The sequence below is a fragment of the Salvelinus namaycush genome, chromosome 16, assembly GCF_016432855.1.
Source record: "Salvelinus namaycush isolate Seneca chromosome 16, SaNama_1.0, whole genome shotgun sequence".
Taxonomy (NCBI): domain Eukaryota; kingdom Metazoa; phylum Chordata; class Actinopteri; order Salmoniformes; family Salmonidae; genus Salvelinus; species Salvelinus namaycush.
In genome coordinates, this window is record NC_052322.1 from 13,880,214 (window position 1) to 13,983,098 (window position 102,885).

The following is a 102,885-nucleotide window of genomic DNA, read 5'->3' on the forward strand; positions in this document are numbered from 1 at the left end:
TTCTTCCTCATCTTCCAGCTACAACTACAGTACATATCTCTCAGTACATATCATCTCCCAGCTACAACTACAGTACATATCTCTCAGTACATATCATCTCCCAGCTACAACTACAGTACATATCTCTCAGTACATATCATCTCCCAGCTACAACTACAGTACATATCTCTCAGTACATATCATCTCCCAGCTACAACTGCAATACATATCTCTCAGTACATATCATCTCCCAGCTACAACTACAGTACATATCTCTCAGTACATATCATCTCCCAGCTACAACTACAGTACATATCTCTCAGTACATATCATCTCCCAGCTACAACTACAGTACATATCTCTCAGTACATATCATCTCCCAGCTACAACTACAGTACATATCTCTCAGTACATATCATCTCCCAGCTACAACTACAGTACATATCTCTCAATACATATCATCTCCCAGCTACAACTACAGTACATATCTCTCAGTACATATCATCTCCCAGCTACAACTACAGTACATATCATCTCCCAGCTACAACTACAGTACATATCTCTCAGTACATATCATCTCCCAGCTACAACTACAGTACATATCTCTCAGTACATATCATCTCCCAGCTACAACTACAGTACATATCTCTCAGTACATATCATCTCTCAGCTACAACTACAGTACATATCTCTCAGTACATATCATCTCTCAGCTAGGTTACACAAAGCCCTGGCCAACAACTGTGAGATCACAGACTGCCGCTCTCCCTCTCTTTCTCCTCGTCTCCATCTTTCTGTGTTTGTGCACGCTTTAAAAAAAATCTCTCCGCCTTCTCTGTCTCTGCAACGAGATTCATCTGAAAGCAAATGTGCTGAAAAGAGCATAGCTCAACTATTGTACTTTTACCAGTGGACCAGAAGGGGGAGTTTATACCTGGGCAATGAGGCAGCCTCCATGTCGCCTCACCAGATCCCAGTTCAGTTTAGCTTCCTATCGTTCTCTCCACAGTTACTAAACACACTTCTGGACCTGTTGAACTTTGACTTTGGCCTGAGAGCCGTGTGTGAAGTCGTGAATGTCAGTGGAAGCATGGAAGACTAGCTCTCCACCACTGGGCCGCGTGTTTCCAGGAAAAAGAGGGATGGAAGAAGGGAATGGTGGGGGAGGGAAAGGAGGGGGATGGAAGAAGGGAATGGTGAGGGAGGGAAAGGAGGGGGAGGTGAGGTGAGGTGAACACCCAGACATCTTCTCTCTCCTTTCCTCCTTCCTCTATATCACCCTCCCCTCCCCCAACACACACACACACTAAACATGATTAATCCTCACACACATCGTCAAGCATAAACACAGATGTCTAGAAGAAGCCGGCTCAGCACCCCGTGCATGGTCATGGAAAATGGGAAAATCTATAAATGCACATGCTGGAATATACAGCTACATACTGTATATATTGTGCATATGGGAGTACACACCTACAGCCCTCAGATGGAATGTCTGGTTGTCTGTCTTTTCTATAGAAGCTGAGTCTGAGAGGGAGAAGGCATCCTTTCCGCCCCTGGACATAGATTCCAGTTAGAAGGTAGTGACTCAGTGATACAGGTTTCCCCCCTCCAGAGAAATGTCAAGTGGCGCTTTGTATGTTCCATGTCTGTATGTTGCATGTTTTTAACATGTATCACGTGTACAGCTGTAGGATCTTAATTTGAGCCAGTTTACTAGAGCAGGAAAATAATAATCCTACAGCAACAGGAAATTATAATTCATGGACATTTTTTGTTGGGGTTGATACATTTTTCGGTAGGGCAAATCAAGTCTGATATTTTAAAGTGAAAATTACAAACTTTAGAAGTCTTTTTAAACTTTGAATGTTGTACAGGTTTGCATTTCCAGCTGTGCCTGAAAATTCCCAGCAACAAAAGAGTGATCAAATTAAGATTCTACATCTGTACTGCAATCTCACATAGGCAAAGGCATACATGCATACATTAATTTCTCACTAATCACTGGAGGGTTGAATGGCGGGAACCCTGTTAACGAGATTTACCGGGATTTACGGCACAAAACCACTCCCTTTTCCCGAGATAAATAACTACGAGAAACGGGTAAATTATAATAAATTATTTATATGAACAGCATGGTGTAACGTCCTGACCAGAGTTCTTATGTGTTTTGCTTGTTTAGTGTTGGTCAGGACGTGAGCTGGGTGGGAATTCTATGTTGTGTGTCTAGTTAGTCTGTTTCTGTGTCCAGCCTAATATGGTTCTCAATCAGAGACAGCTGTCAATCGCTGTCTCTGATTGAGAATCATATATAGGTGGCTTGTTTTGTGTTGGGGATTGTGGGTGGTTGTTTCCTGTCTTTGTGTTTTGTCTGCACCAGCTAGGACTGTGACGGTTAGTTTGTGTTGTCATTTTGTATAGTGTCTTGTTTTGTGTTTATTAAATAATGGAAAATTACCACGCTGCACATTGGTCCTCAGATCCTTCTCGCCTCTCCTCGTCTGAGGAGGAGGACGAAGTAGACGATCTGTCACACCCTGGCCTTAGTTATCTTTGTTTTCATTATTATTTTAGTTAGGTCAGGGTGTGACATGGTGAAGTATGTGTTTTGGTTTGTCTAGGGGTTTGTAGGTTTAATGGGGCAATGTCTTGTCTAGGTGTTTGTATGTCGATGGCTGCCTAGATTGGTTCTCAATTAGAGACAGCTGTGGTTTATTGTCTCTAATTGGGAGCCATATTTAAGGCAGCCATGGGCATCATGTGTTTGTGGGTAATTGTCTATGTTGAACGTTTGTTGCTTGTCAGTGCACTTACGTTATTTAGCTTCACGGTCGTTTGTTGTTTTGTTAGTTTGTGTATAGTGTTCGTTTTGTGTTTTCTCTCTCTTCTCAATAAAAGAAGATGTATTTTCCACACGCTGCGCCTTGGTCTACTGTCTATCAAGAAGACGATCGTGACACGATCGTTACACATGGCGTGAAATGGAACTGTTAAATTATAAGCCGTGTCTAAATGTGGCTTCTCTACGGCCTCTGCATGATGAATCATCAACACTCAGGTTGGGGACAGACCATCTCAGTATGGAGCGCAGTTCACAACGCATGTAGACCTGTCTTCTATCGCATCATGGTAACTTTTTGTCTTGTGACAGGCAGGCCTATATTTACCCTAATACAAAGACCGAATGCACGTCTAATTTACCCATCCCCATCGGGGGTCTCCTTGTTTTTTAATTGCAAAGATGTGATTTTTTTAAATTGCAGCTGCAGAGTTTTAAAACAGCCTATCTGTAACGTTCGTCTTGTGGTGAATGAACGGACCAAGACGCAGCGGGTGATGAATACATACTGATTTATTTTAACAGACGAAACACTGACAAAACACTAGGAAAATACAAAACAACAAAATGACGTAGACAGACCTGAACTTACGAACTTACAAATAGACACGAAGAACGCACGAACAGGAACAGACTACCTAAAACGAACGAACAAACGAAACAGTCCCATGTGGTATACACAGACACAGGAACAATCACCCACAAACAAACAGTGAGAACAGCCTACCTTAATATGGTTCTCAATCAGAGGAAACGTCAAACACCTGCCTCTAATTGAGAACCATATCAGGCAACACCTAAACCCAACATAGAAAACACATAACATAGACTACCCACCCCAACTCACGCCCTGACCAACTAAACACATACAAAACAACAGAAAACAGGTCAGGAACGTGACACTATCACTCGAATATCGTTGCTTTAAATCAGTGCTCTCAGTCTTTCTCCCTCTCCGTCAACTCCATTCAAATTGCATCCAAAATAGATAATCCTGTTCTAGATGAATATACTGTACCAAATATAGATGTCCTAGCCTACCTCTTTCAGGTAATACATTCAATGTAATATTAGTCTTATATTTAGCTAATTAATGATGGGTTAGGCATAATAAGGTTCTAGCTTATAGCCCCTGTCTCTTGCGCAATACCCAAGCACCTGTGCTCCTCTGGCCTCCTTAAAAAAACGCTCCTTAGCTCTTGGAGTCCCATGCAGGAAAAGCTAGACTAGAATAGCTTGCTGGACCAATTTTTTTTAGCATTTCTTATACCAATAGACTATTCGAAGAGGGATCGCAAGCAATTTTTTTCTGTAAATACAGCAGTCAATAAAACTCACAGGTAGTTTGAATGAAGAGCGAACGCGCAATGGCGGTAGGCCATAGCAGTTATTTATTCAGACCCATAACCTTTCGATCCTCGTGAAGAGAAGTGAAAGCCTGCACCTAATTCTAGTCCTATATTATTTCAAAATTTTAAATCAGCCTATACTTGTAACTTTGTATGCTGCATGTGCTGCACCAGAATTGCATGTAATCTCCCTGCTTTATCATGGTTTAAACGATGTGCGTAATTCCAGTCCATATCATACAGTATAATACAATACAGTATAATACAGTACAGTAATACAGTTCACTCTGTACAAAAGATTAGCCTACTGGAGCTAGTTTCATTTATTTAACCAAGAGAGCATATAGCTAAATACATCTATGGGTTTTTATGTTTTTCTGTCGTGCGTAATGTGCAGTAGCCTATATCATATTGGATAACGGCACAATCATTTGAGCTTTTTTGGGCTTGAGCTCATTAAATGTTGTTAATGTAGGGCTCATTAAATGTATTGAATGCTTTTGAATGGCACTTCCGGTTTTTGGCGGGAAATACCGGGTTACCCGGGAGAAAAGTGATTTATTCCTAGGATGGAATACGGGGGAAATATTCAACCCTACTGGATGTGAAATCAGGCAGAATGCAGTTGGTTATATTCAGATCACGTCCCCTCTCCCCCACCCTCACATTAAAGTCTCTCTCTCTCTCTCTCGTTCTCACACATCACTCTCTCTCTTTCCCACTCATTCCCCTGTTGAATGTCATCCAAGAAATGTGCCTTATTATTCATAGATTTCATATTTTACTTTCGCTCTACACTTCCCTCTCTCCCTGCTCCCACCCCCTGTCCCTCTACATCTATTTCTGTCACTCTCTCCCTCCCTATCCCAGTTTCTTTCACTACCCTATCGCCCCATTCCCTCTCTCCATCTCCCCCCCCTCTCTCTCTCTCTCTCTCTCTCTCCCTATCCCTCTCTCTCTCTCTCTCTGGCTCTCTCTCTCCTTCTCCCACACCAATTAAGGCAAACTCAAGCACTCAGGGCATGTGCCCCTGCATTTTCTCTTAGCCTCATGGCAAAATGTGTAGAATAACAGGAAATTATCTTTAAAACGGCAAAAAAATTCTCTCATCCTCATGGCAAATAATGAAGAATAGCATGAGATGAGAAGCACATTTTCTCTCTGCCCTATGGCAAAATGTATAGCATTGCAGGAAGGTAGGTGCCCCGGGGCCCGAAATTCATTTGTTCGGCCCTGGGCAAATTGGCACTAGTCAGTAGTCTCTAGTCTGAGTGTCTCAGGGGGAGGTTATTTCTGTGTTCTGGCCTGTGTGTGTGTGTGTGTGTGTGTGTGTGTGTGTGTGTGTGTGTGTGTGTGTGTGTGTGTGTGTGTGTGTGTGTGTGTGTGTGTGTGTGTGTGTGTGTGTGTGTGTGTGTGTGTGTGTGTGTGTGTGTGTGTGTGTGTGCGCGCGCGCGCGCGGCTCTGTTGTCTGTAGGGGTGCTGCTCTGTTTACCGACCTGTCCTGTTCTTCACCGCTGTGTCTGTGTGTATCCTGTGCAACATCGCTGCAGTATGGAGCGGCTCCAGAGAGAAGGGAACAGAGCACAGAGCAGAAACAGGAACACAGCAGCACACACTCTCTCTCTCTCTCTCTCTCTCTCACACACACACACACTGAGAACACACAGAATACACACACAGAGCACACCCACCTGCAGACGGAGTGCATGTCCATGGTTTTGTGTTGGGAGGAGTGTGTGTGTGTCCTTTGCCATCCCGTGCCTCCCTCACTGTACAGCTACAACATACACACCACCACATTACAATCAGATCGCCCTATCTATCCCTCCCTGGCAGTATTCATCCACCTCCCACCTCTCAACAGTATCCATCCACCTCCCACCTCTCAACAGTATCCATCCACCTCCCACTTCTCAACAGTATCCATCCACTTTCCACCTCTCAACAGTATCTATCCACCTCCCACCTCTCAACAGTATCCTCCCACCTCTCAACAGTATCCATCCACCTCTCAATCATGCTGCTTTTTCCATGGAACCTGTTGTTTGTACCTGGAAACTATCAACAGTCAGATTTTCCCCCTATTCCCTGACCCTGCCTGAATCAAAGGCTTATTCAAGTTATAATGCCCAAGAAGTCGGTGTTTGGAAGACATAGTGGGTGTTGTTAGCCCCGAGACGAAGTCGAGGGCGGGCAAACTGTGCCAATATATCCTCCAAACACCGGCTTCGAGGGCATTATAACTTAAATAAGCCTTTAAACAACGGGTTACCAACATATTCAAATAATGGATATGTCAGAGAGAGAGACAGCAAAGTTTATACAAATCTCCGCTGTTGAAAACTAAATGTTAGTTTAAATGAAATGTGAGATAATGTCTAGATGCTTTTATAGTGGAGATCAAGTTTATAAATTGCCTGGCTGGGCTGACGAGACAGTGGATTGCGCAGTCAGATGGAACAGAGTGAACCCTCCCTCTCTGTGTGTATGTGTAGCTTGGCTGTGTAGTGTACATACATCCCAGCTGTGTGTGAGTCTGATAAATGTGACAAGGGCTTAAATCGGAACTAAAACATCTCAATGAAGGAGTCAGCACCAGCTTAACACTGTTCAAACGTTCAGCCGCATAACGTTGGCCACACATGAAGTGTGAAGCACATGTTATAAATATTAGACCTAGGCAGCCTTATAGTCGTTTACGTTACCCACCACTTTTACTGTAAAGTGTGTAAAATGTTTGAAAAGTGAAATTAGTCGATACAGCTAGGTGGTGTTACTCCATTCTCTGTCACCAGTAATGTGTTCCTTCCAAATCCTGCTGTGGTGTATCTGCTTAAATTAGTGGGTGGACTTGTCTAAGTCTGTCTGTCTGTCTGTCTGTCTGTCTGTCTGTCTGTCTGTCTGTCTGTCTGTCTGTCTGTCTGTCTGTCTGTCTGTCTGTCTGTCTGTCTGTCTGTCTGTATAAGACTGTCTGTCTGTCTGTATAAGACTGTCTGTCTGTCTGTATAAGACTGTCTGTCTGTCTGTCTGTCTGTCTGTATAAGACTGTCTGTATAAGTCTGTATAAGTCTGTCTGTCTAAGTCTGTCTAAGTCTGTCTGTCTGTCTGTCTGTCTGTCTGTCTGTCTGTCTGTCTGTCTGTCTGTCTGTCTGTCTGTCTGTCTGTCTGTCTGTCTGTCTGTCTGTCTGTCTGTCTGTCTGTCTTGCAGCATCAGCCGTGCTCTGGAGCTCTGGAGCAGTGACCTGTAAGCATGTATTTTCTCCTGCATGCCCCAGACAACCCAACCACCTACAGGACCAGCATAAAGTTTGGACACACCTATTCATTCCAGGGTTTTTCTTTATTTTTACCATTTTTTACTTTGTAGAATAATAGTGGAGACATCAAAACTATGAAATAACACATATGGAATCATGTAGTAACCAAAAAAAAGTGTTAAACAAATCAAAATATATTTAATATTTGAGATTTTTCAAAGTAGCCACCCTTTGCCTTGATGACAGCTTTGCACACTCTTGGCATTCTCTCAACCAGCTTCATGAGGTAGTCACCTGGAATGCATTTCAATTAACAGGTGTGCCGTGTTAAAAGGTAATTTGTGGAATTTCTTTCCTTCTTAATGTGTTTGAGCCAATCAGTTGTGTTGTGACAAGGTAGGGGTGGTGTTCAGAAGATGGCCCTATTTGGTAAAAGACCAAGTCCATAGTATGACAAGAACAGCTCAAATAAGCAAAGAGAAACTACAGTCCATCATTACTTTAAGACATGAACGTCAGTCAATCCAGAAAATTTCAAGAACTTTTTTTGCGACTTGAAGAAAGTTTCTTCAAGTCGCAAAAACCATCAAGCGTTATGATTGTGAGGACTGGAGCTGGGAGATGAGAAGCAAGTACAGGGAGTGAACATTGAATTAATAACCGACATGAAACAAACAAGGACAGTGTCTGGACAGGGAAAACATAACGACAATAATGCTGACACTAGGAACAAACTGAGGAACCGACAGATATAGAGGGGGCAATCAACAAAGTGAAGGAGTCCAGGTGAGTCCAATGAAGTGCTGATGCGCGTAATGATGGTGACAGGTGTGCGTAATGATGGGTCACCTGGCGCCCTCGAGCACCATAGACAAGGCGTGACAATGATGAAACTGGCTCTCATGAAGACCGCCACAGGAAAGGAGTCTCTCACTGTTGCCGCTTGCTATAGACCTCCCTCTGCCCCCAGCTGTGCCCTCGATACCATATGTGAATTGATTGCCCCCCATCTATCTTCTGAGCTCGTGCTAATAGGTGACCTAAACTAGGACATGCTTAATACCCCAGCCATCCTACAATCTAAGCTTGATGCCCTCAATCTCACACAAATTATCAATGAACCTACCAGGTACAACTCCAAATCCATAAACACGGGCACCCTCATAGATGTCATCCTAACTAACTCGCCCTCCAAATACACCTCTGCTGTTTTCAATCAAGATCTCAGCGATCACTGCCTCATTGCCTGCATCCGTAATGGGTCTGCGACCAAACAACCACCCCTCATCACTGTCAAACGCTCCCTAAAACACTTCTGCGAGCAGGCCTTTCTAATCGACCTGGCCGGCGTATCCTGGAATGACATTGACCTCATCCCGTCAGTAGATGATGCCTGGCTATTCTTTAAAAGTGCCTTCCTCACCATCTTAAATAAGCATGCCCCATTCAAAAAATGTAGAACTAGGAATAGATATAGTCCTTGGTTCACTCCAGACCTGTCTGCCCTTGACCAGCACAAAAACATCCTGTGGCGTTCTGAATTAGCATCGAATAGCCCCCGTGATATGCAACTGTTCAGGGAAGTTAGGAACAAATATACAGAGGCAGTTAGGAAAGCTAAGGCTAGCTTTTTCAAACAGAAATTTGCATCCTGTAGTACTAACTCAAAAAAAGTTCTGGGACACTGTAAAGTCCATGGAGAATAAGAGCACCTCCTCCCAGCTGCCCACTGCTCTGAGGCTAGGAAACACTGTCACCACCGATAAATCCAGGTTAATTGAGAATTTCAAAAAGCATTTCTCTACGGCTGGCCATGCTTTCCACCTGGCTACCCCTACCCCGGTCAACTGCCCGGCACCCTTCACAGCAACCCGCCAAAGCCCCCACCATTTCTCCTTCACCCAAATCCAGATAGCTGATGTTCTGAAAGAGCTGCAAAATCTGGACCCCTACAAATCAGCCGGGCTAGACAATCTGGACCCTCTCTTTCTAAAATTATCTGCCGAAATTGTTGCAACCCCTATTACTAGCCTGTTCAACCTCTCTTTCGTATCGTCTGAGATTCCCAAAGATTGGAAAGCTGCCGCGGTCATCCCCCTCTTCAAAGGGGGTGACACTCTAGACCCAAACTGCTACAGACCTATATCTATCCTACCCTGTCTTTCTAAGGTCTTCGAAAGCCAAATTAACAAACAGGTTACCAACCATTTCGAATCCCACCGTACCTTCTCCACTATGCAATCTGGTTTCAGAGCTGGTCATGGGTGCACCTCAGCCACGCTCAAGGTCCTAAACGACATCATAACCGCCATCGATAAGAGACATTACTGCGCAGCCGTATTCATCGACCTGGCCAAGGCTTTCGACTCTGTCAATCACCACATTCTTATTGGCAGACTCGACAGCCTTGGTTTCTCAAATGATTGCCTTGCCTGGTTTACCAACTACTTCTCTGATAGAGTTCAGTGTGTCAAATTGGAGGGCCTGTTGTCCGGACATCTTGCAGTCTCTATGGGGGCGCCACAGTGTTCAATCCTCGGGCCGACTCTCTTCTCTGTATGCATCAATGATGTTGCTCTTGCTGCTGGTGATTCTCTGATGCACCTCTACGCAGACAACACCATTCTGTATACTTCTGGCCCCTCTTTGGACACTATGTTAACTATCCTCCAGACGAGCTTCAATGCCATACAACTCTCCTTCCGTGGCCTCCAACTGCTCTTAAACGCAAGTTAAACTAAATGCATGCTATTCAACCGATCACTGCCCGCACCTGCTCGCCCGTCCAGCATCACTACTCTGGACGGCTCTGACTTAGAATACGTGGACAACTACAAATACCTAGGTGTCTGGTTAGACTGTAAACTCTCCTCCCAGACTCACATTAAGCATCTACAATCTAAAATTAAATCTAGAATCGGCTTCCTATAACGCAACAAAGCATCCTTCACTCATGCTGCCAAACATACCCTCGTAAAACTGACCATCCTACCGATCCTCGACTTCGGTGATGTCAACTATAAAATAGCCTCCAACACTCTACTCAACAAACTGGATGTAGTCTATCACAGTGCCATCCGTTTTGTCACCAAAGCCCCATACACTACCCACCATTGCGACCTGTACGCTCTCGTTGGTTGGCCCTCGCTTCATACTCGTCGCCAAACCCACTGGCTACAGGTTATCTACAAGTCTCTGCTAGGTAAAGCCCCGCCTTATCTCAGCTCACTGGTCACCATAGCAGCACCCACTCGTAGCACGCGCTCCAGCAGGTATATCTCACTGGTCACCCCCAAAGCCAATTCCTTCTTTAGTCGTCTTTCCTTCCAGTTCTCTGCTGCCAATGACTGGAACGAACTGCAAAAATCTCTGAAGCTGGAAACACTTATCTCCCTCACTAGCTTTAAGCACCAGCTGTCAGAGCAGCTCACATATTACTGCACCTGTACATAGCCCATCTATAATTTAGCCCAAACAACTACCTCTTCCCCTACTGTATTTATTTATTTGTTTTGCTCCTTTGCACCCCATTATTTCTATTTCTACTTTGCACATTCTTCCACTGCAAATCTACCATTCCAGTGTTTTACTTGCTATATTGTATTTACCTCGCCACCATGGCCTTTTTTGCCTTTACCTCCCTTATCTCACCTCATTTGCTCACATTGTATATAAACTTATTTTTCTACTGTATTATTGACTGTATGTTTGTTTATTCCATGTGTAACTCTGTGTTGTTGTATGTGTCGAATTGCTATGCTTTATCTTGGCCAGGTCGCAGTTGCAAATGAGAACTGGTTCTCAACTAGCCTACCTGGTTAAATAAAGGTGAAATCAAATTTAAATAAATAAATTAGAGTTACCAGCCTCAGAAATTGCAACCAAAATAAATGCTTCACGGAGTTCAAGTAACAGCCACATCTCAACATCAGCTGTTAAAGGGGACTGCGTGAATCAGGCCTTCATGGTCGAATTGTTGCAAAGAAACCACTACTAAAGGACACCAATAACAAGAAGATACTTGCTTTGGCAAAGAAACAGGAGCAATGGACATTAGACCGGAGGAAATCTATTCTTTAGTCTGATGAGTCCAAATTTGAGATTTTTGGTTCCAACCGCCGTGTGATATATTTGAGATGAACGGGTGATCTTTGCATGTGTGGCTCCCACCATTAAGCATGGAGAAGGAGGTGTGATGGTGTGGGGGTGCTTTGCTGGTGACACTGTCAGTGATTTATTTAGAATTCAAGGAACACTTAACCAATATGGCTACCACAGCATTCTGTAGCGATTCTCCATCCCATCTGGTTTGCGCTTAGTGGGAATGTCATTTGTTTTTCAACAGGACAATGACTCAACACACCTCCAGGCTCTGTAAGGGCTATTTGACCAAGAAGGAGAGTGATGGACTGCTGCATCAGATGACCTGGCCTCCACAATCATCCGACCTCAACCCAATTGAGATGGTTTGGGATGAGTTGGACTGCGGAGTGAAGGAAAAGCAGCCAACATGTGCTCAGCATATTTGGGAACTCCTTCAAGACTGTTGGAAAAGCATTCCAGGTGAAGCTGGTTGAGAGAATGGCACGAGTGTGTAAAGTTTTCATCAAGGCAAAGGGTCGCTTTGCCTTGCTTTTATCGCTTTTACTTTGAAGAATCTCAAATAGATTTGTTTAATAACACTTTTACTACATGATTCCATATGTGTATTTCAATGTAGAATGTAGAAAATTGATACCAAGAGACGACAAGAATACTAGTTACACACTATTCATAGGGGAGAAAAGCGCTGAACAATATCTGTGTGATTACCTGTTGTGACCTGGACTGTCAGATTACCCCCCCCCCCCCCCCCCCCCCCCCCTCGTGTACCGGACCGGATTGGCTGAGGACCCAAGTGTGAGGAGTACCCCTGGAAAACGGAACGGACAACGAGAACGGCTTGTGAGGTGATTGGTGCATTTCCCCCTCTTCCCCAGTGTACCAAAACCCCTAATAAACTCCCCATTTGCATTCTATTTGTGCTAATGGTGCCTGTTTTGTTACGGAACTTATGTGACAACACAGAGGCGGATGCAAGATGCAAGCAACGATGGTTTAATGAAATACAGTTTACAGCAGCAACAGGACAGACAGACTGTACTCAGACGGAATCCGACCCAGGGACTAGGGCGCATATACCGATGATAGCGTGCTGAGAAATCCAGGGGAATGTGTCCGGATGGGTAGGAAGGAGCCCAGAAGATAATCCACACAAGGGCGCCGAGAGAAAGAGCCCAGACACACGACACAACCTCAGGGAAGTAACAATGATCTGACAACAAGAAACACTGGTTACAGAACATATAAAGGGAAGATAAGTGATTCCAGCTGGCGCAGACAATCAGGCCGAGATTGGGAACCACGCCCACACAAACACGGGAGAGAGAGAGAGAGAGAGAGAGAGAGAGAGAGAGAGAGAGAGAGAGAGAGAAAAAGAGAAAGAGAAAGAGAAAGAGAGAGAGAGAGGGAGAGAGGGAGGCAGTGGATTCATGAACCGTGACAATACCCCCCCCCCTAGGAACGCCTCTTGGCGTTCCCAGGCGAATTTACCTGTCGATTGAAATCATCGATAAGGGGGTGATCCTGACTATTGCAGAGCTTTTCTTACGAGATGTTCCATGCATTTCTCGTTGCAGCCACGGACCTTCAACCGTGAACAGTCTAAGGTAGCATTCGTACTCACACTGCTATCAGGCAAAGCGGCTCTTTGGGGAACGGCGGTGTGGGCGAACCAGGACCCATGCTGCACCTCTTTCCAGACACTCTCCGAGGAGATGAGAAGGGTCTTCGATCGGGCCGTGGCGGGTAGGGAGGCGGCCAGACTACTCGCTGACCTTCGCCAAGGAGACCGTTCAGTATCGGAATACTCCATCCAATTCCGCACTCTGGCCGCAGAGTGTCAGTGGAACGAGGAGGCGCAGTGGGACATGTTTCTGCATGGGCTGGAGGACCGGATCCAGAAGGAGATCTATGTTCTGGACCTTCCCAGGAGTTTAAATGGACTAGTGGAACTAGCCTTGAGGGTCGACGCTCGTCTGAGTCGTATTGGCCGCCGAGCATGCCCTAACAGACCGTATAACGACACGGAGGGCTGGCATGCCAGCGGCGGGAACACGGCCAGTTCAGCCTCCGCTCACGAACCCATGCAGCTGGGGAGAGCTCGCCTCTCCCGGGAAGAGAGGGAGAGGCGGAGATCCCAAGGACTCTGTCTCTACTGTGGTAGAGCGGGCCACTTTATCCACTCCTGCCCGGTAAAAGATCAGGCCCGGTAGTAAGTATGAGGCTACTATCGGGTGGTGTCACCACAGAGAAGACCTCATCATCTACTCTCCTCCCGGTAAGACTAAGATGGGCCACCCACACGCACGACACCCAAGCCTTACTGGACTCAGGAGCAGAGGGTAATTTTATGGACTTCAAGCTCGCTCACAAACTCCAGATTCCTATCACCTCACTCACGCACAAGATATCCGTCAACGCTCTCAATGGTCAAGAACTCCCCAACATTTCTCACACCACTGAACCTATCACACTCATCACTTCTGGCAATCACACTGAGACACTATCATTTCTACTCATGGACTCACCCCTTGCACCATTAGTTCTCGGCCACCCTTGGCTCACCCAACACAACCCCAGAGTTGACTGGGGTCATAACTCTATATCCATGTGGAGTAACAAGTGTCTTGAGTCCTGTTTAGTGTCTGCTTGTTCATCTGTGTCTGATTCTGTGTTTCTAGAGGAGGCAGTGGATTTGTCTAACGTGCCCGTTGAATACCTCGACCTGAAGGAGGTGTTCAGCAAGTCCCGTGCTGCTTCTCTTCCTCCGCATCGTCCCTATGACTGTGCAATAGAATTATTGCCAGGTGAGTCTCCGCCTAAAGGCAAGTTATATTCACTCTCTGTTCCTGAGAGGGAGGCTATGGAGAGATACATCTCTGATTCTCTGGCCTCTGGATTCATTCGTCCTTCCTCTTCTCCAGCGGGGGCGGGGTTCTTCTTTGTGGGGAAGAAGGACGGATCTCTGCGTCCTTGCATTGATTACCGTGGGTTGAATAACATCACAGTGAAGAATACCTATCCCTTACCGTTGATGTCCTCAGCCTTTGAAAGGTTACAGGGAGCATCCGTGTTCACTAAGTTGGATTTACGTAATGCATATCATTTGGTTCGCATAAGGAGGGGGGATGAATGGAAGACCGCGTTTAACACCCCCAGAGGGCACTTCGAATATTTGGTCATGCCTTTTGGGCTATCCAACTCCCCAGCGGTTTTCCAGGCACTCGTCAATGACGTGCTGAGAGATATGATTGATCAGTTCATATATGTTTACCTGGATGACATACTGATTTTTTCTTCTTCTCTCCAGGAACACGTTCAGCACGTCAGACGAGTGCTTCAGAGGTTGTTGGAGAATGGACTTTTTGTCAAGGCGGAGAAATGCATTTTTCATGCACAATCCGTTCCATTCCTAGGTTACATCGTCTCGACTGAAGGTATTCACATGGATCCTGACAAGGTTAAGGCTGTGGTGGATTGGCCAAGCCCAGATTCCCGTAAGGCCCTACAGAGGTTTCTGGGATTCGCCAATTTCTACCGGCGTTTCGTTCGCAACTTTAGCCAGATAGTCGCTTCTCTTACCGCCTTAACCTCCCCCAGAGTGACGTTCAGGTGGTCCGATACAGCCGAGGCTGCATTCGCCAAACTTAAGAGCCGCTTTGTTTCGGCCCCCATCCTCATAGCTCCCGATCCCTCGCGTCAGTTCGTGGTGGAGGTGGACGCTTCAGAGGTGGGGGTAGGTGCGGTACTTTCCCAACGTTCCTCTTCTGACGACAAGATGCACCCTTGCGCGTTCCTGTCCCATCGGTTATCACCTGCGGAACGCAACTACGACATTGGCAACAGAGAGTTGTTGGCAGTGAAGTTAGCACTGGAGGAGTGGCGCCATTGGTTAGAGGGTTCGGGGGTACCTTTTATAGTTTGGACCGATCACAAGAATTTGGAATATATCAGAACCGCCAAGCGACTCAACTCCAGGCAGGCGCGGTGGGCACTCTTTTTCGGACGTTTTGACTTCTCTCTCTCGTATCGCCCGGGTTCCAAGAATGTCAAACCCGATTCCCTTTCTCGCATTTTTGACCATTCCGAACGCCCATCCACTCCCGAGTGCATCCTACCCGGGACCCTAGTGGTTTCCACACTCACATGGGAGGTTGAATCGAGGGTCAAAACGGCCTTAGAAGGGGTAAAGCCTCCGCCCGGTTGCCCGCCTAATCGGTTGTTTGTGCCGGAGGGGTGTCGGTCCGATGTTATTCGGTGGGGGCATTGCTCCAACGTAGCGTGTCATCCAGGAGTCAGCCGCACTAGCTTTTTGGTTAAGCAACGCTTTTGGTGGCCACTGATGGCTCGTGACATTCACAGTTTTGTCTTGGCTTGCTCGGTTTGTGCCACTGGGAAGACTTCTAATCGACCTCCAGATGGGTTACTCCAACCGCTGTCGGTCCCTTCGAGACCCTGGTCCCACATCGCGCTAGATTTTGTTACCGCCCTCCCGCCCTCCCAGGGCAAGACGGTTGTTTTGACCGTGGTGGACCGGTTCTCGAAGGCGGCTCATTTTATTCCCTTGCCTAAATTACCATCTGCCAAGGAGACAGCGGTAACTGTCGTGGATCACGTCTTTCGCTTACATGGCCTGCCGATGGACGTAGTTTCTGACAGGGGGCCCCAATTTGTGTCCAAGTTTTGGCAAGAGTTTTGTAGGTTACTGGGAGCGAGTGTCAGTCTGTCTTCAGGGTTTCATCCCCAGAGCAACGGTCAAACGGAGAGGGCCAACCAAGATTTGGAGAGAGTGTTGCGATGTTTGGTTTCTAAGAATCCCTCTTCCTGGAGTCAACAACTCTCTATGGTTGAGTACGCTCACAATTCGTTGCCAGTGGCAGCCACGGGTCTCTCTCCGTTTGAGTGTAGTTTAGGTTACCAGCCACCTATCTTTCCCAGTACGGAGTCCGAGGTCACTGTTCCCTCCGCTCACGCTTTCATCCAGAGGTGCCGTCACGCATGGAGCAGAGCCCGTGAGACTCTTCTCCGGGTGGGGGCGCGCACCAAGGCTAAGGCCGATCGCCGCCGGTCGAAGCCTCCGGTATATGTCGTTGGCCAAGGAGTGTGGCTTTCTACTAAGAACATTCCACTCCGATCCGTTTCGAACAAGCTTGCCCCCAAATTTATCGGCCCGTTCAAAGTCACCAGGATCATTAGTCCGGTGGCGGTCCGGCTCAAGCTTCCTCCGGCGTATAGGAGAATTCATCCTACCTTTCATGTGTCTAAAATAAAACCTGTGTTTCAGGCACGCATTAACCCGCCGGTCCCGGTTCCCCCGCCGCCACGACTTGTTGATGGGGAACCCACCTTTTCTGTCAATCGTATTTTGGACTCTAGAAGGAGGGGACGCGGAATCCAGTACCTGGTGGACTGGGAGGGTTACGGTCCGGAGGAGAGAAGTTGGGTACCTGCTAGGGACATTCTGGATCACTCCCTTATCGATGATTTCAATCGACAGGTAAATTCGCCTGGGAACGCCAAGAGGCGTTCCTAGGGGGGGGGTATTGTCACGGTTCATGAATCCACTGCCTCCCTCTCTCCCTCTCTCTCTCTCTTTCTCTTTCTCTTTCTCTTTTTCTCTCTCTCTCTCTCTCTCTCTCTCTCTCTCTCTCCCGTGTTTGTGTGGGCGTGGTTCCCAATCTCGGCCTGATTGTCTGCGCCAGCTGGAATCACTTATCTTCCCTTTATATGTTCTGTAACCAGTGTTTCTTGTGGTCAGATCATTCTGTGACAACACAGAGGCGGATGCAAGATGCAAGCAACGATGGTTTAATGAAATACAGTTTACAGCAGCAACAGGACAGACAGACTGTACTCAGACGGAATCCGACCCAGGGACTAGGGCGCATATACCGATGATAGCGTGCTGAGAAATCCAGGGGAATGTGTCCGGATGGGTAGGAAGGAGCCCAGAAGATAATCCACACAAGGGCGCCGAGAGAAAGAGCCCAGACACACGACACAACCTCAGGGAAGTAACAATGATCTGACAACAAGAAACACTGGTTACAGAACATATAAAGGGAAGATAAGTGATTCCAGCTGGCGCAGACAATCAGGCCGAGATTGGGAACCACGCCCACACAAACACGGGAGAGAGAGAGAGAGAGAGAGAGAGAGAGAGAGAGAGAGAGAGAGAGAGAGAGAGAGAGAGAGAAAAAGAGAAAGAGAAAGAGAAAGAGAGAGAGAGAGGGAGAGAGGGAGGCAGTGGATTCATGAACCGTGACAACTTAATAGAAAAGTTATACACAATGAGTAACGACAACTTGGCTATTTTCTGTGTATACGCTGTACTGTCAGGGAATACGGCAAATGAATGTTTCACTTTCACTTTGTCCTCAGAAGAAGCCTTACCGTGCATGGCCTTGTGTGGCCTCTCGTCGAGTAATCTCGTAACACAGAACCAAATAATGCATGCGCCAGCTAGCTAAGTCTGCCATGAGAGACGACTGAGAGAAGAACAAACTATTCGCAAAGTATGTTAAAGGTGTTTGCTGATGTGTACCGTCACGGCATAACAGACATCATTTTATGTCTACATCCACTGGCTATTCTAGCTGTCTTACTTTGATCTGTTCTGTTCCTTCTGACTCGTCATTATTATGATATTCCATCCAGGGGCATGTTGAAATGTAATGTACTGTAATGTAATGCAGGGCGGCTGAGACTATTACCATAGTATTTTATCATCTACCATATTAAAGCCAGAGAGGACCACTAAGATGAAAGACAACAGAGGGCCCAGATGTTTTAAGTACTTTGTAGCCCAGAGGCATTGCACAGCATTTTACTGTTCCACTCTTACAGCAAAGCCTCCAAACTACCGTTGACAAAATGTCTATTGGTACTGTGGCATGGTAATGTGGCTTGATACTACTTGGTACATATTCAATGGCTCTGTAGCCTACATGTTTATGACAAATCTGGGAAGAGAACAGTAACACACTGTAACTCTCCAACATAAATTCCTATACCATTATGCTGTTGTGCAGAATTATATAATGACATAACTAGATACATATGTCCTATATGTCTTCACTATGTCTGTTCTGCTGGACTTGAGGTTATGGAGCTTTGTGTGTGTGTGTGTGTGTGTGTGTGTGTGTGTGTGTGTGTGTGTGTGTGTGTGTGTGTGTGTGTGTGTGTGTGTGTGTGTGTGTGTGTGTGTGTGTGTGTGTGTGTGTGTGTGTGTGTGTGTGTTGAGCACTTTGCCATGATTACCGGTTCACTTCCTCTTCCTGTTGTTGTGGGTTTAAGCATTTGTCCCTGACAAAGACAACATCATAAAACAGGAGAGAGCGGTAGCCCCTAGTCACACATAAGGACATCCATCAGTCAGCGACTATTACCAAACACTGGAACTGGACTCCTACAGTCTGGGTAGGATGTTGGGGGGGCAGTGGGGAGAGGAAAGGGAGACCTAGGGATGACGTTGGGTTCGCTTTACTTCTCGTGACCCCTTGCGACGGGCGAAATATTACCAAGGGTTCTGGTCTGTGGTAAGAGACTGGAGATGAATTAGACCTTTGAGGAAGTGAGATACAACAGAGGGAGTGGATAGAGAGGAAGACGAACGTTGGAAAAAGAGGAAGAAAAGGCAGGAAGAAGTGGAGCACAGGAGATCAGGAAGTGAAATAAGAGGAAGCAAGGAAGAAGAAGAGAAGAAGGAGAGAGAGTCTCTCCTCTGTCTGCATGTGGTTTAGCTGCTGCTGGTGCACTGTGATTCCTGTGAAGCCACTAGAAGGCATCTTGTTTCTAATGTCTACCAGACGGCCCGCTTGGTGATCTCCTCTACTATCCTCCTGCTTCTCCTGTGCCTCTGTCTGAACCCCACAAAACTAGAGCGCACACACACACACACACACATTCAGGGCCAATGAGAGCACGGGCTTCCTCTCTTCCTCCTCCTCCACTCCATCCCCACCACAGTCACAGCAAGGGATGGAAACATGACACTGACCCCTACCAACCAACCAGACACAACCAGACCATCATGGCAGCAGCAGTAGTATTTGACATCTTTCAAATGCTGTGTTTGATTGAGTTTGCCTGGGGCAAAGGAACCACTGGAATAATTCCAAAAATGCATATAGTCCCACTCATCTGTCCCGCTCCAGACAGGCTCAGGCAAACAGTTAAATTTGAACGCAGGCTTGCAATGGACCTGAAAAATAACAGGAGTGGCACGAACAACAACCACCTAGCTCGACCACCACTCCATTCATGGATTATGAACGATGCATTTCAGCACTCTGGCTCTCCTGTGGGAGGCCTGGACTAAGATAATACTTGGCTGCATTTGGCCATTACAGATAAACATTGCTGACAGCTTCCTCCTATGTCTGTCTCACACGCACACACGCACACACACCGAACGAACGTCATGCTCTGCTCTGCACACCAGTTAGCGGTTTGGTTTGATTTGGTTTCAGCCACATGGTAACACGGTACACACTCTACTCTACCACTAACCCACACCCCCCCGATCCCCCATCCAGCTACAAAGCTCCTTTTGTTTGGTTGCACTCAAGGAAAATGGGAACACACGCAAACCTGTTCAGAGCTAAATCAACCAAGAATGGCTGTCTGTAACCAATAGTGGGGTTTTCCCTCAACATTTTGCATCCATTTTCCCCATCTGGAAACGGTTGCCCACGCAGCCTCCCTACGCCAGCCTCCCTCCCTACTGACACACAAACACACTCACACGTACGCAAGCATGCACACAAACTGATCCCAGTTTTCCTATCCGGTACATTAACGGGGATAACTGGGCCCTGATCCTCCCATTGGTCAGATTAGGTCCTATATCGTCCTATCAGTGCTAACAGTGCAGATACAAGGGAGGTGGTTCTTTACCTGCTAACCACCAAGCTTCAGGAAGCTTCCGGTGACTCCCATCTGATAACACACCTGCTTATATTATCTCACATGACTGATCAGATAAGTGTCTATTTTAGGTACAGCTGAACACGTATGCCTACAAGCAGGGGCGTAATGGAGGGTAAACACACATGAACGTAGTACAAGACGTGCATTCAAGACAAGTGGGTGGTAGAAATGAAGTCCTAAGAATATTTGAGTATTTGTCAACAGGCCAGGCGTCATTTATGAGGTGATTGAGTGTTCGACCAAGTTGTTTTTTAATGTCACTGAAAGGACACCTGAAACCCTGCCATCGTGGATACTGTAACAAGCAGCAGACCAGAACATGGATATTTATATTCCAGGTGGAACAAACCAGACAGGTTAGGTGAGGCCCTGTTTAGACTGGCAGGCGAGGGTTTGTGGACACACACACACGCTGTGTGTGGATACAGACTGACAGTCGTAGACAATGAACAGATGAAGTGTTTCAGGTCATCAAGGCAAAAGGTGGTAATGGAGTAGAGTTAGGTACCCAAACAATTCTTTACAGAAACATTTCAACAAAACGAGGATGGAAAGGTGTGATGTTTCAGGTCTCACCTGCTCTGTTTCTTCCTCCTCTCCTCTCCAGGTGGTCTTGTGTGGGGGACCCCTGCTCCCAGTCCTCTAGCCCAGCTGGGTCCAAGTGTCGTGGGCCTCCTGCACCCTTCTTCTCCTCCTGGCTCACCGGGGGCTCTGTTGCTGCGTCATCTGCGTGCTGGACAGAGAGAAACACGTCAGGAGGATCCCTCCTAAAGGAGAGTCAACAACTAGCCATCTCCTATGATCCTCGTCACGTCAAAATGTAACAACCATCATAGGAGTTGGCTATACAGCACAAACAGATCTGGGACCAGGCTGGAAAATAATCATGAGAAAAAACATGAAATCACACATCCTCCGCATTCCATCCTGAACTGTAATGCTCTTTGCAAGATGTACATAAAAGGTTTATCACTTGATGATCAACAATGGTAAGACTGTACATATGGCATTAAAACACATATCCTTAGTATTCAAACCTTGAACCTGGGGAAAGTATTTTCTAAGCCAGGAGGCTAAGGCTCATTCTTATTGTTCCCGGCAGAGTAGCATCAGTAATTCTACAGGTGTTATTAGCCCAGCTAGCATGGACACTGACAGTTGTGAATCTGATGCAGCCGAAGAGCTACTGCCCCCTTACCCGGGAAAGCACCGAACAACAGACAGGGACGTTGGGGAGCTATTGCCCCTTTACCCGGGAAAGCACCGAACAACAGACAGGGACGTTGGGGAGCTACTGCCCCTTTACCCGGGAAAGCACCGAACAACAGACAGGGACGTTGGGGAGCTACTGCCCCCTTACCCGGGGAAAGCACCGAACAACAGACAGGGACGTTGGGGAGCTACTGCCTCCTTACCCGGGAAAGCACCGAACAACAGACAGGGACGTTGGGGAGCTACTGCCCCCTTACCCGGGGAAAGCACCGAACAACAGACAGGGACGTTGGGGAGCTACTGCCCCCTTACCCGGGGAAAGCACCGAACAACAGACAGGGACGTTGGGGAGCTACTGCCCCCTTACCCGGGGAAAGCACCGAACAACAGACAGGGACGTTGGGGAGCTACTGCCCCCTTACCCGGGAAAGCACCGAACAACAGACAGGGACGTTGGGGAGCTACTGCCCCCTTACCCGGGAAAGCACCGAACAACAGACAGGGACGTTGGGGAGCTACTGCCCCCTTACCCGGGAAAGCACCGAACAACAGACAGGGACGTTGGGGAGCTACTGCCCCCTTACCCGGGGAAAGCACCGAACAACAGACAGGGACGTTGGGGAGCTACTGCCCCCTTACCCGGGAAAGCACCGAACAACAGACAGGGACGTTGGGGAGCTACTGCCCCCTTACCCGGGAAAGCACCGAACAACAGACAGGGACGTTGGGGAGCTACTGCCCCCTTACCCGGGAAAGCACCGAACAACAGACAGGGACGTTGGGGAGCTACTGCCTCCTTACCCGGGAAAGCACCGAACAACAGACAGGGACGTTGGGGAGCTACTGCCCCCTTACCCGGGAAAGCACCGAACAACAGACAGGGACGTTGGGGAGCTACTGCCCCCTTACCCGGGGAAAGCACCGAACAACAGACAGGGACGTTGGGGAGCTACTGCACCCTTACCCGGGAAAGCACCGAACAACAGACAGGGACGTTGGGGAGCTACTGCCCCCTTAACCGGGAAAGCACCGAACAACAGACAGGGACGTTGGGGAGCTACTGCCCCCTTACCCGGGAAAGCACCGAACAACAGACAGGGGCGTTGGGGAGCTACTGCCCCCTTACCCGGGAAAGCACTGAACAACAGACAGAGACGTTGGACCATCAAAGAGGGGCAAATATGATGAACTACATTGATTTGGGGTTCACTTATATTGGGAGTAGTGCCTTTCCTCAGCCACAGTGTGTTATATGTGCAAAAGTACTATCTCACAACTCAATCAAACCTTCACTCTTGCGCAGACATTTAGAAATAAAACATGCCAATTTGAAAAATAAGAGAATTAAGATAACTTTTGAGTAGTAAGATATATATAAAAGAAACAGATACCATTAATAAGAAGGGGCTAGAAGCATCTTATATGGTGAGCTACTGAGTGGCTAGGACAGGCAAGTCCCATACTATTGTGGAGGACTTAATTCTTCCTGCTGCCGCGGATATGGCTGGGACAATGCTGGGTGAAAAGGCCAAAAGAACTACACAGACAATGTCTTCATCAAACAACACTGATTCACTACGCATCAGTGTCATGGCAGGAGATGTTTTGAAACAATTACTGCTTCACATACAAGTGAATTCTATGCATTACAGCTGGATAACAGACGTGCCGGGCCTGGCACAGCTCCTGGTATATGTCCGTTACATATATGGGGGGGGGGGGGGGGGGGGGTAAATTAAGGAAGACATCCTCTTCTGCAAACCACTAGAAACCAGGACAACAGGAGAGGATAATTGTAAAGTACTGGACAGCTTTGTGACATCAAATGGACTTTGGTGGTCAAGATGTGTTGGTATCTGTACTGATGGCGCAAAAGCCATGACAGGGAGACATAGTGGAGTGGTAATGCGCGTGCAAACAGTTGCTCCCGACGCCACTTGGGTACACTGCAGCATCCACCGAGAGGCTCTTGCGGCCAAGGGAATGCCTGACAGCTTGAAAGACGTCTTGGACACTACAGTGAAAACGGTTAACTTTGTTAAAGCAAGGCCCCTGAACTCTCGTGTATTTTCTGCACTATGCAATGATATGGGCAGCGACCATGTAACGCTTTTACAACATACAGAAGTGCGCTGGTTATCAAGGGGCAAAGTAATGACACGTTTTTTTTATTGAGAGATGAGTTTAAAGTTTTCTTTACTGACCATCATTTTCACTTGTCTGGCCGCTTGCATGATGATGAGTTTCTCACACGACTGGCCTATCTGGGTGATGTTTTTTCTGGCCTGAATGATCTGAATCTAGGATTACAGGGACTCTCTGCAACTATATTCAATGTGCTGGACAAAATTGAGGCTATGATTAAGAAGTTGGAGCTCTTCTCTGTCTGCATTAACAAGGACAACACACAGGTCTTTCCATCATTTTATGATTCTTTGTGTGCAAATTAACTCAAGCTTACGGACAATGTCAAATGTGATATAGCGAAGCACCTGAGTGAGTTGGGAGCGCAATTACGCAGGTACTTTCCCGAAACGGATGACACAAACAACTGGATTTGTTATCCCTTTCATGCACTGCCTCCAGTCCACTTACTGATATCTGAACAAGAGAGCCTCATCAAAATTACAACAAGCGGTTCTGTGAAAATTTTATTTAATCAGAAGCCATTGCCAGATTTCTGGACTGGGCTGCGCTCAGAGTAGCCTGCCTTGGTAAGTCGCGCTGTTAAGACACTGACGCCCTTTGCAACCACGTACCTATGTGAGAGTGGATTCTCGGCCCTCACTAGCATGAAAAGTAAATTCCGGCACAGATTGTGTGTGGAAAATTATTTAAGACTGAGACTCTCTCCAATACAACCCAATATTGCAGAGTTATGTGCATCCTTTTAAGCACACCCTTCTCATTAACCTGTGGTGAGTTATTCACAATTTTCGATGAACAAATAAGGTTATATATGTAAGATGGTTAAATAAGGAGCATTATTATTATTGTATTATTATTTGTGCCCTGGTCCTATAAGAGCTCTTTGTCACTTGCCACGAGCTGGGTTGTGACAAAAACTCACACTCATTCTTATGTTTAATAAATGTATTGTTTAGTGTGTGTGTGGCAGGCTTACAATGATGGCAGAAAACAACATTTGAGAGTGAGCTGACCCTGGTGCTAGAGGGGGTACACAGCTGGAGGTTGAATGTTTGAAGGGGTACAGGACTATAAAAAGTTTGGGAACCACTGTGCTAGAGAAGTATCATGGGAACGTTGCAAGAACATTCATGTGTCCAGGTTTCTGTGGGTTAGGAGAAAATCCCATCAACGTCCCACCAGACATACGCAGAACATGGTTGCCATGTTCTTAAAACACATGTTTTTAATGTTCTAGACAAGTGTCATGGGAACATGCCAAAAACATTCATGTGTCCAGTTTTCTGTGGCCAAGGAGCATATTCCATCAATGTCCCACCAAACATACAGTACATTGCCATGTTCTCAGAATATACATTATTAATATTCTTAGAAACATTCAGTGAGAACGTTGCAAGGACAGTCATGTGTCCAGTGTTCTATGGATTGGGAGAATAATCCATCAAAATCAAATCAAATGTTATTTGTCACACGCGCCGAATAAAACAGGTGTAGACCTTACCGTGACATGCTTACTTACAAGCCCTTAACCAACAATGCAGTTCACGAAATAGAGTTAAAAAAATATTTACGCACTTCTCTCTGTAGCGCCTTACGGTCAGATGCCGAACAGTTGCCATACCAGGCGGTGATGCAACCGGTCAGGATGCTCTCGATGGTGCAGCTGTAGAACTTTTTGAGGATCTGGCGACCCATGCCAAATCTTTTCAGTCTCCTGAGTGGGAAAACGTGTTGTCGTGCCCTCTTCACAACTTGTCTTGGTGTGTTTGGATCATGATAGTTTGTTGGTGATGTGGACACCAAGGAACTTGAAACTCTCGACCTGCTCCACTTCAGTCCCGTCGATGTTAATGGGGGAGTGTTCAGCCCTCCTTCTCCTATAGTCCACAATCAGGTCCTTTGTCTTGCTCACATTGAGGAAGAGCTTGTTGTCCTCAAATATAAAATATATTTTGATTAGTTTTTTTGGTTACTACATGATTCCGTATGTGTTATTTCATAGTTTTGATGTCTTCACTATTATACTACAATGTAGAAAATAGTTTTAAATTTTAAAAAAAAACACTGAAATGAGTAGGCGTGTTCAAACTTTTGACTGGTATTGTATATATAACATGCCGGTAGAGATATGCTTCTGAAAGTAATATAAATGGGTTACTTGAAAAAGTAACTGTAATAATACTACAATATTATTTTCATATCTTTACTCATAAAAGTACTGTAAATAATTATTACCCCAACACTGGTCCCAAGTGATTCTGTTGCAATTTGTCTACTTTGTCACATTAAAACTTGGAGTTGAAACTCTGTGTTGTGTATTGGTTTGGTATAACTGGCATAATCATTGCTTTAATGGCAAATGTGAGACAGTTCAGACATGCTACTGTAAATATACACATTTCTGATATTCTGAGAATACAGCAACCATGTTCTGGGTAGATTTCCACCAGAAGCAACACTACAGCCTGGGCCATGTTTCCTCAACAAATTAGGAATGTTAAAGACAGAAATCCACGAGACCTGATGTGATTCCTTATCAGAGACACGTTTGTTCCACATGGCAATATGTGGTGTGGATTTCAAAAAGATTCTCAGCTATCTAGAATTCTTTCTACCGATTCCCATCTTTCAATGAGAAAATCAGACAAAAATCAAACAAGTTAGGAACTTTAAAAAGAAGATATGTTTCAATATGAACATCGCCACATGGCCTATCTTTCATTGTAGTCCTACATTAAAATGCAAACAATACAGTTGTATCTGTTGCCAAATAATGACATTAACACATATTGCTGAGAATCTGAGAATAGTGCCCTTGCACATCTTGGACTCAGAGCACCAGCATCAATGATGAAGACCCTACCCACAGTCCCGATAAGAGATATCTCTAGGACATGTGCTTATTGGGCCAGTATAGTTAGGCCCTGGCCAGAAGAAAGCCTAACCCCTCCTCCCTAGGCACTTATGTAGATCTGAAACTACTTGATATGTGTAATCAATAGGGTGAATTGCCTTTGAAGTAAATCTCAGCTCTGTTAAAAGTACACTTAAAAAAACTTTTATTGATCATAGTGATTCGGGAGTACAATTAAAACAGGATAATATCCACCACCAACATTAGACAACTATAAAGAAAGACCTTAAACTGTTGAATTAAGTAAAGAAAATCAATGATGAGAGAATATTAAAATTCACTGATAACTGACAGATACATGGTGGCGTAGCAGGAAGAATCTGAATGCTGTAGAACCAGAAGGTTGTGAGTTCAAATCCTAGTTGCGTACATGCTCCTGAGTGGTGCAGCGGTCTAAGGCACAGCATCTCAGTGCAAGAGGCGTCACTACAGACCCTGTTTCGAATCCAGGCTGAATCACATCTGTCTGTGATTGGTCCCATAGGGTGGCGTACAATTGGCGCAGCGTCGTCTGGGTTTGGCCGGGGTAGGCCGTCATTGTAAATAAGAATTTGTTCTTAACTGACTTGCCTTGGTAAAATAAAACATTTATTGAATAATAATTACTGTATAAATGAACATGAACAATGTAATCATGTGTGTTAAATATGCAAATTGAAGACACTGTATGTTAAAAGCACACTGTGTGTGTGTATCCCTTGCCAACAGACAATATTCTCAGGAAACTGGACACAGGAATGTTCTCGCTATGTTCCCATGAAACGTGTCTAGAACCTTAATATTTTACATTCTGACAACATGGCAACCGTGTTCTGTGTATGTTCGATGTGACGTTGATGGAATATTGTCCTAGCCCTAACGAAAACACTAGAATGGCAATGCAATGGAAAGCTGCCATTTTATGCACTCCTGACCAAGTCGGCTACTTTTGTGTGTTTTCTTTGCGCTGATCTGTTTCCATCATCGTTTCCTATGACCGAAAAGATCTTCTAGACATCAGAACAGCCATCATCAACCTCGATTTGGATGTAGATTTCTACTCCAACGAGTCGGTGGCGCAGGACATACTGCTCACCCCGGACCAGGTCCCAAACCCGAAAGTCGGAAAAGAAGGAGATGGCGTAAGAGAGGCCGACGTGCGAGCATCCTGACAAAACTACATCTGTAAGTAAATAGCTGGTTTTCTAGCTGTTTTTTCTATACATCGGCAGGATCGATCCGCAGCCTCGGGTAAGCTCAAGGGGGGAGGTGTGTGTCTCTTTGTTAACAACTGTCAAGGCACAAGGCGAGACCCAGATGCAGACACAGGAGGCAGATGGTTGGAGTCTTGCAATGTTTCATAATCCAAAGGGGTAGGCAAGAGAATGGTCGTGGACAGGCAAAAAGGTCAAAACCAGGTCAGAGTCCAGGAGGTACAGAGTGGCAGACAGGCTCGTGGTCAAGGCAGGCAGGATGGTCAGGCAGGCGGGTACAGAGTCCAGAAACAGGCAAAGGTCAAAACCGGGAGGACTAGAAAAAGGAGAATAGGAAAAGGAGTACGGGAAAAAACACGCTGGTTGACTTGACTAAACATACAAGACGAACTGGCACAGAGAGACGGGAAACACAGGGATAAATACACTGGGGGAAATAAGCAACACCTGGAGGGGGTGGAGACAATCACATGAACAGGTGAAACAGATCAGGGCGTGACAACAACAGCTGGTGCGCGATCTCTAACATTAAGGAAGTCTCTAGGTTCTTCTCGCCTGAGTTAGAATACCTGATAAGCTGTAGATCATACTATTTACCAAGAGAGTTTTCATCTATATTTTTAATAGCTGTCTATTTACCACCACAAACTGATGCTGGCACTAAGACCGCACTCAACAAGCTGTATAGGGCCATAAGCAAACAAGTAAATGTTAATTCAGAGGCGGGGCTCCTGATGGCCGGTGATTTAATGAAGGGAAACTGAAATCCATCTTACCTCATTTCTACCAGCATGTCACCTGTCACACAGGAAGTACCAGTGACGCGATCAATACGGAAGTGGTCCGATGAAGAGGATGCTAAACTATAGGACTGTTTCGCTAGCACAGACTGGAATATATTCCAGGATTCATCCGATGGCATTGAGGAGTTTACCACATCAGTCACCGGCTTCATTAATAGGGAAAGGGGGATACCTAGTTAGTTGTACAACTGAATGCCTTCAACTGAAATATGTCTTCCGCATTTAACCCAACCCCTCTGAATCAGAGTGGTGAGGGGGATTGCCTTAATCGACATCCATGTCTTCGGTGCCCGGGGAACAGTGGGCTAACTGCCTTGCTCAGTAGCAGAACAACAGATTTTTACCTTGTCAGCTCGGGGATTCAATTCAGCAACCTTTCGGTTACTGGTCCAATGCTCTAACCACTAGGCTACCTGCCGCCCCTCCATAAGTTCATCGACGACGTCGTCACCACAGTGACTGTACGTACATATCCCAACCAGAAGCCATGGATTATAGGCAACATCCACACTGAGCTAAATGCTAGAGCATTGAGAGCATCTTGACTGGCTTCACCACTGCTTGGTATGGCAACTGCTTGACATCGGACTGCAAGGCACTACAGAGGGTAGTGCGTATGGCCCAGTATATCACTGGGGCCAAGCTCCCTGCCATCCAGGACCTCTATACCAGCTCGGAGTCAACTCAAGTGGGCAACAATAGACGTTGCTGATAGTGTGTTTGCGACATCCCCAATCAAACATAAACATACTCTCTGAGAATGAGTGCACAGCTGGCAAATAGTTGCTTATACTATAAATATAGTCCATCAGGTGGCTAGCTGCCAGCAGAGACTTCTATTGCAGTAACATTGAGCTTTGGCTAGTATTGCTTAGCCAGCTAGAAGGAGGAAGTAAGAAGCTAACGTTAAATGGAGCCTACCTCAGCCAGAGCAAAGAAATAGGCTCATAATAACTTTGCTTTCCAGAGAGTAGGCTACTGAGACAGACAGAGATGTGGTGCTTAGTGGTGAGACGGAGGTAGGCATGCAGGAGGAAGCAGAGAAGACAAGGAGAGAGAGTGGAAGCAAGCAGCGAGAGAGGTTAGTTACCAAACTTGTGGTCGGGGCCCCATGTGGGGTCCCCTGAGAAAATCTGTACTAATCTTATCAAACAACTCTCCTGCGCCTGACTCCTTCACCTACCTCCTAACGCAATATTGTCACAACAACTTAATAAGATGTGTTTCAACATGAACATCTCCACATGGCCTATCTTTCCTTATAGTCCTACATTCAAATGGAATCTAAATGGAAACAATACTGTTCTAACAATGTAATAGGTTATATCGGTGGTTGTTCATCTTATCTGGAGTTTAGTATACCCATTACCCCCTTCTTTTTTTACCAATACATCACTGATATTCATACAGAATGGTGAGTAATATTCTAACAATGAATGTGAATGTGATATGATCATCTGTGTGCTCCATTGATGTCTGTTATTGTGGATCTTGATTAGGACTGCCTAGGAATACAAATGTGAACGCTATGTCATTTGAGAAAACGAGATCTATGTGAAGAGCCGATGACTTTATGCAATTCGTCTTTAAAACTGACTGAACAGTCGCTGTTGCTACGTGTAACGGTCGTTCTCCTCGTCTGAGGAGGAGCAAGGATCGGACCAATATGCAGCGAGGTATGAAGACAATGATTTTTTGAAGAAAGACGGAAAAACTCTTAAACAACTACAAAACAATAAACGACGTTACAAGACCTGAACTTACAGACAACGAAGAACGCAATGAACAGGAACAGGAACAGACTAACAAACGAAACAGCCCCGTGTGGTAACCACATTGACACAGGAACAATCACCCACAAACCAACGGTGTGAACAGCCTACCTTAATATGGTTCTCAATCAGAGGAAACGTAAAACACCTGCCCCTAATTGAGAACCATATCAGGCTAATACATTGAACCCAACATAGAAACACATAACATAGAATGCCCACCCCAACTCACACCCTGGCCTTACTAAACAAATACAAAACAAGGGAAAACAGGTCAGGAACGTGACACTACGTGTCAGTGTGAATCATTTCTAATATTTCCCCCCTTTCAGTGGTATAACATTACAACTGTATAGCTAATAGGCCGTGTGCTTGTACATTGACTGAGGTGAATGAACCTACAGCAGCCAAGGCTGGGGTCATTTGTGCTTTGTATAGAAATGCAGTAAATGAGTTTCAACTTTTCAAAAATCCATCAATTACATTTTTCCCCGAAGAGAATTAACAGCATTCTCCAGGAACTGTAATTTATACATTTATAAGAGCTATTGATAAGAGCTAGGTAAATGCGTAATCCGTTTGGAGAAGGGGATTGTAAATACACATAGCAATTGTTGAAGATGATTTTTCCTTCCACAGTGAAATAGGATATACAGTTCTCATAATCTGTGTGGATGAAATTTGGAGACCCAAGCTATTGGCTTCAGTAGGGCTGACCCTGACGAGTTGATGCATGCGTTTTATAATGTTTTGATTATATGCCTGGACTTATCTACAATTTACAATTTGTATCATGTTAAATATTAGCCACTATCCGGATCCACGTCAGTAATGCCGACATAGATTTATTTTAGCTTCATTCCATTCCGTTGATCTTTCTTTCCTCTGTCACATCCATGTAAATTGTTCCTGAGGGTCGCTAGCAATAGTGGATCACATTAGGCTAAGGTTGTGTAATAATTTGGGACATGTAGCCTATCATTATGGAACTCAGACCGCACGTAGCAAGTTAAACCTGGAGCCTGGAGCACGGTTCACGACGACTGGACCGCTGTCATACAGTTCCATGATGTTAGAATTAGGGTAGATTTAAAGGACCATAGTTCAACCCCTATTGAACACTTCTTTTCCATCGTCCAATATTTTATGGATTGAACTTGAATATGACAACTTTCAGGATAAATCAAACCACTGTATTTTGTATTCATCAATATTTAGTGTGTAAAGGCTCTCCAAACTGTTTTATTTTTATTCATTCCTACTTTTCTAACCCCAAAAATCGGATACAGTATATCTAGGCTACCTCAATTACCTCATACTCCTGCACATCAACTTGGTACTGGTACCCCATGTATATAGCCAAGTTATTATTACTCATTAAGTATTTATTATTACTTGTATTATTACGTGTTATTACTTTTACATTATTTCTCTATTTTATTTCTCTGCATTGTTGGGAAGGGCACATAAGAACGTATTTCATTGTTTACGAAGCATGTGACGAATAAGATTTGATTTGATTTTTGCAACATACCATGAAACGCATCTAGAACAGTAATATTGTATATTCTGAGAACATTCTAGCCACTTTCTAGAAAAGTTCCGCTTGACATTAAGGGAATGTTCTGCTAACACGAACAACAAAACATGCAAAAAAGGTTATAAGGATTTTGCTAGCATAGATAGAATGTTCCCCTAACTAACTGGACACTCAAACAGGAGAACATTATGGGTAACATTACAAAAATGTTCTCTCTCCCTAGAATTGTTAGCTGGGTTAGTTGATTCTCAATGCTGGACTTCTAATGAGCTTCTGAGCTTTGAATCTTCTATTTTTATTTATCGTGTCTGATACTGCACTGTAACACACCGTTTTGATTTCATTTAGCATCTGACTGGTTTCTATGTAAAGGCCTACAGCAGTTGCGTGTTTATAAAACAGTCATGGTGGTAGATGGTGTCAGAGAGAGAGAGAGGGGAGAGAGGGGGAGGGAGGTAGAGTGGGAGAGAGAAATATAGAAGGGGAGAGAGAGATGGAGGGAGGGAAGGAAAGAGGGAGGGGGAGGGGGAGAGAGAAGGAACGAGAGAGGGGGTAAGAGAGAGAGAGACAGAGGGACAGAGAAAGAGAGATGAAGGGAAGCGTTAGTTAGGGTCTCATGAGTTTGTTTAAGAGGAGATTTCTTAATTAGTACTACTCCAATTCCTGTGTCTGAGACACATCCAAGATTCCTCCCAACCACTGAAGAGAGACCACCAGGCACACACACACACTCTCACGTATCCCTTTTGCTCTCTCTATTACTCTGTCTATCTCTGTTAGTCTTTCTGTCTCTCTCTCTATCGCTCTTTCTCTCCCTGTCTCTCACTCTTGAACTCTCTCTCCCACTCTTTCTTTATCACCCCCTCCCTCTCTGTGTCTTTCTCTGTCCCTCTCTGTACTTATTGCCCGTCTGTTTGTGTGACATGCCTTACGGAACCCAAACCGGCTGCGCGCGTGCGCCATCGTGCGCTATCGTGCATACATTTATTTTGCCCCCCCACACCAAACGTGATCACGACACGCAGGTTAAAATATCAAAACTAACTCTGAACCAATGACATTAATTTGGGGACAGGTCGAAAAGCATTAAACATGTATGGCAATTTAGCTAGTTAGCTTGCACTTGCTAGCTAACGTTAATTTGTCCTATTTAGCTAGCTTGCTGTTGGTAGCTAATTTGTCCTGGGATATAAACATTGAGTTGTTATTTTACCTGAAATGCACAAGGACCTCTACTCCGACAATTAATCCACACATAAAACGGTCAACCGAATCGTTTCTAGTCATCTCTCCTCCTTCCAGGCTTTTTCATCGTTTATCTTATATGGTGATCGCATCTAAACTTTCATTATATTACCACGACTACCGGCAAAACAGTTCGTCTTCTATAAACCAATGAGGAGATGGGAGAGGCAGGACTTGCAGCGCGATCTGCATCAGAAATAGGAATGAGTTCTATTTTAGCCCTTGGCGTCGCAGACGCTCGTTGGCGCGCGCGAGCAGTGTGGGTGCAATAATTGAATAGCATGGATTTCTAAATTTATTTTGTGACTCTCGGGGCACACGACGTGTCCGGTCTGGTCAGCATGTTAAGCAAGAGTTATCCTTAAGAGTCAAGCTATCAAGAAATGTGTTAAAGTCCAATTGTAGCTTGGTGTTCTTGTTGAGAAATGTTATTGATGTCAATGACTGATCGGATTAGAATGGGTTACACAAACACACACACACACACACACACACACACACACACACACACACACACACACACACACACACACACACACACACACACACACACACACACACACACACACACACACACACTCTCTCTCATCTGTGGAACGTGTTTGTTAACAGGTCCATCTGAGGAGTGTCTGGCCTATTGTCTATAACAGATGAGGTTAAGGGTCATGCCAATATGCGCACACACACACACACACACACACACGCACACACACACACATATACACACACAATCTCATCTGTGGAATGTGTTTGCATTGTAAACAGTCCATCTGATGTTGTCTAACCTAATCTCTATAACAGACGAGGGTTAAGGGTCATGCCAATAGGGTACTGGAAACTCTGGACACTTCAAAGGCGCTAGTATTGCTAAAAATAAAGTCTGCACTATTGTCTCCTTTCACACGTATGAACAGGGGTTTCATGTTCCTGTTATGAAATCAGTTAGGTCATTAGCTTTACTGTCTTTGATTAACTTGTATGACCTATTTGGTCATTTTAATCTACAACAACAGAGATTTTCAAAACCATAAGAAACAAATAACCTGTTATAATTGCACTGGCCTACAACACACATTTCTGGACTACAACACACGTTTCTGGACTACAACACACATTTCTGGACTACAATCCATTTTTATTCTAGCTTAGCTCTACGATGCGCCAAAGAAGTGCTGAATGTGAAGAGAATATCGCAACCCAATAAAACAACACCAATTAACAACACTGCCACCAACCAAAACGTGACGTGTCACTCACCCACTGTTGATTGGGCAATGCCAAGGAAGTCAGCATGTCAGCCATAGCACCCAGCATCTGGTCTGTCCGCCCCTGGTTCTTCTGAAGCGCCTTCATTCTTCCCTCAAAAACCTCTCCTTTTCTACTTCGCTCTCTCTCCTTCTTCCTTTCTCACTTTCTCCTACTGTAAGTCCTCCCTCTGTTTGTTGTTGCCGTTCTTCCTTTCCCCAGTTCACCACAGTTTTTCCTCCTCCTCCTTTCCTCCACAGTCTGTCACTCCTTCTCTCCCTGTTTCTCTCCCCCTCCTCTTCACTGTTCCTTCTCTCTTTCTGTTCTCTCCTTCACCTCTCCTCCTACAAAGCACGGTGCCAGAGTTTAGAGCCGCTGCCTTGTCTCGTCCTGGCCTGGTCTGAGCCACAGGAACTCACACACACACACACACACACACACACACACACACACACACACACACACACACACACACACACACACACACACACACCCACAACCACACACACACACACACACACACACACACACACACACACACACACACACACACACACACACACACACACACACACACACACACACACAAACACAATAAACACGCTCACTCAGACACACGCACCACACACGCACCTACACACACTGAGCGTGAGTCACAGGAACTCTCATACACATAAACAATTACATTTTGAATAGGAGAACATGTTGTCTGGAGCGTGCCTGGCTGGAACACTCACACACACACACACACACAAAAACACACACGCTGCCTGGGACTAAGAGTGTGCCCAGGCTTGCTGGGATGAGGGCAGTCCTGTCCTCACACACACAAACACACATACACACACAGTACACAAGCGCACACACGCACAAACAAAGTACACACACACAGGTGGTGGCTCACAGTGTCTCTTCTTCAGGTCACCTAGTCCCCTCTATACAGGGTTCCCTCTGGATGAAAATACCATCCTTCCCTTTTTTTCCTCTGTTCAGTAGATCCCTCTCTCTTTTTCTCTGAACACCGGATCCCCCTCTCTTTTATTCTGTCCAGTAAATCTCTCTTTCTCCCTTCCTCCTCTGGTTCATTCAGTAGACAGGGAGTGTCCTGTTAGATCCACGCTGAGATGTACTGCCCTGAGGCATTCTCTCTTTATCTTCTCTTCCCTTTTCCTTCTTTTCTTTTCTTCTTTTACCTCAACGTTCTCCTGCCTTGTTGTCATTGGCTGTCCAAGATCACCTCCCCATCCCCAAACCTATCCCCACTCTTTCCATCTATCTCTCTCCTCTCATCATTGCCTTCCTCCCCCCCACTTCCTAGAGTTCCCCACTTCCCCTAACTACTTCAATCCCTCGTTTCCTCAAGCTCTCTCCCCTCCCTCTCTTCTTTCAGTTTCTCTACTGCTCCTGACAGTCTAACAGCCCTTCTTTCTCTTCGTCCCTCTGTCCCTCTCTCTCTTTATCTCTCCCCTTGTCTGAGGGTGTGACACATGGTTTGGGTGAACTGTAAAGGGTCAGGACAGGCCCAAATAAGGACTGCAGCACACTGCCCCTCAGTGCAGGACGCCTCCATTTAGATTACGCAGTCACTGATTATACAGTAACAGTGGACTCACTCTGCAGACTGCACTCACGCACGCACGCACACACACACACACACACACACACACACACACACACACACGCACACGCACACGCACACTCAAGTACTTAGTCAACCCCAGATGTGTTCTCAGATAAGTGATTCACAGGCAGGGAGAAGCAGTAGCCTAGTGTTGTTGCTATTCTGCAGTGAGAGATTGGCTGATAAGTGCTTGGTGATGGTGTATTTACGGTAGATTGAAACCCACTGAGTGTGATGGAAACGGCCTAGTTTCAAGTTGTATTAGTCGTATGTGCAGGATACACACGGAACACACCGTCCAACAAAATGCTTACTTGCAGGTTCCTTCTGGACAATGCAACAACAACAAGCTCTTGTCCATGTGCCAGAGCATTAGTACACATTCCTCTAGTCCTGCACACAGGGGCGTCATGCCCCCCAAACATCTGAGGGGGCACAAAATATATGAGGATAGCGTCTTGGTAGATAGTTATGAGGTTGGGAGATTGGAACTTCATAACATTATCAAGTGGCTAGTAGTATTACAGAGAAAATAAATGAATAATGTTATTTAAATCTGTCCCCTGTTCCCCCTATGGGCATGGTGCCTCTGCCTGCACATGCAACTGGTTGTTGTCATCGCTTGTTGGGACCATGGCCTGTATCCACAAAAGCCCTGTTTATATCCTAGGTGCTAACGTGTCGTTTGCCTTGATCTTGTCCACGTTCTGAGTGTGCCCACATTTTTAGATAGGTGTACATGATTTGAAGACGCATTGTGATCTGATTGAGATCAGATTTTCCTCACCACCTCCGGAGGTACTCAGGGATGCGTTGTGTCTGAATATCTTACACGTGCAGATGGATTTGGACAGTGAAACCCTTTAAATCATCATTACCCATCATTACCCAAATCATTGACAGGAGGCACCACTGACACATAGCATCAATATGTGTCTTAAAAATATATATATACAGTACCGTTCAAAGGTTTGGACACGCCTACTCATTCAAGGGTTTTTCTTTATTTGTACTATTTTCTACATTATAGAATAATAGTGAAGACATCAAAACTATGAAATAACACATATGGAATCATGTAGTAAACAAAAAGTGTTAAACAAATTCAAATAGATTTTAGATTTTAGATTCTTCAAAGTAGCCACCCTTTGCCTTGATGGCAAAGGGGGGGTATCATCGGATAGGGCCACAGTGTCTCCTGACCCCTCCTGTCTCAGCCTCCAGTATTTATGCTGCAGTAGTTTGTGTCGGGGGGCTAGGGCCAGTTGGTTATATCTGGAGTACTTCTCCTGTCTTATCCAGTGTCCTGTGGGAATTTAAGTATGCTCTCTCTAATTCTCTCCTTCTCTCTTTCTTTCTCTCTCTCGGAGGACCTGAGCCCTAGGACCATACGTCAGGACTACTGGGCATGATGACTCCTTGCTGTCCCCAGTCCACCTGGCCTTGCTGCTGTCCCAGCTTCAACTGTTCTGCCTGCAGTTATGGAACCCCTACCTGTCCCAAACCTGCTGTTTTCAACTCTTAATGATCGGCTATGAAAAGCCAACTGACATTTATTCCTGATTATTATTTGACCATGCTTGTCATTTATGAACATTTTGAACATCTTGGCTCTCTCTAATTCTCTCCTTCTCTCTTTCTTTCTCTCTCTCGGAGGAACTGAGCCCTAGGACCATACGTCAGGACTACCGGGCATGATGACTCCTTGCTGTCCCCAGTCCACCTGGCCTTGCTGCTGTCCCAGTTTCAACTGTTCTGCCTGCGGTTATGGAACCCCTACCTGTCCCAGACCTGCTGTTTTCAACTCTTAATTATCGGCTATGAAAAGGCTATTTATTCCTGATTATTATTTGACCATGCTTGTCATTTATGAACATTTTGAACATCTTGGCCATGTTCTGTTATAATCTCCACCCGGCACAGCCAGAAGAGGACTGGCCACCCCTCATAGCCTGGTTCCTCTCTACGTTTCTTCCTAGGTTTTGGCCTTTCTAGGGAGTTTTTCCTAGCCACCGTGCTTCTACACCTGCATTGCTTGCTGTTTGGGGTTTTAGGCTGGGTTTCTGTACAGCACTTCGAGATATTAGCTGATGTACGAAGGGCTATATAAAATAAACTTGATTGATTGATTGATTGATTGATGGCAGCTTTGCACACTCTTGGCATTCTCTCAACCAGCTTCACCTGGAATGCTTTTCCAACAGTCTTGAAGGAGTTCCCACATATGCTGAGCACTTGTTGGCTGCTTTTCCTTCACTCTGCGGTGCAACTCATCCCAAATCATCTCAATTGGGTTGAGGTCGGGTGATTGTGGAGGCCAGGTCATCTGATGCAGCACTCCATCACTCTCCCCCTCACCATCACACCTCCTCCTCCATGCTTCACGGTGGGAACCACACATGCAGAGATCATTCGTTCACCTACTCTGCGTCTCACAAAGACACGGCGGTTGGAACCTAAAATCTCAAATTTGGACTCATCAGTCTATGAGACAGATTTTCACCGGTCTAATGTCCATTGTTCCTGTTTCTTGGCCCAAGCAAGTACATTTTCCCGATTGACTGACCTGCATGTAATGATGGACTGTCGTTTCTCTTTGCTTATTTGAGCTGTTCTTTCCATAATATGGACTTGGTCTTTTACCAAATAGGGTTATCTTCTGTATACCACCCTTACCTTGTCACAACACAACTGATTGGCTCAAACGCATTAAGAAGGAAAGACATTGCACAAATTAACTTTTAATTTGTTTTGGCACACCTGTTAATTGAAATGCATTCCAGGTGACTACCTCACAAAGCTGGTTGAGAGAATGCCAAGAGTGTGCAAAGCTATCATCAAGGCAAAGGGTGGCTATATTGAAGAATCTGAAATATAACTTGTGTTTTGATTTGTTTAACACTTTTCTGGTTACTACATGATTCCATATGTGTTATTTTGTAGTTTTGATGTCTTCACAATTATTCTATAATGTAGAAAATAGTCAAAATAAAGAAAAACTCTGAAATTAGTAGGTGTGTCCAAACTGTAAGTCAACATCTAAGTATTTAGTATTAAGTATTTTTATGTAAATTGTTATGGCTGTATTGTTTTAAAAACCCTATAATGTTGTGGGTCCATCAGACCCTCGAACATTGGGTGAATAACAGAAACATGAACGCCACACAAGGGTTAATGTGTGTCTTTTTGTCTATATAGTCATTCCCTTGTAAAGTTGTGTATTTAATCAATGCCGTTTTTCCAAGCTCAGTCATTAAAGCCCAGTTTCATGTTAAGTTACATTGATTCAGTTCGCTAGTGAAAGTTTATTATCTTTAATTATTCCATGTCATTTATCTGCGGTTTGATCAGCTAAATGGACGCAGTGTTTAGAACCTCAAGATTCATCATTTTTATACGGTTGTTTGTTGTATTTTTTTCTGTTCCCACACTTCACCAACCGGTCATGTTCTCCACTGTGAATACAAATGAGTGTCAGTATGTGTGTGTGGGGGGGGGGGGGGGGGCTCGGATCTTGTTTTGTTTTAGAATTAGGCCTAGGCGAAACTATTACTTATTAGTGTATAGACTGTTGATTCAAGTACTCTGACTCACGGGCACCAGTCCACTTCTGACCCCTATGTAGTAAACTTTTGGGGGGTAGCCCCAGGAGAGACTCGAACCCAGATCCAGCGACTGTCAAGCAAACATGTTATCCGTTACACCAAGAGGTCCGGACAACTTGATGAGGTCGCTAGGTGTTAGGTTAAAGGGGAAATCCACAATGTGGATAGTAGTCCAAAATGTTTTGCGTGTCAGCACTCAGGTTTTCAAGATATTGGACTTTCGAGAAGCAAAGTGTCACTGACCACACCATCAGCCTGGTAGACACCTCCTGTGAAAAGATAAGCAAGGTGCTAGACTCCACCTTATATACATTTAGGTTGGGTGCTGAATCCTCGTATATATAATCCACAGTACAAAAATAGGACAGCACTCCGGTGAATAAACGTAAATGTAAATTTTTATTGCCGTACAAACATTGGGTACAAGCCCTTCTTCACCGTGCCATGGCAATGGCAATCAATGTCACAACAACGATACCACACACAGGTGGTAATAATTATAAATAATCAGTCAGTATTGGCCCAATCAAGAGATCCCAGCAAGGGAAGCTGTGGGGGAAACATGAAAATCAAATAAAAATATATAACCGCACAATACAGATACATTATGACGTCATTGCCTAAATGTTTGACCTGCATATTTAAAACCTACAACAAAAACAAGAGAAATAACATTCCTCATTGAGGCCTGCTGGGGCTAGAGTGCCTAAACAGTCTATCCAATTATGTATCTCATTTATCCCTATCGCCTCCTGTGCCAATCGGTGTTCAGATACTAATACTATAGCGCTTCAGGTACACACACACGGACGCACACAACCTAATAACTTTAAGACTATCCAAATGTATGTCACACCACTGATTCTTCCCTCTTCTCATCTAGCCTGGAGTCAGGAAGACACACGTTATTCCTTGCAGAACTCCAAACTCACACACACAACACATTCCGAGAACTCCAAACACTAGTTTGGAGTTTCTCGCCCTTCCACTGCCAGAGGCTACTTGGCATGGACAAATATGGGGCTGATTTCTCTAACAGACTAATTCTTCACTGGTGATGCTGTAGAGCGATGGAACTTTGGGCTTTGCTCTTCAGAACGAGAGGAGGAATTATGAAGGTGGGGTGGAGGAGAAAGGAGAGACGTGGGTGACGAGGGAAGGAATGGGCGAGGAGGAAGAGGCTGTCAACCAGGCACATAGCTGAAAATAATCTAGCAGATCCCTGCAAGAGAGGAGTCTATCAGAGTTAAGATTGGTACTGGAAACTGCCAACAGTCTAATATTAGCCATGCACACAGCTGTCTTCAGAACTAGTACTGTGGCTAAACTTAGTTCTCCCATCCCAGGCCCCGTCTTTCTATCCCCTGCCCCCTCCCTCTCTATCTCACCAACCTGGAATCAGGGGTAGACGTACCATAGTAAAAGTTCATCCGAGACACTCCAATTAGCATGATATGGTACATTTCTTATAGTATGTATTAATTTGAGGATGTCCATCATTCATTTTGTATGATATGTTACGAATTACAATTTGCATAGTATGTTACAAATTGCAATTCGTACAATATGTTATGAATTTGCTAAGCGTATAATATGTTACGAATTCCAATTTGTTGTTGCTAATGTTAGCTAGTAGGTTAGGTGGCTAACGTTAGCTAGGTCACCAACATTATGTAGGCTAGGGGTCAAGGTTATGGTTTAAAGTTAAGGTTAGGGTTAGGATTTAGGTCAAAGGGTTAAGGTTAGGGTTAAGGGAAGGGTTAGCTAACATGCTAAGTAGTTGCAAAGTAACTAAAAAAAGTAGTAAGTAGCTGCAAAGTTGCTAATCAGCTAAACTTGTTCTCTATGAGATTCGAACGCCCGGTCTTTGGGTTGCTAGACGTTTGCGTTATATGCGTACCCAACAACCTATTTCGATTTTGACTTAAGTAACCTTCTGTCTTATGTACCCATATCAAACATAACATATGATACAAAATGTTCCGTATTTACATTTACTATGTTACGTCTAGTCTATACATTTATATTTTAGTCATTTAGCAGAGTCTCTTATCCAGAGCCACTTACAGTTAGTGCATTATCTTAAGATAGCTAGGTGAGACAACCACATATCACAGGCAATAACGTAGCTATCAGTAGAGTCAGAGCTGGGGGGAGGGGTCAAGTGCTGGTTAAATTTGTTTTGGTTGTTTGAGGTGGGTCGAGGTGAGGAGGAGTATTATTTAATTAAGGCAGTTTTTGAAGAGGTAGAGTTTCAGATGCTTTCGGAAGATGGGCAGGGATTCTGGCTTCATGGAGATGCTAGTTCCACCATTGGGTAGCCAGGACAGAGAAGAGCTTGGACTTGGCTGAGTGGGAGCTGCCCTTCCGTAGGGGTGGGAGGACCAAGAGACCTGAGGTGGCAGAACAGAGTGCTCGGGTTGAGGTGTAGGGTTTGAGCATAGCCTGAAGGTAGGGAGGGGCAGTTCCTCTTGCTGCTCCGTAGGTAAGCAGCATGGTCTTGTAGTGGATGCGAGCTTCGACTGGAAGCCAGTGGAGAATGCAGAGGAGGGGGTGACATGAGAGAACTTGAGGAAGGTTGAAAACCATGCGGGCTGATGCGTTCTGGATAAGTTGCAGGGGTTTGATGGCACAAGCGGGGAGCCCAGCCAACAGTGAGTTGCAGTAGTACAGATGGAAGAGGACAAGTGTCTGGATTAGGACCTGCGCCACTTCCTGTGTGAGGTATCCGTATTCTACGGATGTTGTAGTGTACTGTCTGTGTGTGTACTTCCATTTGTACCACCGCACGGTAAAGCCACGCACGAGTTGAAAATATTGAGCGCATGCGGTACACAGAACGTACCGCAGCCTAGTGCGGCACCCCCAACGTAGCGTTGCGGACTGCTCCATTGACAATGAATGACTTCCTCCGTAACGCCAAAGAGTTTGATGCCTCTGGTGGACATGAGGTGTAACCAACTGTTGCGGCCATAGACTATATGGTTGGTGCATGTGGACTATGCTCTGCTGCCCCTGTCTGGTACTGGGTGGAGTTGCAGTCTCATCTTTTGTGATTCAACCTCCCCGACTAAGAGGTGGAGAAAGGCATGTTGTTTTTCATGACATGGGTCTGAGTTCCCACAGACTGAGCTAGTCGTCTCTTCAACAGTCATTCCTTCTTTTATCTGGGTTTGCACGAAATGGCACCTTATTCTTTATATAGTGCACTTCCCTATTCAGGCCCTGGTCAAAATTATTTAACTTCATAGGGAATAGGGTGCCATTTGGGATGAAATTCATGTTTTGAATTTCCACTTAGGTGCAAAAGTCAGGCAGATTCCACTGAGATTCGAGCTCAGATCACTGGATTCAAAGTCTGATAGTGAGGCTTGATATCTCCACTGCTCCACTTCTACCCCCTCGCCCCCGCCCACCCCATCGATCTCTCTCCCCCGCTTTCCTTCCCCCGTCTCTCTGACCCCTCTCCCTCCCTCCCTTCTCTCTTCTCTGGGGGATATAGTGACTGACCCTGGGTTCTAAGCTGACATGTGGAATTGTTTTAAGAAGGTCATACCATGGATCATTTAGGTATTTGATTTTGAATTTTAGGAGCCCTTTAGAATATAAAATATTTAATTTTGACTTTACTGCTATATCCCATAGAAATGCATTGAATAAGACATTCAGAAATGGCAAAAAAGACAGTAAAATAACAATAAAAAAAAGGTTTTGAAGTGTCTGTCCTATATATGGGAGATATAAGAAGGCTCAGGAAATGTATATATATATACACTACCGGTCAAAAGTCTACCGTCAATAGACTCCAGAGGGGTTTAACCGCGGCATGTATTCTATCGGTTTTTGAGCGTTGGGCCAGTAACCCAAAGGTTGCTAGTTTGATTCCCCGAGCCGACTAGATTAAAATTCTGTTGATGTGGCACTTAACCCTAATTGCTCATGTACGTCGCTCTCGATAAGAGCGTCTGCTAAATGACTAAAAATGTAAATTATCTTTCTCTTCTTATCTGTCTCACCAGGCAGGTCCTACCAAGACTTGAACTCTGATCACTGGATACAAAATCCAGAGTACTAACCATTGCACCATAGAACCTGAGAACTTGTGCTTTCTGGCATCATGTGAATCTCTCTGAAACTCTCTGAATCTCTTTGTGCCTCAAATGACTGGCTGAGATGTTGCAACCTAGTATTCCAACATACCTCCTACTGTGCATATGCCTACCTCTTCTTGTTCTATGGAGCTTTTAGTTCAGTGAATATAACAGCATTTAGTTGTCTTGAAAGTTTATTTCACTGGTACTGCAAAGTTGATCTGACAGAACGCCAAAGGCCGCTTTTGATAAGCTATGAGACGTCTTCAATGGGCTAGGGACATTTGATAGGATCGACAGAGATTGGAAGCCCTTAGTGTTTCCAGCAACAGCAGTCTGTTGTCTAACTAACACTTAATACCAGGCAGGTGTTTCAATCGACGACATCTGACAGATTTGTATTATTTGTTTTATGTGTATAGCTACAGGGGTTTTCACAAGAGCTCGCTATGATAGGCATAGTTATATAAATGTGTGTGTTCTTGCATTAGTTTTGTCAGTGAGAGGAGGTGCAGAGAGATCAGAGAGTACAGGTACGTTTGGTTGTGGATAATGTCCTTGCCTTAGGCTTGTTTTAAAAGGCTCAGCTCAACAGTACCCTTAAACTGTACACTCAGGGCTATTTTAGTGCTTCTAAGACATGGATGCTTTGAAACACATGTAGCACTGGCACTGGCACATAACTAACTGGTCACTTGAGTAATGTTTACATACTGTTTTACCCATTATATGTGTATATACTGTATTCTAGTCAAGGCCATCCTATTCAACTATTGCTGTACATATACTATTCTATCCTACGTATTCTTCAGATATACTATATATTCTATCTACATACTGTCCATAATGTCTATACATCCCATCGCATACATATATATATATATATATTGTCACGTTCCTGACCTGTTTTCTGTTGTTTGGTATGTGTTATTTGGTCAGGGCGTGAGTTTTGGGTGGGCAGTCTATGTTTTCTGTTTCTATGTTGGTTTTGGGTTGCCTGGTATGGCTCTCAATTAGAGGCAGGTGTTTGACGTTTCCTCTGATTGAGAGTCATATTAAGGTAGGTTGTTCTCACTGTTTGTTTGTGGGTGATTGTCTTCCGTGTCAGTAGATGTTACCACACGGGACTGTTTCGGTTTGTCTGTTCCTGTTCGTGTGTTCTTCGTTTCATGTAAGTTCGTAAGTTTAGGTCTGTTTAGTTCGTTTTGTTATTTTGTATTTCTATAGTGTTATTTCGTGTTTCGTCGTTTTGTTTATTAAATCATTATGAATTCACACCCCGCTGCACTTTGGTCAAATCACTACTCCTCCTCTTCGTATGAAGAGGAGGAGGAACACCGTTATATATATATATATATATATATACACTGAACAAAAATATAAACACAACATGTAAAGTGTTGGTCCCATGTTTCATGAGCTGAAAAAAAAAATCCCAGAAATGTTCCATGGCACAAAAGTTTATTTCTCTCATATTTTGTGCACAAATGTGTTTATATCCCAGTTAGTGAGCATTTCTACTTTGCCAAGATAATCCATCCCCCTGACAGGTGTGACATATCAAGAAGCTGATTAAATAGGATGATCATTACACAGGTGCACCTTGTGCTGGGGACAATAAAAGGCAACTTTAAAATGTGCAGTTTTGTCACACAACACAATGCCACAGATGTCTCAAGTTTTGAGGGAGCGTGCGATTGACATGTTGACAGCAGGAAAGTCTCCCAGAGCTGTTGCCAGAAAACTGAATGTTCATTTCTCTACCTTAAGCTGCCTCCTGTCGTCACAACCGCAGACCACGTGTAACCACGCCAGCCCAGGACCTCCACATTCTGGGGAAAAACTAATTCTGATTGGCTGGGCCTGGGCCTGGTTCCGAATTTTTGATACTCCGGACTCCGATATTGCTCGTCCTAATTGTTCTGTATTTCTTAATTCCATTATTTTACTTTTAGATTTGTGTGTATTGTTGTGTATTGTTAGATATTACTGCACTGTTGGAGCTAGGAACACAAGCATTTTGCTACACCCGTAATAACATCTGCTAAACATGTGTATGCAACCAATAACATATGATTTGATTTGATTCGTTTTGAACTGTATTGGAGCTCTATTGTGCTTCTGCAAACAGCCAGTAAGGGGCAGACTTACTTAGTCAGTAAGCTCTCTGCTAGGCTGGTGCACACATACTATTGGGACTGAAAACACAGTTCTAAGCATCTTCTGTGTATTATTTCAAGTGATTGTAACCTGTAGTCCATGTTACCTCATTTTATAGCAGACAGCTTTCTGTGAACAATTATGATGTGTGTGAATGTGGGTATGTGCTCCTCCCTCCCTCTATATGTGCGTGCGTATGTGTGTGTGTGTGCGCATGTGTGTGTCCTTTGCATGCCATTTTTGGAACAATTAACTGACTAGGCCCCTGGCTCGCAGTAACAGCAGGGTTAGTTTGTTGTCCCTTCAAATGGATTAGAACATTAGAGAGGCTAGTGCTGACATAAGGAGAAAGATGGAGAATGGCAATGAGAGGGAGAAGAATAGGAGGGAGAGAGAGAGAGAGAAAGATTAGAGACAGAGAGAGAGGGAGAGGGAGATGGAGAATAACTTTCAAAGACAGAGAGAGAGCGCAGACCAGGAGAAGAGATACGGAACATAAGGGTAAAAAACAGGGAGAAAGAGAAAGAGAGAGAGAGCAGGCCTTACTGCTCAGCTCCTTGCCAGCCTGTCAGGAGAGCTGCTCCTCCTGCTGTTGTTCCTTGCCTTCTAATCCTCCTGTAAATCTCCTGTAATCGGGATGAGAGCTGAGAGCATGCTGCCTCCTGACTAATTTAGACCAGCAGCTTCAGGCTGCCTGTTGCCTGACTTAGCATTCAGTGTCTATGTAAAGACCTGGAAGGAGGATTGCATGGGGTTGGGGATCCATCGTACAGCCTAGGCTAAGTGGCCAAGCCAAGCAGAGCGATGCGCACCGTGTGAGGAGGGAAGGAGGAGGAGGCTGGAGGGGTCTATAGCTGAAGAAGCACGAGTCTGATGTCACTGGGACTCCTCCAAGATCCCAGAGGAAGAGAGGAACAGAGGAGGAAGAGGGGATGCTAATGCTGTATTGACCCAGGAAGAGAGAGAGAGGGAGGAACAAGAGGAGAATACCCTATTGGATAGAGACTTTTTATGGTGAGACATGGACGTGTGGTGGATGTGGGTTGGTTTATAACTATGTCAAAGGTCATGGTCCCACTAGTCTGTTTGTTGGGGAGTTTATCAGAGGCAACACTGGTTGTGGATTGTTGTTACCTTTATAACCTATTTTCTCCTTCCACAGTTTGTTGTTCAGAGAAACAACAGAACAGAGAACTTGATCAAATCAGATTTTCAGTGGAAGTTGTTGGAGAGCGAGAAAGAGAGAGAGAGAGGAGAGGGGCTTGTAGCGATACTGATCTTCATTCTTCTGAGAGGAATGACAGAACAGCAGAGGAATGAAAGCAAAGGCTTGTGGGATTAGAAGAGGTAGAGTGTTCCCCTCTGTGTTTTAACTAGATCCTACTGAAAGGAAGCTTTTAGACTAATGAGTAGACTAAGACCATGTATATTGTTAAAAGCCAACTGCTGCGGGGTAGGAAACAACAAAATACAAAAATGACTAAAATGACATACCCAAATCTAACTGCCTGTAACTCAGGCCCTGAAGCAAGGATATGCATATTCTTGGTACCATTTGAAAGGAAACACTTTGAAGTTTGTGGAAATGTGAAAGGAATGTAGGAAAATATAACACAATAGATCTGGTAAAAGATTATACAAAGAAAAAACCAACCGTTCTTTTATATTTTTTTGAACCATCATCTTTGAAATGCAAGAGAAATGCCATTGTGTATTATTACAGCCCAGCTGCAATTTAGATTTTGGCCACTAGATGGCAGCAGTGTATGTGCAAAGTTTTAGATTGATCCAATGAACCATTGCATTTCTGTTCAAAATGTTGTATCAAGACTGCCCAAATGTGCCTAATTGGTTTATTAATAACTTTCATGTTCAAAACTGTGCACTCTCCTCAAACAATAGCATGTTATTCTTTCACTGTAATAGCTACTGTAAATTGGACAGTGCAGTTAGATTAACAAGAATTTAAGCTTTCTGCCAATATCAGATATGTCTTTGTCCTTGGAAATTTTCTTGTTACTTACAACCTCATGCTTATCGCATTAGCCTACGTTAGCTCAACGTCAGGGGACTCACCGATCCTGAAGAAGTTAAAACACCCAAGGATTTATTTAAACGGAACAGGATCTGATATCTATGTCCACTGATCTCAGTAATAGCCTCTACACAAGATCAAGTATCAAGCACCAAGTCTCCCAGTAGGGTGTCATGATGTCTAGGCCTCAAGCTAGTTACATTATCCTCTCAGTGGCGGTTCTAGCTTGTATGGCTCCCTGGACGAACCCTCCCCCCCACAACAAAAAAAAAAAAAATCACCATTCTGCACTAACTGTCATTCTTATTCAGACATTTGGAACATCAGAAATAAATCATCATAACATTTACAACTACATAAATATAAATATATATACAAAAATACGACTCATAACTATCAAAAATAAGTAACAAAGACAAATAGAACAAATTATAGTATATAAATACAAATAAAAAAGATAATCTAATTATTACACTATTACCCTATTACTAACAAAAAACACACAAATAAAACTAAATTGCAGAAATCCTATATCACACAAATACACAAATATAATAACACACGTATAAAGAAGAGATCCTGATTATTACACTATTGCACTTCAAACAAGAAACACAAACTAAATTGCACAACTAGTTGCATTATTAATTGCATTAGTACTGTACAAAGTTACAGGTACTCTATTTGATAGATTCCCCACGCTCACCCTACCTCGGGCTTCCAGTGAGGAGACCTGAGGTCAACCTACCCCGCCCTCCATCTCGTACTTATGAGTGGGAGACCTTCCCAGGCAGTAGCCTGCCTAGCTCACAAACTAGAATCAGGGTGCCCACTCTGACAAGGTTATTTGACCCACAGTCCCACACGGTGACATGATATCATTGACGTGACATGCAAATGAGCGATAGAAAACCGATTGCGCAAATGTCACCATTCGGAATATATATATTGTTTTTAATTTTGCATTTATGTATTTTTTTAATTTTTATTTAATTGTGCGGGTGGGCGGCTGCCCATGTCGCCTATGCCTAAATCCGCCGCTGCTGTCAGATTGCACAGTGCTAAAGCACAAGAGGGCCGACAATATCTAACTGCCGTAATGGCTCAGATTACACCACCTCCTGTCAATCACACCTGGCGTGGTGGGGCTAGGTCCTCCTCAGGTCCTCCTCAGGTTCTCCTCAGGTCCTCCTCAGGTTCTCCTCAGGTTCTCCTCAAGTTCTCCGCAGCCTGATTCACACCATAGGACCTAAGCGAGCCAGCCATAGTTGAGCTGTGCTGGGCTGGCCTGGATACATATCCCCCATAGTTGATGGAACCGTGCTGAGAAGGACAATGTAAAAAAGAAAATATCTGAACAAACGCAATTCAGATGAATCAGGCATTAAGGCTCTCTTCAGGTTTGGGGTGAGTTGAGGCTCATCCACTGTCCATACACTCACACCATGCTGTCAATGGAAAACGTAGGAGTTACGACTGTGCTGTCTCAGGTCAATGAGAACCTTAGAAGAATGCTATGGAGCAACCTATTTGACGGATCAAGATTGATTGAAAGATATGGACTTGAGAGGGTCAACCAACTATGTAGGCTAATGATTAGAAAATGTTTTGTTGTCACATTGGTCATTGATTGTAGGGTAAATACAGCCTCTAAGAGATTGTTTAATGGCTATTCTTCTACAATATATGCCTGCAAATGCCAGCTACATGGTTTATTTGAGTTGTTGTACTGTGAATCAGAGAAGTTTGAGAGACGCTCTATGAGCTGTTGATCAACACTCTGATCCAAAACAGATGATATGTTGGGGAAAGGGAAGACAAGCGTACTATAATAGAGTACGAACAGGACTTTTGCTTCATCACATAATTGAGTGAGCCAGTTGCTACATCACATAATTGAGTGAGCCAGTCGTTGCACAATGTGTAACTGAATTAGAGGTCTCTGTGTGGTGCTCGAGTGCGACAGTCATATTGCATGTGTGTGTGTGTGTGTGTGTGTGTGTGTGTGTGTGTGTGTGTGTGTGTGTGTGTGTGTGTGTGTGTGCGTGTGTGCGTGTGTGCGTGCGTGCGTGCGTGCGTGCGTGCGTGCGTGCGTGCGTGCGTGCGTGCGTGCGTGCGTGCGTGCGTGCGTGCGTGCGTGTCTGTGCCCCTCCAGACAGTCATATTGTTTGTCTGTCCATTTCTCCAGAGATCCTCCAGGATGCGGTCATTATCAGCAGGGCAGAGGCAGGGTCCTTTCCACCTCCACAGGTTCTGATCCCATCCTTCTGGGGGCTGAGGAGGCCTCTCGATTGGGTGTGATCCCCTCCTCTTGGGGCTCCTGGAGGTCAAGCGATGGCTCATGCACTAAATGACCCACACCTGGGCGCCGGCCCATCCGAGGACTCTGAACTCTCTCAGAATGAGTCTGAAACGGCGAGCTTGGTGTCTGAGGACTCTATCATGCCAGACTATGAGATGAGGCGGGGTGGAGGAGGCACCACCTCTACACTGTACGAGGCCTGTAACAGGAACGAGGCGCTAACCCTACAGAGGGTCCTGGAGAGGGGGGTTACTAAGGAAGAAGTCATGGAGCTGGACATCAACGGCAGGGTAAGGATACACAAACAAACAGAAACACACACACACACCTTACTAGCCCACACTATCAATAGTAACATAAGGATGTGTAATACTTCTCTCTGGTGTTCCTCCCACTACCCACCACCATCAAAACCATATGGCCCCAGATATTGTACTATTGTAACCATATGGCCCCAGATATTGTACATTAGAGCAGAGTTTCTCAACCTTTGGTCCTTGGGTCTCTGGCATGATGTGGACCAGTCCCTGAGATGGTTAGCTGACACTAAGTCAGTTACTCAGGTGTTGGTTTTAATGTAAGCGGTGCCACAAGGAGGATGAGCAAAAGAATGCCGGTTGCTAGTTCATTAAAGCATACACCTAGTTAGTGACCGCGTGTCTTTGTTTCTGCTTTGTTTTCCATGTCAGAATGGCCTGATGTTGGCTGTCTCCAGAGGCTACGTGGACATCGTCTACGGTCTACACACGTGTCCACTGATAGACATCAACCATCAGGACAACGAAGGCAGCACAGCAGTGATGATCGCTGCCCAGGCCGGTAAGCACCGCGATATTATGATGGCTAGCTTGGGTGAGCAAGGTAGCATGATTATATCCTACCATTTCAACCTTTAACATGGCCTATGATTGGGTGGTCAAAAGTATTATAATCAGGGAAGTATCTGGAAAATGAATCCCTTTACCGTTGTCGCAGTGCATTCAGCTGAAGAAGAAATGTTGGTTATACTGAAAATATTCGTTCAAAGTGTATAATAACATACAAGATCAAGTAAATCTGTGGAGTATCAAGATCCGCAGTATTCTGGAGTTTATTTTCTATGTAGTTGTGCTGTAACAACAACGTTCCTAATAACAGCCCCTCTCCCCCCCAGGCTACATATCCATCCTCAACTTCATCCTGAACTACTACCCTAAGGTAGACCTGGAGGTGAGGGACATCAGAGGCTTCACTGCCCTCATCAAGGCAGCCATACAGGGCAGGGAGGACTGTGTGTCTTCCCTCATAATGGCCGGTAAGTGGCTAAAGTCAATCAAATCACGTTGAGTTCAGGGTGGGAAAGTCTTCTAAGAACTATTTTCATGGGTTTTCCTTTTCCAAGTGGCATAAATCCTCACTCTCCATACTGACAATTTGCTAACATATCTTTTGTCTTATTCTCGAAACAGTAAATGCACAGGTACTAGGGTGAAATGGGATGTCAATTTATCATCGTAGAAACAGAATGACTATTCTTTTATTCATTATGTTTCTATGGTTATCGTGAAGATGCTGCGTGAAAAAAAGAAAAATCAAGGGCCTGGTCAGAAGTAGTGCACTATATAGGGAATAGGGTGCCATTTCAGACACAGACCAAGTGTATGGTTATGACAGATTTTGGTGGAGGAAGATGATGACGCAGACCTTGCTGAGTTAAGGGGCAAATCTAAGGATTTTCCTTTCTGATCTTCTTATCTTCTAATCTGGGACTAGCTGTTTTGGGTTACAGGCCGGATTAGCTAGCCCTGTGTGGATTTACCAGGACTGATATAGGCACAACTCTGGAAAAATTCCACTCAGTCACACCTGTTACATGTTCATAAGTCAAGACAGGTCAAAATGATGTTACCCTATTACGTAGTTAGGGAGTATTCCTGTGTTAATGTATTACATCTACGTGCCTTATAATGTGTTAAATGAATGGTTGAGGACATTCTGAAAATAGACACTACTAATAATGACTCCAATTACACATCTAGGAGCTAATTAACCAATTAACCCTAATGGAAACCTTAGATTCTCCTGCCTCAAACTGTAGATTCATTCATTTATTCAAGGCCATCGTCATGCTGTCTCATAATTAGTCAAGGCAAACAAATGGTGACAGTTTTCATAGTGTGGTTTTTAATCTCCTGTTCTGTATCTCCCTGCACCATTCTGTGTTCCCTTAATAGCCACTTGGTGGGGCAATTATGCTGACTTTGAACACAAGTTACCTTCTGAAAATCTGATCATGCCCAGTTTCCCTCAAGGTTTTATACGTCTCTGTTCTCTCTCTCTCTCTCTCTCTCTCTCTCTCTCTCTCTCTCTCTCTCTCTCTCTCTCTCTCTCTCTCTCTCTCTCTCTCTCTCTCTCTCTCTCTCTCTCTCTCTCTCTCTCTCTTTCTCTCTCTCGCTCTCTCTCTCTCTCTCTCTCTCTTTCTCTCTCTCTCGCTCTCTCTCTCTCTCTCTCTCTCTCTCCCTCTCTCTCTTTCGCTCTCTCTCTCTCTCTCTCTCTCTCTCTCTCTCTCTCTCTCTCTCTCTCTCTCTCTCTTTCGCTCTCTCTCTCTCTCCCTCTCTCTCTCTCTTTCGCTCTCTCTCTCTCTCTCTCTCTTTCTCTTTCTCTCCACATTTTCCTCCTCCCTGTCTCTCCCTGACCACTTACCAGGTGCTGATATCAACGTAGTGGACGATGTCAAAGGGAAAAGCATAACAGACTGGGCCCTGAAGACAAGTCGCTTCGAGGTCCTGCAGCGTCTCCGTCGCCTCCAGGCATGTCCCATCGCCGAACAGTTCTGCGATGGCTACGTGATGGAGTGGCCCGAGCTGAAGGAGTTGGTGGCTAAAGGTTTGAGAGACGAGAACCTGGAGGGTTGCTGGTTCAAATCCCTGCTCCAACTGGGGAAAATATGTCGGGGAGGGATGCTAGCCTAAATAGGCTACATCACCTGATGTTGTGTATTTGGGCACGACACTTAACCCCTAAACTGCTTCAGTGGTGCTGCTGCATTGCAGCGGACACATTTTTGGAGGCTGTGTGTGTGTCTTGGGTGTGTAGGTATAAAGGAAAAAGACACATTTCAGTGTCTCTGTACTAATTAGATGAAAGCGTCTGCTAAATGGCATATATTCTTATAAAGACAATAAAGTTATCTTCTTCTGTCTCCTGTCTTCTAAAGCCATGGCCCCCAAGAACCTGACCCAGCGATTGAAAGATAGCTTGACCTTCAGCTTCCCCAACGACCCTCAGGACAATGGGGTGTTGGATCACATGGTGAGGATGACAACGTCCATCCACAGTCCACTAGTCTCCATGGGCTGCCGGCCACTCTGCCCCACCAGCCCCCCCGAGGTCGGGAAGCGGCGGCTGGCTGTGCCGGAGCTGATGGAAAAGCACAGCAGCAAGGAACTGGAGGAGAGCTCCGTGTGTCATAGTAACGGTGTGAAGTGTTCCTTCAATCCGGCGCCGGCGTCGTCCTCCCTCTTGCTCGCCAACTGCTGCTCGGACACGAAGCGGAGGGGTAGTGTTCTCTCAACGACTGCAAACGGCGTCCAGAACTTCCTCCCCCATTCCTTGGTGAATCGGAACAGTGTCTTCCCGTACGGCTGCATCCCCACGATCACCTTCACTAAGTCTGCGGAAAAAACACCCAAGAAGGCGAAGAAGACAAAGAGGCACAAGGGCCACCTGGAGCCTCCAGTCTGGAAGTACAAATCGGATAAGCAGGAGAAGAAAAGGGAAAAGGAGAAATTAGAGGAAGAGAAGGGAGTGCAAGAGAAGGCACTTGAGAAATCTAAAATGAAGGCAGCCAAGGTGGCGGCCAATGCCAAGGAGCCCGCCAAGGCAAGTTAAATTGCCAGCTGTCTGTTTGTAAACTGCCACAGAGTGAGGGCACAGAACCCTGAGAGAATAGAACGGCCTCTGTGCTGCCATCTCTTACTAACTCCAATCTGTGATTATGTCATATAAGAGGGACGAGGGGACAGCTCCCCTGTGGTGGCCCCTTTCCGGGGCCATCATGGAAGCCCAGTTTCAGCCGTGCAGTGGTGTCTCCAATAACACGGGTGGAAACTAGCATCTGAGCCAGACTAAGACTAATGGATGGACTGTTGTTTTTCCTCTTGATTGGGATATGCTGTAAGGACTTACTGAAATGGCCTGAACATTCCTAGACTTTACTATTCATGTATCTATCAAGAGGAATATGCTTTTTATATGTTAACTTATTTTGTTGTTTAGTTTTTGGGGAGTCAGTCGTTAAAAAGATCAGTAGAGTTTGTTTGGGCTTCCGCCTTCTTAACATACAGCATGTCTGAAACAACTAACTCATCGAAACTGTGAAGGAACCAGAGCCATAGCAAAGAAATGTCAAATTTCTATTTGCACTTACTGAAAGAGAAGCAGGACATTACCATGAGTTTTTCAAATGATGAATAACTCCTGCCAATTCTTAACATAACAATGACCATAGGAGTTGGCAAGACAGCACAAACAGATCTGGGACCAGGTGTCACGTATACTCCCTCTCCGGCCTCTTGGTCATCAGGCTGCTGATTACCCAGCACAACTGTCACCGTCGTCTCGCGCACCTGCGCCTCAAGACACTCACCTGGACTCCATCACCTCCTTGATAATCTTCCCTTTATCTGTCACTCCCCTTGGTTCTTTCCTCGGGTGTTATTGGCTCTGTTTTCATGTTGGTGCGTTGTTAGTGTTACGTGTATTGTTTCATTCGTTTATTAAAACACTCACTCCCTGAACTTGCTTCCTGACTCTCAGCGCACTCGTTACACCGGGCTAGTTAAATCAGGGATAACCTCAGTTTTGATGAGGCTCAGGTTCTTAGATAAGCCAGACACTGAGTGACTTTATTATTACGTGGCACAAACTTACTCCGAAGTCTTAGCTATGTTAACAGATGCACTGTAGATACAGTGCAACTGTTAAAGGTAGACTAAGCGAAATGACGTCGCCACGAGCAGCACCGCGGATATTGAGATGAGCGAGATGCAAGACTTCGCTCTCACACAGTCACACACAGTATCTGCGCATGTACACGGGTTCGCTTCACGCTGTTACAGCGTGGGAGCCACGGGATCAAAACAGTGGAGAAGTTGAGCATCGAACTTCAACGATCTTCGTTGTTGCGGAAATTGGCCCATTAATGCTGTTTACTCTCTGCATCTACGTCATATCGCTGAGTCTAGTGTGGAGTAGGAATAAGCTTGTGTCTGTAGCTGCCCTAATGTGATGGTTATTCTTCAATACATATTCTATGCCCCTCATCAAAGACTTGGAAAGAGACATATGGGTAGTGAATTTTCCCAGTCAAAAGCCATTGATACATCAGAAATGTCTCCACCAATAGGAATAGATACAATAGGCCTAATGAATATCCATTAAAACTTTTAAAAACAGGAGGAGAACACATATGACTGGTTTGTTTAAATGAATAATGAATTAGGGTATTTGTAGATGCTAAGAACTGTCATCCCCGGACCAGAAATACCAGTCTGTAGAGCAAACAAGACCAAGTTAGAAAAACGAACTCAACAAACAGACAAAATGTTTTTGGGGGGAGGAATAAGATCAAAACTAAAGCAAGAATTGCAAAATTTACCAAAAATCCCTTATCAACTTTCATGCCAGTAGATTAACATACCCAGTGAACCCAGAGAAACTTTCTCACAGTATCTCTGAAGTATTTAGTTTCAGTTCCGTTTTACAGTTGGGGAACTAGTCAATATAAAGTCAACATTGAAACAAGAGTCTTATGGAGGTCAGAGAGAGGCCAGGTTAGAACCCGTGACTAAAGACTGAGAGTGCGTTGCAAATGGTACCCAATTCACTACATAGTGCACAGAAAGTTCATATATATTTCCAGAACTGCTAAACCTTTCTTGGAAATGAAGTTCTATCGCCAATCTTATATTCCCACCCCTCATCTTTACAGCAAATCAAGTGGTTAGACTGCAGTTTAGTTGTTTTTGTAATTCGATTAAGCCTTTTAAATGATTATTTCTAATCTGTTATAATGTGTTCTGTAGACCATTTCTTTCAAAGATTGTTGAATGTCAAAGCAGACTGCCCAGACTTTCTCTCCATTCTATTCAATCCTGTCCTGTGCGATTATTGCACAACAACAAAACAAAGAGTTTCAGTGAAGCCTGGAGAAAACAGAGACACACTGTGCTGCCCATAGACATTGAATGACATATCATTCTCTTTCCATGGTGTTGCCTGGCACTGAAAGAATGCTGAGAACAACCCGGATCTCAACAGCTCACAGATTAATGTGGGGAAGGGAAAATACATGCTGCTGCTGCTCAAAATAAGAAAAACATTTTGCTCTCTCTTCCCTGAGATTGTTGATGTGAGGCCTCCCAGCTGTGTATCTAGCTGCTGTACATAGGCCAAGAGGATAATATTCGGGACCATGAGATGAAGGAATTCACATTACTCAAATGAAGAAAAGATCTCACCCACACATCAGTATAGTGTAACATTCCCATAAAGGAGGCAAGTCATATTTGGATCATTGTGAGAGATGAACAGTTCAGTATTAGAACAAAAATTGATCCACTGGGTCTAGATAGCTATATTTACTGGGTTTAGACCAGAAGCCTTGCAGACTTCCTTTTAAAGGATATTTCATGATGACCAAAGCTGGCTAAAATAGCGCAATATTCTCCTAGAGCTCCGACTGTCCTTCTGAGGAGGATATGTACCTAATATAGTAACAAATAGAAAAATAGTGTTTGTTGCTGTAACACAAGAGCGAAATGAGACCAGATACCAGTTGTAATACCATTAACAGTTAGTGTGTCATCATCCATTACTCAGTTAGCTCTGCAACCCCTGGAGGGTTAGGTCCAAGGGGTAAGAGGAGGGGTAGGGAGTGAATTGGGACTGGCTGTCTCAGAGAGGGTGTATCCAAAATGACACCCTATGCCCTATGTAGCGTACTACATTTGATGAGAGCGCTATGGCTCTGGTCAAAAGTGCACTGCATAGGGAATAGGGTGTCACACTGTCTGTCTTCAGTCCAGTCTCCATGCACAGCTCATAGTCAGATGAGACAGACAGTGTTAGTGATACAAAGACAGTGAGCATCACACAAAAAACAGCACATACACACACACACATTGTATGTTAAGGCCTAATAAGGAAGTTATGATTAAAGTTCAAGTGTAAAAATGTTGTCTGCTTGATGCCTAATTATGTGGTTATAACGTATTTACTACAGTCTATCTCTTAAACTCGCATCACTGAAAGACCCAAAGCCACATCTGCCCTGTAATTGTAGTCTTCGTATACGACAGGCTGCAAGAGGGAAAACCAGGGGAGAAAATAAGAGGTTTGCCAGCAACAGGAAAACTGCTCTGAGAGAGCACATTCCAGCCAGACCCCGTTCGAGACAATGAGGGGTGGGACACAATTTTATTTAAAATCTCTGTAGGCCTAATCTTGCGTTTGAATCAGGAACAGAGCAAAGCTGGGTTGAAGGTTCCTAGGCAGGCTACGTAGGCTACTTTATCGAGATGGAGCCATGGGCTGTTTGTGAACTTATTTCAAAGCGGAAGGCTGACGTCTAGCCTATGTTCCAGCTCGGCTTCGTGTTTTCGGTTTATCAGTCAAAGATTTTAGACCGAGATATAGCGTCACAGCGCCGCGCTTGAGACGAGACAAATCTGGTAAACTTGGACGGAACATATATCTTAGACCGAAAGAACGGGCGTTCATTTTCCCGTCAGGTATCGTGGATATTCAGTTTAGAGTCGTTTCATTGTAGCAGAACTGAAATTATTTGACATAAAGTTGAGAGGAGCGCCATATAAAAATACTGAGGTTGATTCGCATCGAAACAGGAAAGGATGTGGAGAGATTTTAGGATTCAACATCTGGGACTGAAAACTTTCACCGAACTCAAAGGTTGACATATGAATGGAAGACGTATCTAATACATTCATTTTGGTTGTCTTTTAACACTTTAAAGTAGTTTAAAAGACATATTTTGTTTATAATATGGGACCAACGTGGCGCATGTCTGTGGTGATACATAATTTGGCTTCTTCGTGAAAAGCAAGAAGCTGCGCTTAAAAGGAAAAAAAACGGGTAAAAGTCTTAAAATATATATTGTTTTGTGATTTGAGTGTTATGTTGAATATTTAGTACGCTGCACATTTAATAATCTGACATTTGTGACAGCTGTTGCCTATTCGTTTAACCTTTTGTCTAGGTATGGATAGCTGTTTTAAATAAAATAGGTAGGTAAACTTCGTTATTACAAGTCTCTGTTATGATTAGAATGTTGTAGGCTATGAAATACTGATGCCTAACTGACATATCTCCCACATTGACCACATCAGAAAAGCGCCAATCCACAGCGGTGCTTATTGGCTAGAACACCTGCACTCTAGATTGTCTTCAGTTTAGCGATGACATTTCACTCCAAGGCACGGTGCAGGTTACAGAATAGCTGACCATTGCAAAACGTGTGCCTTATATTGAGTCCATTCAAAGCAAAACCCAGGGCCCGTATTCATAAGGCGTCTCTGCGTGGCAGTGCTGCCGATCTAAGATCAGTTTAGCCTTTTAGATCATAAGTACGATTCTATGGTCAGAGGCGACATGATGCTAGATCAGGGGCAGTATTCATAAGGTGTCTCAGAGTAGGAGTGCTGATCTAGTATCAGGTCCCCCCTTATTCATTATGATCTAAATTCAAAACTGTTCCTACATCACCACTCCTTCTCTGAGATGCTATATAATTATGGCCCCAGTAGATCTTTCCCATCATTACTAGTTTATGAAGTGCTGTATGGGCTATGATGAGACATGATGTAGGCCACCTGTAGTTGAGCTGCCAGGTGTGGTTACATAGACCTGTGGGTGGAACACAACACAACAGCCATGGAGGCATGTTTTGTCACTGCAAACTCTTCTCTCACTCAGGTGTGAAGGAACAAACTCTCAACACACCTCAGCCACCATGGTTCACTACAGCTGCATATTTTCAGTGTTTTAGCATCTTCACAATGACTAAATGGTTCTAGCAGAAGGCCCTATGATTAAATACAATTTGAATATTCCTTTAAATATTTGAATTTGCAGAACTGTATTGCAATTCATGCAAATGCTGTACATCAACTTTTGCATGAGCTGAATCCAATGCCTATTGGTGCTTTACACAAAAGAAATTAGGCCCTATTGTGCCGTAGCTCTGAGGTTTTCAAATCCCTTGAAGTATTTTGTTTCCTTAAAATACATGTCTTTGCCTTTTATAATTTTATCATCATGTTGGTTTAAGCATGGGGGTATAGAGGGAAAGCTGATCCTACCTCACATGTGAGAAGAGAACACACACAATGGGTGCGTCGCAAATTGCACATTATCCCTTACATAGTGCACTACTTTTGACCAGAGTCATATGGGCCCTGGTCAAAAGTAGTGCACTAAATAGGGAATAAGTTGCCAAATGGGATGTAATTGAAGCATGTAGACAAACGCTAAGCCTGGCTTTGTTACGTCTGTCTAATGCAGATACAATCAGACATACCAGACCAGACAAGTCTCTCATCATAACAAGCTCTGAGTCACAACAATCACAGGATTAAAGCTGTAAAGCCTTTACTAAACAACAGATGCTAAACAGTCATGGCTATCTGTGGATAAACAGTGAAAGATTAATAATTATCTGAATGATAAAGATATACAGTACATGGTCAAAAGTATGTAGACACCACTCCAAATTAGTGGATTCGGCTAGTTCAGCTACACCCGTTGCTGACAGGTGTATAAAAGCACACCGCCATGCAATCTCCATAGACAAACATTGGCAGTAGAATGGATACCGAAGTGCTCAGTGACTTTCAATGTGGCACCATCATAGGAGGCCACCTTTCCAACAAGTCAGTTTGTCAAATGTCTGCCCTGCTAGAGCTGCCCCGGTCAACTGTAAGGGCTGTTATTGTGAAGTGGAAACATCTAGGAGCAACAACGGCTCAGCTGTGAAGTGGTAAGCCACACAAGCTCACAGAACAGGACCGCCGAGTGCTGAAGCGTGTATCGTCTAAAACATCTTCTGTCCTCTGTTGCAACACTCACTACCGAGTTCCAAACTGCCTCTGGAAGCAACGTCAGCACAAAAACTGTTCGTCGGGTGCTTCATGAAATGGGTTTCCATGGCCGAACAGCCGCACACAAGCCTAAGATCACCATGTGCAATGCCAAACTTGCTGGCATTGGAAACACGTTCTCTGGAGTGATGAATCACTCTTCACCATCTGGCAGTCTAATGGATGAATCTGGGTTTGGCAGATGCCAGGAGAACCCTACCTACCCAAATGCATATTATTAGTGCCAACTGTAAAGTTTGGTGGAGGATGAAAAATAGTCTGTGCCTGTTTTTCGTGGATCGGGCTAGGCCCTCAGTTCCAGTGAAGGGAAATCTTAACCCTACAGCATACAATAACATTCTAGATTATTATTTTATTCCAACTTTGTGGCAACAGTTTGGGGAAGGCCCTTTCCTGTTTCAGCATGACAATGCCCCCATGCACAAAGCGAGGTCCATACAGAAATGGTTTGTCGAGATCAGTGTGAAGAACTTGACTAGCCTGCACAGAGCACTGACCTCAACCCCATCAAACACCTTTGGGATGAATTTGAAGGCCTAATTGGAAGGCTTTATCGCCCCACATCAGTGCCCTACCTCACTAATGCTCTTGTGGATTAATGGAAGCAAATCCCCGCAGCAATGTTCCAACATCTAGTGGAAAGCATTTCCAGAAGAGTGATTGGCTGTTATAGTAGCAAAGAGGGGACCAACTCCATATTAATGCCCATGGTTTTGAAATGAGATGTTCGTTGATCAGGTGTCCACATACTATTGGCCATGTATTGTAGCTAGATATTGTTCTGTCATCTGAGCTATGCAGTCAGTTGTCGTACAAATGACTTGTATATATTGTATATATGCCATTTAGCAGACACTTTTATTCATGCAGAAGAGTAGCAGAGTTCCTTCAGTTGCATTAGGCAGATAGAGGCCCATTGCAGGAGGTTGGAGTCAGTTTGCTGTAGACTCTTCCACTGGTGGCTTCCTAGCTAGCACATTTGGCTCCTTGGAAGTTGTGGGAACGTACGTTTTTGGTTTCCCATTGGTACTGTGAACGAAGCCATAGGTTTCCTGAGCTGTACTATGGTTCCTGAGCTGTACTAAAGTTTTCCTGGGAGGTTTTATTGATGTCCTGAGAATGGAAATGATAGGTTATTTGAAGGTAATTAAATAATGTTCTGAGAACATTGTCTAAAAGTTATGAATGTTTTGAACAAAATGTTAAGGTTATTTGGATGTTTTTGAATAACTTCCTTAAAACATTCACTGAGTGTTTCGACTTCAAATAACACTGCTAGCTTAGGTTAACTGTTTTGAACTCCAAGTACAGATAGTGGATACTGGTGTGCAAAAGAGCAAAAAAGTAAATAAAAACAATATGGGGATGAGGTAGGTAGATTGGATGGGCTATTTACAGATGGGCTGTGTACAGCTGCAGCGACCGGTTAGCTGCTCAGATAGCTGATGTTTAAAGTTAGTGAGGAAGATATAAGTCTCCAACTACAGCGATTTTTGCAATTCATTCCAGTCATTTGCAGCAGAGAACTGGAAGGAAAGGCGGCCAAAGGTGGTGTTGGCTTTGGGGATGACCAGTGAAATATACCTGCTGGAGTGCGTGCTATGGGTGGGTGTTGTTATCGTGACCAGTGAGCTGAGATAAGGCGGCGCTTTACCTAGCAAAGACTTATAGAGGACCTGTAGCCAATGGGTCTGGCGACGAATATGTAGCGAGGACCAGCCGACGAGAGCATACAGGTCGCAGTGGTGGGTGGTATATGGGGCTTTGGTGACAAAACGGATGGCACTGTGATAGACTGCATCCAGTTTGCTGAGTAGAGTGTTGGAGGCTATTTTGTAAATGACATCGCCGAAGTCAAGGATCGGTAGGATAGTCAGTTTTACGAGGGTATGTTTGGCGGCGAGAATGAAGGAGGCTTTGTTGCAAAATAGGAAGCCGTATACTGAATGGTGTCGTCTGCGTAGAGGTGGATCAGGGAATCACCCGCAACAAGAGCGACATCGTTGATATATACAGAGAAAAGAGTCGGCCCGAGAATTGAACCCTGTGGTACCCCCATAGAGACTGCCAGAGGTCCGGACAACAGGCCCTCCGATTTTACACACTGAACTCTATCTGAGAAGTAGTTGGTGAACCAGACGAGGCAATCATTTGAGAAACCAAGGCTGTTGAGTCTGCCGATAAGAATACGGTGTTTGACTGAGTCGAAAGCCTTGGCCAGGTCGATGAAGACGGCTGCACAGTACTGTCTTTTATCGATGGCGGTTATGATATCGTTTAATACCTTGAGCGTGGCTGAGGTGCACCTGTGACCAGCTCGGAAACCGGATTGCACAGCGGAGAAGGTACGGTGGGATTCGAAATGGTCAGTGATCTGTTTATTAACTTGGCTTTCGAAGACTTTAGAAAGGCAGGGCAGGATGGATATAGGTCTGTAACAGTTTGGGTCTAGAGTGTCACCCCCTTTGAAGATGGGGATGACCAGGGCAGCTTTCCAATCTTTAGGGATCTCAGACGATACGAAAGAGAGGTTGAACAGACTAATAATAGGGGTTGCAACAATGGCAGCGGATAATTTTAGAAAGAGAGGGTCCAGATTGTCTAGCCCAGCTGATTTGTACGGGTCCAGGTTTTGCAGCTCTTTCAGAACATCTGCTATCTGGATTTGGGTGAAGGAGATGCTGGGGAGGCTTGGGCAAGTAGCTGTGGGGGGTGCGGATTTGTTGGCCGGGGTTGGGGTAGCCAGGAGGAAAGCATGGCCAGCCGTAGAGAAATGCTTATTGAAATTCTCGGTTAACGTGGATTTATCGGTGGTGACAGTGTTTCCTAGCCTCAGTGCAGTGGGCAGCTGGGAGGAGGTGCTCTTATTCACCATGGACTTTACAGTGTCCCAAAACTTTTGGGAGTTAGAATTACAGGATGCAAATGTCTGTTTGAAAAAGCTAGCCTTTGCTTTCCTGACTGACTGCGTGTATTGGTTCTTGACTTCCCTGAAAAGTTGCATATCGCGGGGACTATTCGATTCTATTGCAGTCCGCCACAGGATGTTTTTGTGCTGGTCGAGGGCAGTCAGGTCTGGAGTGAACCAAGGGCTATATCTGTTCTTAGTTCTACATTTTTTGAAAGGGGCATGCTTATTTAAGATGGTGAGGAAATTACTTCTAAAGAACGACCAGGCATCCTCTACAGACGGGATGAGGTCAATATCCTTCCAGGATACCCCGGCCAGGTCGATTAGAAAGGCCTGCTCGCAGAAGTGTTTTAGGGAGCGTTTGACAGTGATGAGGGGTGGTCGTTTGACCACGGACCCATAGCGGATGCAGGCAATGAGGCAGTGATCGCTGAGATCCTGATTGAAAACAGCAGAGGTGTATTTGGAGGGAAATTAACTTGTGGCACGGCATCAGTGAGATTCAAAGTAATGGTGTTCTGTTTTCTATCAATGGAATTCGTCCACTGTGCCACCAGGATGTTAACTCATACAAAGCTGTTAATTTTAGTCTGTTCAAACAGACCCCATTTCAAAGGAAACAAGCACTCATTAAGATCAGGTGTGGCCAATTAGTGTGCAAGGCCAATTAGTGGGCAAGGCCAACACACCTGAACACACTTAACAAGATAGAGGCTTGAGAGAGCTTTGTTGACGCTAAGAATGGATTGTATTTGTTTTTAAATAACATTCTTAGAACGTTCTTTGAATTCCCTAATGCTTTCTTGTGGTTTTTATGTAAAGTTTTCTTAATGTTTTGAGAACATGAATTCAAATTGAACTATGAGTAAACCTGCAGAAAACGTTGTGCTGAAGTACTGAAATTCCTACAGAAGAACGTTGTTTCTTAACGTTCTCGGAACTATTTGAGAACATTCCCAATGTCAAACCAGTTGGAGAAAACGTTCTTGGAACATTACCAAACGTAATTAAATGTAACGATGTTCTGTTAAAGTTCTGTTAAAGAAATACCAAGAAAATAACGTTATTTTGTCAAGTTCTTTAAATGTGCTGAGCATGTTTCAAAGCCAGGCAACTCCTGCACCATTCCCAGAATGTTGTGGGAAGGTTGTATGCAAAATAACCATAAGAAAACCAAGCTCTAACCAAGTAGTATTTTTAGAAGTATTTATTGGCATCCCCAATTAGCCGCTGCCAAGGCAGTGGCTACTTTTCCTGGGTTCCAAACAGGAAACAAAACAACAAATAAAAAAACGAATATACATAATATAATATACATAATAAACATAATATACATAACCCTACATAATACTATATAACACTACACTACATAATACTACATAACACTACATAATACTACATAACACTACATAATACTACATTATCTCCTGCCTCTGCCTCACGCTTCAGAAACAGGAGACGGCTCCTGCCCTATGAGCCGTTCCGGCTCACACAAGACAAGGCTCATGCAAGGCCACCCACCTACATAATAGAATACAAAAAAATTGTCTCTTCACAGTCCCCGTTGTGCCGTAAGGCGTGTGGTTTTATTGCTAGCTTGAGTTACCTGGGGTGGCAGAGAGTTCCATGTAGTCATGGCTCTATTAAATACTGTGCGTTTCCCAGCCTGTGTTCTGGACCTGTGTAGAGACCTCTGGTTGCATGTCTTGTGTTTTACCGATGAGTGTCCGAACTGTTTGCCAACTGCTTGAACAGACAGTTCGGTACCACCATGCTCTAAGAAACATGGTTCTCAGAACGTTATGTGCTAGCTGAGTTGCCTTTCCCCCCACCGCAACATAAATGTAATCCAGATGGAATGGGAGATGGGACTGTGAAGTCAAAGCTTTTAAGATGAGAGGAAGAGATGACAATGACTGTGTTTTCCCACGGGTCGGTGTGACCGCCGTGGTGTTGTGGACAGAGTAGAGACAAACGGCAGGAAAACAGAGACAGGAAGTGGGCTGTGTGTGTGACTGGTCTGCCTCTGCCTGTCTGCGATGGCTAAGGCAGATTACTCATCTCTACCCAGATCTTATGGTAGATCTGGGCGAGAGGGGGAATCAGAGACAGACAGTATGGTTAGTGCTCCTCCATAGAGAATAGGCCAATTCAATGGGTGGAGCTGTTTACAGAATATTCGTCTTCCTAAGGGCCCATATTAAAACACAGCGGTGAAAAATAGCGTGCACGCGTGCGCCCCGAAAAGTTTCTCTTGCTTTACTTTAGACGTTTTTATTCAATTCAACGCAAGGCAGCTCTGAAGTTTCAGCTGCTAGGCCTTTCTCAAGGGATGCACGGGACAGGAAATAGTATCAAACCCTCTCCTAGTCAGTGTCTAATAATGCACCGTGATGGAGATGTGGTACAGCTGCTGAGCTGAGAACCCTGATCGTGGTCTCGCGGCCTTGTTCCTCATTGCCAAACCAGAACTCTGTGGTGTTCTCATATCAAGATCCTTGAGTTGAGCTGGAGCCACACAATTTGTGCAACAACAACAAAAAAGCCCAGCGTAAAGATTTAAGCTAGTTTTGCAAAGTTGCGGCCTGTTTTGCCAGTATTATCACATGGACAGATTGTTGTTTTGGTATGATGATTCAACTGAATTACTTTGCTTTGGAGCCCAAGCAGCCATCAACAAAATAGGAAGATGATTTCACAAACTGTCTGGTTGTGTTGTGTTATCATAGACATACATTGTAGTGTATTGTGTTTATACGTCATTGAGCGGTACCACAGGAGGTTGGTGGCACCTTAATTGAGGAGGACGGGGCTCTTGGTAACGGCTGGAGCGGAATGGGTGGAATGGTATCAAATACATCAGACACGTGGTTTCCATGTTGCTGCTGCCATTCCATGGACTCCGTTCCAGCCGTTATTGTGAGCCGTCCTCCCCTCAGCAGCCTCCTCAACTGAGTGGTACATTAACTGGCTCCACAGTTCCCCTGAGGATAGTAGGGGCTCTGAGTTCCTTAACTGGTTTGACAGAGCAGCAATATTCTTTCTTTGCTACTATGGCAGGGCACTAGCACTTCTCCAAAAGATGGCCACACACACCAATCAGTAGCCACACACCCCTGTTCAGTACACCAGCTTAAAGTACACACAACACCAAAAAGAATGCTGGAACTAACCCTGTCTCATTGCGTAGAAACCCAGCCTCTACCCTCTCTAGCTTGCGTGACCCACAGCAGCGCAGACCTAAACAATGAGCAGGTACACACACACACACACACACACACACACACACACACACACAATGAGCAGACCTGAGTCTCCTTCCAGGGCGCGGCTTCTCAATGGCAGGAAGCATAGCAATCAATATTTACACTGTGATCCAGGCAACCATGGAGCTGACAGGCCTGTGTCTGGGCCTGGGTAGCTTGCTATACAGTACACAAACACGAGCAGAACGCACACACACACACACACACCCACAGGGGTTTGACACACAAACACACAGGGCCGGGCAGTGCAGAGTGCTGCCTTTCCCTAACTAAACCCCCTCTTCTATCCAAACCACCACCCACTCCAATTACAGAGCAGGCAGACTGACTGGACCCTGGGCCTGACGCTCGCTCTGTTGTTGTTTCTGACCTCACAACTTCCTCTGCTGACAGACTGGGAGTCAGTGGGAATGACTAGAGCTGTGTGGCTCCAACCTGCAGCTGGGCCTGATGTTGTCATGCTAACGTTAGCCGGAACCCAAATTGTGGACTCCATTGTGTCGTTACTCAATGTTGTAGGAATGTTTGCTGGGCCGGAGCTGCGTCGATCTTGCGGCAGCTGTTTCCATTTGGTGTTTTCATTTCAGAGATGCCCAGTCAGCTTAGCCACAGCAGCCGGGCCTAGGCTATCATGCTCAGAGAGAGAGAGAGAGAGTTGGAGGACAAATTGGTAGGAGCCAAGAGAGAGATCGAGAGAGGAGAGGGAAAATGAGAGGAAAGGTAGAAGTTGATATTGATTGTGAAGCTGCTCAGGAGTTTATGAAACAGTGTGAGAGAGAGAGAGAGAACTGTCTGTCCCGTATCTTGCATCGAGTGCCGAAAGACCAATATACTGTGACAAAGCATAATCGCTGCAGCTCTAATCGTTGTCTTGTCTCTCTGACAGAGAATGGGGGGTGCTGCCATGGTCACAGTGCTGCTGGCTGGGATGTGCCTGTGGATCTCCACAGCTCATGCAGGTAGGTCAACAAAGAATGTGGCCGTGTGTGTGTGTGGCTGTGTGTATCATTTGAGTGTGCTAGCTTACGTAATCACCCGTGTGTGTGTATGTGTGTTGTATATCTTTGTGTATCTGTGCTGGTGTGTATCTGAGTGTGAGTGAGTTTGTTGCTGCTGCTGGGGAATCAGCTAGGTGCAGATGCGTGTGTAGATGAGAAGTGCTCGTTGTCGTACGGTAGTGAAACAATAGAGCAGAGGAAGTCTGCGTCTTCCTGCCGTGCCTGTGCGAGTGCTGCTGCTGCTGCGACCTCTGACCTGCAGGCCTCAGGGAGAAAAAGAGAGAAAGCCTTCAGTCCCTCAGTGACCACTTCCTCACCTCTCTGGTCTCCACTGAGGCCTCTATACTCTACCCAGCCCAATGCAGGCCCACCAGACCTGCTCTTTCTCACGCCGCTTTTATATTTTGCAGATCAGTCATCTGTGGGATCGCCGTCAGAGGGTAAGTTTGTTGCTGTGTTATAATGTGAACCACAGTTGCTCTTCACTAGTCCTCGGTATCACACTCCCGACGGAAACAATGTTGGCAAAAAATGACACTAGAGTTTACATACACATTACAGATGGAGAAAGGCCCGATAAATTGAGATTGTGTGTGTCGCATCGAATCCTAGGAAATGTGTCACATGACAGAATGCAACCGGTGCAAACAATCCAGGTGAACGGTTACTTGCAAGCTCTTCCTCAACAATGCAGAGGTCAACGTCAGAGGGTCGAATTAGATAGTCCAGAATAGGATTTTTTTTTTTTTAAGCACGGAAAGCAAAGCTAGGTCAGATAAAAATTAAAACACACGAGAAATAAAATGCAAGCTACTGTATATACAAGACTAGTACCAGAACCATATCAATGTGCAGGGATACGGTGGAAGTTGAGGTAATATGTACATGTAGGCAGGGGCAGGGGATAAAACGTGACTGGGCAGCGGGATATATAATAAAAAGTAGATTAATAAATAGCAGATTATGTGGTGAGAGTGTGTGTGCATGATATATGTGTATGTGGCGTCAGACTGTGTGTGAGAGTGATGATGTAAGTGCGTGTGTGTATAGACCTGAGCGTGTGCATGGAGTCAGTGCAGATAGTCCGTGGATGAGGGTGAGCAGCCATCGGTTACCTGTTCAACACTCTTATTGCTTGGCGATAGAAGCTATGATTTGATGCTCCGGAAGCGTTTGCCAGACAGTAGTGTACAGAACAGTCCAAATCGTCTGTGTGTGTCTGTTTGTGTGTATATATACGCACACAGCTCACACACTTGCCGGTTCCCTCTCTCCAGGCCCTGACGGCGTTACCGACCTGCTGTGTACATGTGAAAACAAGAAGGGGACGTGTAGGAACGGCACCTGTAGGGGTGACTACTGCTTCTACACCAAGGTGCATGGCAGAGAGGAGAAGGGCTGCTTCCAGAGGGACCACTACAAGGAACAGTGTTACACCAGCTTCCAGGGACTGTACGTCCACTGCTGCACCAAGAACCTCTGTAACGTCAACAGCACCGCTCCCCCAGACCCAGGTCAGAACACTGCAGCTTCGCTAGAACTTCCTTTCAAACAGTCTAGAACCCCTTGTCATATCTGGGCCTTGAGGTTCCATGGTTTTTTATCCTTCCCCTCTAATCAGGTAAGGATTCAAACCTCAGTCATACAGGCTTCTAATGGAAACTCAGTGTCTGGTGTCCCCTGGTGGCCGTCAGGTGAAATGCCATGCGTTAATAATAAGATGCTGTATGTCATATGACCAACTTTCTTTTTATACAAAATAAACGTTTCTGGAGTAACATCGTCTCTATCGTATCTGGTTGGAGGTCCTGACCAGTTTGAACAGCACTGTGGGCAGCTTAAATCAAAGTCTGTCGTTGTACTGCTACTCACTCTTGCCTGTATGCCCATGTGTCCGTTGTCCATTAGTTGAGCCTACGAGTGAGAAGGACAGCGTGATTCTGCTGGTAGCAGTCCCTCTGCTGGTGTTGCTGATCCTGTCCGTGGCTGTGTGTGGTCTGGTGCTGTGGCTACGCTCCAGACGACAGCACCACAGGCTGGGCTACAGAGAGGACCGTGACGTCTCCATGCTCAAGGTGCCCAGTGGGGCAGACCCTACCTACGGGGTAAGAATGGGACTTAATTTAATTGATATGCACAGGAGGATATCATGTCATAGAATCACTAGCAAGATCCCAGGTGCTTTAGCAATAATATGTTTATTTATGTAATGAAATTGCTACTTGAAAACCAGTGGCAGGCGGCTGTGATCCTTGACCTGTGTGACTCTCTCTGTGTAGGAAATCTTTGACGAGTTCTGTACCTCAGGCAGTGGGACTGGCCTGCCGTACCTGGTGCAGAGGACCATGGCTCGGCAGATCTCTCTGGTCGAGTGTGTCGGTGAGTCATCCCCCTCACTTAATTCCCTGCCTCCTTTTCTATCAGTCTCGCTCTCTCTGTCAGTCTCTCATTCGTCCATAGCCGCAGCGCTATACAGACCCCGTGAACTCACTCGCCAGTGTCTCATGGACCTTCTAAATAAAACCAGGGTAATCTCAAGCACTACTAGTCTACTAGACACAGTGGCTTGAGGCGAGGCTATACCAATCCCCTCCATAGCTGCTGTTATGTCTAAGAAGTCTTTGTGTCTCTGTCCCCTGTCCTTCTATCCCCAGGTAAGGGCCGGTATGGAGAGGTGTGGAGGGGCACCTGGATGGGAGAGAGTGTTGCAGTGAAGATCTTCTCCTCTAGAGATGAACAGTCCTGGTTCAGAGAGACCGAGATCTACAACACTGTGCAGCTCAGACACGACAACATCCTGGGTGAGTCGCCGTAACCTGGAACCCGTGTTGTGCAACGAGACAAATACAGTCGTCTCCTGGTGCTATGGTTTTGGACTGGACTAATTGCTTGCACTAAACCGGCGCAAACAGAGACCTGTATCAAGTGCAATGAATGTATTTCTTTCTACATTGTGACTGGGGAAATGCACTGCGACAACCCAGTGTGCACCTGTCAAGAGTTTACTGCAGGGATCATAAACTAGATTTTTTTGTTTGTTGAGCGGATTGTCGGGGGGCCCGGAACATAATTCCAAATCATTTGTAGACCGCAAGAAGCCCAAACAGACATAATATTTGACTAAGACAATCTTGCTTCCGTTTGTAAACGGTCACGTCTCTCCATTACGCGTGTGAATACGTAATAAAACAACCCAGCGGCCGCCAGCTGGTGAACCCTGGTCTACTGTATCCTTCGATTCCTACCAACGCTAACACAAGATCTCATCGTTAACATGCTTCGTTGTCGTCTCTCCCCCCAGGCTTCATAGCATCTGACATGACTTCTAAGAACTCCAGCACCCAGCTGTGGCTGATCACCCACTTCCACGAGCTGGGTAGTCTCTATGACTTCCTCCAGTACAGCAGCCTGGACCCCGAGGGCTGCCTAAGGATGTGCCTGTCTGTAGCCTGCGGCTTGGTCCACTTCCACACAGAGATCCTCAGCTGCCAGGGCAAGCCTGCTATCGCCCACCGAGACCTGAAGAGCCGAAACATCCTGGTCAAGAGGAACGGACAGTGCTGCATCGCCGACCTGGGTAAGAACAGGAGGTGGGAGGAAACGGCTGAAGGAGAGAGAGCTGGAGGGGACCAAGACCAGAGCTAGGCTGCTAGGAATGGACCGAGAAAGGAGGGCAAAGTCCATTCTATGAATTGCTGCTGCCTGTTTACGATACGCCTGGAGAGACCACGTAGACAGCATTCCTATCTTTTTCATGTGTTCGTGGGTTGTGTTCAGTATGGCACACTGTAGAAAAAAATGTGTTAGAAAGATCTGTGTTATTATTGTACAAATTCAGGTACGACCTCCCTGTTTCACTCTGTTTCAAAATGTTTTCTCCCTACTGAACATGACCCTGTTGTGTCTCCAGGCCTGGCTGTGATGCATTCTCAGACCAGTGATTACCTGGACGTGGGGAACAACCCCAGGGTGGGTACCAAACGCTACATGGCCCCAGAGGTTCTGGATGAGACCATCCGCATGGACATCTTTGAGTCGTACAAGCAGACAGACATCTGGGCCCTGGGCCTGGTTCTCTGGGAGATTTCCAGAAGGACCATTGTCAACGGTAACCACACACGCACACACGCAACTAGAAGGTCAACAAAAACACTATCATCTTTAATTGAAACATGTACTGTGGTCCAGTTGGTAAGAGCGTGGCGCTGGTAACGTCAAGGTCGGGGGTTCAATTCCCGCAGGGGTCACATACACTTACTAAAAATGTGCTGTACTCTACTGTACGGTGAGTAATATGAACCAAAGGGAACCTGGGATATGTTTCTCATGATTGAACAAGTAAATACTTTCATACCATATACTGGAGCAAATGGTATTGAAAATACATGTTATACTGTCTCAGTACTATTGTAGAGTGTAGGAGGGGATAGCCCATGTCTCTCATCACTACAATGTTGTTCTTTCTGGGAGTCTCTGTGTGTTTCTGTCTATATCCTCTCTCATGATTAGGCCTCTAGTAATTATAAACACTCTTATCTAGTGTCAGCACTCTCCCATCTCACATAGTCCAGATGCTCTCTCACATACACACGGTCTCTCACACACACACAACCAGACCTCCCAGAACAATACACTCTCTGTCCAGGGATTCAGTATTTCTCAGTTCTGTTTTTAGTCCAACATATATATAGCCCAACAGTCCCACTCTCAACTTCAGTGTACTATTTCAGTCCCTGTACGAAATATGTATACAATCCAAATCTAATAAGGTCGGAGAGCAGATTCAATCCTAGTCTGAGAGAAGATAAGCGTGACTTATCTTTGATGTAGTCTTCTCCGGTTCTGTTTTCTCCGTCTTGAAATCTTGGAACGTTATTTCAATGTCACCGAGTGTCACGATGTCTCGTTTTCCCACCAAACCCTCCCCACCTCCATCACCATTGCATAAAATGGTATGTTGGCTGACCTTTGACTTGGAATGAAGACACAAGCATACTGGTGCTGTAACATGTATTCATTGTGTGTGATTGTGTGTTCCAGGGATAGTGGAGGAGTACCGGCCGCCCTTCTTTGACATGGTGCCCTCTGACCCCAGCTTTGAGGAGATGAAGAAGGTGGTGTGTGTAGACCAGCAGAGACCCAGTCTGCACAACAGACTGCACTCGCACCCGGTGAGAAACACACACACACAAGCATTTGTTTGGGGTGACTTGTAAAGCTCTTGCAGTTCTTGTCTTATGGTATCTCTCTCCCCCTCTCCCTCCCCCCCCCCCCCCCCCCCTCTCTCTCTATCTATGTCTGTGTACAGATCCTGGCTTCCATTGCCAAGGTAATGAAGGAGTGTTGGTTCCAGAGCCCCCCAGCCCGACTCACAGCTCTCCGTGTCAGAAAGACTCTCTCCAAGCTGGACCAGGACCATGGCTACCCCACAGAGAAACTCAAAATGGACCTGTAGGCCTCAACACCAGACTGCAAGCAGGACGTCTAGACCTCAACATAAGACTACAACCAGCACACCAAAAGTAGGGCTTATAGTCTTATATAGAGACAATCTATATCCTCTCCTACTACTTAAGACTCTGTGTCCCATATATCTAGTGCTTCTTCCTAAAAGGCCGTCGCCAACCTTGAGTATACTGCCTGGATCATTTAATCAGGAATGCAATCGGAAAAATGTCATGTATTTGCTTTGGCCTATTTATCTGCTGAGACCTGGAATGGGAAGCATAGCAACAGACACATTTGGACTTGGATTATTCTATGGACAGAACCCTTTTCCAGTAACTGCCTGATTACTCCCGTTGAAAGAGTTCACTGACTTCCGGTCTTCCATAGAGCATGGACATTGTCCTCTCCTAGGGGCCCACCGGATTGAGAGATCTTCAGAGTTTGGTGGATGTGATGTCCTTGTGGGGATGGGTGTCTCACCGTTGGATCAGTGAGGCCTTGTGGACATAGCATGATCATTTCAAGCGGCCGTTTAATGCCTTGCTGGTTCCTTAATTGTTTTGATGCACTATATAGGATCTATACGTATTGATTTATTTTGTATTTCCTGAAAACCTTTTCAGCTGACCATATACAGTACCCTTGTAATGCTCCCATTACTGCAATTTGTTACTCATGATGATATTGTAAGCACAGAGCTAATAAATCAGATCGATCTACTCTTAACAATAGAATGTTTCTTTCACCGGCATTGGATTTACTGTTAAAAGCTGTTTTAAAGTTAAAGTACTTCTATATTTTACGATGTTGATTATATATATGTTTGTTTTTAAATCTGAAATTATATCTGCAATACTCTCAGCACAGAATTACCATCATTATCATCACTACCGTTCAACAATATTGAAAAGGGAAATAAATAAAAACCATCACGTTGTTTACAGGGTGTTTCATTTGTCTTTGGATGCATATTTGTAATCCTACTCAAATCCGATTGCAAATTGCTGCTCACCTCACTCTGAAATGTCATCTGAATTAGGCTACTAAAAGCTGTTACGCTGGTAGGGAAAAAGAACATGCAGTTCTATAATTGTCCACCAGAGGGTACCAGACACTAAATTATCCACTCCGCTGAATGATCCTTTTGGTTCAATGGAGTAATCTTCAGCTATATATATTTTTTAGCGTAGGCCAATACAATCAACAACTATTATCAAAATGTGCATTTTTGCATATTCACTTTGACTTCCATTTTAACTTTATTTTATTTTATTCATATGTTAATTTGAAGTCAGTTGGCATTGTGAATGACAGGTTTTATAAGCAGTCTGTTCTATGCCAGCGCAGGATGCCACTCCCCGAGGAGCTATCAGCAGATAGTTCAGACCTGTGAATCACAATTCAGGAAAAGAATACAGAGGTTTATGATCATATTTCATCCAGACTTATATTTACTCTCATGTAAATACATATCATACAGCACTTTTTCAGACAAATGGAAATATCTAATGGGAATTTTTATGGGACAAACTCCTGCTTATGCACAAACAGATACATTCACACACAGAGGCCTGCATACACACAGACATATAGTATATGCACACATATGCACACATTCATGCCTCATGCACGCAATCAGTGTGTGTGTGCATACGTGTATCTGTTTGTGTTAGTTAGAGAGATATTTCTCTCCCAGCTATTTTCTTTTTTGACAGTTACAAAACTGCCCAAATGTGGTGTTGATGAGGTGTGAAAGAGACGGGTCTAATTCGGCCACCATGTGTTTTCACCATGTCTGGAGGCTCTCTATTCGTTTCTACAAAGGTTTTCAAAGTGAATCAGTGTCTATTCCTGCCAATCAACATGAGCTTATAACACTGTGTGTAAGTGTGGACAGAAATTGACTCCAGTCGGTCTGTCCCTTCATCCACAATGTCAATGCCTCAGTTACTGTATCTGTCTGGCTGGTGTTGACCAAACTCCAGAGAGATAATACTCCCTCCATGCCCCAGTCAATCTGGCCATGAAGAGCTGGTTATTTTTAACACTGTAGAAGGGGGTTGTTTAAGTATCAGAGACTGGGGGGGGTAGAAGAGAGAGCGAGAGGGACAGAGAGAGAGAGTGCTGAGCCCCTCTCCGTCTTCTTCTCTGTCCCTACTCGGTGTATTCCTATCCAGCCGCTGTGGGACAATTCCTAATCGCTTGTCTGGCTTTGATAGGAGGATTCAACCAGCAGACAGTGTGTGTGCGTGCACTGAAGAAATAAGCAGATAAATTGGGACAGCTCAATAATTGATATAAGGCCGCTGTCTAAAGAGACTACCGGTAAGCAGACACTATTAGACTTCAGGACAGAGCAGAGAGCAGAGTACAAGCAAAGGGCCAGGTGATAACAGCAGAGAGAGATAGAGCTATATATAGCAGTTTGCCAAATGCATCCTGGATGGACCTGACCACGTCTTTTAGGAGAGTGAGTGGAGGTAAATCTCACTTAGAATAAATCAATTTTCACTGAATACTCTAATAGGTCTTTGCCCAAAATAGAAATGTAAATGTAAGTGCCCTGATAGACCCACATTCTATGACAAATAGTCCAGTCAGGTAATTTATCTGCCCGAATTAATACATTGTAGGCTATAGAAATTATTTAAAAAGCAATGCCTAACATCAATGCAGTCCGAATATGAAACGTAATCTGCAGCACAGACAACTCAATCGGCTAGAGTCAAACAAAGGGTCTGAAACGGGTCTTCGGCTAAACCACAGAAAGCCCTCCCCTTTAAAATCGACGCACCGCCCTTTAATTACGCCGCCTGTAGCACTTCAACAGGCTGGCTGGCAGCCGCTATATGGTTTGTGGTTATGTTTAGGTCTGGCCGTGGTGTTGACAATACCACACTCCGAATGCGATGGGAATGCTGAAGGAATGGCTTTAAAACGAATTGTTCTCACGTTACTGGCCCTGTCTGGGTTAGCCATCGGTGATGGTAAGTGAAATAGCTACATGTGCCATCTTTTGATTTTGACTTTGTGTTTTTTGTTTGTTTAACAGGAGGGTGGCTTGCCTAGCTGGCATCGCCTGTCGATCATCATGGCGTTGCCTGTCTGGGATTTGTAAACCACGGCTAGCTAGCTAACAAATCACATTTGACACATTGTAGCTAGCGCTGCTTGCTAAACTCTTTGAATAACACGGCCGGAGGTATACGGCCCGTGTGTTTGTCATCCGGCAGCTCACATGCTCATTTTACGTTAACTAAATAGGAAATGTGATTTAACGTGTCGAACAAAACATCTTTGCGTCTGGCGCGAGCTAACGTTAGCTGGCTAGCTAATTTGCTATCCAGGTGTGCACAAAGGGCCAGCAATGTAACGTTAGTGTTTTGTTGATAGCTTGTGAATTTCAATATCGCTTTATTTGTGTGTCCAGGTGGGTATACTACAGAGCAGGATCAATGAGTTAGCCAGCTAACTTGCCTACATATTCTGAAATAAATACTTGTTTTTTGGGGGAAATCTTGAAATGGGCATGGTCTGATTCAGGGTTTCCCAAACTCGGTCCTGCGGCCTCCCCTGGATACACGTTTTTGTTTTTTGCCCTAGAACTACACAGCTTTTTCAAATAATCAAAGCTTGATGATGAATTGGTTATTTGTATCAGCTGTGTAACATTAGTGTTAGGGCAAAAACCAAAACGTGCACCCAAGGGAGGCCCCAGGACCGAGTTTGGGAAAACCTGGTCTAATTGACCCAACAACCCAAAACGTTCCTAATGAACCAGAAAATCAATAGTTATTTATTTATAATTTTTTACTGGCTAACTCATTGATCCTGCTTTGTAGTCTACCCCTCTGGAAGGAGGCCACACATTTCTGTTGATATTAGTTATCTGTGTGTGGCTGTGTTATGCTTTAGTGTTTATAAAACAATCAAGTGGAGATTAGAGTAACTTTAGCTGTTTGTCTTCCGTGGAAGAGCTAATGATACACAAAGTGAAAGACCACATTTACAGACCTTTTAAGATCTTTGTGATTTTTCTGCATCTATTAGTTATCAAAACCGAAGTAATTTAGCTAGCCAATATCCTTCAACCAAGAGAACTGGATAGAAAAAATTCAGACTTAAATCCAGATGTGGTACTTTTTTAAAAACAAGTAAACGCATTGCGAAGCTAATAAATGAATTTGTCATAGTCTACACCCGTGGTTTACAAAGCATAACAGTGAAATGCTTACTTACGGGTCCTTTTCAAACAATGCAGAGTAAAAGAAAATAGAAATCGCGACGCAAGGAATAAATACAGTGTATAAGGTCTCCGCATAAGTGTCTCTGTTACAGGAGTAGTAAAAAGACCACCGCGCACTATCCAAGTGGAAGCAGGCAAGGGTGTGACAACAGCCATCCATTCTAAGTATGCAACTGACGCCCTCAGTTCGGGGCGTTCCTGCATGTTGGCACTCCTTGCTAGCTAGCGTGAGCGACACCGGAGGACCGTGCCCTTCGCTCCCGCCTGTTGAACACTTTGCCCTCACCGGCGGGGCGAAGGACACTGTCTAGCTTGCTAGTTGGCGACATACTGTGTCGACCCCCTCCTGCTGTATACCGGAGAAAACCGTGCCCGAAAGGCAGAGGCGAAGGACACTGTCTAGGCCGACACTGTACTAGCTAGTTTGATAGTTAGCTAGCACACAGTGTCATCCTTGCCGGGCTAAGCTAGCACACGGTGTCCTTCGCTCCTACTTGCCCTCGCCATCATTAACAGAACTGTGGGAAAACAGTGCCCAATAGGCAGAGGTGAAGGACGCTGTCTACCAGTGTATGGCTAGCTAGCTACCGTTGTCGCCCCCGCCCCTTCTTCTGTGGGGTTTATCGTCAGCAGGCATCCAACGTTATTGTGCATTAATTCCACCTACTGTACTGGAGCACCCCTGCTTCCCGCAACATAAAAATTGACCAACAGAAGTATAAAGAGGGGTTCCATGCAGGAACGCCCTGAGTTGCTGGCCGCAAGTGCACCCTTCTCGTCCATTCAGCCGACCCAGACAGAAGTCAAAGTTGAAGTCTGGGTTCTTTGTGAAGGAAATGTGGCGAATGGGTGTCTTTTCAGACTCCTGCTATGGGGCCACCCCCCCCACTGTCTTCTCAGAGCAGCTGTTGACCAGATCCAAAATGGTGGTCCTCTGTAGCTCAGTTGGTAGGGCAAGGTGCCAGGATAGTGTTTGTTTCCCTGGATCACCCATACACAAGTCGCGTTGGATGAAAGTCTGCTAAATGGCATATTATGATAAATTAATACATTTGGATTGGAATTTGGCATATGGTGTACCTAGTCTGTAGCTACTAGCTAGACCTGTTTGTGCCTGTGTATTGGGTTATTTGTACTTAGCTTTTTGAAAGGGTAAAAGTATGTTCAATTAAACTGCTGGAAGAAGCTGGTGTTTCATTCTTTAGATTGAAAATCATTGCACATTATTCCACTTGGGGCATTTAAATGGAATAGTGACGGGAGTGTCTGGCCAGCTCCCAGTAATTTCTCTCTCTGTGCTCTACTCTACATGTAAAGACATTTCCCCTGTTGCAACTTGCCACTCACAGAAACTGAAAACAATGACTGGGAAAGTTAACCCTATCTGCCAATGTCAATAACCTCAAGTCTGCTGCCACCCATTAGTTAAGTGACTCATTCCTCTTCCAAGAATCAGAGCTACATTCCTCCCTCATCCGGCCGGGTTCAGATAAGGACATGATCCACATTGATTTGTCACCTTTTTCCATCACTATTCACATCTTATAGGTAAAAACAATGTTTTTACCGTGTTGAAGTGAGATGGCGGGAGGGTTAGATAAGTGGAGGGTTAAATGGACGGGCTCAGGGATTGAACCCTGGTCTCACCACTAAACCAAACTCCAGAACTGGTCTTGTTTTTAAAGGTGACTTTATGGGAACATATGACTGGGACAGACTGGGATGCACCCGAGTTGACCGTTTTGACTGGGGTAGTCAAATGTAGCGCTGAAGGACTAGTAAGTTCTCTAGTACCAGTGAGAGTGGAGATTTCTCTGGCTCAGGGTTTCAGGTTGTGTCCAGCTGGGCTGCTGTGTGAAGAGGGGCCGACGCTGCTCAGCCTGGAGCCAGACTTTCATACCACAAAATGGATTATGCTGTAACAAAGCTGAAACTAAAACCTGACAAACGCAAAGGTAGCGCTAGCCACCTAGTAAAAAGTTGGCCGCCGACCTCCGCTTAACTTTGGACCCTGACGCCAGCTCCCCTCTAATCAGGACTGCTTTAGACCTGGAACACCAGGTGTGTGTGCATTTACTTATCAAGTTGGACAGAAAGCCAGCAGGCTCCAAACCTGGTAGGGTAAGAGTCGAATACCCCTGGTCTAGGACTACTACTGGTGGGTTATCTGGTCTGTGACAGTACGTCTTTACTCACAGGGTTGCCATGGCTTACAGGTTGCCAGTTTAGTTTCCCGTTGATGACATTGGAGCTGACCAATCATTAGCCTCGTCGTTATGAAGCTGACATGCCTTTGTGACTTAACTAGGTGCCAGAATAAAATGGATGTGCAATGTGATATATGCACTGTCTGAGCCACAGATACACTGCCGTGAGGCAGGGCGCATCTCCTGCTTTCTCTCTGGTCCCTCTCTCTTTCCCCTCTTACACTCTTTCGTTTGCTTCCTCTCTCTCGTCTCCTGTGTCTCTCAATCTCTCTACCCCCCCCCCCCCCCCCCCCCACCCTTCACATACTTTAGCCTATAGTGGACCTGACTGACCCATCGCAGACTTATCTTAATGTTATGTCGTCTCACTTACAGTTCCCTTAAGTATTCATACCCCTTGACTTATTCCACATTGTGTTACAACCTGAATTCAAAATGGATTAAATAGATGTTTTCCACACCCATCTACACACGATACCCCATAATGCCAAAGTTATCTTTTGCAAATTGACTGAAAATAAAATGCAGACATACCTCATTTACATAGGTATTCACACCCCTTTGCTGTGCCACTTTAAATTGAGCTCAGGTGCATCCGATTTCCTTTGATCATCCTTGATGTCACTACAATTTGATTGGAGTCCACCTGTGGGTGTTTGGACATGATTTAGAAAGACACAAGGTCCCACAGTTGACAATGCATCAGTGGAGGCTGGTGGGATTAGCTATAGGAGGACGGGCTCATTATAATGCATGGAATGGAACAAAGTCAAATGGGGTTTCCAATGGATTTCTCCTTTGCCAAGATAATCCACCTGACAGGTGTGACATATCAAAAAGCTGATTAACCTTTTGTCAATAGGGGGGCGCCATTTCGACTTTGTAATAATTACGTTCCCAAATTAAACTGCCTCGTACTCAATTCTTGCTCGTACAATATGCATATTATTATTACTATTGGATAGAAAACACTCTAGTTTCTAAAACCGTTTGAATTATTTCTCTGAGTGAAACAGAACTCATTCTGCAGCACATTTCCTGTCAGGAAGTGAGATTTCTGAAATTGAGGTCCCTGTTCTGAGGTCAGTTTATAAGTCCCCATGTAAGCTACTGGGCTACATGCACTGCATACGCCTTCCTCTAGATGTCAGTAAGCGGTGAGAATTTGAATGGAGTGGATTGCACCATCTGGGGCCCTATATAAGACCGTGGAACGGAAGTACCGTTCTTTTCAACGGGGCGCCTGGCGCAAGAGGGACATCATAATGGCGTCCTGCAAAGCTTTCGTTTTAGCAGTTCTATATCTCCGGTCATGTTTTTATTCGTTATAGTTGTTAAAGACATCATAAGGTAGTTAATTTAAACCGACTTATAGCAGTTTATATCAGTTTATTGCGATTTTCTGGGATTTCTTTGTCACGCGCTTTCACGAGTTGGACACCTCTCCAGTGGGTGGCTATCGTTAGCTGCTATTTCGACAGGAGAAGAGGACATCTTTCAACCAAAAGACGATTGTTCTGGAGAAAGGACACCTTGCCCAAGATTCTGATGGAAGCTCAGCAAATAGTAAGCAGTCTTTATGCTGTTAATTCGTATTTATGTTGACAAATGTCAAATAATAATTCCGCCATGAATTTCGGTGCGGTCTCGCTTTAGCGCACGCTGTATTGCGCAGTAACGTTAATTTTTAAAATATAACACAGCGATTGCATTAAGAACTAATTTATCTTTCATTTGCTGTCCAATCTGTATTTTTTAGTCAAGTTTATGAATAGTTTTCGATTAGATCAGGTGCCTCTCCAAGATGGCGCCGGACAGATTGCTTGAAGTTTTGGCCACTAATCACATTGTATAACCACGATTTGTGCCGCTAAATATGCACATTTTCGAACAAACTCTATATGCATTGTGTAATATGATGTTATAGGACTGTCATCTGAAGAATTCTGAGAAGGTTAGTGAAAAAATTTATATATTTTGGTGGTTTATACGTTATCGCTATTTTTGGCTTGAATCAATGCTGTTGTGATGTTTGCTATTGTGGTAAGCTAATAACGCTATATTGTGTTTTCGCTGTAAAACACTTAGAAAATCTGAAATATTGGCTGGATTCACAAGATCTGTGTCTTTCATTTGCTGTACGCTGTGTATTTTTAAGAAATGTTTTATGATGAGTAATTAGGTAATACACGATGGTCTCGTGTATTTATTCTAGTTGCTTTGGTGAGAGTTGTGATGGTGGCTGCAATGGTAAACTATGATTTATACCTGAAATATGCACATTTTTCTAACAAAACATATGCTATACAATAAATATGTTATCAGACTGTCATCTGATGAAGTTGTTTCTTGGTTAGTGGCTATTTATATCTTTATTTGGTCGAATTTGTGATAGCTACTGATGCAGTAAAAAAATGGTGGAGTAAGAAAAGTGGTGTCTTTTGCTAACGTGGTTAGCTAATAGATTTACATATTGTGTCTTCCCTGTAAAACATTTTAAAAATCAGAAATGATGGCTGGATTCACAAGATGTGTATCTTTCATCTGGTGTCTTGGACTTAATGATATTTAGATGCTAGTATTTACTTGTGACGCTATGCTAGTCAGCTTTTTTACTGACGGGGGTGCTCCCGGATCCGGGTTTGGGAGGAACTAGAAGTTAAACAGCATGGTCATTGCATAGGTGCGCCTTGTGCTGCGGACAATAAGTCGACTCCTAAAATGTGCCGTTTTGTCACACAACACAATGCCACAGATGTCTCAAGTTATGAAGGAGCATGCAATTGGCATGCTGACTGCAGGAATGTCCACCAGAGCTGTTGCCAGAGAATTGAATGTTCATTTCTCTACCATAAGTCGCGTCGGTCATTTTAGATAATTTGGCCGTACGTCCAACCGGCCTCACAACCGCAGACCATGTGGAACCACGCCAGCCGAGGACCTCCACATCCAGCTTCTTCACCTGCGGGATCATCTGAGACCAGCCACCAGGACAGCTGATGAAACTGGGGTGTATTTGTCTGTAATAAAACACTTTTGTGGGGAAAATCTAAGTTGGTGGGCCTGCCCAGTCATGTGAAATCTGTAGATTAATTAATTAATTTCAATTTACTGATTTCCTTATAAACTGTAACTCAGTAAAATCTTTAAAATGTTCCATCTTATTTTTGTTTACTATAGCTAAATTTTCTAAACAAGTTTTCACTTTGTCATTATGGGGTATTGTGTGAGACGAGGGAAAAATATATATTTTTAATTCGGGCTATAACACGACGAGCACTTTAACTCTACCTACATGTACATATTACCTCGTCTAACCGGTGACTCTGTACCGGTACCCCCTGTGTATATAGCCTCGCTATTGTTATTTTACTGCTGCTCTTTAATTATTTGTTACTTTTAATATTTTTTTTGCTTAACCAACAATGCCTTTTAAGAAAAGTGTTAAGGGCTTGTAAGTAATCGTTTCACTGAGGTCTACACCTGTTGTATTCGGTGTGTGTGACAAATACGATTTGATTATGTCAAGGGGTATGAATTCTTTCTGAAGGCACTGTATGCGTCCTGCTGCCCACTGTGCCAGTAACTTATAGGGGTACACAGCTAGTCCGGCTTCTGTTTCAGGGTTCGCTTGAGGTGCTTAAAGTACTTGAAATTCAAGTACTGGAAATCTGAAATTGTTTTTTTTTCTTCTCGTGTTTCGTGCTGTGGTTGCCACCCACACTGCCAGGCAGGTACAGAACTGACTGATTAGGTGTCGGCAAACGTCACATCGGTAGCTAAAATGACGGGTAAATGTAGATTCAAACCTGCCATTTGTGCGTATGGAACATTTCTGGGATCTTTTATTTCAGCTCATGAAACACTGGAACCAACCAACCCACACCGTGTAAGGTGCAAAAATGTGTCAGGCTTTGGCATTGTGAGCATGGGTGAATCGGCCCTGAAGAGCCACATGAAAGGGGAAAGGCGACAGTGCAGGATGCAGTGCAGATACACTATTCAAGGCGTTGTTCTCTGAAATGTGTACATAGTGAATAATTATTCACTTTCTCTGCAACAACCGCCAACCCCTATTTCGATATATCCAATTGGTAGTTCGTTTTGTTCTATCGCTGCAACTCCTGTACAGACTCGGGAGAGGCGAATGTCGAGAGCATTGGTGTGAACCCGGAAGCCAGCCGCACCAATGTTTTGGAGGAAACACCGTACGTACCACTGGCGACTGTGTCAGCGTGCATGCGCCCGGCCCACCACAGGAGTCGCTAGAGTGCGATTGGCCAAGGACATCCAGGCCGGCCAACTCCTCCCTAACCCGGACAACGCTGGGCCAATTGTGCGTCGCCAATTGTGCGTCGCCTCATGGGTCTCACTGTCGCGGCCGGGTGCCACACAGCCTGGGTTCGAATCGGGATCTGTAGTGATGCCTCAAGCACTGCAGTGCCTTAGACCGCTGTGCCACTCGGGAGGCCAGAGCTTTTTTAACAATCGCATCATTCACGGAGCGCCTGCGATATTCCGGTTTATCAAGCAGCAACCATGCTCCTGCCATTCTGGTGGACGTTCATGTGCCCTTTTCCTCACACAGCGCCCTTCTCCCGACCGGCGACTCTAAAGCTGCCAGTCGGAAGCAAGGCGCTTTTTCGTAGCTATTAAGTAGTAGACGTCCAATTTAAAAACGGTCACTAAGCTGGAATTGTGTGTTAATGCGAAAAGGAAATGTATGTTCACCATAAGGCATATCCCACAATTCTGCTCATCACTACTCAAATTACAAAATCAACAGCACTAACACTCATGTATGTAGTGAAACGTGTATTATTGAGTAGGACTTGTAAGGTAGTGATGAATACGAAGTTAAAACATTTTTCATGAGATTGTGGCGATATCTGGCGGCGACTAGAAACAATTGCATAAATTTAACTATTACAAACTGATGGTCCTTGAAAATAAATATTAGTGCCTTAAAGTATTTGAAAGGCCTTGAATTTGACTTGCCACTGTCTGTACGAACCCTTTTCCTTGTTGCAGAACGAAGCGTTGTGGTTTAATGGGCTCTATTTCCTGCTAGTATTATGCACCTCTTGTAACCACTGGAAACAAGACCGGACCACTGCTGTCATTATCTCTCCTTGCCTCATGTAATCAGAGAACATTCATTTAGTACAGCCAATAAGAAATCCCTTTTTCCTTGGCTGAACTGTAAACGGAATAGGATTTGGCGTGCTGCTGAACTAGCCATTTGGGTGCTGCTGTGTGTGTGTGCGCTGTGTGAAAGCTGTTTCATGTCCTAATGATGTTATGGAAATGAAAGGGAGCACATAGTCAGATTCCAACATGTGCATGCCTGTCTACCAGATCAGAGCCAAGGGAATGTACAGGAACCGAGCTGCCTGGGAGTCACTGGGTTCAGGATAGATTTGCAGATAGGACAGTTTTTCTGCTTTTACGTCGTGTCTGTGTTTAACGTGTGGTGTGTGACTTAAGATATGGTCTGGTGCTTCCTATACATTCATCTATGTGCATATGAGGTAGTTGAATTATGTTTTTTACGTGTGTGTTCTGTTGTGGGTCTATTAGTCCGCGTTGGGCCCACTGAGGGCTGAGTGAGAGTAGCTTTCCTCCCTTAATCACCAGGCTAATAACCTCATCTTTTGGTTCTGTGTGTTTTGTGGTGAAGGCTCTAGCCTGGGTCCACTAGGGGTGAGTGTAGCTTAACGACCCGGGCGCCTCTAATGACCTCCAGGCCAGAGAGCCCTGGAGGCTGAGAGGCCTAATCGCAGCCACAGACTGTCTGGCCTCTCACTGACCTGTGGACATGATCACTTAAATACAAATTCAGAAATATGATTCGGTGGTCATTAGCATTATGTTATGTGTTACTGCAGTGTCTGTGTGTCACAGTGCAGTGGACTCCTATGGAGGAGCTGAACATGATACCCACCTTCCACTGCACTGCCGTTTAGTCTCCAATCAGTACACATTTCAGAGAACAACGCCTTGAATAGTGTATCTGCACTTATACTCATGTAGACAGGCATGCAGAGGGTTAGGCAGGTACTAGTGGGCTATGCTGTTTAGAATTGGATGTAATCTGACCCTGTGATGCTGAAGACCAATGTAATGACTTTCCTCCTTCCTCCCAGTATTGATAAAGGCTGAAGTGTGTGTGTGTGTGTGTGTCTGGTGGCGTCTGCTTGTCTTGATCAGCCCTCTGTCTGGTAGCTAACTGTATCTAATTTCAGCTAGTGCAGTTTGGGTAATGGTGCTCACACGCAGTCTGTCTGCTCTGTGCTGTGCTGTTTAGCCCCCAGAATTCTTTGCTGCTGTGTAACAGTTTTGTCCCATGCCAAACAGGCTTAGGCTAAATGTTTTCCACTGACATCATACTCATTCTTGAGGTGTACTGTTGTAACTGACTGATTCACCATATGCACATGAACACAAGCACTGTGAGTGTCAGCGTCTGACTGGCACACAACAGTCACTGCAACAACGTTTGTCTTAAACCCATTTCTGTGCTTTTGGAGTCCGTCTCCCACAAAGCTCTCCTGAACCAGACCTGGGTTCTAACACTTTCAAATCTTTCAAATACTTTTAGCATTTGCTTCCGCTTGCCTGGAGTGCCAAATGGGTGGGGTTTGCAGTTTTTCGACTTCTATTGGTCCATTGCACTAGGCAAGCTCAACCAAGCCCAGTTTAAGTATTTGGAATGACTTCTAATAGTATTTTTAACCCAGGTCTGTCCTGAGCTCAGTCCAAATGAAGCAAGCACTGGTTATGGCAAAAACTGTTTTATTCATCCCTCCCTTCACTGTGTTTGTGTCCCAAAGGATACCCTGTTCCCTATGAAGTGCAACAGTTTTTACCAGAGCCCTTTTGGGGACTGGTCAAAAGGGGTGCAATTTATAGGGAATATGGTGCTATTGGGATGTAGCCTATGTCTGCCCCTTCCTGCCATTTGGAATGATAGGGTCTTAACACTTTGCTGTTAAACGGCTCCATCCAACCTGTATTCAGTCTAGACTGGGTTTTAATGATTGAATGTCACAGCTGGTTACTCTAGCTAGCTGCAGACCCCTCACAGCTGGGGGGGGCTACATAAACCCCCCTTTACTGTCTCCTCCCTTCCTATCTGTGCTCTTCCCCTCTGCCTGTCCCCTGTCTCTGCACACAGAAGATTAGATTTTCAGCAATTCCTCATAGGACACTGAAAGTTTGCAGACATTTATAATAAAAAATTTAACCATGTTTTGTCAAAGTCCTTCATCAAAGTATTTGATCTATTCTATCCCCAGAGCACAAGGTCTGGTGAGTGGAGCACTCCTCCACCTCCTCTCCATGCTTCCCTGCTCTTTGTTTAGCACAGGGCCAGTCCAATCCCTCCTCGTTTCCCTGTAATCTCAGCACAAAGGACCAGTGTAAGGACACCAATTATGTGCAGAGTTCACACCACCCAGCTCAACCCCCCACAGTGTAGCTGACTGTCCCTCCCCTGGGAAGCCTACTCTCTGAAAAGAGTCAGTTCTGTTTGAAAACTTTTGAAAGGAATTAAATCATGAGCAAAAATGTTCTGAGTTCTCTTCTCTGTTTCTTCTGACACATTTAGAAATCTTGTGTTTATATATTAGGCACACACTGATGGGTTGTCTACTATATGTAGGGCCATATAAAATATGTTTAGTTTTTTTTTTACCTGATTCCGTTTAGTTTTACCCCAAATTCCCTTTTCTCCTTTTTGTTTTTCCTTGGTTTTAATTGTATTAATTTTTTTTACTCAAAAGCACAATTTTTAAAAACAAAATTGAATGTTCTAAGTCCACAACAATGCTTAAACCAAGACTACTTTTGAGGCCTGGGAAAAAAATACAAGAGATTTTTGGTTGTAGTTATCTTTAATGCAAGTGCACATTATCCTTTAATGTTTGGTTAGCAATGTTGCTGATTTGAAATTTGCACAACAATATTTGCATGTGACGCTAGCTATGAACCTCCATCAACCTGAACTTAAAACTTTGATCAAAGGCACCATTTGTGTTGACTAAATTAAACTGTCCTTTTCCCACCGAAGGATGTGAAGACACACACACACACATTGTACATTTCGCATGTAATATGCTACACATTGGATTATGGTATCTTTTAACATTATAATTGTCATATATTCTAGCTAATGGCTCAGGTTCTATAAGATAAATTGCACACTCCACCTCCATGCCATTGACCTTCTGATTTTGTCTCTGCATTCTAAAGTAATTCTCAGCAAATAAACGAGGTAGAATTACAACGCTCCCCACGCACCATTGTTTTCATTCTTTAAATGTTTAATTAGCCTACATTTTCAGCTCCTTATTTTCATGTACTGTACCTAGAATACAAATGTTTGGATTTGCACTAAGCAATTTCCTCTAAGGAAAATTTTTTGAAACTGGCACATGTTTAGATCGTATGTACGTTATCTATCATTTTAAATTGGTAACACGAGGCTAGCTCAACAATATGCAAACAAGGTGAGTTTAGCTATTCTCGGCTTCAGTTGTACAATGACTTGGTGATGCATGCCATTTTATGATCATCTGCAAAATGGGTTCACCTGGCCGATATCCTGAGACGGTGACAATCAAATAAAACCGATTTGGAGAGCTCACAACTGGACAAAGCATTCACCCCTTTTTCCACATTTTGTTACAGCCTGAATTTAAAATGGATCCAATTGAAATTCTGCCACTGCCTACCCCATAATGTCAAAGTGGAATTGTATTTTTACAAATTAATAAAAAATGTAAAGCTGAAATGTCATGTTTTCAACCCCTTATGGCAAACCTAAATATGTTAACGAGTAAACATTTTTGCTTTAAGCCAAATAATAAGTTGCATAGACTCACTCTGTGTGCAATAATATTGTTTAACATGTATATATATTTTTTATGACTACCTCATCTCTGTACCCCACACACAATTCTGTAAGGTCCCCAAGTCGAGCAGTGAATTTCAAACATCCATTCAACCACAAAGACTAGGGAGGTTTTCCAATGCCTCAAAGGTAATAATGAGCAGACATTGTATTCACCATGCTCAAAGGGATATTCAATGTGTTGGATTTGACCCAAACACAATGCATCACTGAGGACGACTTTTCATATTTTCCAGCATGGTGGTGGTTGCGTCATGTTATGGGTATGCTTGTCATCGGCAAGGACTAGGGAGTTTTTTGAGATAAAAATACCATCTGTTGAAGATACAGTATCTCTACTCATTCCTGTTGGCCAGTCATAAGGCTAGGGAGTCTGTAGCATAGCAACCCATATTTTCTCCCTCCCTTAGTTAAAGGCTTGTCCCCTCTTTCGAATGGATATTTTCCCCGATGTCTTAATCTTCTGTAAACTGTTTGTCTGTGTATGGGACAGTCATCACATTGGGCTATAAACCACGGTTTCTGGTTAGGGTAGGTTTTAATAGTCAGTGGGTACACCATCTCCAATGCACTTCCTTATAAACTCACTCAGTCAGCGTATAGATCGATGGTGTTCTCTGAGGCTGACCGGAACAAATCCCAGTCCGCGTGATCAAAACAATCTTGAAGCGTTGATTCCGATTCGTCAGACCAGCGTTGAACGGTTCTAGTCACTGGTACATCCTGTTTGAGTTTCTGCCTATAAGACGGTAAGAGCAAGATGGCGTTGTGGTCGGATTTGCCGAAGGAAGGGCTTTGTATGCATTGCAGAAGTTAGAGTAGCAGTGATTGAGTTTATTACCCCCCCCCCCACCACCACCCGCGAGTACTACAATCAATATGCTGCTAGAATTTAGGTAGCCTTGTTCTCAGATTTGCAGCCTCGGGATATATGGTTTACATAGAGTCCAGTGAAGTTCCTTGATGGCGGTCATGGTGTCTGCTTGAGGGGGAATGTACAAGATTTGATTTAAAAACTTGGCAGTAGTCTCGTCCTGGGTCCTTCTCCCTGCCTTATTTAAACTATTTAGCTAAACTATGCTCCAGAATAGGATGTGGCACTGTGTTGTTTTTCTCTCTCTATCAAAGCCTGTTGCTTCATCTCTGTGTAATCTGCAGGAAATTCCGTGTCTGTGATTGCGTGTGAACTGCAGTGAACTTGGACACGCTCCACTAGGAGTTACTGGCACTTCCCCCGTCTGTCCCTGGCTCCAAGAGCAGTCCACATGCTGTTGCTGACGAGAATGACTGAATTACAAGAAACTGCACACGCTGCTGCTGACATGAAATGGCAAGACTACGACTCATTCCACTTCCGCTTTGCTCGAAAAACGCTGTTCCAACAACACACACACATACAGTGCATTCGGAAAGTATTCAGACCCCTTGACTACTTTTTTTGTTACGTTACAGCCTTATTCTAAAATTGATTAATTTGTTTCCCCCCCCCTCAATCTACACACTACCCCATAATGACAAAGTTTTTCTCATTGTAACTTATTTTGTACATAATGTCGCTGCTACCATCTCTTATGACCGAAAAGAGCTTCTGGACATCAGAACAGTCATTACTCACCTCGAATTGGACGAAGAATTTTTCTTTAATGAGTCGGACGGGAAGGATATACTTCAAACGGGCCCTCATCCCCGTCATTCGCTGGAGAAAGATTTCGCGGAAAGAGATCGGGGTTCCTTGTGAGGATCAGGTGACGGGTGGCTAGTCTGCCTTTGCCATCCGTACTGTTAGCCGACGTTCAATCGCTGGAAAATTAAATGGGACAAACTGAAAGCACGTATATCCTACCAACGGAACGTTAACTGTAATTATCTTATGTTTCACCGAGTCGTGACTGAACGACGACATTAATAACATACAGCTGGTGGGTTATACGCTATCGGCAGGATAGAACGGCAGGCCGTCGCTCCATGTCTTACCAGAGGCTATGTATATTAGTAAACAGCGGGTACATGATATCTAAGGACGTCTCAATGTTTTGCTCGCATGATGTAGAGTATCTCATGATAAGCTGTAGACCACACTATCTGCAGAGTTTCCATCTCTTTTTTTGTTGTTGTTGTAGCTGTCTACATACCACCACAGACTGATGCTGGCATGAAAACCGGACTCGATGAGCTGTATTCCGCTATAAGCAAACAGGAAAACACTCATCTAGGTGGCGCTCCTAGTGGCCTGGGACTTCAATGCAGGGAAACTTTTAAATCAGTTTTACCTGATTTCTATCAGCATGTTAAATGTGCAACCAGAGGGGCAAATAAAACTCAGGCCACCTTAACTCCACACACAGAGATGTGTACAAAGCTTTCCCTTGCCCTCCATTTAGCAAATCTGACCATAATTCTATCCTCCTGCTTACAAGCAAAAATTTAAGCAGGAAGCATCAGTGACTCGGTTTATGAAAAAGTGGTCAGATGAAGCAGATGCTAAACTACAAGACTGTTTTGCTAGCACAGACTGGAATATATTCCGGGATTCTTCCGATGGCATTGAGTACACATCAGTCACTGGCTTCATCAATAATGGAATCGACGTCGTCCTCAGTGACTGTACGTACATACCCCAACCAGAAGCCATAGATTACATGCAACAGTCACACAGAGCGAACGGGTAGAGCTGCTGCTTTCACGGAGCTGGACTCTAACCCGGAAGCTTATAAGAAATCCCGCTATGCCCTCCCACGAACCATCAAACAGGAAAAGCGTCAATACAGGACTAAGATCGACTCGTCGGCTATGGCAGGGCTTGCAAACCATTACAGACTACAAAAGGAAGCACAGCCGAGAGCTGCCCGGTGACACAAGCCTACCAGAAAAGCTAAATAACTTCTATGCTCGCTTTGAGGCAAGTAACACTGAACATGCATGAGGGCATCAGCTGTTCCGGACGACTGTGTGATCATGCTCTCCGCAGCCAACGTGAGTAAGACCTTTTAAACAGGTCAATTTTCACAAGGTCGCAGGGCCAGGCGGATTACCAGGACGTGTACTCCGAGCATGTGCCGACCAACTGGCAAGTGTCTTCACTGACATTTTCAACCTCTCCCTGTCTGAGTCTGTAATACCAACATGTTTCAAGAAGACTACCATAGTCCCTGTGCCCAAAAACACTAAAGTAACCTGCCTAAATGACTACCAACCCATAGCACTCACGTCTGTAGCCATGAAGTGCTTTGAAAGGCTGGTCATGGCTCACATCAACACCATTATCCCAGATAATTTCAATTTGCATACCGCCCCAACAACTCCACAGATGATGCCATCTCTATTGCACTCCACACTGCCCTTTCACACCTGGACAAAAGGAACACCTATGTGAGAATGCTATTCATTGACTACAGCTCAGCATTCAATACCTTAGTGCCCACAAAGCTCATCACTAAGATAAGGACCCTGGGACTAAACACCTTCGTCTGCAACTAGATCCTGGACTTCCTGAAGGGCTGCCCCCAGGTGGTAAGAGTAGGTAACAACCCATCCGCCACACTGATCCTCAACACGGGGGCCCCTCCTGTAGTCCCTGTTCACTCATGACTGCATGGCCAGGCACGACTCCAACACCATTAAGTTTGCCGATGACAACAGTGGTAGGCCTGATCACCGACAACGATGAGACAGCCTATAGGGAGGAGGTCAAAGATCTCACCATGTGGTGCAAGGACAACCTCTCCATCAACGTGATCAAGACAAAGATGTTTCGACTACAGAAAAAGGAGGACCGAGCACACCCCCATTCTCATCGACGGGGCTGCAGTGGAGCAGGTTGAGAGCTTCAAGATCCTTGGTGTCCACATCACCAACAAACTAACATGGTCCAATCACACCAAGACAGTCGTGAAGAGGGCACGACAAAACCTATTCCCCCTCAGGAGATTGAAAAGATTTGGCATGGGTCCTCAGATCCTCAAAAGGTTCTACTGCTGCACTATCGAGAGCATCCTGACGGGTTGCATCACTGCCTGGTATGGCAACTGCTCGGCCTCCGACCGCAAGGCACTACAGTGGGTAGAGTGTACGGCCCAGTACATCACCGGGGCCAAGCTTCCTGCCATCCAGGACCTCTATACCAGGCAGTGTCAGAGGAAGGCCCTAAAAATTGTCAGACTCCAGCCACTTTAGTCAGACTGTTCTCTCTGCTACTGCATGTCAAGTGGTAACGGAGCGTCAAGTCTAGGTCCAAGAGGCTTCTAAATAGCTTCTACCCCCCAAGCCATTAGACTCCTGAACAGCTAATCAAATGGCTACCCAGACTATTTGCATTGTCCCCCCCTCCCTCTTCTACGCTGCTGCTACTCTGTTTATTATCTATGTATAGTCACTTTACTAATGTACATATTACCTCAATTACCTTGACACCGGTGCCCCCACACATTGACTTTGTACCGGTACCCCCTGTATATAGCCCCGCTATTGTTATTTACTGTTGCTTTTTAATTATTTGTTATTCTTATCTCTTTTTTTAGGTATTTTCTTAACTGCATTGTTTAAGGGTTTGTAAGTAAGCATTTCACTGTAAGGTCTACACCTGTTGTGTTCAGCGCATGTGACAAATCAAATTTGATTTGAAATAAGGCATTTTTTATTTTTATACATTTGCTAAAATTTCTAATCCTTTTTTTTTTTTGCTTTGTCGTTGAGGGAAAATATATTTCATCCATTTTACAATAAGGAAAAAGTCGAGGGGTCTGAATACTTCCCAGAATGCACTGTACATGCAAACACGCAGGCGCACATTACACACAGCAGTTCAACTGTGGGAGTGGCTCCCAGGACTTGTTGGGTGGCCACTTGCATGTCAGTCACACATTATGATGGTGCAATAGGTGTGTGTGTGTGTGGGGGGGGGGGGGGGATGAGTAAACTTAAGGGAAGTGGGTTGAGTAAGACTGAGGGGGTGGGAAAGTGTTACTAACCCGACAATATTTGGATCCTAAGGAGAGTGGTGAAACTACAGCAGCAGGAGTAGCTCAGGAAGAAAGTGGTGTTTCAAACCGTTGTAATTCTGATTGAGGATGGATATTTTTGCAAGAGACTCCAGAGATGAACCTACAGAGGAAGGTTAAAGCTTGTGCTAAGTCTGTCTTGGCTTACCAGTGAGACTGAGAGACTAGTGCTCATTGTTGATGATCCAGGAAACTTCACAAATGCCGGCCGTCTAAAAAATGTCAAAGCTTGCATATAACGGATGAATCTAATATCTTAACAAGGAAAGTCAGTTATATGAACTTCAGTATGGTTTCAGAAATCTCACCCTACCTACATGGCTGTCACTTACTTCATTAGTGAAATACATACAGCAAATGATTGCGAAGATCATAGATTAGGTGTTTTTGTTTATTCTCAAAAGCATTTGATACTGTTGATCATAATACTTTCAATAAAAATGTGAAACTGCGGAGTATTTGTCTGAAATAAAGCCCTTGTGGGAAAAAACTCATCCTGATTGGCCTATGCCCTCCCAGGCCCAGCCAATCAGAATGAGTTTTTCCCCACAAGGGCTTTAATAAAGACAAATACTCCAGTTTCATCAGCTGTCTGGGGGGCTGTCACGCAGACTATCACGCAGGTGAAGAAGCCAAATGTGGAGGTCCTGGGCTGGAGTGGTTACACGTGGTCTGCGGTTGTGAGGCCGGTTGGACATACTGACAAATGTTCTAAAATGATGGAGGAGGCTTATGGTTGAACATTCAATTCTCTGGCAACAGGTCTGGTGGACATTCCTGCAGTCAGCATGTCAATTGCGCTCTCCTTCAAATCTTGAGACATCTGTGGCATTGTGTTGTCAAAACACTGCACATTTTAGTGGCCTTCTATTGTCCCCAGCACAAGGTGCACCTGTGTAATGACCATGCTGTTTTATTCAGCTTCTTGATAATCCATCCACCTGACAGGTGTGGCATATCTTGTCAAAGGAGAAATGCTCACTTACAGGGATATAATCAAATTTGGGCACAACATTTTAGAGAAATGTTTTTTTTGCGCGTATGGAACATTTCTGGGATCTTTTTTATTTCAGCTCATGAAACAGGACAAACACTTAACTAGTTTTATATTTTTGTTTAGTATATTTGTGTTTTACTCTCACAGATTTAATTTACCTCAGTTCATCAACATATCTAATTTCTCAGTGGTTTAAAATGAACATTGTCACTGACTGTTATTATTTGGTCCAAAGAAAATAGAATAGGGGTCCATATTGATATACCTGTAGATCATGCCTGTACGCTTTCTTGGTGTTCTGATTTGATGATGAATTGTCATGGAAACAATAACCTCTAAGATCACCAAAAATATGAGGATAACTGGGCAAGATTAAGATATCTCCTGAACAGAAGTGCTGTGCTCTCTATTACACGATGATCGTCCCATTCATCAGTTACTGTAACATTATATGGGCTCTGTATGAAGAATATCATCTGACCATACCTCAGACCGTTCAGCACCTCTTAAAAAGAAAGAGGACTCCTGAATATTTATCAAATTTAAGTTGCTCAATGTGTTTATGGTACGTTAAATCACTTATTATCCTCAGGAATTCCATAACTGCGGCTACGCCGCCCATTTTCAAGAACGGCTAATTCTCAATTCCGAATTACCTATAAAAGCCCCATGATCTGGAACGCATTCCTGTCTGATTTTGCTAAGCTATCCTTGTCATTTGTTTTAAAAAATTGTTAGAGGCACCTATTGTCCATCAGTTATACACCCCCAGTAGCTTGACTTTCTGTTTAGATTTTCTATTCCTTTATCTCTTTTGCGTTTTGATTTTATTGTTTGTCCACACTGCTTAATCGGTGTGATTTATGACCATTGAGGGGTGGGGGTATTACTCGAAAAGCCATTTTGGGCTTTTTTACCCCTCCTGCACATACTGTCATTTAAAACAATTTTTTTTTTTTTTTACTGTTACTCTTTTCTGTTTAAGCAAATAAACTAACCGGGCGGGGGGAGAGGGCTCCTCGCAGAAAGCTCAGAGTAAATCCCTTTTTATTTTATTTTTAATCCAGAGGGTGTTGAGGTCTGACAAAGCTTGGTCCTTTAGTATCTTTTAGGTGGCAGCAGACCTGAATTCACTCTGTCCCCCTCTGTTTGAATTTGTTGCCATTTTATTCTAGTCTTGCTTTCAATTTCCTCTGAAGCCAGAGTGATTCGTTTTGAGTGGCCCAGCTATTGTAGACTTGTTAAAACAGGCCCCTATCAAACTCTGTGCTGCAGGCTTTAAATCAAAGCTATGATCCTGACAGTGTTTTGGGGACTGAGTGGCGCAGCAGTCTAAGGCACTGCATCGCAGTGCTAGTGGTGTCACTACAGACCCGGGTTCAATCCCGGGCTGTATCACAACCGGCCGTGATCGGGAGTCCCATAGGGCGGCGCACAATTGGTCCAGCGTCGTCCAGGTTAGGGGAGGGTTTGGCAAGGGTACGCTGTCATTCTAAATAAGAATTTGTTCGTAACTGACTTGCCTAGTTAAATAAAAATGTGTTCTCTTGCTTTCTTTGAGTAGCAGAATGCTGCATTGGGGATTTGACTGTTGGGTTTCGGTGCGTCTGTCCCAGCATCCCAGGACAGTCTCCTCTCCATGGAGTATTTGGCTTCCTCTGCTTTAGAGAAACTGGTTTCCGTCCGGGTCTCTGTCTGCTGCTAAACCAGTCTGCATGCACCGCACTCCACTGGCTGTATTGTTGAGTCTCTTCTGAATGGGACTCTATCCTGGCTAGTCCGGTAGATGGAATGTACTTTGAAGCTTGTATTGTTGGTTTAGAATGCCCTCTGCTGGACAAATGTGAGTACTGCAGTGACTCAAGTGTTCTTACAGACTGGACTAATATCGTATTGCTCATCAAGGAGCATAGGCCATCAACAACTGTTCTTCATCGCATTCTGTTCTGGGACGTTCTCTCCAACTCATTCCACCCCATGCCTGTTATCTCTGTCTCTGATTCAAGCGCCAATAGTATGATAGTCCTGATGCCTAACTAGTAGTCATTCTAACCTCGTGCCTCCCTCTCTTTTTCCCCAGCCCTGCGATGTAACTGCACCAACTGTGTGAAGTCTGGTTATGAGTGTGAGACTGACGGGGCGTGCATGGCCTCCACCTCCTTCATCCAGGGGCATGAGCAGCATGTAAGGATCTGTATCGCCAGAGACAGCCTTGTGCCCCCTGGCCAACCTTTCTACTGTCTTAGTGCTGAGGGACTGCTCAACACACACTGCTGCTACACTGACTACTGCAACCGCGTCGACCTCAAGGTTCCCTCGCGTGAGTAAAGCCGAAGTCACACCGGCTGCGTTTTGTGTGTGTGCATCGCATCAGAAAAGCTTCCTTGTCTCCTGTCATTTTTTAAAAATCTGCACAGATTTGAAAGAACAGGGCTGGTGAAGGCGACCCCCTTATAGCAACCATTCTGCGTCTACCCCTGCAATGTTTTCATATCAGTGCACATAAGTGAGAGGAGATGGAGGAAGCCACTTTGGACTGTTGAGATGCACCCTTTGTTTTATTTGACTGGGAAAGATGGTAATACCACTGCTAACACCCTGCTCTCAATTTCTCCCTCGCTCCAGTCCCGGTGAAACCAGGGGAGCTGGGCTGGGTGGGCTCTGGAGGCCCCTGGGGGCCGGTGGAGCTGGTGGCTGTGATCGCAGGGCCAGTCTTCCTGCTGTGCATGCTGCTGCTGGTGGGGTTATTCCTCTTCCAGCATCACCAGAGGACCTACAGGTGAGTCTCTGGTCCCAGGTAGTACCATCTGAGTACTCCCTACAAATGGGACGGCAGGGCTGTGTGTATTTGGGGGGGGGCGGGTTGAGAAGATACAATTTTAGTTTCTGACAGCTGATCTTCTCTCGTACAGCCACAGACAGCGGCTGGAGGTGGAGGACCCCTCCTGTGAACACCTCTACCTGGCCAAGGACAAGACCCTGCAGGATCTCATCTACGACATGTCCACCTCCGGGTCTGGTTCTGGTGAGTAGACTGAGCCTACGCTGCTGGAAGTAAAGGTTCTATACACAGAACCGCCCTGAACTCTACCCTCGCCTGCGAACAGAGGTCCTGTTACACTGGGGATTCATTCAATGTTTAGAATACTCTTTAGCCACGTCTGTATGTAACACAATAGATGCATATGTGTACACATACAAGTTTAGTACAAGTTAGTGTTTAGGTGAAAGCCCAATGGTATCAGTGGTCCTTTCTGCTTCCTCCTGCAGGCCTGCCCCTGTTCGTGCAGCGTACGGTGGCCAGAACCATCGTTCTGCAGGACATCATAGGGAAGGGCCGCTTCGGGGAGGTGTGGCGGGGGAAGTGGCGCGGGGGAGACGTGGCGGTGAAGATCTTCTCGTCCAGAGAGGAGCGCTCGTGGTTCAGAGAGGCTGAGATCTACCAGACCATCATGCTGCGACACGAGAACATCCTGGGATTCATCGCCGCCGACAATAAAGGTGAGCGTTCCGTCGCTGTTCTACTACAGCACCACACAGAGAACCGTGTACACACACACACACACCACTTACAACACAGACATTCATGTTAAGTGAAGATATCCCTGGTGTTATGTAGGTGAATTTCATCAACGGGCCTTTGTTGACTCAACAGTTTATTTTTATTGACAGTAGAATTATCCTCCATCTTTCTGTGCATCTCTCTCGCGTTCCCTCTTTCTCTCTCTCAGATAACGGCACATGGACGCAGTTGTGGCTGGTCTCAGACTACCACGAGTACGGTTCTCTGTTTGACTACCTGAACTACTATTCTGTGACTATAGAGGGCATGATCAAACTGGCCCTGTCTGCCGCCAGCGGCCTGGCTCACCTGCATATGGAGATCCTGGGCACGCAGGGTAAGCACAGCGGCGAGATGAATAAGGACCATACCGTGCATTCGGAAAGTATTCAGACCCCCTTCACTATTTCCACATTTTGTTACATTACAGCCTTATTCTAAAATTGATTAAATGTTTTTTTTACCCTCATCAATCTACACACAATACCCTATAATGACAAAACGAAAACAGGTTTTTAGAAATGTTTGCTAATTTATTAAAGAGAAACCTGAAATCTTATTTACATAAGTATTCAGACCCTTTGCTATGAGACTCGAAATTCAGCTCAGGTGCATCCTGTTTCCGTTGATCATCCTTGATGTTTCTACAACTTGATTGGATTCCACCTGTGGTAAATTAAATTGATTGGACATGACTTGGAAAGGCACACACCTGTCTAGATAAGGTCCCACAGTTGACAGTGCATGTCAGAGCAAAAACCAAGCCGTGAGGTTGAAGGAATTGTCCGTAGATCTCCGAGACAGAATTGTCGAGGCACAGATCTGGGGAAGAGTACCAAAACATTCCTGCAGTATTGAAGGTCCCCAAGAACACAGTGGCCTCCATCATTCTTAAATGGAAGAAGTTTGGAACCACCAAGACTCTTCCTAGAGCTGGCCGCCCGGCCAAACTGAGCAATCGGGTGAGAAGGGCCTTGATCAGGGAGTTGACCAAGAACCCGATGGTCACTCTGACAGAGCTCCAGAGTTCCTCTGTGGAGATGGGAGAACCTTCCAGAATGACAACCATCTGCAGCACTCCACCAATCAGGCCTTAATGGTAGAGTGGCCAGACAAAAGCCACTCTTCAGTAAAAGGCACATGACAGCCCGCTTGGAGATTGCCTAAAGACTCTCAGACCATGAGAAACAAGATTCTCTGGTCTAATGAAACCAAGATTAAACTCTTTGGCCTAAATGTCAAGCGTCACGTCAGAAAGGAACCAGGCACTGCTCATCACCTGGCCATTACCATCCCTACGTTGAAGCATGGTGGTGGCAGCATCATGCTATGGGGATGTTTCGAGGGAAAGATGAACGGCGCAAAGTACAGAGATCCTTGATGAAAACCTGCTCAGGACCTCAGATGGGGGAGAATGTTAACCTTCCAACAGGACAACGACCCTAAGCACACAGCCAAGACAACACAGGATTGGCTTCGGGACAAGTCTCTGAATATCCTTGTGGCCCAGCCAGAGCCCGATCTAACATCTCTGTAGAGACCTGAAAATAGCTGTGCAGCGACGCTCCCCATCCAACCTGACAGAGCTTGAGAAGATCTGCAAAGAATGGGAGAAACTCCCCAAATACAGGTGTGCCAAGCTTGTAGCATCCTACCCGAGAAGACCTGAGGCTGTAATCGCTGCCAAAGGTGCTTCAACAAAGTACCGAGTAAAGGGTCTGAATACTTATGTAAATGTGATATTTAAGTTTTTGAAAACATTTCTAAAAATCGTTTTACTTTGTCGGATATTGTGTGTCGATTGATGGGCGGGGGAGGGGGCTATTTAATCAATTTTAGAATAAGGCTGTAACAAAATGCGGAGAAAGTGAAGGGGTCTGAATACTTTCCAAATGCACTGTATGTGTTAACACACATTCCTAATTAGCCAGGGTGTTATACAACAAAGCAGAATCACCAAGTTAGCCAGTTAACTTTTGCTACCATCACTTTACACGTTACACCTCTATTCCTACAATCTTCATTGTTAGCACTCATTGCCCTGCCTATAGATTTTAGAATTTTTATAGGATCCCCATTAGCTGATTCCATGACGACAGCTAATCTTCCTGGGGTCCGACACACAACTAAAAAGACATTGCAGACAAAAGACTTTACAGCTAGTATACATTACAAACGTTTAACGAATAGACCGTGCTGACAGTCGATGACCTGGTTCAAATGTTAACCTGGTTTAAATATTGTCCTGTGCTCCTGTGCTCCTTCCATTCCAGTCTTCCAACTCAGTGTTTCCTCCCCTCTAGGTAAGCCTGGCATCGCCCACCGGGATCTGAAGTCTAAGAACATTTTGGTGAAGAAGAATGGCATGTGTGCCATCGCTGACCTGGGGTTGGCGGTACGCCATGAGTCCATCACTGATACTATAGACATCGCCCCTAACCAGCGTGTTGGCACCAAGAGGTACTGACCCGACTAGCTGCCATGTCTATTTTATGCAGTCTATTCATTCAATTCAGGACAAGAACATTGTAAAAAATATATAGATGAGACACTTTTCAATCATGGAATATTTTCGTTCAATTCATCTCCTGAATTTGGCAGATTTGATACCGTATCTCAGTGATATACTGGTACACAAAACATCCTTTCCTTTAGTGGAAACCTGTTTGTGTCTCCGTCTCCCAGGTATATGGCTCCAGAGGTCCTGGAAGAGACCATCAACATGAAACACTTTGACTCGTTTAAGTGTGCTGATATCTACGCCCTGGGGCTGGTGTACTGGGAGATAGCACGCCGCTGCAACACTGGAAGTAAGACACGGACTGGTACCTTGCAGAGGGTCCGATGTCACAATGCCTGGGGAAGAGCTTCAGCTCATTTTGGCCACACGAGTAGTTACTTAGGATACATGGGGATTTGTAAATGAGTGATTCTGTGCAGTCTGACTGCAATGTAGTTGAATTGAAACACACTTTCACTTGTCAAGAACCACATTAACATTACTATGAAATAGCAATCTTCTTAGATGTGAGCATGTGACTGACCAGGCTCTCCCTCTGTTCTGCCCCCCCAGGTATCCACGAGGAATACCAGCTGCCCTACTTTGACCTGGTGCCCTCTGACCCCTCCATAGATGAGATGAGGAAGGTGGTGTGTGACCAGAGGCTGAGGCCTAACGTGCCCAACTGGTGGCAGAGCTATGAGGTAATGAGAACAAATACGCACAAAGAAACCTCAGACTTGCTAGGCAGAAACATTGCATTTGTTTTCTAAGTTATTAGTGATTGACTGCATTTTAAATGTAAATATGGTGTAAACAAAAAAAAAGTTTTTTTTATTATACTTCATTCTTTATTCACATAAGGCAATTCATTTGACATTTACTTTTCACCCTGTGGGACTAGTGGAAAGGTTGGTTGATTGTGTGTTGACCGACTAACCTCCCCCTCTCATCCTCCAGTCTCTGCGTGTGATGGGTAAGATCATGAGGGAGTGCTGGTACTCTAACGGAGCGGCCCGCCTCACCGCTCTACGCATCAAGAAGACCCTCTCTCAGCTCAGTGTCGAGGAGGACATCAAGATGTAGGAGAAGAGTGGGACGGACGGACGGCAGAGCCATGTAGCTCGCTGGAGACGCACAACGATAGGCATAGGCTGTATATCAAATGGCGCCCTATTCCCTATCTAGTGCACTACTTTTTGACCAGGGCTCATGGAAAATAACACGGAAAGGACTGAGACTAAATCCTGCCAGTTTTAAAGCCACTCTCCCAAGTTGTGACAAGGCCTACCTCACCTTATTAGCCAAAACTACTGAGAATCTCCCCTCTGCCCCTCCTCTCTTCTTTCTCCCTTCTTCACTATGGCTTTCCTCACCTGGTTATCCCAACCTCCTCTCCTTCACCCACTCTTATGGGCCACCACACTACAACACTACCATTATTATCCCCACCAACCTCCCTGTTCTGATCTACTTTGTGCTCTGAGGCAGTAATTATTACTATTGTACAGTGACAGGAATTTAGTTTGTAATATTTTGTACATCTTTTAATTTCTTTTTGCCAAAAGACTAGCTACGTCCTGAAAACTCATATTCATAATGTGGTTTCATGTCCACATTTTTAAGTTAAAAGAATCTAGTTATGAGTTTGTTTTCATGGCAACATGTTGTTGCTTTTGGGAGATTGTGGGAGAGTAGCAGACGACTCGCTTGTCGTCACCCGACCACCTGTACAGGATGAAATCAACCATATTAGGCAGAAAAGTCACAATATACACTGAACAAAAATATAAACGCAACATGTAAAGTGTTGGTCCCATATTTCATGGGCTGAAATAAAAGATCCCAGAAATGTTCCTTATGCACAAAAAGATTGTTTTTCTTAAATGTTGTGCACTAATTTGTCTACGTCCCTGTTAGTGAGCATTTCTCCTTTACCAAGATAATCCATCCACCTGACAGGTGTGGCATATCAAGAAGCTGATTAAACAGCATGATCATTACACATGTGCTGGGGACAATAAAAGGCCACTAAAATGTGCAGTTGTCACAACACAATGCCACAGATGTCTCAAGTTTTAAAGGAGTGTGCAATTGGCATGTTGACTGCAGGAATGTCCACCTGAGCAGTTGCCAGAGAATTTATGTTCTCTACCATAAGCCGCCTCCCATGTTATTTTAGAGAATTTGGCAGTAGGTCCAACTGGCATCACAATCACAGACCACGTGTAACCACGCCAGCCTAGGCCCTTTACACTCACCTGCGGGAGTGTCTGACATTAGCCACCTGGACAGCTGATGAAACTGTGGGTTTGCACAACCTGAATTTCTGCACAAACT

General features: G+C 44.8%; 3 protein-coding genes across 4 annotated transcripts; all 3 read left to right on the forward strand.

Moving 5' to 3' along the window:
• Positions 1-50,374: 50,374 nt before the first annotated feature.
• Positions 50,375-54,435, forward strand: LOC120061015 (photoreceptor ankyrin repeat protein-like). Its single transcript, XM_039010499.1, has 6 exons — positions 50,375-50,632; positions 51,032-51,161; positions 51,496-51,636; positions 53,028-53,270; positions 53,539-54,203; positions 54,331-54,435. Exons 1-6 carry the CDS (start codon positions 50,375-50,377, stop codon positions 54,433-54,435), a joined length of 1,542 nt encoding a protein of 513 aa, XP_038866427.1.
• Positions 54,436-57,821: 3,386 nt separating this feature from the next.
• acvrl1 (activin A receptor like type 1) lies at positions 57,822-74,059 on the forward strand. Of its 2 annotated transcripts, XM_039010503.1 has the most exons (11): positions 57,822-58,475; positions 67,563-67,635; positions 68,085-68,114; positions 68,952-69,188; positions 69,583-69,779; positions 69,954-70,053; positions 70,329-70,475; positions 70,976-71,251; positions 71,585-71,782; positions 72,715-72,845; positions 72,983-74,059. In XM_039010503.1, the coding sequence occupies exons 2-11, from the start codon at positions 67,566-67,568 to the stop codon at positions 73,127-73,129; spliced, it is 1,533 nt and encodes a 510-aa protein (XP_038866431.1). In that variant the 5' UTR covers positions 57,822-58,475; positions 67,563-67,565; the 3' UTR covers positions 73,130-74,059. The 2 variants fall into 2 exon arrangements, with proteins under 2 accessions (XP_038866431.1, XP_038866432.1); XM_039010504.1 differs by lacking the exon at positions 68,085-68,114.
• Positions 74,060-75,949: 1,890 nt separating this feature from the next.
• On the forward strand, positions 75,950-102,530 carry LOC120061019 (activin receptor type-1B-like). The gene is made up of 10 exons (XM_039010505.1): positions 75,950-76,109; positions 96,564-96,803; positions 97,109-97,262; positions 97,396-97,508; positions 97,754-97,984; positions 98,215-98,382; positions 100,349-100,505; positions 100,731-100,855; positions 101,119-101,249; positions 101,506-102,530. Exons 1-10 carry the CDS (start codon positions 76,049-76,051, stop codon positions 101,629-101,631), a joined length of 1,506 nt encoding a protein of 501 aa, XP_038866433.1. The 5' UTR covers positions 75,950-76,048; the 3' UTR covers positions 101,632-102,530.
• Positions 102,531-102,885: the final 355 nt, after the last annotated feature.

Coding starts and splice junctions, on each gene's coding strand:
- LOC120061015 (XM_039010499.1), top strand. CDS start 50,375: ATGGCTCATGCACTAAATGACCCACACCTGGGCGCCGGCCCATCCGAG. Junction 51,637..53,027: donor GTCTTCCCTCATAATGGCCG/GTAAGTGGCTAA, acceptor ACCACTTACCAG/GTGCTGATATCAACGTAGTG. Junction 54,204..54,330: donor ATGCCAAGGAGCCCGCCAAG/GCAAGTTAAATT, acceptor ATGTCATATAAG/AGGGACGAGGGGACAGCTCC.
- acvrl1 (XM_039010503.1), top strand. CDS start 67,566: ATGGGGGGTGCTGCCATGGTCACAGTGCTGCTGGCTGGGATGTGCCTG. Junction 69,780..69,953: donor GGGCAGACCCTACCTACGGG/GTAAGAATGGGA, acceptor CTCTCTGTGTAG/GAAATCTTTGACGAGTTCTG. Junction 71,252..71,584: donor GTGCTGCATCGCCGACCTGG/GTAAGAACAGGA, acceptor TTGTGTCTCCAG/GCCTGGCTGTGATGCATTCT.
- LOC120061019 (XM_039010505.1), top strand. CDS start 76,049: ATGGCTTTAAAACGAATTGTTCTCACGTTACTGGCCCTGTCTGGGTTA. Junction 76,110..96,563: donor TGGGTTAGCCATCGGTGATG/GTAAGTGAAATA, acceptor CTTTTTCCCCAG/CCCTGCGATGTAACTGCACC. Junction 98,383..100,348: donor GGAGATCCTGGGCACGCAGG/GTAAGCACAGCG, acceptor CCTCCCCTCTAG/GTAAGCCTGGCATCGCCCAC.